This window comes from Oenanthe melanoleuca, chromosome 2 (assembly GCF_029582105.1).
Source record: "Oenanthe melanoleuca isolate GR-GAL-2019-014 chromosome 2, OMel1.0, whole genome shotgun sequence".
Lineage (NCBI taxonomy): Eukaryota > Metazoa > Chordata > Aves > Passeriformes > Muscicapidae > Oenanthe > Oenanthe melanoleuca.
Genome location: NC_079335.1, coordinates 125,540,914 through 125,648,096, shown reverse-complemented (window position 1 = coordinate 125,648,096; position 107,183 = coordinate 125,540,914). Strand labels below are relative to the sequence as shown.

Sequence of the window (107,183 nt, the reverse complement as noted above, 5' to 3'; positions counted from 1 at the left end):
AGTTCCACACTGTGCAATTGTGATTGTTATAAAACATCTGCCTTTATTATTGGACTACTGCTAAAAAACCAGTTTTATAACTGTATACAAACTACTGTATAAAAATATATTTATTATGTATTTAAATATTTATTATGTATTTATTATATACAAATAATAAAATCTCTGTTTCTGTAAACTAAGATAGGAATAGAGTGCAATGTTTAGTATGTAATACACTGTGCCAGATCCCAAGGGCTGTTAGTAAATGTACAAATATTGCAGGCAAAACAGTCTTGACATGGACAGTCTGACTTAGTTTATTGCCAATTGCTTTAACTACTGATTGGGGTATTGAGAAACTAAGAAGACAAACAACTAAACAAACACAGGGAAATGCCTTTCTTCCCACCATTCCTCCTTCCCATCATAGTTGCTACACTTTCTCAAACGTGTTGGATTTCCTTGGGCTCCCCTGAATGGCAGAGGTTAGTGGGGGACAGGGTGCTCACCCCACTGCTGAAGCTGTCTGAAAGATAAAATATTTTTTTTAGGCCTGTTCTAAACTTTTTTTCCTCATTTATTTTGCTTCTCAACAATTTCCACATTTGGCTGCATCTTTCAGACACACTTGGAAAGAGTTTCAAATGGAGTCTAGTTTTTTTCAGTGCCCCAGCCTGCTGTTTAGAATAGCAATCCAGAATACTTGAATGTACTTGGAATTTCCTCTACTTTTAGATACAGCTTATGGGTGGGACTAAGCATGACAGACTTAAAGGACTTGGAAAGTGATTGAAAGCCAGGTTTTGAATTTAATATGATTTGATAAATCAGCATACAAAAACCCAGCAAGCTGAAGTTAAAGAAGAAAGTATTGCTCTAAGGAAAACGTATGAAAGAAGCCCGACATAATTTTTGTTTTCTCACAGATAAGTGTTTGTATTGACTTTGCAAGATATCCTTATTCCACTACTATTAAAATGAAAAAAAGTTGTATAGAAGCTACTTTTTAGCCCTACAGTATAAAAGTTGTAGCTTGATGAAGATACCAGTGTTGACATTGAGCAGTAATTTCCTAAATAAGAATTTATGTTATATTTGGTCAGGGTATGCTATTGTAATGAGGTATTCTAGTTCAGAAGCCCTGCCCTAATAGTTGTACATTTAATTGTATCTGAGTCACAAGATGCTCTGCCACTAAAAGTTTGTACTTTGCCCTGGAACACAGCACATAGCCTGAGGAGATACATACATATTATCTTTTTAGGTGGAGCAGGATTTCCAACATGCTGGTATTTGCATTTCATGTTTAACTGAACTGTGATACAGATTTACACTTGAACTCCTTAAACGTCTAATCCTTTATTTGTCTTCTTCGCTCCTTGTCTGTTGTATATTTACCACAGATTCTAATCAAGAAATGATCCTCCACTTTTTTTCCTTATTATTTAATGACAGACCACAACTGTCACTTTCCATTTCAAGGATACATCAGTTTCATTTCTTACAATGGGATCCCTTTAAATCTGTCCATAAAGTGTTTGGAAACTTTTGCCATGGTTCTGTCTCTTTCTACAAAAGCCTTGTGGCCTCCACAGAAAGGCCGTGACAGAGCTGGGCTCCTTTGGAAGAGCTAGGCTCATTTCATACACTCAGGGGTCTTTATGAAGAACTACTTGTTGAGAAAAGCATTTCTGTACAAACTGACAGGACTTTTATATTGTCAGCCAGTGCTAAGATTGGGTACTGAACGCTGAAGTTTTTAACATATGCTTATGAACAACATTCTGAAGCCTTTTGTGTGTAAGTAGAGAATATACTCAAAAATACATCATGACTGACTGTTTAAAGTTATTAAAAAATACTTGGTTGGATGCAAAAGTATTCTCAATACAGCCATGTATCTACCTAGAAATAGCTTCTATTCCTCAAGAAGCCTCTTGCAGGACACAGCATTGAGGGAACAGTCCCCCTTCAAATGTACAAGTCACATGGGACACAATCAATTTGCACATCTGTCAGAAAGTTAATGTTTACTAGTGTTAGCTCCTTTCCATTTCTCCTTCTCACTGTCTCAGAAACTCCTGCCATGTCCTGTAGGAAGCCATTACCCTCTAGCTCCCAGGAAGTTGTATGATATAAATGCATTGATAGGACCATAGTGGTGACAGATTTCCAAAGGATTCGTGCTAGTACTGAAGTAAGTCTACAGAAAATATCTGATTGTATTTTATCTGAGTAAGGCAAAAAAAGAATGAAGCTACTTTAAAAAGTGTTTTAATCTGAGATCGTAAAACAATAGGCACCTCCTTTTCAAGGCTCAGCTTTCTAAAGGTAAAAGATGGATGTACATTCACAGTATTGTGCTTGTGTTTTGCCATCATATCTTGCTTAGTTGGCCATGCATGTTTAAGGAGGTGTTTAATTGAAACATACATTCCCTTTACAATAACATGAACTCATTGTGCTGTAACTGCTAGTGTTATTTTTGCTGAGATCTACCTACTAATCATCTCCCTCCCTGAGCTCACAGAATCACAGCATGTCTGAGGCTGGAAAACACCTTTAGAGATCATTTGGTCCAACTCCTGATCAAAGCAGGGTCTTATGAAAATCTCATTCCCTATCTATTGTACCAATATTAAATATTAAATGGTGTTAACTTTCTTTAAAACATATGCATAGTTTATATTGGATACTGAACAGTCACTCTTAAGCAAGCAAACTAAAGAACCCCAGCTTTTTGTAAGGAGAAGGACAACCTGGTCCACAAGACAAGGACTTTGCTTCTTGGAATTTTAATCACTGTCCATGAAGAATAAAAGATCCTGGGCAACCAAGATAATGCCAGCATTCTAGCCCCTCTAACATGTGTTTGAAACCCTCCCACTGTCTGTCCCTATAGATAAGTAAGTATAGCAAGACTGACTCTGGGTGCATCTGATCAATAGAGAAGCAGGTGGATGATGACATCATGAAATGTGCTGCTTTGGAAAGTTTTACTTTGATTAGTAAATACTAGTATGTGTTTGTTAAGCAGCAGTGAGTGAAATGTGCACCAGTTCAAGTCTGGCCTCAGCAGTGCTGAGGGGAAGGGTCATCTCCTTCAGCCTGCTGGAAGTGCTTCCCCTAATACTGCCAAGGATACTGTTGTCTTCCTTGATCTTGCTGCAGTCTTAAAAGGACTGTGGAATATACCTGATGGCCTGTAAGAAAGGGTTGATATTTCAAAGCCATAATGAAGTGTGATTTGGAGCATTCCCATATGAGCAGCGGGGAAAGCTGATATATTTCTTCAGTATTCTTATGCATTGCTTTTATGATATGTAATAAGAAAGACTAAGTACTACAAACCACCTTGTGATATGGTACAAGTGCCTGAAGGTGTGTAACAGCTGTGACTGCTGTTACTCTCCCTACACTTCAAACTTCCAGAGTTAAGGTTTATCTTCCCTACCTTTGATCTCAAGTCCACAGCCTCACTTCATCAAAGAAAGCCATTCTCGACCCTCATCAGCAGGCAAATGAAATGACAAAAGCCTCCACCAGAAGGAATGGATGAAAAAAACAAGACAAGACTTTAAAAATTCTTCCCTGTCTCATTTCACACTGCTTTCTCATTGTCCCCATCTCATATTTGAACTGCCCAATGTATACATCTTCTATGGACACACACTCCATTGGTTTTGGTAAAGTTTGGAATAGATTTTACTTCAATTAATAAAAGCTTATCAATCTCTTTTGAATATTGTGGTACCAGTGAGAAAGGGGCAAGAGTACAATATGCAAAGGTTTTTTTTTGTCATCCAATAAGATTTTGTGACATTTTTTCCTTGTAGTTGATTTGTTTTTATACCTTCACCAAATAGATTTCCCCACCAAAAGTAGCTCAATGCACTGTGCAAATTTTGGAAGGACAGTAAAGAATAAACACAGTTTGAATATGAATTTATGCCAGTGTATTTTTGGTTAAGTCAGTAGTACACAAGGCACAATGAAACAAAAACAGATGATAACAATATATTATAAGCAGAAGATGACTTGCCTGTGTTTGTTCTCTGTCTGTTTCAATAACATATTCCTATTTGCAGACTGGTTCTGCTGCCATAGCTAGAAGAATTATTTAAGCCAGTTTTTCTTCTTTCTACAGTAAAATAAATTTCCCTTCCCTTTTTTCTGTAAATTTTTGTTGAAGGTGGGCAGTAGGAAGGTGGCAGCCATGGCTTGCATACAGGACCTCTAGGGGATTTTACTTGCAACAGGCAGGTTTTTGTTTCTTATTTACAAACCTAATGATGGGTGTTCTTTCCAGCGAAAATGCATGGACCCACAGAACTATTAGGCATTATATGATGGATAAACAAAATTGTTTTATTAAATTTACAATTATTTTTACAGACACTTTTCAGAAGTTCAAAATACCATTAAGGTGGACTTTTGTATTGGACTACTGAAGCCATCTCACATTATTGATGAGTGAGTGGCTTAATCCAAAACAGTTTGCTAGTCTATTATTGAGACACGAGCACAGATTCTGAAACAAAATGTTTTGGGACCTTTAAAATGATTGGGCATGGGCTTAAATGAGCTTAAAAGAACATAGAACAGAGCTGATATTGACCTGACTTCTTTTTTTTTCCTCCACAAAAGTTTAAAAAATATAAATGACTGGCAGTTTTAAATACAGAGAGTCCAGAGTTGGAGAAACTACTTTCTTATCTGCATTTCCTACCCTGTGGCCTGCAGGGACATCCAATGCGGTAAGATGGAACAATCTCAAGCACTTCAGAAAACAGCATACTCTCTTCAGAGCAATTAAAATTATCATTCCAGCAAGAGAAGGAGAAAAGAGGGTGAAAATCAGACTTTGCAAATCCCAAAGAGCTGTCCTGATTTGAAACACACATGAAGTCAGCTCTGACTGAACTATGGAGGAATTTATGGGGAACTCTCTAAGCTTCTCAGTCTTTCAGAGTTCAGCCCAAATGTTTCTGCTTAGAGCCTCTGCCTGATGCCATCATGTCAGATGGCTATTTCTTAGGGAACAAATCTGGTGACTATGTTATTTTTGAGATCATGTCACTACTACTTGCATATCTGGGCTTCACGTGCTGCCTCTGTGAAATGCCAAATCCTGTTTTCCTCACATGCAGTGGTGCAGTTGTTTTTTCCCCTTTTTTTTCAGCCTCACAAGATCAGAATGCTCACTGAAAACCATGCTATTTTTCCTTGTTCTTGGAAGATGGAGACAGGAAGAATTAAGGATTAAGGAGGTATTTTAAATTATTTTTCATAATATAGAGTGCTTTAAATAATACCATACAGCCTGCCTTAAAGGGCAGACACACTGAATGCTTTCTCATTACTCACAGTAATGATTTTCTTCACAATTAACTGTTCCTGAAGTAGCTTTTTTTCCCCTATAGAATAATTCAGCTCATATTTCCTCTTTTCCCAGCTAACTGACACCAGCTAATAGCTGGCCCTGTGGAAATAATAGTGAATTTTCCTGCAGGATTCAGAAGCCAGCTAACAGAAGCTTCTGGAAGAGTATTCTATTTGCAAAGGGACTTGTGGCAAACTGTTTAAACAGAGTAAGATTGGTTTCATTTGCACTGGAGAATTATTTTAATGTACAAATAGCCTGAACTTTCTGCAGCTTTCGGAAATAACTTGAATATTGCTTACTCTCCTAGTCTATGAGAAACAGGCTTGACAGTAGCAAATAGAAAACCAGTTCAAATGCAAAGGAAACAGAATTTAATGAGAACACATTATTCAGAATAATATACATATGTACATTTTTGTAACTGCCTGACAGATCACATTAAATGTGTTAAAGGAATGACTTTATTCTAAACCTCAAATGTATTTTGCAATCTGACATACTGCATTTATTACTTGTCATGCCAGTATGGAGGTCTTCCCTTGTGAAAGTCAACCCAAATAAAAGAACCTTCTGTATGCTATTTTTTTTCCTATTTTTTAAATAAAACAAGAATGGATGGAATCTAGGTCCTGATTCCTTCTTGTGCCTCTGCCGATGTTTTTAAAAAAAGGTGTAAGTTTTATAGTGCACTTTAAAAGCTATTCCTTTATCTTTTGTATTCTCTGATTTGAAAAAAAAAAAATACTCTTTTTTTCCAAGGAATTATTACTTTAAAGAAGAAAAAATAATCAGAAATGGGCAATTTGGAGCACCCAAGAAAAGGGATTGTCAGTCTGAAGAAAATTGCTATTTTAAGACAAGGTGGCATAAGCTTTTGCTACTTTTGGAGTTGTCATTGTTTCCTTCAATATATTATAAAAAAGAAGTAGCTTTGGTATTTTCAGATGCTTTGATTTCCTCTTCTTGTGTCTTCATATACATCTAGGAAAGAACATATACACAGATATATAGAACACTTGTCCACAGTGCTGTTGTTCTTTTCTTTAAAGGAACTGTTGCAAACATGTAAGCAAACCAGCAGCTCTAAACACAATTCTTCAGCCTGAAGATCTGTGGAGACATATTTGCAACACACTGATTTTTGACTGAATTTTTAGTATGCATAGTATATCTAGTTTTTAAAAGAGAGCACAGGTTTGAGCCATAAATAACATAATGGCTAACGTGGCCATAATCTTGCATTGCTGCTCTTTCTGTACAGATATTTCAAGCTGCTTATATTGTACAACAGTAATGTACCTGCTACAGGGTGGTGGTAACCATGGACTGAGCCAGGGCAGTCCACAGTGCAACCCTGTGCTGAAATGCCTGGCAAGGCTTTGCATCCTTACTGCTCTTTGACAGCTGGCAGAGCAGAAATTACTGATATGCGAGAAACAGTATAGACCAGAGGAGAGGAAGATGATGTAAAATTATCTACATTTGGAATGAAAATGCAACCTAAGTTACAAATAGATTTTAGTGGAATAGTTATGAGCTGTCAGTGCTAATCTGTAAAAGCTGGCTAAACCTCTTGCTCATTAGCTTTGGCAGACATCTTTGGATTTCTTCCATACATGGAAGAACCTGTTCAGTTTGTCAAAGGATTTACATTTAGTTTTAAAAAAAAATGTCCAAGAGTGGGAAAAGAATCAAATGAAAATGGCTTAAAAGAATCTGTTTAATCTGAAATACTGGAGTATGTGACAATCCTGTAACTCCCGGTGACTGTGGAGCCCAGAGATGGAGCAGAACAGCTCTCTCAAAATTTGATTTTGTGTTTTCCCTTTGATTCTTTGGAGGAGCAGAGGAGGTGAGTCTGCAAAAGACTGCTGTGAAAAGCAACTAATGGAATCATATGGATGTAAAAATGCAAAGCCAGCTATCATGTCACCTCATGTTTTGACTGCAATTAAGTTATAAGTCTGTCAGTCCAAACCCAAGAGATTTAAAGAATTTAATAATTTTCCTGTAGTATTTCTACCTTTTAAGAGCTGGGACACATCTAAAATTTTGTATTTATTTAGACTGTCAAAGGCATACGAGCATGTGTGGATGAAAGGATAAAAAGGCTCATAAAAGCATGATGAAAAGTGGAAAAAGCTATTCCCAGGTGTTAGGCATTGGCTAGTCTGTAATTTGCAGGTACTGTCACTGGGATTTCTAAGAGCAAGAGAGAGAACACCAGTTTATTCTGGTGTTCTAATTAATTCAAAGACAGGATTTGAAGGATTCTCAAACCATAAATCTGAGAATTAAACATTACTTTTCACTGATTTGGCTTTACATATTCATTTTAATAAATGTGTGAAATCACAGCAGTTCCATTTAGAAGCACTGGGAATAAGAATAAAGTGACCACTTAACGAACAAATCTGTCTGGCTCCTATAATATCTGTTCTTTTGCGTTGTCCAAAGAGAGATTCCTGCCACAAGCAGAGCGCAGGCAAGTTTTGTATCATTTTTCACATGAATATTGCTGATTATTGTACAGATGACTGAATAACAAATCCGTGGGATTCATTAATAAGTAATCATTACTTAGCACTACAGGAGTTTGCAATTACTTTCCCAGTTTCATTCTATGTTCTGTGGTGTTTTGTTCCTCCCTTATACTGAAATTGAAGCATCCTGCTGTAAGCACCAGTATTGACTTTGTCATTCTTATTTATGACTCAGAGTGTCCTTCCCAGCAGATCATGAATTGGAAAATTCATGAATGTGGTCCTTCTAATCTGAGTAGTTTGCTCAGCATCATACTTAGCAGATTTTATGCTACTAGTGAAAACATTTTCTTGTTTCCTTTCCAAAATATGAAATATTAAAAGAGCAGCAAAATTGGTTTATGCAAACGAGTCCTTTACAACTACAGAATATGTTTTGCAAAGTTTAAGTTGAAATCTGAACTGTCAAAAAGTTCAAGCTACCTTTTTGTTACATCTATTCATTTTTTCAGAAGGGTAATGTATCAGAAAACGTTGACAAGGAAGACATGTAAGAAGAAGAGCAAGAAAATACATACTTTATGAATTTTTTTTTACATCTTGATTTAAAAATTTTAGGGTTCAAAGTGAAAAATGCTGAGCAGAACAAAAACATCATTAGTAATTCAGTCTTGCTTTCTCACTGACCAGGTTGTTTTCAAAAGCATGGCTGTGTGTTTATATACATAATTTGGACACACAGTTGAAGACATAACCTAAGATATAATGAAATTTCTTGTACTGTAAGTACTGCATGCTAATGCAGTCACATAAACATTGTGATTTCTCAGCCAACTGATTAGCATATTGTTAAGAGTGTGTATTTTTCTTTTCAACTATAAAAGAAACAGAACACATTAAAAACCACAGAAAATGACATATAACATATATATTTGTTACCAAATAAAGTATTAATTTGTAAGAATTATTATATTCACAACAGATTTATGGCAGCTGTACCACAATTACAAAAATTTTAGTGTATTAACCCTTCTTATGCTAGGAAGTTATATACAGGTCTACGAGACATAAGCACAATGATGTGACCTTCCTGGTATTTAACTCAGCAAAAGTGTTTCTGGGAAGTTCCCAGCCAGGCTACCACACAATAAGAACTCTTTTGCTATGGAGACACTGCTTACTCAAGTACTAGTCTGTTAGTATTTCAGTGACTATTTTGACAATCACTGATTATTTTGCAGCTGACCAATTTCAACATTGCAAAAACCCTACTGTAACTCTACTTGGCACATGGCTGAGAAGTCTGGAGGCCATGCTACCAATTAAAGTGCTTTGATTGAATATGTAACCTATTCAGTAAGAAGTACAGATGTTTCAGTGCCCCATTAAATTAGGTGGGAATTTTCATTTGAAACTGTGTTTGAAGATCTTACGTTTTGTTTTGTATGCTTTAATAAAACTGATGCAATGAAACAACAGACTGAAGTTTTGAGGAAAAGTGGGGGATTGGATAGGAAATGGTGGAGGAATTAAGGTGGCTTATATCTTTCCTTCCACAATCCTCTCAGTGGAATCAAAAAGCACCTACCAAAATGTAAATTGTTGTGGATGCAAAAGTATTTGTCTTTGAGCTACTATGTGAGTGAGCACAGTCTGTAACTTACTGTTGGTGGTCTTGTTGTGGCTGCTCAGGAATGTGCTGAATAACTTCATAAACCGTACTCAGCTTATCCTGGCCTGTAACAAAGTCAGGGCCAGGAACAGATTGATTCGAAACCTAAAACCAACAAAGTGTATTCCTACTGTAAGGACAAATATGAAAAGATTCAACAGAAATTAAACTGTTAATGTAACTTGCAATTTCTAAACTTTTCATCAAGGTTTTTCTTGTGGATTGAACAGGTAATCTCTGCTAGTTTACATTTCATTTTGGGTAAGTTCTTGTCACATTAATAGTAAGGTAAGCAATAGTTTTAAATTCATTTAACCCCTTATAAGATTTAGGATGCAGCTTTTGCATTTAATAAAGCAAATAATTTATATTAATATACCACATTTCAAGAAAGGAACATTTAATAAAAAGAAAAGCAGGAGAACAGACAGTAAAAAAGCAGTAAATATTCAGGGCATGTGTTCAGTATAAATTTCCAACTGGCCTGCAAAGAGAGAGAAATGTATGGAATTTCCATAAATCAAGTAATAATATTGATTGTTCAGCATGTTAAATATATTAATTTCCTCTTATGTGATGACAACAGATTTACCTATACTCCACATTCATAAGGAATTACCAGTCTTTCTGCCTATAACCAACCTCCAGTTCTTCATTATCTCCACTTTCTTATTTTCCCCTTTCTCTGCTGACTAAAATGAATCAGTGGATCAAATGCTGACTTTATCTGCAATGCTATACTTTTGAGTAGCTGAACATAAACCAGTGGAGTTTCTCCTGTTCCTGGAAATTTTACTGGAAATTATAGTAGGTTTCACTGCTTGTACATCCATCATGTCATTCCTGTCACAGCTCTCTCCCTCCTGACCTACTAAAGCCCTGATCCTGTGAGAGTGTGATATTGTGATACAATCAGCATAAGGGATATAGAATCATAGAAAGTTTGGGTTGGAAGTCCCAAAAGATCATTCAATTCCACCCCCTCTGCCATAGGCAGGGACATCTTTCACTAGACCAGGTTGCTCAAAGTCCAGTCTGACTCTGAAAATTCCAGGGATGGGACATCTGCAACTCAGGCAACTTCCAGTTGCCTCACCATTCTCACAGTAAAGAATTTATTTAATCTAAGTATACCTCTTCAGTATAATATCACAATGTGCTTAAGGCTGTAATGATCTAGGGCCTGATCTCTAAACTTAGTAAGCCTCTTTCTGGCACAACCTGTAACAGAAGCAGTTCAGTTGCTCTGTTTTCTAAAAGTCTTTTATCTCTGCTGCTGTAAAAATCTGTCCTCTCCACTAACATTTGCAGTAGCACTTTAGCCCTGTAAATGTGTATTTCAAACACCTAACTCCATCAGAGAAGATAATAAATAAATAATAAAGATAAATAAATCTATGACTGTTTTTTGACATCATGTATTATGAGTATTATGCTTTAAAAGCTCTCCCTTACCTGACCCGATTGATGCTCTCCAAAGTTACAAGATTACATTGCTGGCAATTTTCCCTAGCAAAGGGAAAGTCTTTCTTCTGTTTCCTCCCAGTTTTACCATTGTCCCTAAATTTTGTGTCCCTTTTTCTGATTTTTTTCTTTGTCCTTTTACACCATAACAGAATGATCTCCAACTACTATGCAGTAATGTCAGCAAAGACACCAATGCAAAAAAACAGCAAATGTTGCAGGATTTTTTTTTTCTGGTAGCAAAATTTCTTTGCTTAACTTCTCCCCAACAATACATGAAACAAACAAAATAATTTTAGTGAAATACAGCTGAGACTTACACTTTAAATAACCCCTGACACTTTCTGTACTGCCAGGGCTGAATATTGCATGAGTAGAAATATTAGGGTCAAGGGAGAAAATGGCATCACAATAGCACACTTCCCTGTGTAACACAAGTGGTTCAGTGTTACCCAACTACCCAACACTACTAATATTATTTTAATATTCTTTTAATATAGGGCAGTTGAAGGGAGATTGCTGTCTTTAGAGCTTGGTTATTCCTTACTTCACTATATTGCTGATGAAATACTGAACTAGTAAAAGGAAAGAAAGAGCAAGTACTGGGTAAAAAATAGCCATGAATATGGTGTCATACAGACATCTGTAAAAAAGCAACAGAAGCAAACCTATAGAAGGATTCTGGTACAGATATTTAGTACACCTAGAGAAATAGAAGAGAAACTGTCTATTTATGATGTAAAATCACATACCCTAGAACCACTGGTAAGATCTGGAAAAGTGATGAACTCATATATGCCAAAATCATCTGAAGCACTTTCATGTCCTAAAGTTAGAAAAAAAAATTAAAAAAGAGATGCAATACGAACCTGGAAATAATGACTGGCAAGGTATTTTGCCCTAATTTTTAAAACACCTGAATATTGCTTATGTGATCTGGTTTAGACCACTCCCCTGCCCAGCTCCTAAACCGGTATGGAGTGAGGCAGGACAGCTGCAGAGCTGGTGTGCATGGTACTTGGTGATTTCTCACACCATGTACCAAGTGAGCAGCCTCTTGCTAACCTCAGCAACGATTTTGGTAGAGGCATTCACACTCTATTCTGGAAGGCTAAAATGACCAATTTACTTTCATTTCCCACAGAAAAGAGGCTGTATTAATAAACTCAGCACATCTACAGTGTAGTGAGGCAGTACCACCTGAAAGTTTTACAATTCTGAAAATAATAAAAGGGAACATGGTACCAGTAGGTACCACATTATTATTTGGGACTTCAGATACAGTTTGTATTTAGGTGTAGTTAGTCTCTTCCTCTACCTACCCAGTGTCCAGATGTGAGGCACTTGGTTGTCTCTTGGGCATCATTCTACATTAAACTAATAACAATGTTGAAATTCTACACTTCAATGCACCCTCTGTGCTCAAGTGAATGTCCTGCCTTCCTAAGCCTCATATTTTTCCCTATATTTGTGCATGTAGCAGTTTATGGTCTGCTTTGATACTGTGATAGAAAGAAATGGGAATAAAAGTGATAATCTTTCAAAGGATGGCTGGTGTCTAGCATCTCCTGCCTAGGATCATGTGGGAAGAATTGTGGAAGGAAAAAAGGCAGTGAAAAAACCACTCTGGGTCCTGATAGCACAGAGAAAGGCAATACAGAATATAACAGAATGTTATATATCTATACTGAAATGTCATTAACTCATCATTTTGATACCAATTGATGCCATGAACACTTTCACTTATAATCTTCCCATGGTGTATCACTTCTTACTGCTATCCCAGAATAACACTGATTTAAGCCATATTGGTGACAGCAGTGCAATACAGATATTCCAATCCCAGAATTCAAGACAACAGTACATAATGCTCTAGGCATGAGCTAACCCCATGCTGACTTCTCATTTAAGTCTTATCTTAATTAGGCTATCATAGAGATGTGCAACCCAATGTAAAAACGCACTTTTCTTCTTTTCCTTTCTTTTTTTCTTTCTGTCTGTGGGCATGCTATTTTTCTTTCTCAGGAATGGACTTTGACCTTATGCTCACACTTATTTCATTACCATTACCTGAAAATGCCTGTGCTTTTCTGTAATCAGCCTCTGCCCTAGAAAACATAAACATGTTTCTCAGTTTGACGTCATAAGCCAAGGAAAGAAAATTAATATGATAAAATGCAATTCTCTGGATGGAAAATACTTTTAGACCTAAGATGAATTATTTTTATACCTGCTCTGTAGCTTCTGTTGTATCACTGAAAAGAAGAAAAAGAAAAAATTATTTTTTTTGCTCCAATGGTCCAAAAGAAGAACTGGACTGTGCTTAACTTTTACATACCTTTATGTGGCTGATATCTTTTCCATAGGAATAAACAGGCCATAGCTAGGATCAAAAATAATGAAATTCCTGTTATTACTGCAAGAGAAGACAATGATTTTCCTTTCTGTGCCAGCTTTTCCAACCCTGTGACAAAGAAGATGAGTACTGCATTTAGTTCCTTGTCCTTTACAATGTGCTACAATGACACTGAAAAATGCATCTTTTAAATTATTCTGAAGCTAATAAACCTGCATAGAAATACAATGCAGATGAAAAATTTGGGTCTTGTGAATGGGTAATATTTATTTTCCCCCACAGATCTCCTGAACTGAAAAAGCAATGATATGAATACCATAAAAGACTTCAAAGCAGATTAGTGCCTAGAGCTAAATGAAAGTCAGTAAATGTAATCCACAAATTACAGCATCAAAAAAAGAAAATGCCTATTATAACTTCAGGTATAAAGACACTGAACTAGCAAAAAAGAGGGTGAGAGAGCAACTTGTGCTAGATTAGAGAGAAATCCCCCTAGTAGTAGGAGCTATAAAGTAGGAGACGAAAAAAGATCTGTTAGACTTTTTCTAAAGATTTTTAGATCACTGACAGTCTGGTTGTTTATCAAACCACATCAGAAACCAATAAATTATAATGGAATCACAGAACCAGTTAAGCTGCAAAAGACCTCTGATACCATTAAGCCTAACCTATGACCAAAAATCAACACGGGCACTAAATTCCATGTCCAGCTTTCCTTAAACACCTCCAAGAATGGTGACTCCACCATGTTGTTTGTATTCACATTTAAATATATTCAAAATATTTCTTTCCTTTGGTTAGGTCTTTTACTAGCATATTAGTATTAGGATTATTATTATTATTAATTAGCATTATTACTATATCATTAGCAGGATTTTTCCAGCAGGATTTTATGATACAACACAAACACAAATTGCATATAATTACATACCTAAAAGCACATGGAAAACATTTATAATGAATTTGCAAAGACAAGAATGTGAAAGTTAGGAAATGCAGACATATTTGCTTGTGCACTCCTAATTTGCTCCTTTTGCCCTGAATAGTGCATAATTCATGTAATTAAAGGACATGTCACAAATCATACAGGTAAATTATGTTGCATATCTGCCACTGCCAGATTTATTAGTACAATTATAATGTATATTATTTAGCTGGATGTGTTTCCAGTAGTTGATGAACTCCTCTGCAAAGGGCTAGAACTGCTTGCATCTACTTACTATGAAATACTATGTATTCACTGGCATTGTGCTGGCTACATGTGCAGTGGTTTCTATGAAGATTAAATTTGAGGATTTCTAGCCAGATGTGTCTTAAAGATATGGGACAATAAATCACTGCAATTTCACCAATTTTTTAATAGTCCTTCAGTGTACTGCTTTCCTTAGGAAGAAAAAGCTCAAATGCTGGTGAATCAGATGTTCTTTAAAGTGAGTAATTTCAAATGTAGACTCAATAAACAAAGACATGCTCTTTGCATTCATTTAACACACTCAGTCTTGAAAACTGAGTGATGACTGGTGTTCATGAGATACCTCATCTTTAGAATCTTGGCTAAAAATGGGTAACATTTATATAATTGTAACTTATTAAAATAATTGTTTTCTTGATAATTTTTAGGATTAATTAAGCAGCTGTCCCATGGGGAAATTATGTAAGGTCTTCTGAAACATCAGAGTTTCTGTTGCCACTGAAAATGGGGTTTCCAGTATTTTGAATGCCATAGTCCAGGCTCTCGATCTAGGATTATGGGGGTAAGGAAAAGGAATATGGACAATTTTCATAGTCTTTGCTTAGTATGTTTCTTCAGTTACAATTAGAATTTAGCCTGAGCAGCATCGTTGGGAATGAATTGTGTGTGAATTTGTACCCCTTAGAAACAGTTAGTGCTACTCTGCAAAATATAGCCTTGACATCTCCATTTAGTGCTGTTTGAATAAACACTCATCAAAAAGAAAATGGCTGAAGAGGGCGAAAATTATCTTTCTGTATTTTTAAATACTTAGGATAAAATATTTTAATAAGATTTAAGTAGAATTTGTAATTTGTAATTAGGAAATCTTTATTTTAAGTGCACCCAAACATGAAGCTGTGGAGTCTTCCCTCCTTTTTGGCCTTTGAAAAGAAATCTCAGCTGAATATCATATCTTACATGAACTTCCTGGAGAAATGTCATGTTTATTTCTATCAACATGTAGTTCTGGTTGCGTTTTCTTTCACTACTAACCACAGTATTTAGTTTTAAAGTGCAGTATTCTTATTATGAAATTGCAATCCATCTTCCTTCCAGCATACTGAAAGCCCTGGATTCATGACGAAGCAGTAAGTAACCTGAATCATGGACATCTCTTCTTGTTTACCAGACTAACAAATTTGTTAGCTCTTTGCTCAGCACAAGTGAAATTGCTTTGTTAAATTTTCTAACAGGCAATCTAGTCTATCTTGTTTAACATTGATAGCATATGTTCCTTATCTGGAAATACTTGTATCCATCTGTATTGAGAAGAGATATCAGACTTCTTCAATATCTTGTTCACTGTTCTATGCTTCTGGAGATTTTCTGAAAAACTGCTTCGTTGCTATTGAACACAATCATACAGGAGCTGAGGTTTTAGTGTATGATAAACACAGGTATGTGTTCTTCAGAACCCAGCAATCAATCCAGAGATTCATAAATATGACAAGGAAAAATTTTACATGAACGTTGTAATAAAATCCCATAAAACTTCAGTGTCTTAGTGAGTTGTGTTCCAAGCTGTGTCATACTGCAAGTAAAGCCTGTATCCCACAGACTGTTTAAAATCCCCTTTACTATATCCTTTGCAAGACCTAAATTTTGATACATATTCTAAGAATGACTTCCCTTTTCTGGGGCTGAAAACAGCCCACTCAGATGTTACATTTTACAGAAATGAAGTTACATTCTTACCTACAGACATAACAACAACTGTGAAGTGAGTTTGGTCTCGTCTTCCAGTCACGTTGTTGAAAGCACAGCACATGTAATCTACTGTCTTCTGGGCCACTTTATCAGATACAACTTCCAGATGGGGTCCATATTTGATTACTTGAGTGGTATTGTCATCCCTTTTAATCCACAAATAAGTATTTGGTGGATTTGATTCTGCTGAGCAGTCAAACAGCACAACTTCCCCCACGTCAACTGTAAACACTGTCCCGATATTCAGACCTTTGTCTGATTTGACTCTAAGTCCATAAGGTCCATCTGCATTGGGGAAAAAAGGGAAATACAGTGAGAAAATGAAAATCAAAGTATATGGTTAAAATTTAATCAGAAGTGTATCTCTAAAGGTAGAATATTAAAGTCAGACTGGCCTTCAAAATGGCTGGCATTCAGTCGTTTCAATGAAAAGGCTTTCATTTCAATAACTGGACCTGTGCTAGGCTTAGCTCAGGCTACACCCACCTAATACTGGTCAAATTGCTGTTTAAGGAAAAAAGCTTGAGTCTATGTATTTCTCAGTATGATAAAAAGAATGAAAACTGAAATCAGTTGGATTTCTATGAAGTAAAGGAACATGTCTTCTTCAGGAGCATATTTGATTTCTACTTCAATTACTGGCATAAGTAATTTCCCTACAAATTGAAAAGTGAACAAATATGCCTTGTAATGTTACCTTCACTGCAATAATTTACAGTACAATAATTATTTAAGGAACTAACTTACAGGCATAATATTGAGTGGGGTGTGCTTTAGATAAGTTCAGAAACATTTTTCTATAAATGACTGCTAGACTAAAATCTAACTTTCCCCCCTTTTTAGTAGGATTGTACTACTAAATAATACTTTTAATAATTAAATAACACTTTAATTAAATAATTAAAAACACTTAAATAATTACTACTGTAATTATGCTTTTTTCAAGAGCAAGTTCTTGTGCTGAAAGTTGATTTTCTGGATATAATTAGAAGAAGCATATGTTGTTCTATAGTCATGTGTTCATTACTCAAAAAATTGAGCAGATGAGTATTTTTAGAGTAATCTGCATAGGAAAATGAGAAGGGAAAAAATATACTTAAATATTATAAGAATATTTCTCATGCTGTTTTTACTAGAACATTTCAGATCATTGAGGCTTTTATATCTTTACGTGTCATAATGATTGTTACAGCTATTTAAGGATAGAAATTTATGTAGAGAATATAATAACTGAAGTGTGCCTTATTAAATAACTTTTTCTAGTTTAAAAAAACCAAAACCAAACCCTAATTATTTTAATGCTGTTAATACCCTGAGGCCTTACATGAATAATCAAAAATGCAAAGACCTAATACTGACAGAGCAAAAGAAGAAAATATGCAGAATATCCTTTTGGTAGGATGCCTGAAGTTCAGTAAAGCTACCTCTTACAGGATTGTGTAGCACAAAATGGGCACAGTACTGTGCCCATTGCAGACAGTGGAATCCAGTAATATTTCCACCTTCCTGTGTTGTCTGGAAGAATTAAGATAATGTAGCTGGGTTTGAATGGGAAAATCCCTGCTACATGAAGCTGCACACTTGTATATTTCAGATTTATTTCCCACCAGGAAATTCAGGATGGTGTTAGAACATTCTCTAATACACTATCATTTTTTTAAATGGTACTCATTTATTCCTCAAGAACACCTAAGCCACCAGCACACAGCACAAACCAGCCCATTTTTGTGCGCCTCTGTGTTTTTTCTGTTTGTTCAGGCTTAGTCAAGAGACTATAGACCACCATATATGACCTTAGTTTAGTCCACTTTTAATTAATGTCCATATTTCACAACATAAACTTGTCATTTTCTCTACTTATTTCTTAATGGCAAGCTTTTTGCAGTCTCATTTTGAGGAATGGCCAACATCATGCATAATATTTGCTGGGGAAATGAAATACAAATCCACTTCAGCCTGAATGCTCTCACCTACATTGCAGTGGCCACTCTGAAGAATCATGGCTTTTCTTTAAATTCTAGATGCTGGGCTGCTTCCTCACAGGCTCTGCAGTTCCTGAGTCGTTTACTTTATTGTCTCCAAGAGCCAGCTGACTCTGGCTGACCATTTCTGTGAAGTACAGATCTATACCCCACTGTTTTGGCTTGTCTGGTCTCACTTGTGTTGCAGGTTTCTGTGGGAGGGGAGCTTTTCACAGGGGCTTGCCTCTCATAAATATTTACTTCCCTTTTTTTTTCAGATCTGAAAGGAGAAGAGATGTACTGGCCTTTGACATTTTTCATAAATGAAATAAAGCCTCTCAAAAATTATTTAAAGGCAGGAGCATACTTTTTTTAGCTTTTCAGAGCAACTCAAGTGTTCTTCCAATCCAATTCTCTCTTCTTAGGAGAATTAGCTTGTATTTTCACAGACAATATAACTTTGATATGTGTAAACAGAGGTTAATGGTAAGAATAGCTGACTGGTTTCCAGGCTCTCCTCACTGTAGTGGGTGTTTGCCATAGTTTGCAAAAGAATCAGAACTGCTTTTTTATCTGTATCATAACTGTGCAGCATAAAGAGATGCATACTGAGAACTATATTTTAATGAAAGCTGCAAGTTGAAAGAAATCATTATACAAACACTGACACACACTGGCTGGGGAAGTAAGTTTGAAAAAGAGAGGTTACCTTAAGAAATAGCCAAATCTTGGGAAAATCTAAAAAGTGGCATTCCTTGCTGAAGCCAACACAAGGATTAGGTAACCCTTGGAGCAATATTCTGCCTCTCCTGGTCATTGTGTACATCAAGGTTCCTAAACAACAGGTAACTTACACATATACACAGCTTCAAGGATGATTCTGAAAAGCAGGCTATCAACCATCCTCACACTAGTACTAGGTATATTCTATCTTTTGAAAGACTTAAGGAAGAAAATCCCACTTAGTCTGCTGAATTCAAGTCCATCAACACAGTACAACAGTGTCTGCTGCAGCACACAGGACAGCAGCTTCTTCCAGTCTTTAAATAATTTGTTCCGAGTCAAATGACTGCAATAGCCTTGTTCCAGGCTGCACTATCATCATAACTAATGGAGAAACACGATAATATTAATAAGACATGAATTAAAACTCACTTTTCATACTTAGTAAAAGCCCACAATGACAGCCTTCATGGATCCCTCAGCTCTTATTTCCCTTTCCAGTATTGTTCTCTACAGAAAACTGCCTCTTGTCTCAGTAAGACCAGTTAACTAAATGAAGTGTAAAATAATAAATCAACCTTTCTGAGTAACAACTTACTGCTCTGTGGGAATATTTCCAATTGCTCCTATCACTACGAGACTGTTACAGTTTCCAAGCAGATGGCAGGTATTTACCGTGAGTGACCTTTTCTTTATCACCTCCAGTAACTCCCCCACAGCAATGACATATGGCAGACAGAGATCCTGGGGCCTGTTCTGGATTGTTATTGACAACTGGGAGCTGGGAGACAAAGTACTTCTGCAGGCAGAGGTTGAACCAAATCAGGTGACTCCATATAGCTCAGGAAGTTAGACCCCAATTTTCATCACTGACTCAGATATAGAGAATACCACAGGTATTTGCAGTCTTTCAGCATTGCATTCTTTGCTCTTAAAATTTTTTTTCTGATTTTATATTATGCACAAAGCAAACTCTCAGTTCTGATCAAGGACATTCTGAAAATGCATATACAATAATATTTACACACACTGAATCTCAAGGTTTTTGATAGAGCTGTATATCACAACCATTTAAACAGCAAAAAATCAAGAAATGTTGACAATAACTTTGAGATTTTAAAATTTTGGTAAACAATAGGTCAAAATCAGGTTTCTAGTTTAGAACTTGTAAAGATTTTTCAAATTTGCTGAAAAATGTGTTATTGGGTGAGGAAGAAGGGAGGAAGCAGTAGCAGAGCTGGGAGGGAAGGGCACACACATGGTCAGAGCAAGTGTCCCAGACACCTGCCAGTGTTATCAGTGGTCTGGAGACAATCCTATGTGCAACAGGTCAAAAATTCAGGTCTCACATGAGCTGTGCAACAACCAGAGCTGTCTGAAAGGTAACAGAAGTGGGAGATGTTCTGCTAGCCTGACCCGACCTTATTGCATGGGAAGAAGGCTGTCAGGCTGGGTACAGTGTTGCCAAGTTCTATGTAGGTATTCTTTGCCTGTATAAGGCCAATTCACAGCTCAATAAAGTGAGAAAAACAGTAGAGGAACTGCATTCATACACCTTCAGGCCTCATTCTCAGCACTTTAAGTGCATACATGAGCTGAGATTGTGACTCTACAAAAGCAGGCATATAGAAACGTGCTACCTTGAGGAAAGAATGTGATTGATTATTTTTATTTTTAATTACAGTAAAGATAAGTTAAAGCTCTATCAGTGCTGGCTATTTCCTTGTTTATCACGATTCCACTATCTAATGAGATGGAAGCTCAATTAATATTTGCCCTGTCTAGGACTCTTTTCAACTGTTTCTTCATCTTCAAGCTTGCACTAAGCTACATGTAAGCTTGTATCAGCTCATATCTAACAATGTCCTTCTTAATCTTTGCTAATTTAGGCAATCTTTTTCTCTTCTCCTGGTGCAGTGTAGAGACCCCCAATTCTTTTGATGCAAGTCATTCCCTTATTAGCAGAACAGATAATCAGAGATGAAGGGAGATGAAAGTAGGAGGAGAAGGAAAAGATGAGAGCTAGAGATATAAGAGATGTAGGTTCTGAATATGTTGGTAGTGCAATCATAGGTGACATAACAAGTTGAGTATAGGCTGCCTATGCAGCACCTGAAGAAAGCAGGAATGAGCACCAGCCCTTGGCTGGACAGGAATCCAGTTCCAGTCCTTGCAGTGTCCCTTCCAGACTGGGCCACTGGGTAAACTGGCTATATCTGAATAGGACTGGTGGCAAAGTAGCTCCTGGCCTTCCAAATTCCAGCTCTCCTCTGAGAAGGGTAATTGAACCCCTGAAGACATGACGATTAGAGCACAGCAGGTCACATATACGTGGCATGTACTATCTGAAAATTGAGGAGGCACAGGGAATTCCTGACATGAACCAGAATGAGAAGGCCCTAAGATTTATCATATAATCATTGAATGACAATTAAATAAATTTTTTGTTTCCTTCAACTCAATTAGTTTCTCAGGTGCCTTCACTTTCAGGCAAAATACTTTCAGGCTGCCTTGTGGCTTATTCTTCTGTAAAAAATGGCCTTTATGCAAGTCTTCTTGCTCCTTCATGTTTCCTATTTGATTTCCCATCTGGAATGCAATCACTTCTTTCAGCTCTAATTTTGCTAAGCCTGACTGAGGTCTCTGTCTCTCTTCTCCATTCCTGTCTTTCTTTTTCCCCCAGTTCAAGATCAGCATTCTGGCATCTGCATGAAGAATTGTACATGTGGTGCTCTGTGTGCCATTAGCATTCCTTGTATCCTTGTTGGAAATGCATTGCCTACTCCCCTAGAATTAAATATGACTTTCTCATGCCTGAATCACACTGTCAGATCATAGATACCTTGTGATAGCTCAATCACTTAGGCTCACCACCTTGATTATTTTCTTATCAATCTCGATCTTATCAGCAGAAGTTCATGGTTTTTATTCTCTGAAAGGGCATGCCCATTTATTTTTTTACTAGCAAATTTCATCCCAGCTTTATTACTCTGTCAAAGTCACTCAGTCCTCCCACTAATATCATAAATGAACTTCATTGAGATACTCCCTATCTTCTTTCTCATGCCATTAATGGAAGTATTAAAAAGGACTGGACTTGAAATGATCTTGAGGAAACCCACTGATACCAGTCCTTCAGCCTGGTACTTCTGTGCTTATTTTTTTGATAGTTTTTGGTGTCGCCATTTATAGCAACATTTCCATGTATAATGATCTCATTTTTTTTCCTTTGAGTCACATCAGAAGACATCTGAGGAAATTTTGAAGCTTCTATTTGAATTCTGCAGTTGAGACTGATCTTCACAACTATAGAACACTGAATAATTTTATTACCCCATTTTAAGTTAGAGCTATTACAAACAAGCTCATTTTGGATGCAATCTCACATACAATGTTCACCCAACTATGTTTTTTTTTCCTGTTTTCATATTTGGAGGCACTCCTTCCAGCAAAATCATTCATACAAAGATAATAATGAATATTTAATATACTCACAATATATGGTTGGTGCAATTATCTCACTTTCCATTGCACTGACAGGGTTAGATACCAGACAGCTGTAATTCCCAATGTCTTCTTTTACTACAGGAACAATTAGAAGTGTAGCATTGTTTGATGAAAAGGTATAATTAGGGCCGGCATGAAGACGCTTCCCATTTTTCATCCACTGGTAAACTACTCTTGTACCTCTATCTACAGTACATTTTAGGGTAATATTCCCTACATACTCCACTACTCCTGAAGATGGTTCAGTATGTACAGTTGGCTTTGTGACTGGAACTGTAAAATAAAGAGATATGAAGAGTTGTTGAAGTGACAAGCCTCTATATTACAGTCTTCATGGTCAAGATGATTCAAACAGAAATCACCACTTTCTCTGGAAGTTACTAATATTTCAAATTTTATCTCTTAAATGTAGCTAAAATTTAAAAAAAAGAAGGATATATTCTCAGCTGGTAACTGTGAGAATTGTTATGGGACATAAATAAAACCAGACTGTTTATAGTACAGGTAATAGGATAAAGGCTGCAGTCGTGTACCACAGCCTCTTGTCTCATACACAAATCACTGAGTCCACAGAAATGAAAAGAGCACAAAACATGACATTGCCCACAGTGTGTGACCTCTCAGCATGACTGCCCACAGCCTCACCCACACTAGGCACCACTGAAATCTGGGTGATCTGACGTGAGGATTCTGCAGATTGGGATGGGTTTGGGAGTTAAATGGTAGCTACAACTTTGTCATCTCAAAATGTCATTCATCTCATTCCTTCCAAGCCCAATAGTTACAGGTTTCCCTCTATAAAATCCATCAATTACAGAAGTCTCTTGTCATCCTTTTAGATAATTATTTTCCATTTAATTTCCATTTCTATGTTTTTTGTTTTGTTTTTTTGTTTTAAAGTACAAAGAGCAGAATCTAAAGAGGGAAATTCAGTATGTTATTAATTCAGATCTGAGCTTCTTTTACAGGCATAGGGCTACAGTCACCAGCAAAAGTCAATAGCTTCTCTTTATTACAGGAGGTAAGGTTGTTCAGGGAAAGACTATTTGAAATTCAATGCATCCTCATGATAGCACAGCAGAAACTTATTAAATCTTATTTTTTAGAAGTCTGTCTAATTTAACCTTAAATGTTTCTATACCTGTTCAGCTTCTTTTATTTACGATATAGAAACATAAATCAGTGTATTAATTTTGCCTAAAGATGACATATTTTAGTATTCCCTCCAGCAGTAGAAAACAACATAACTTAATTGTTAACATTTATTCATTAAATTCATTAAGTGAGACACCATTGTAACTGGATACTAAGAACCAGGACTTCAAAACTATTGTAATTGTATTTTCAAAATGAAGATACTATATTTTCTAACTTACCATCAACAGCTACTTGAATCTTTTGACTTGCAGCTATGGTCCCATTTCCACGGACATTGACTTTTACAATGTAATTGCCCTCATCACTGAGATGCAATGGATTAATCCTCAAGGATGCATTCGGCGGTATGAGGGTAAACTTGTCCTGGTATTCCAAGTCTGGAATTACTCCTTGATTTACAGAGCCAACCACATATTTTGGATTACTTTGAGACCTCTCAAAAAGCCAAATTATCTGGATTTCAGAAGCTGTAGCATTGAAATTGTAGTCAACAGAAAGATGAAGTGGTTGCCCCTCAATACCGTGGATGGTATGAGATGGTACTGTCAATTTTAAGGCAGAACAAATCCCTGCGTAAAAATGAAAGAACAAACAAATGAACAAACCCAAAACACATATGGAAACCCCAGAAAACTCAAATGAGAAATTCTCACAGTGAAAAAACTCTCAAGGCGAAAGCTTACATTTTTTTGCATGGTTATAACTCAGATTTTAAGTACAAAAGTGGCAAGAGCTCATTGACCTTGGTGAAGCTGGATGTAGCTACAGAGCTCTAGACTCAAATTATACAAAAAGCCAAAGGAAGAATCTTTTATGCTGAAAGTTTGACAAAAATGAGATAATGTACATTTACCTTAATGTACAAAATATATTCCCTTTAAAATATTTCTTATTTCTACGTCTTACACTGTCTAACAGTCTTGTATTTTAAACTCAATTTTAGGATTTTTTCTGGGTTGGTTCAGCTACAGAGGAGCTTCTTAGGTACTCTGCCAATTATACCTAGAAACTGACTGAAAATCTGACAAGCAGAACTTTAATAAAATCTCACTAAAACTATATATAATTATTATTGCTGACTGCTCTGTACCTGCAAGACTAAATTAAAGAAACAATACAAAGCTTGCAATAGTCAAGTATTCCAGTTATAGGACATTGGCAGAATTAACCTTTGCTGTTGATATGCACAAAAGTGGAATTTTCAGCCACATGATTAATTCTGTTTTCCAAAAATTCTGTCTCTGTTGTGGTGCAAAAAGGCCATTCCTCAGTTAATCACTGTCTTTCCCACACATTTTTAAAAATAATTTTTCCTTGTGCTGACCTAAGACATATTTATAGAAGAATAAGAAAAATCTAAATCTTTAGCCTTGGGACTAAGTAATTGATTTTTCACATTAACTTTTCTACAGCACTCATGAGAACAGTAATGATGTAAAAAATTGACATTAATGATCTCATTTAACCATTTTAACTGACAGGACTTCAGAGATGAAGAATTTAAGCCCAGAAAAAATTAACAGCAAAAGTGCAGATTCATTTTGAATGATCAATTTGAAATATTAAGGACACAATTTTTCAAAATACATGTAAAAACATTTTAGTATGTTCAAGATGCAACTCCAATTGACTCTAATTGCAGGTTTGATTGCTCGGGTTTGTGCTTAATACTGCTGAAAAGCATGCTGCAAGTGCTAAAAAACCCTAGAAAAAAAGCAACCTTTTTAAAGTAAGAAATGTAAAAACTGTGATTTAAGTAATCCATCTGCTACTGCATAAGAACACAGTGGAGACTGGGAATGCACTGCCCAGGACAACACACAATGCTTTCACCATGCACTATCTATTATTTTCCTACTAATGATCATATTTGGTTGGACTTGATGATGCCTGAGGTCCCTCAAACCTGAGATTCTGTGATTCTTGACATGCCTCCAAATACCTGTAATGAAAAAGTAGCTTCCCAGCTGATGTACATGGAATGCATTTCTACCTGGAATGAGCTGGGTGGGTAGAGAAGGGCAGAAGGAGCAATGTATGAAAAATATCTGACTGTGCTCATTAATATAATGCAGAGTTAACTTTGTTTCTTACATTTCCTACTTCCATATCATTATTCTTTATGACAGAAATTGTTAAAGGTTCATTTTTCTTCAATTTCCTAGGTTATTTGACAGGAAAAAAAATCAATTCAGTAGCATAATATGTATCTGTACATGTCTTTTGGGTTAGAATCATCAAATTTCAGTGCAGTCGATTGCCATGAGGTAATGGCAAAGCAAACTTGTTGGGGATTGAGGGTGGGGACACAAAAAGGGGGTGATGGTTACAGATGCAGGAGTAATGCCAGTAATTAATGTCAGGGGTCCTTTGGAAGGGCATGCAAAGTAGTAGAGCAGAGCTGGAGCGTGAGTGGACTGGCTCATGGGTAGCCAGCAGTGTTGTACAGAGTCTACCCCAAAAAAAGTAATTTTGTGGCTGGCTTCCGTTTTCATAAAGCTGAGCAATATTACACTCAGCTAAAGACAGCTCACAGAATTTCTGAGGGCATGGCAGAGAAACCAAAGGAAAATGCTGCAGAATACTAACAGGGAAATCTACAAAAAGACAGTGAAATCCTTTGACAGAAAGTCTGGCAAGTCCCCATTAATGGGGGCTAAGGAGGAAGCAGGCAGAGGGCTTCAGGCTGCATGGACTTTAATTTGCAAAGGGCTGGCTAGGGTTCAGCTGAGATAGGAAAACAGGGTAAAAAAAAAGAGGAAGAGTGTAGAAAAAATGTGGAATAGCTGAAGTGAAGGATATATAGTACAGAGATATTTACTTAACTTTCTAAATGAAAACCCTCAAATAGATGATGCAAACCAAATTGAAACCTGCTCTCCTACCCCTTTTTAACAGTGTTTTTAGCCTTAGTATTTTTGCTCTTGCAATTTTTAACACTGCACAACTCTTCAAGGCTTGATAGATTCTCGATAACAGGAAATTAAACATTTTGTTGGTTGTTCTAACACTTCTCAGACATTAATATGCTCCCTGACAACATTACAGTTCAAATCACATTTAAACTGCTGTTATCCACTTGAAAAAGAAAGAGAGTAACTCCTCAGTAGAATCCTTAATGAAATATTTACTGCTGGAGATCTATTTCATATTACCTACTAATTATATAACCACTCAGTTCAAATTTTAGATCAAGTGGAATAAAGTCAAAAACATCTCTCAAACACAGAGAGGTCTGTAAAAGATCTGTCCATATACTCACTCATTCTTTATGTATATGCTGTTCAATTGTTGGGTTTATTTATTTGTCAGGTGATTGTGCTGTTAGACAACATGCCAGTAACAGAAGCAGTGCAACCATAAAATATGGAAAACAAATAATATTTCTCTCAGATCTGTTTCTAAGCAGGTCTTGTGAGCACCAGGATAACTGGGACCACCAGTACAGAAGGCAACAGCACAACAGAGTAATGAAAAGAGAATCAGGGCTGGAAAACTTTCTTTGCAACTAAAAACTGTTGGAAGAGAAACAGCAAATTAACTATGTTCCACTTGATTGAAAATTGGCTCTGTGTAGTGTCTCAGAAAGACATTTTGATCTGCAATTAAGGAAATTCTTTTAGCTAGGATGAGAGGTGCTGAGGGCAGAAACCTCATTTTCCCCTCAGTCCCTCCAAGCATGGCTTTAGATAACTGCAGTTCTTGTTGCTCTCTCTGGCTTTGCTGGGGTGATTTTGTGGGGTGCCTGGGGTAAGTTATTAGATAATGGTGTTCTGTCAAAGGCAAGGGTTTTACAGAAGCAGTGTGGAAGTATTGTGATCTTGGCAGAGAACATGTCTTCTGCAGTCTGGAATACTCTTTATTGAGAGGGTTATCCTCTTCTCCAACAGTGTTGTCAGGCATTGGAATGGGAGACCCAGGGAAGTGGTAGAGTCACCCCCTCAGGGGGTACGTCAAAGATGTGTAGATCTGGTGCTCAGGAACATGCTTTAATGGTGGAACTGGCAATGGAATGGTTGGACTTGATGTTCTTTAGGGTCTTCCCCAACCTGGAGGGTTCTATGATTCATTTGTATTTGACTAATTTTGATTTTTAATTTAAAATGGAGACTGTTATGAACAATCCTTGAATTAATATTAATAGCAAAATCAAGCCAATGTGTCAAACTCATATTTATCAGGCCCAAATTCCATAAAATTGCAGCTATCCCTACAGCTTTACAAATATAATAAACTTTTTTTCCAAGATGATAGAATTCCAAAACCTAATTTTGTAGAATGTAAGGGCTGTACCACAACGACCTCCATTTGGAGCTCAGTGATCTGTGCTTTGCTTCCATCTCACTTAGCTATCACCAGTATTAGCAAGGACAACAGAATTGTTGTTGACATAAAACAAGGGCAGCAGTTTTAGTTTAAATAAAAAACTATGACATAACTTTTGAGTTTATGGCATAAACTGAAACCTGCCTTACAAGGTTTTAGCATTCTCTGAATTTAATATGCACATCTCCTTGTCAAAGTGAGTTTGGATTCTCAACTGCTTTTCAAAAAAGTTCTCCTGAACTTGGTGCAGAATGTCACTAGATCAGTGAAATATATTTTTTCTCTTTTTAGAAGTATGTTCATTTCTGGAAAAAAAACCAAACAAGCCTGATGAATGGTCCAGGAAAGCTGCAATTTCTATACCTCCACTTGTATCATGGGAATATTCTTCCCTGGATTGGGATTTTTGCCCAAGAAAAAGTTTCACTTTGTTACGGGACTTAATTTTATTTGCTGAGGTTGGTGCCTTTGTGTCATGTCTCCAATGCACCCAATTCCCATCATGACATAAAGTATGGGCAGCACATTTCCCTTACTAGAAAATGTGTATATCTGGGTAAGGATGTAAGACTTCCTGGTGAATAAACCTGTACTCTAATGCATTCTGCTTGCATGACAGTAACTCTTGTAGGATTTTAATAAAAAATATCCAATAAAGTAGATAAAGCACAAAGTTACAGTTTTTTATTAATCAAATATTTTTCATTTTTAAAGAAAAGATCCAATAATTGTCATATAAAGCATCAATCCTTATGAAGCCAAAAGTTTTGAAAAGGTATTGACTCAAAATCAAGGAAACTAAGTGACTCCATAATAAGCTAGAACTGTGAGGTCCACAAAGAAGATAAAAGTTGTTACTATGTGAATGATTAGAGGATGCACTACATTTGTAATATATATTTCCTCTGTTGACATTTACAAAAACAATTAAATATAGAAAAAAGGTAATTACAGTAGTTTGTAGAAATAAGCTTATCAAACATTTGCTCACAGGATATTTCTGCCAAAGCATATAGAACAACTATTTTTTATCCATTGCATGGATAGCAAATGCACTTACAAAAACTGCACCCAGACAGCAAACAAATGCACTATTAATGGGGAGATATTCTTCAGCTGACTAAAAGCTTAATTTAATTTCAATACCAATTACATTTAGATCTTAATAAAAAATAATTAATCATAAAGAAGTGAAAAATAATGTATCAGTGTAGTCTCAATAAATTTTTAAAGAAGTGTGTAACACCATCTGCTAATCTTTGGTGCAGAACCTGTCCAGCCTTATTTGTTAAAAACAATGCACAATATATGTTACTCAATAACATGTAGTAATTTGTATTTAATCAATACCCATGTTTTACATGTAGATTATGTATATTTAATCAATGCCAAGTTTTACATAGAGACTATGCATAGCATTAATTTTTGTTCAATTCTGCTAAAACTTTAGCTTCACTCACAAAACACTATCTGATGAAAAGCTTTCAGGCTACCTTCCTGAAATCAAACACCTGACAATACAACAGAAGTATCTTTAAATATATAAAGATATATATCAATTCACATTTTCACACTGACAAATCAAACATAATTCATACTGTATCTTACCTACAAGCAGAAAATATATTTTGCACTGTAAGTCCCAAAAGAAGTTGGCTAAAGGGCTCCATGAAAGCATCCTGTCCCACACAAATGCCGCCTTCTCAGCACTAAGCCAGGGCTTGGACCTGCAGCTGCTGGTTTATTTGCTAGGGAAATCAGTAATGAGTTAACAGGCCCTATCCTGTCCCCTGCCTTAGGTGATTTGAATATGTGTATACAAAGAACAAAGGGAGTGGAGCACCTGCTAGATGAGGACCCATCTTCATTGCCTCTGCCTTTATCATAACCCTTCCCCGGCAGTCACAGCAAATATGACACAGAATGTAATAAATGGGGCACACGATACAAAGTACATTTAATTAATAGAAGTAAGTAAACGCACCAAGTGAACAGGTTATACAGTTATTAACTTACTTTAGTTACAGTTTCATAAAAAATACTGTGATGCTACATGCTTATTTCAGATTAAAACTACTGTTCAGAATATTTTTTCAGAACTTTTCTAATGACAGCCTCTCATTTTCTGTTACAAAAAAACATTAAACAGTTGTGGAAGAGCCTTACTAATTTTTTTCTTAGAACTTTCAAGCCCATAAGTTTTCTGTATTTTTTTTTCCTAAAGACATAGTATAACTCAGCAAAGAATTAATTCCCTTTCTCTAAACAACATGTGATGTCAAGTGCCTCTGAGACATCTTTGAAAAGTAAATCCGATGGCTAGAGTGGACACCTTACTACAGTTCTTAACTGCTGATTATTGCTTGTCCATTAGCTTACATCAGTTTAAATTAATATTAATGTAAGTTTTGCATTTTGTCCAAAGCTGTCACTCACCACACATATCAGCAGCAAGCCAGACAAACCCTCCCAGAGCTGTGCAGTAACAGTTTGCAACAGCAAATATTAGCAGTGACAGAGATGGTTTATCCACACAAAACCACACAATATTTTTCACTAAACAGCACTTAGGCAGACTATTATGGATTAACAAATATTAGGCTAGACTGCATCTTGCTTTGTGCAGGAGCAACTGGCAGGAAGGAATTGCCTCCCTCTCATTGTGTGCTAGGAGCAGGGGTCCAGCAAGGTGCTAAGCCCCCTTCAGAAGGGCTGAACAGTCAATTTTTACCTTAGTTAAAGAGAGGTGAAAACACCCAGATGCTTCCAGGTCCAATATAAGAAACACAAAGGTTATTCCAGCAGAAGGGTTAATAAAGCAGAAGTACAGTGGTCTCACCAGAGATAATATCACCACCCAACATATGTCAGGAGATGAAGAGGGTATTTCACATATTCCCAAAAGCTTTCTGGATCCATAGTCCTGCCCACCTGAATGCTGTTGTTTATAACCTGCTTAATCCACCTAAATGTAGACTTGATATATCAAATAGCAACCTTTCATAAAATCTAGGTTAGAAATTATTGGCTACTTGGTTTCACCATGTAATAAAATATTGGTCATAAGTTTTAACTAAGTTTTAACTAAAATTATGGAACTTTTAGCATTGGAATAAAACCCGTGTTGGCACTTTAAATGACCCATATAGGAACGAAAATAATAATTAAATAGGGAACAGATTAGCACAGTTATGTTTTTCAATTGTGTCCTGTCATTTCCAGGATTTGAATATACTCTCGATGTCATTAATATACTGTAAGTTTTTACACGAATTCACACAAATGTCGTGCATGTGAAAAATGGAATTTTTTTTTCTATGGAATTGCAGCTTGCACTAGTTGTTAAAAGGCATTTAGACAATACAAATCAAGCCTCCCTCCTTTTGAATAGAAATAACTACAGCATAGCAACACTATTTGCAGCGCCAACATTGCGCAAATTGTAGTTATTTTATTAATGAGAAGAAACTTTGTTATGTGCTAAACGTTTTAGAGGTTTCCCATAAAACAATGACACGATATTCCTAGTGGTGGCCAGAAGCAATGAACTCCTGCTAAAGCAAGGGAGAGGCCGTGGGTGCTGACCCTCCCTTTGTCATGTGATAATTGATAAAAGATTCGTGTTAATCACACAAGTATTGGGGTTTGTATAAACCAGAATACTTAGGTCTGAAATGAAGCATGACACTAAAGAAAGGAAAATATATTATTAAACCATTTGTTTTAAATCCCCCTGTTACTAATCATACGTTTCCTAAATAAGTTGTATCTACTGACAGCTTGTAAAACAAGGCTTTCACACAGCCTAACAGATTCTGCAAAGTCAGGTTTCCTGCCTTCGTGTAACCAATTGCAGCCTATCCCTAAAACCAGAATTCTGACTTCTGCCATTCCTTATCTACCAAGACCAGATGGTTATCTACGGGACAAATGGCCTAGACACTCCAGCTAGAGTCGTCCAGCGATCCCACGGACCACCACTGCTTACCTGGCAGAATCATGACAATAAAAAAATAACAATTATTGATGACTACAAGGAAACCAAGCTATAAAAGAGAGCTGCAAACCAAAGTTCGGTGGAGCACGGAGCGAGCAGTGACCCCCATGTATCCCCATGCTTGCTCTGTCTATATAAAACAAAGCAATCTACATTTTGCTGAATATCGAGACTTTTGTTTCTCATTTATAACAGTCAGGGTGTCGTTCCACAGACACCTGCTGTTACCTGCCCTGCCCTAAAACAACAACAGCGCGGCAGCCGGGCCTGAGGAACACGGCACAAGGAAACAGCCCGAGCTGAGCTGCGGGCGCTCCAAAGGAAATCCCTTTTTATTCAGCTACACCCTGCCACAGGGGATGTGCCGGCACCCTCACCACGGAACGCTGCCCGTGCTAAAGCAAAGACTGTAGGATAAATGCTTTATTTTCTTGTGCTGATATAAAGCAGATTGAAAAAGCCATCTGGTGGGGCTTTGGTGTGTTTTTCTTAAAAGCTGATATCAATAAAACTAAACAGAGTGACACGAGCCTGTTTGAGCGACGCAAAGCTACATCCACCACCCGCGAACAGGCCAGACGCGCTCTGTGCGTCTGAAATAACCCGAGACAACCGGGAAACTCTACTCAGGGCTCCAGCTGGTCTCCATACACAGAGCCCCGTATTGTCTCCCGAGCGAGCCGCTCCCACACCCTCACGGGCGAGCCCCACAGCCAGTCCCGCCCCAGGGCCCGCCCCCGGCCGCGCTGCCGGGATCTGTAGTGCGGCTCCCGGCGCGGAACTACCGCTCCCAGCGAGCCGCGCGCGGGCGCGGTCAGGTGGCGCCCAACATGGCTGCGCCGTGCCCCGGCGCCCTGCGCGGCCGCTGAGCGCACTCGGGGCGGCGGCGGGGCCATCATGCAGAAGATCAAGTCGCTGATGACCCGCCAGGTGAGCGGCTCTTCTCGGGGGGCTGCGGGGTACAGCCGCGGCCGGCCGCGCCCGGCACTCCGGAGAGCCGCCGGTGCGCGGACATCGCCCTCTGCCCTGCCCGGCGAGGGAAGCTTGGGGCGTGCGAGCGCTCGCTGCTCACGCATCCACCTTGATTTCTCCTGACCCCGAGAAATGGCAGCGTGCGCGGGTGCCAGCGCGCGGCTCATGTCACAACACAGTAATCGCTGTGGAAGATGACAGGGCGGGCCTGTGACAGTTCGCTTTTTTGACATAAAATTTTGAGCGCTGGGCTGTGGTTCTGTAACGTGGCTTTGTTTGGCAGCAAATGCTTTTGGTCCAAAGGGAGGCGAGGCGGAGGAGGTGCCAGGGACGTTCCGAGTGGGCACATAGTGGATGTGTGTGTCTGTCAGCTCTGTGCCACCTGGACCGGTTGTCTCCAGGATTCTGTAGATCTAAGCCTACGTTTAGACCAATATTTCCAAGGTTGAGAGTCCTTTTAAGGAATGTATCAGCAGAACATTCCAGTTACTCATGTATATAAGATACCCATGAAAAGAAGCCTGTTTATTGGAGAACTATAAAAAAATCACTTGTGTCGCCCACATCAGATATTCTAGATAGTTATAGAAAATCATGGGGAAGTCAGAATTCCTAAAACTGTGCCCTCAGAGTTGTGATCCTTATGCAGGAGGCAGGGCTTAAAAATGAACACTTACACAAAAGTGGAATACACAAAATAATGTTCTGTTCTACTTCAGTAGAGGGGTTCATGATTCATTTTCAGCTTGACTAGGACGAGTGCTGGGAAGCCTGCCCAGTATGGAGATGATGTTTTCTGCAAATGATACAACTTAGGCAATTTTCAGTCATTCGAAAGATTAGGTTCCATTTACCATTTGATAAGTGAAACCTTTTATTTCTTCTGGAGATAAGTCACTAGAACTGTGTATTTTTGAGAGGACTTGGGGAAGGCTTAGTGTGAAGTATGAGAAACTGCAGCAGTTGCTTTGCTTACTTTGAATTTCTGATGCGTAGAGGTGAGTCACTTTTGATGGTAACAACTGCAGAGGAAGGATGTTTTGAAGTGATGTGCAGCAAATCTGAGAATCAAAACCAAAATGGAGAAGTTTTGCATCTGGGAAAGATGAAACAGTTGTAAAATGCAGTAGTTACCATTGAAGTGATTTACAATACTTCATCAGTTTCAGAATAAATACGAACTTTCTTACCATAACCTAACATAGTACTTGCACGAGTCCTTTTAGAAATACAGGTACCCAGGGGCAGAAAGGGGCTTGTAAAAAATACTGTTAACCTCAATCACAAGAGCAGGAAGGAAGTCTGCCTGATACCTGGAGTCTCAAGAGAAACTGGAATCAGAACCATATCTGCAACTTAAATGTATGGATTCATTTCTGCCTAGGGAGCTGGCAGAAAATATGCTAAGCAGCCTGTTGTCTGCTATTGCTGCATGAAATGGTGAGATGCTGTTTCAGGTTGTCAGGGGAAGTTGTGGATGCCCCCTCCCTGGAAGTGTTCATGGCCAGGTTGGATGGGGCCCTGGGCAACCTGATCTAGTGGAAGGTGTCCCTGCCCATGGCAGGGCTTGGAGCTACATGATCCTTAGATTCCTTCTAACCCAAACCTTTCTATGAAAATTGTGAATGTGTTTGATTTTCAACAAACAAACATGCTATTTATGTGGTTATATGTGTTTTAAGGAGTAATAATTATATATAGCAGCTAGTATGCAACCTTTTCAGTTCAGTCACACATAGGGAAAGCCAGTCCTAGTAGTGGAATATGGTAAGTACTAAAATATGCCAACAAGCAGAAATAATCTAGCTATAGAGTGGGTGGCACCTAATTTGAATTCAGGTGTTTGATTCCATTAAATCATTAAGTTAGTGGAACAAAGTAGGCTATGTTTTTTGGACACATGCTTGTTCTAAAATTTAAGAAAACATCTGGACATTGACAGGAGGATGTGAGTGAGTCTTATAAAGAAAATGTTAGTGAACTGTACTGAAAAAGTACATTTTCAGTATAAATAAAACTGGAAATGCTTAGATGTTTGAGGAGCATAATTTCTGTACCAATGGTCTTGCTTAACTGTTTCTAGAATGAGATCTTAGCCTTCCAGCTGCATGTCAGAATATTTATCAAGGGACCTGTAGATGTCTGTTCAACATCAGGTAAGACTTGATTGCAAGACACATAAAGGAATCAAACTTAACTGATTATTAAAATTCTTTTAAAGGGTCTAAGAAGTCCTCAGGAGAGTGTTAATGACCTCAGTCCTATTGAAAGCTTTCGAATTCCTACAAAGGTATGATACAACATCCCTTTCCTCCCATTCCTTTTGTTTTTAGTTTTTAATTTTATAGTTAAGTGGCACTTTGTGTCTTTTTCTTTTCCTTAACACCAGGTTTGCTGTTGTTCTTTTTTCAGTTTTATTTCCTGCTGAAAGTCTTTTAGAGTATTTTAATGAAATAGTTAAGAGCTGTAAAACAAATCAGTTCACCAACTCCAAATGAATTTGCATGAAATTTTTTTTCATGAAACTTTTCTGTTGTCACTGGATGCTGATCTTAATATTATTAAGGCTTCTTGCTGACGTGAACTAAAAAAAAAGAAGGAAAAAGAAAATTGACTTTTTTTTGTTTTACTTTGGAAAGTAGATGCTGAGTGGATGGCCTGTATAGTTCTAGTCTTAACATTTAGTTTCTTCATGGTTTTGGTGCTGTAAGTATATTTTGTACTTTCATAGTTTTAATCTTCAGCATTTATAATTAATTTCATGTTCTACTTTAAAAGTTATATCTTTATAATAGCAATAATTCTTGGTATTTTTTGGGCCTCACTATTTAAATGAAGCCAGCTCACTGTCATCTCACAAGTCATGCTGAGTAATCTGTGTGTGAGGGAACAATTGTCACAATAATTGACTGTTCCCTATACTCTGTTTATCTGAGGGGAGGATTCACAAGGCTTTACTGTTGTTGTCTATTATTTTCTATGAATTTGGTCTTTGCCTTTAACCAATAAGATGCTTAAGTTACTAACTTGAATTTAGATGACCTATTTTACAAGAGTTAAAAATCAAACCAAAAGACCACTTGTGTTTCTTTGTCTCTGTATAAGTATTGTGTAATATGTTACTTGTGCTTGAGACATGTCAGAAAATTAGCATTGCTGTGTATTTAAAAAAATCAAGTAAGAGTCTCTGAATTGGTACAATATAATTTATTAAACAGTGGCCAATATATTGATATCAAAGGGCAGAAGCATTCAGTTTCAGCAATGTTGAAAAAACTGTCACATCTCCATGGCTTAGATTTCACAATTGCAGATTCCTGCCACTCCCTGAGCAACCAGTTTCAAACTGTCTCTTTGCTGAGTTGGCTCTCCAGCTAAAAGTAGATGTAGGGTATCTTGGCTGGATTTCCATTCTGTAATGGTTTGATGTTATACATCTGATAAGTCTAAACTGTGTAGCAATAACTGTTTTTATTTATCTCTTGAATCATGGAAGTCTCCAGCTGTTTTGGTGACAGAATGGTTATGATGCTGTGCTTTCATCATCTCACTTTCATGTTCAAATTGGTATCTGCAGACTGATTTAGGGCAAATATTACTGAAAACTTCAAAAGCTTCATTAAAGCTATACAGAAGTATACAGAATGAAAGTGCTTCAGGATCAGCATGAATTAGGGCCAGTATGAATTACTGGCACAAGCCATTGTTTAGCCAACCCTAGGTACAAACACGTGTTTTTTGAGATGAGGGACTATTACACTAGTTTGGAGGTCAAATTGGAAATATGGAGGACAGGAAGAAGAATATGCTGACATTCCACCCTCTGAGGGCAAAACCAGCAAAATTCTTTTGGGTCTTGATATCTGAAAGTTGTTGTTTTGCTGACTGTTTGCTGACTGGCCAGCATGATGAAGTGATGACTGTACTCCTTAGTTTTTATTTTTATGCAATGAAATTGTTGGTATATTCACTCGTGTTAACCAGTACTCCAGTAAGTTCTGCAGCTATTTTGAAAAATTTATATTTTTTACTATATGAAGGCAAATCACTAGCAAACTTGCTTTACTTGTTGTTAATATAGACTCTTGTAGCCAACTCACTCACATAGGGATGTATCTCAGTAGGAAATAAATGTGTAATAGTTTGAGTCTGTGATAAAGTCTGTAGAGAAGCCAAGTCTGTACTGAAGGCTGGATATAACAGGTTGCCCAGAGACGTTGTGGATGCCCCATCCCTGGCAGTGTTCAAGGCCAGCTTGGATGGAGCTCTGAACAACCTGGTCTAGTGAAATCTGTCCATGACAGGAGAGTTGGAACTAGATGATCTTCAAGATCCTTTCCATCATTCTCTGATGATTCTTTGATGATCCTCTGATATCTAGGAGAGAAAGTTGTAGAAGAACCTGTCAATTTTGACTGAAATACCTTGCTTGGCATACCCTGATTACCCAGGGAAATTAATAATTTTTGAACCATTCTGTTATTGTTTCCCAAACTGATAACAGTTTTGATTAACAGATTCTGTCACAAAAGGCTGAGGTAGGTATTTTGCATGCTTGAATTCAAGTGTGTTACATTAATAGTGAGTTAACTTTGAATTATGTTATATTTATTTTGATGATAATCAGCTCATATGCAATATATGAATATTATTTTACTTTGTAGCTTATCATGGTAAATAACACTGAGATGTTTTAAAATGTTTTTCCTATAGATACAGGAATGTGGATTTCTATTTCCCCAGCTCTAGCTGAGTGCTTTTCAGGAGTGCTTTAAGTAATAGTGTGGCTAAGATGTGTTCTATGGATAAGCTTTGTTGTTCTCTCCATCAGGAGAGCTGTTTTCAAAGTATAATGTTTGTTTTGGTAGAATGAGAGCTTTTTAATAAGTACTGTCTATACATATTGAACAAGGAAAGATCAAAAGGAGATTCTGGGCATTTTGCCTGAAAGATAGGGAATACCACAAACTTCTCTGTGGTACTGCCTTCCTTAGCTGGGGAAGGGAGAGCAGGGAAGAAAAGCAAAGTAAGTTTATAAATAAAGTTATACATTCTATTTTATGATATTATAGACATTAATTGTTATATAAAATACATAGAGATATATTAGATTGTTATATAAAAATATGTATAGTTACATTATGTATGTATATTGTTATATGAAATATATGCTGTTACATTAGAGTATAATATATTCTAATGTATACATTAGATTAGATACTAGATAAAGGTTCTTCACCCAAAGGTGGTTGAGCACTGGAACAGCTCTCCAGAGAAGTGATCACAGCAGCAGCCTGACAGAGTTCAAGAGGCATTTGAACAGTGCTCTCGGGCATGGTGACACTTTTGGGGATGGTCCTGTGCAGGGCCAGGAGTTGGACTTCAGTCCTTGTGGGTCCCTTCAAACTCTGTATTCTGTGATGATAGGACAAATACAATCTCTAAATATATCTTTGTATATAGATTATGTTTTCACATGTGCATACAGATGGATTTATAAATGCTTTAATAATTCTTTTGCTTCACAGTGCTGCAGTGCTGTGGTATACATGTTAATTGAATCTGTTGAGCACAGCCCTCATCCTGAATTAGCTTTTAGCACAGGTGTTATCCATGTTCTGGATGGAGGGATATAGATCTGCAGCATATTCATTGGTATGTTTTTGGCTCATGACAGAAAGGGAGGCTGTGTCCAAATGAGTGTAGCACAGACCTGGCCCCCTGGTAATCTCTGGATAGAAGTGCATAGGCTGAAACTGAACTTCAGCTTTTTACTAGATTTGAAACTGTTCAGAATTATTTTTTTCCCTGAGTAGTATGAGTTAACTTTTTCAATGTCTTCATTTCCCAGGCTTTTAGGTCATAGTGACTGGAATGCAGAAGGTTTTTGTTTCTACTCCTTGCCAGTAGTACTTCATTCCACAGAGCAATATTGGTTTTCCTGCTACAGGCAACATAGCAAACAAGGAGTGGGAGTGTGATGCACTGGGAAATAGCTGGGTAGACATCTAAAACTTGCTGAACTGCATTTTGAATGAGTCTGCAATGAGATGACTCTTCTGAAATACATATCAAGGAATTGCCACAGGCTTCTAGACTGTAAACTCCTATTTCCGTAGAACAGAAAGACAAAATGATGATAGATGTGCGTGGATGCGAGCACTGTGTTTTATTTAGCAATGGCTTCTTCGAGTACACAAAGCTGTCAGACTCCTTTTTACTTCTTTCTTTTCCTTCCCAGATGCTGTCTTTCACTGATCTATTTAGGTGGCATAATGAGAGAGGCCTGCTGCTGAAGGTTGTACTAATAGTAACATGACAGGATAAATTGGTTTTCCATGAAAGTATGATCCAAAAGTACTGAGAGAAAAAAAAAAAGTGCAGTTGGCACCACAAGTGACAAGAGTTTTAGGTAGGAGATGAAGCCTTTTGCTAAATAAAACTTTGGAAAAAATGAGTAGCCTGTGAAAAAGTACCTTGGCAGGCTGTGTTGGCCCATTATTGATTGGAGAGTTCCTACTGCTGAACGTGTGTGTTAACCTGGACAAGTGGACTGAAGTGAATATTGTGGGGTCCACCTTGCCAATATGCTGCTCTGCCTGACCTCCTGTGTATCTAATTGATTCAGTTTAGCAGTGGCAAAGTTCTCTGCAAGGGTATCACCATGAGATTCCTGCTGTCACAATTTTTGACATGTTTTTCTATTCAGAATAGCAGTTGGAATTGCTGAATTATATAAAATGCAAAATCTTAAATGTGTTTTAATGCTGACTTTTCTTTTTAAGGTAGGTAATTATATGGCAATAGCTAGGCAGGTTTTGAGGTGGAAAAATACCTTGAGGGATTTAATAGAGCTTCTCTCTTCTACTAAGTGTGTGAGTACCAAGCCCACAGAGCTAAACCAGCCCTTTGCCAAGACCCCTGAAACTATGGGCTTATTTCTATATAGTGAAATTGTTTTTGTGTATCTCACTGAAAGGATGAGGAAAATGGAATATCAGCAAATAAACTTTCGCTGGGGATGGTTGTCTCCTTTAGTGGTGAGTGAATAAATTGGCCTTCACTATGTTGGTTTCTTCAAACTACTGGAGTGTGATGTGCTGAAAGCTGCACATTATCATGGCAGAAAGTCTGGTATCAGATAATGTAATTTATGCAGGAGCTAAAGTTTATCCTAGAGAGTTGTTCTAATGAGACTGCTTTTCTAGAAAAAATGAACAAGGTAAAGAAAAAGCTTGTCATTTAATAAATATTTTCCAGGGTAGTATTTTGGCAAGAAACACTCAGATGAGTGATCTTTCTGAGACAGGATAAAATGGTTTCTTAGCAATTTTCTTAGGCACTCCAACATTAAATCCAGAATATATCCATAATGGCTTTCTTAATGCATCTTTAGCAGATGTAAATCACCACTGACCTGTGGCATTGAGGTATTTTTTCACTAACATGACAAGATATCAGTAGTCTAGAATTTCAAGTGATCCTAAGCATTTCTTCTTTGGTTAGTTTTTCATCTTTTTTTCTTTTAGGAAACAGCCATGCAGGAACTTGTGGGCAAATATTGGATGATAAATTCAGTTATGCCATTTGCAATAGTTCAGTAAACCCTGTCTTGGATAATTTTTAATTTTAGTTTAATATAGGTAAAACCCAATGTACTGTAAGATGTGAAACTGATTTACTGTGGGGTGTACATTATAAAGCTACCATTACAGACATATAATGATGTAACTATATTATTTCCTCGTTTCCCCAAGTTTTTTGGTGTAGTCCATGTCCTTTCTCTGCTGGGTGTGGGTTGGTACATTCACCTGTCCTGGTGGCAGTGACTGCATCGGGTGTTTCAGATGGAAATTGGAGGCTCCTGGGGCCTCTCAGGGTGGGAGAATGTGGCTGCTCAAGGGCTTTTCTCTGGTTCCCTGCTGCCTCCTTGATGGTTTTACTCCCTGTCTTGGTTTGAAAGATAGATGTCTGTTAAGGAGGGGAGGAGCCTCCTTTCAAATGGCAGATGTAAACCCACTCCCTTTGAATTATTATAATTTTGAAATTAAGGGAGTCTCAGGCAAAGATATGGGAATAGGAATAACAATTCTGTAGCAGCGGTGTGGGGGCTTTGCACCACCTAATTAGTGGTTTGTCTCAGTCTCATCTGTTTTCCCTCAGATCCAGGATTAACAAAAACATAATTGAAATAGTTTTTCTTGTGTTCAGGCTTGGATATTTACAATATCTTATCAGAAAGTACAGTGTACAACAGCACTTCCAGTTACCTGCTAGAAGCGAGGAAAAATGGCCTGAGGTGCAGTTGCTACAAGGTCTTTTAAAGCCAAATAGTCCAATAGAGAATTAACTTATATTATTTATACTTTTGACCCAATAACTAGATTTCCATGACCCTTAGGGTGCCACTGACTGACCAACCAGAAACTACTACCTGAAATCCATGAAAGAAGAGGAAGACACACCACCCAAAATCTTCCATCTTGTCCCATACCTATTGCTGTACTATAAAAATCTCAAATTTAAAACCCATCACCATGTGAAAGCACACACTTCTAATTCACTACACACTCGTGATTTTCACTTCATCACTCATATTTAAAAGCCGTCTCCTCAGGTCAAAAGGCCTCAGGTCAAAATCAATGTTCTCCAGGGGGTCTGTGGCAGAAAGCACAGAAAGCTCAAAACCCCCAGGTTTCTGGGATCCAACACAGTTCTTTACTAGGGAAATTAAAATAAAAATACAATAACAATAAACAACAAAACACTGACAGAGTCAGAATACAACCTGACGCCCCGCCAGTCAGGGTGTTGGTAGCATCCCAATTAAATGGTGGCTGCAGTCCTCCTGGAGTGACAGATATCGTTGTCTTGAAGCTGGTCCTGTAGAAGGATGCAGTTTTTCTCCAAAGGTCCAGTGATGATGTAGAACGGTCTGGTTTTCCTCTGGAATCCAGTGGAAAAGGGCTGCTCTGATGTTCCAAATCTCAGATTTTATTTGGGTAGGAAATGCTTGGCTCTTCCACCTGGGTGGTCTCACAATGGGATGATGTAATTTTATCAGTCATGCTGTGAGACTCAATGGCCCATTAACAGAAGATACCTCCCTGGGAGAAGGGTGGGTTGTGGAAAAGATAAAGAACACTCCCCCACCTGGTTTTAACAGATGGCCCATTAGCAGAAGATATCTCCCACAGAGATAAGGATCACTGCCCCACCTGGTCTCAACAGATGGTGATAGAATGCATGCCCCCAGTCCCATCCTGCGTTGCAACGCAAGACACTCCTGTTCCCCACTGCCCCATCAAGGTTCAGAGCCTCCTCGCCTGGCCTGCTCCTAAGCACCCCTGGCAGAAGTGCCTGGCACCTTCCTTCAGCCTCCCTTGTGGCTGCTCAGGTGTGAGGTTAGACCTCCGGTGCTCTAGGGTACCAACTTCATCGGGTTGTTTTATTAAATGGGCAAAGCAGTTAATAGTTGTTATAAAGCTGTTTATTGCAAAGGCACATCAGTCTCAAAAAGCACAGTCACAGACATTAAAGTCCATGCTAATTTTGGTATCGAGTCCCAGAGAGAAGCAGAAGGTTCTCCTGTCAAGGTCCCGGGAAGCTGATGTTGCTGTGGCAGCTCCTGTCTTCTTCTCGGGTGTTGGTGATGGCGGCACGAGAGCAAAGCAAAGCAGTATAGTAAAAGCAAAAAGCTATTCTATATAAGAGCATGTTCTTATATAGGATCTTCCCAACAAGCTAAGACACAAGCTCGGACCACCACTCCTTACCTATTAGGATTCTAGTTTTTTAACACGCCAGGTTACGTATAAACTACACATACAGTCCATCTTGTTCTATCTGAAAAATGTAAGCAATATTCTTACTGTAGCTCTATTATGTCTGAAACTATGTTCCTGGAGCCTCCAATGAAAACACCAGTATGTTTTTCAACCTTCACTAGAACTCGCACTGCTACTCTGGCTTTTGAACCTTTCACTCACTAAAAGCACTAGAGCTCATACTAAAACTTACTTACTGACTCACTTATTTATCCTAAAACGTAAACTTACACCTCTACCTTATGTGTGAGTGGCTTAATATACTTCAATCCATCCAAAGGCTTTAGTTCAATCCCTGCACTCTGATTTCTCCCTGAGGAATTCAGAGAGACCCCCAACTCACTGACTCCAACACTCAGGGACGTAAGATGCGCTTGAAACCCATTTTTCTCTGTATCAGAGTTGTTGCTTTTTGTTTCCCCACTACCCACCTTTTACTTCTTTTCCTTTTTTCCCCTCTCTTTTTTCCTTGTGAGAAGTATTTCAGAGGAGCAGTGACTCCTCTTGTGCTCTTCAAAACTGCCCACTTGTGACCCCTTGGCTGCCTCTTACTGCATAGAGAAACAGCACCTGGCTGTGTATTGTAAGGGTCACTTTGCCTTGGAACATCTATACATTGACCTTATCTCAGCTGACATGCAAAATAAGCAAATTAGTGGTTGTCCAGTCATTTAATCTAAAATTGGATGCCACTAGGTGGTGAAGTAAACCTTTTGAGCTCTTTGTGATGAAAATAGCAGCACCTTGCCCCACTGCAACAACTCAGCACTGCTGGGATGCTTAGGGTCATTATGGGACTTCTCAGTCTGCTGGATTGCTTCACCAGAGTTTAATTTCATTATCAAGCAATTTGATCCATTTTATCTTTATTTTTGTTGAAAGGATATTCTAACACTTCTTCCTTTTGAGGATCTGATAAAGGATTTTTCATTCTTTTTGAGAGAGCAACATCCAGGAGGGGGTCAGTATTAGTTGCAATGTTCAGTGCAGCAGAGGAAGAGGAGGTTCAGGCTGAGTCCTTGGTTTGCTTCAACCTCTGGAAGCATCATGGGGAGCCCTTCCAGAGGAGATCATGACAGCAAGGAGGGGGATGCTTATGTCCAGAATATTAGCTTCCAGAAAGTTGACAGCATATCTCTGCTTAAACACTGTGCTAAAATCTGAGAGCTGTTAATCTTGTGCAAAGAAGGCAGATATGCTCTGGTTTTACTTGTAGAAATCAAGTGTTTAATAGTATGACTTTTATTTCAGTGAATGTGAGGGCTGAGCTGAAAAGTTATGCATTCATAGTGACACTACCTGTCATTTACAAAGAGGGTTCTTCTGTTGTAGGTTTTATTTCTTTTGTTCTGTGCAGTTCTTTTCTCCTTCTGAGAAATAGTCTGCCAGCTTATTTTTAGTTTATTATGAGAATTTCTAAAGTTAAGGAGTAAAAAACAGGACTCAACATGCACTTGGTGCTGTAAGTGTATCGATGAAGAGGTGTTTAAGTGGGCTGCAACGTTGAAGTCTACACTGGTTTTTGAAACGTTTTAAATGTCTTGCTCTCCCTAGTAGAAAGTACAAGCCACAGTGTACTGGTCTTTCTGTGTTTTGACATTGCTTCTTGTGCTAATGTTGAAAGTGGCTTTTGAAAGGTGTTTGTTTTGCTAAAACGTTGTTCTTCCTAGCATGTGTTATTAGATTATGGAAATTTTTTTGTTTTGTGCAGGAGGAGCTCAGAGAACTACATGAAGAACCAACTGATCCTCAGGCACAACAGGAAATAATTAACAGCATTGAAGAAGTTTATTTTTCCAATGACTCCTTTGATATTGTGAAATATGAGTTGGAGGTAAGCTGTCATCCTAAAAGAAGAAATGGTAACATGAAAAACAAAGACCAAAAGTATGCTTGTTTCAATGAGCTATTTTTCATTTCTTAGATCTTTCATTATACAACGCTGTACTCCCCTATGTCATCTTGCAGTTGTGTGGAGCTTCTAGCATAGAATATTGGTGCATATATATAATATATAGTCTCTTATTTTAATGTGGTAGAATGTGCTAAAGGCATTTCATAATTTAAACTGTAGTGATAAAGTCAAGATAGTTGAGGAAACGAATCTATTCTATATTTTGTGTATTTTTTTAACAAACTGACTGAGACAATAATTTCTGTGATTGGGTGGTTCTGTGTATACATACATGATGTAAAATAAGGTGACTTTTAGGTAATTCTAATATATGATCATATGTAGTATATCAACACTAATTGATTTCAGTATCCATCTTTTGAAAAAAAGGATTAATTCTGCAGATTAGATTAGAGAAACCATAAGAATGTTTCTTTAATGAAACTGATTGCCTAGCTAATACTATGTATGAGTTAACAATCTTTAATTTCTCACTAATTTCAATTTATTATTTAAATGCAGAGGCTTCCTCCAGTGCTTAGTCTTCAAGAACTGGAAGAGTACAGAGACAAACTAAAACAACAGCAAGCTGCTGTAAGTAGTTCTTTCCTCTGTACCCTTACACAATTTGTTGTCTTGTCTATAAGTCTAGCAAGAATTGTAACTGCAAAAGATTTATTTTCTTAACACATTAGATACTAAGTATTTTTTTAATATCATGTTGTGTACTTTTATAGTGGAAAATCATCACTAAATCATAATCATATTAAATCATGGAAGTAAATCTTAGTGTTAAGTGTTGTAACATAAAGCAAATGTGCTAACTGTTTTTTCAGAAACTTGACTTTTTAAGTGTTTATCTTAATGTTCAACAAAGTGCTGAATAGTGGAGTAGTATCTCTTTGACGGATTTCTGGCAATGTAAGACATGAAATGTTTTAAAAACTATTCTTGAAGATGCTATTTTCTCTTACTTTTCATTTGCCAATGTGTTAATTGTTCACAAGAGTTTTTAGTGAACCCTGATATAGAGTTATTATGTAATAAACCAGATGAACTGTAATGAGTAGTAACTTTGAGGAATGAGGAGAAATGGGAGTTGCAGCATTTGAAAGGTGCTTGTATGTTGCAGACTTTAAAATTTTCTATTCATGTGTTAATTGTTCTGTTACTCTTGAGACGAATAGCATGGTGCAGGAAACAAATCTATTAACTGTGACATTTGCATATCTGCGAGTAAAATAGAAGTAATAATCCTAATTAATTTCTTTAAATAATTGAAATATATTGGAGAATCTTGCATATTTAACAATACATAAAGGAAGTACCTTTTACCTTAGACTGCTTTCTCCATAATATACCTATGAAGTTTTGTGAAAGATTAGTGAGAAGTTTAGGAAACGAATATTCCATTTTTCTCTTCATGATTTATAAGGAAAGAAGGTGTGTGAGAGGTAGTAATTTTTTGTGTGTCTGTTTGTGTGGTGATGGTGGTGGTATTTTTTTTTTTTTTTAATTTTAAGAGGACATCTGGTAGTGACCTTGTTTTGCAAGGAAGTGCCCTCAAGACTGAGACAACTTCACTAAGATATACTGCATGATCCTAATATGTGTTATCAATGTCTTGGCCATTTTTTGCTTGCAGGATGGGAACTGGCTGCAGCTGGGGGAGTAGTTTCAGGGCATGGCTGCTGCTGAAACATTTGAACTAGAAAGTGCATGCAGCTAATGAATAATAAGGGAGAGAACTAAGCACAAGGCTTCCAGTAAATATGGCCAGATGTGTCTTTCTTTTAGAATACAAACAGGTAAAAAGTCTCAAATCCAAAACTTTTGGCAAGAAACGTGCCCAGTTTTTCCCTCGTCACCCCCCAGTCAGGATTGGTCCTTGCTTGTTTTTTACTTAGACTTGTCAAAATGTGTTAGTTTTAGGAAGGAATTATTTCCTCCTTGGGCATTTGCCAAAGTGCTAAAATCTCTTATATGCTGTATTTCATGTCCTTATGTCATATTTTCAGGCAGAATTGAGAGAGTGTTGTATGTTTTGTTCTGGTGTCTCAGTTATCCATTTATCTTGTGATGGGTCATTTAGAGAACTGTCTGCCTTGAAGGATGTTAGTGTCTTTCATGGAAGACAAAACTGCAGAATACTGTCAGTTGTTAGTTCAGTCCTAAAAATATTTTAATGGTGAATAGATTAATAGATTGAGGATTCAAGAAGCCTGTTGACATATCACATAGCAGTACCTTTGCTTTTGCAAAGAACTAAATACTTCCTTTTTCACTTCAATGTATGTGCCTACAGCTGGCAGAGGAATTTGCAGTAATAGTTTGGAGATAACAGCAACTTCTAAATTTTTCTAATGTAAAGCACTTATATGAGTGTGAATTACAAGTACTAGAGCTCTGATCTTCCACTTCTCACTGACTGTTGCTATCTGCTTTTGCACAGCTGATCTTGGTCATTCTGTTGTTTTCAGGGTCACTATAGACTTATTTTCTGTAGTTTGCTCATTAATTTTCCATTCCACTGGAAAGATCCCAACTTGCTCAAACATTTTTTAATGTATGTATGATAACAACTTTAACTTGTAATTGTCTTGGTACAGACAATTTGGATTAGAAGGGCTTTTTAGTTGTATGTCTGCTAGACTTCATTTTAATTAGTAATCTAATATACTTAGCTATGTTGTTTTTTCTTCAGGAGATGAAATATTTTTTACTGATGTGATTAGGAAAGAGAAAATTGTTTTTCCCTTCAGCAAAAGTTGTTGGCAGGCATTGATAACCATGGTCACATTCAGTGCTTGCAGCTCCAATTTGAGGATTCCAAGACTTAGCACAGGGGTGTGACAGCTGGGAAATAAATGAAGTAACTGGAGATAATGTTGCTCATCTGAAAAAATATCTAAGAGAATAGCTTGGAACCTCAGAAAGAAAAGTAGTTATCACTAAGTTGTGGGAAAGAAAAAAAGGTGCCTGTGGCAGGTGCTTGTCAATGGTGACGTTGTTATTAGTCAAGGGTAACTGAGGACTTGCAAAACACAGAGTTTGTAAAAACTAAAAAGAAATGTATCTTTTATTCATGTGTACTGCTTGAACATTGCTTAACAGTGAAGAATAAAACTGTTAGGTTTGTAGTAGAGCATTGAATTACTAGCAGGTATATCCCTGTCCTAAAGTTTTTTACTGGTACAGGACTAGAATGATGTATATGTTGAAAAAAGGTGAAAATTTCACAGTGCATAGACTGCAGAGTGAAGAAAATTTCTTAAGAGTCCCAGGATCGTGTAGGCTTGTGTAGCATTTGGCTTGATAATGTGCTATCCTGACCCCATCTCCCTCTGGTTCTTTTGCTGTCCTGCAGAGGAAAGCTTTATTAGTTTTAGGACAGCTAAAAGGTTAAGAATAACTGAAAAGTTTTAAAATTGCTTTGTGGTTCTGGCCTGCTTTTGATGTGAAAGGAGGAAAGCATAGCTGGGTATATGCCCCTTGTCCACATTGCCCCTGATGGCATTGGAATACCTCAAACACCATTTATGTGCAAGTGGTGTTCAGAGGATGGGAACTGAGCTGGTGGAGCCAATATAAGTTTGTTACAGTAATGTATTTGAAGAGCTCAACTTAGTGCTGTATTTGCCTAAGTAGTCAGGTTTACAAAAACCTCTTTGTTTCTCTTTTCCAATAGTGCATTTTGGGCTGGCTGTCATAGCCAGTTTTATTTCCATTTCTGGGAGTATTGTTCCCCCAAAAGAATATAGAGCATTACCAGTATTTTATTTTTCATGTTTGAAATTATTTCTTGCATATTTTTAGTCCCTGATGAGAAACAATACACTATTCTCAAGCTGGCATTTATGAGACTATTACTGTTGGATTTCTTTTTAAGCTTCTCTGATTGTGGACAAGAGATTGATTAAGATAGTAATGCCCAGTTTTTAAATTCAATACAGACAGCAGCTCTCAGGAGCATTCTGCTTAGAATTATACTCAGAGCAGTGGAGAAAATCTTAAAATATACATATTCTGTGTTCTAAAGAAAGGGTATAATGTGTAGAGGGTGCATATTCATTATGACATGGTTTTAATTTAATGCAGTATCAGTCTGAAAGGTAAGTGTCCTTGTGTTAAATGTATTGTGGTTTAACTCTAGATGGCAATCAAGTGTCATGCAACCTCTCAGTCACTTCTCCACCAGAGGGGTAAGGGAGAGAATGTGAGGAGTAAAAGTGAAAAAGCTCATGGGTTGAGATGAAGGTAGATATTGCAAAAGAAATAGCTAAAAAATAGGTAAGGCAAAAGCAATTGAATCAAAACAAGGAATTAATTCACTCCTTTTCATGGGCAGGCAGCTGTTCAGCCTTCTCCAGGAGAGCAGGGCTCTGTAATGTGTAGCAGTTATTTGTGAATACAAATGCCATCACTCTGAGCATCCCTACCTTCCTTCTTCTCCCTGTATATGCTGATCATGACACCATATGTTCAGGATGTCCCATGGGTCAGTTGGGATCAGGTGTCTCAGCTATGTACCCTCTCAAAGGTTTGTGCACCCCCAGCCCACTGGCTGGTGAGGTGGTTCAAGGAGTAAAAGATTCTCTGCAGGCACTGCTCAACTGAAACATCTCTGTGTTACCAAAACTGGTTTCAGCCCAAGTCCAAAACAGCCCTGTACCAGGTACTTTGAATAAAATTGAATACCCCAGTCCAAGCCAGCTCACCATGCTATATGGTTGACTTAAATTTGTCCTCTAGCAATAGCATGAGCAAAATGTAAATATTTGTAGTGTCCCAGATTATTTCTATTTGATTTTCTAGCACGTTTCCTAACAAGCAGAGAGTTAAGTGAGTAGTTTAGAAATGCCCACTAATCACTAGATAGAATTATCAATGTTTCTCTTATCTTGGTTCTAAGGAAAGCTGATCATCATTTTCACAATTTTTTAATATGTTGTTGTGGAGTGTTTATTAATACATTTGAAAAATACAGAACTTACTGGTTGAGAATCACAAACTTGTAGAACTTTAGTATGGGCATGGTCTACTTAATTGAGATTGCTGTGTATCACATGGAGTATTCTTCTTTTTAAGGTATCTAAGAAAGTTGCAGATTTAATCCTTGAAAAACAGCCTGCATATGTTGAGGTAAGATAACTAACACTTACTTTTCAAGAATAAACTACTCAATTTTGTGATGTTAAAATGGTGCAGTTGTGTCATTGTAATTTGTAGCAGGGGTGCTAGTGCCTGGTTGGAACCAGCTATTTTTGTATGCTAAAGCTCTGTCTTTATAGTGAAAACCAACGGTGTATTGAGTTGAAAGTCCTTAAGATGATAAAGGTTTTAGCATATGGTCATTTCACAGGGCTTTCTGAAGAATTCAGAATTCATGAATTCACAGGCTTGAATGCCTGTAATGGACTTGGAACAGGAGCTGCTTTAGTGCCTCAGTTTAGGAGTGGTGTCACATCTTATTCCATTAGACAGAACAGTAGTGATCACTTAAGTGATCACTTAACTGCCACTAATCTCAAACAGTTGTGAGAATCACAGAGTCACAAAATATGTTGTGTTGGAAGGGAACCACTAGGATCATCAAGTCCAACTCCTGTCTCTGCACACAGAGCCGTCCCCAAAAGCCACACCATGTGCCTGGGAGTATTGTCCAAACAATTCTGCAAAGTGAAAATGGTGATTGTTATTAAGTTAGTCTGAGAATGATTCTGTGTTGAATACTTCTGTTTGTGTACAGCACCTTACATCACCATTGTACTGGTGATTATGGCAATTCTTATTTTGGGCAAGAAGCTGAAGGGAGTGTGAAAGAACAATGATGGCTTCCTGGCTATTAACCTATGGTAGATGTCATGGAGCTGCAATTATTTTCCTCTTGTCCAGATTGTTCTTATGGCCAGTTCATCCAGCCTCAGTGAGGTTGCCAGATGTGTTCTGGTATTGTTGCCTGGTGAAAGGAGTGCTGCTGTTTAAAGAACAGTGGAGGGGGGAGAAGTGACCATTGCTTGCATCATCTCCTGCAATAGCAGGAATATAGGAAGAAAAAGGCTGTAACAGTGAAGTTGTTTCAGTTTTAGTTAAAGGGGTGAGATGGGAAGCTCTTACTGAAGGAGGCTGGTAAGTGCTACTGTGGTTGAGTCTTCACAAGATAGTGTAGAAGGGGCAGAAAGGGTAATTGTGTGGTATAAAAATCTTCCGGTATTATTTCACTGTTGAGTGGGTTTGAAATTGATAGTTTTGAGTGAGTGCTGCTTTTTCTGAATCCAGGAGATTCACTTTGAAAACCTCTTACTGCCAAATGGAACTGCAGCAAATATTCTTGCATTTTGCTGTGTAATGGTAATGTTCTTATTGCAAACATCTTAGTGAAGTGCACCTGTTTTATACCTAGAAGTGCTTTCAGATGTTCCAAAGGGACAATTAAAAATCTGTTGTGCCAGTAAAAATCTTACAAAAACTTTTCTTAAGTGCATTTGTGCCTGATTAAGTCAATAACCCTTCAGCATTACTTATGGGCACAGGCCTTGTCAGTAGACTTATTGGAGATTTCTGGTGGGCATTATAGGTCTAACTTTCTCACAGATTCATGAAATGAACCTCCTACTGTGCTGTATGAACTTGTAATGGCAGCTCTAGTTCAGTATTAAACTACAATAACAGATCATTATAAGAACCAAAAATGCAATTGAACACATCTCCTGGAGACATTTTCACTGTGCAGTGTAGTTTAGGGATATCATGGTTTGAAGCCCATGCCTAATATGAAGTATTGGTCTAACAGGCACTCCTGTGGCCACAGGAGGCATGGCACAGAGACATGTAAGGGATTTACAGCTTTCTGTTCTTGGATGAAAGACATTCTTTAGGAACAACCAGTGGGTGAGGAGAGAAAAATTGTATTCATCCCTAAATGCTGGGCAGAAGACTTCCTCTTTGGGAGTATTTAGACTGCACTCTCTCCCCATTCCTCTCCATCCTGTTGTGTTCAAAGAAGAGATTTTAAAGAATCTGCAAGAGGCAAGACTGGAGTGGAACTGCTCCTTATTGTATGTGTTTCCTCATGAAAAAGGGAACAATGGCTTTTTTAATTGCTCTGGTATTTGCAAAATATGTTTTTAGAGAGAAGTAGGTATTGAGGAAAGCAATTTTGAATTTGGTTTCTTAAGATATTTCACATATCAGCAACTAGGCTGTCATTTATACAAGAGCAGCACTGGTAACATAAAGGAACAGGTTTTGGTGGAAGATGCAGCTTAGTGATTTGGAGACTGACCAGGAGCTGATCTAAAACTGAACTGAACTTTCAACTCATTTTTGCTTGTCATATTATTAGAATTAAATTAGTTTTCAAAGTGAAAATCTCTCTTCTCATGAAAAGCACTTGATACATTTTGAAATGAAAATTATAAATAAATAAATAAATAATCTCTTTTTCTGTAGCCTGGGGAAATAATGCATTTTTCTGCAGAGTTGTTGTAACAAAAGAAATCCTAGTAGTTATATTAAAACATTTATTTTTTTCAAGGAGTTGAGATTGTGCTAGGCACTTCACTAAGTCAAAATCAAGCTAAATTCAGGTCACCTCTGCTGAAGAGTTTTCAGCTGAAAGTCAACAGGATACAATTAACATTCATTATTAAATTGATAGAACACAAGTGCTTCTAAACAAGAAAATGCTGTGTGAAAAATAATTTTTTTTTTTTTGTTTTGCAGCTCTCTGGCATATTAATGCAAATTAAGCCCTGTGCCTCTATCCCTGAAGCTTAGATCATTCTATTGTAATGCATTAATGGTATAGAAATTCTTAGGTTAAATGTGCAATATACAAATGTAGAGTGTCCCAATGCAATGGAAATGTATTTCAGCTATCCTATCTTCAAAAGAGAATTGTATTTCAAAATATAGTTTATATTAATGTTACATTACAGTGCTTAGTGCATATAAAATGATGAAACAAATAATATATAAAGTAACTCTACAAAGTTGTTATAATATCTCAAGAGAAAACTACCAGTCAGTAGTCTTCACTTGTGTGTAACTTGTATATATATTTGTTTAACTTGTATATTTGTTTAATCTGTATATATTTTTAACCTATTGTCTCTCTGTAGGAACTGGAACGTGTTACATCTTTGCAGAGTGGCCTTCAGTTAGCAGCAGTTATTTGCACAAATGGAAGAAGGTATCTTGCTTAAGGAACTGCAGAGATTGAAAGTGGCAAAGTATTTAACAGGAAATCTGTAAACCCAGGAAGTTTGCTTGCTGATGATATTTCCTGTTTATGTGTTGAATGCAATTTGCAGTAGTAGCTAGAGATACTGAAACAGTTTCAAACTTGCAGCTCTCACTTCTGCAATTGGGAGTTCTCTTTGAAAAAGAAAGCTTTGGGAGATACACCACTGATCCACAGACAAGTACAGAAGGGAGGATGTACCTTCTTAATAGTCTGTTGGTACAATCTCGTTTTCTGTGTTTCCCTAAAAATGCTGAAAATCTTATTTTCTACCATTTATTTTTTTGGATCAATTCATTGTTAAAATTGATTTGAAGTAAATTTTTTTATGAATTGTTGAAGATTATTTTAATTTTTACCTTGCAGACACCTGAATATAGCAAAGGAAGGCTTCACACAAACTAGTTTGGGGCTACTTGCAAATCAGAGGAAACGACAGTTGCTTATTGGACTGCTAAAGTCTCTGAGAACAATAAAAACACTGGTATGTACAGATTTTTTTTGTTCAGTGACAAATATTTTTCTTCATTTATGCATAGTAATGACTGGAATGTTTTTTTTGCTTTTTTTTAGCAAAGAACTGATGTGCGTTTGAGTGAGATGTTGGAGGTAAGTCCCTACCAGACTGGTATAATTTGAAGCTGTTCTAAGTCTACATTCATCAGTCATCTTAATTTTGTCCCTTCCTTTCCTGTTTGCAAACAGGGTGTGTGCATGGCATGAAATTATATTTTTATTCTTCTTTTAAATTGAGAAAAACTTAATATCAATTTAGATAGCCCCTCTGCTGGGAGGAATATTTTCTATCAAAAACTAATTTCTGCCTTTATATCTCTGCACTGAAGCTTGAGTTAGGTCAGTAAAAATATTGAGGAGTCTTTACTTATCCCTGCTCTCAACTTACACCTCTTTTCTTTAGCTTGATGTTTGGGAAAATAAAAGATGAGATTTAGCTGACTGTTGGTATGCTGGCCTGGATAAAGAATTTCTATGGATACATTGCCATACAAATTTATTGATGGGCTCCCTGCTTAGTATTTTGTTTGAGAAGTAGTAGCTTTCTCTCCTTATTCATTGGGTTGACTTTAATTCAATTGCAGAAAACATTGCAGCATGCTGGCCATGACACTGAAAGTTCTGGTGCTGTTCTGTACACTGCCTAAAAATGCAGTAGATACTGCACAGAGCAAAAGATCTTGTCTTAAGGTGATGAATTGTATGAAAAAAAGCCTCAGGATTTATTGACTGCTGTAATACATGTAGTGTAGCTATTTCAACTTGTGAGTTTGCCAAATATTTACAGCTAATACTGGATGGAATGTCATGATGACAATCCCCAGTTATTAGATTTGGAAATTGAATCTTACTAGTTTTAACTTTCAAGATTCTTTGAATTTAATTCCATCTTGAGCAAGTTACCTTGTCAGCAAACTTTCTTACTCTTTGAAGAGCAAAACTGCACTCATTTTCAGATGTCACAAATGCTTTCTGCTCAGTAGGACCTGTACAATGATTAACTTTTAATTTCTGTGCTGTATTAATTAAAAATTACGTATTAATTAAATTAAACTCTTCATTGTCTACTGGCAGGAGTTGTCCTGAGGAGGTGTGGGTGTTGTATTCACACACAGACCCTAATGTCTGATTATCACAATTGGTCAGTGATTTTTAAGGGCTGGAACTGTTGTTTTTGGCAGAGTGCAGTTTTAGAGCTGTGCTCAATGTCTGCTCACAGTAAGTTATCTGAGCTACTGGCCTGTTTATTTTCTGTACTCCAAGAAGTAGTAGGTTGGAATATGCATGAGAACTAATAGTAGCCACTCACAGAAGAGCATTTTGAAAGGGTTCCCAATTAAGAAAAGACCTGGCATGAAGCTACAGTAGTTTACAGGGTTGAGCTTAATCTGGATTATATTGTAACATATTTTACATATCTTTATGATTTGATCTCTGTTAGATTTAATGGAGCAAGTACCAGGTTTCCAGTGGAGAGAGATGTAAAGAGCTATAAATGCAGCAGTCCTTTTAGACCAGTGTACTGTTCTGTTTTCATCTAAGGGATAATGTATTTGGGTGTTTTTTGTGTTTTTTAGCTAAATTCGATCTGCATTAGAACATTGCTGCTAAAACCAATTTCATTTCAGAAAATCCTGTGTGATAACAACTGAATATAAATTACCCTTGTGTTTTTACTCTTCAGTCAATGACTGAAATTCCAGTAACGGCTTTGAGTTTGAGCTCTCTAAAGCACGTAATATAACAGATGTAATTATGACAAAATCCAGAAGCTCTTAGCTATTAAAGAGGGTTTCTCTTCCTCCAAGATTCTTTTTAGTCTCATGTTTAACAGAATACAAAAATAATAGTTATATCCAAGGCAAAGCCCATGTCTTGTTGGTAGAATGCTTGGGTTTTGCATTTTTATGTGTATGTTTTTATTTTGTCCTGACATCCTCATAGTCTTCCTGATTGAGCTGTCTGCCTATTGGATATTCTACTTATATATTAGGACAAGGCATCCATAGTGTGTTCTTTGTTGCCTGAAGCCTTCTGTGAGTCAGTTGTATTCAAGTTAATTTCTAATGAGCTGGATATGTCTCAAATTTAAATGGTGTTTATTTGGGCATAATGTTGGGAGTGTTCTTCCTTGTCTCCTTTTATGTTTTATAAACCATGGGAACAATGCCTGAACGAACCTCTTTCCATACTCATGAATAGATTACTGGGAAGACATTAGTTGTTCTGTAATAAAAACTTTGTGATGTATTTTTTATGTGTGGATAAGGAAACAATACAGCAAGCTGTTTGCATAAGGTAATGTAATACCTAGTGTTTTCAGATGTTGCTAATTCTAAACTACCTGCACGTTAGGTGTTGCAGCAAACCCTCACTCTTTTCCTTAACTTTACTGTATAGACAGGAGAGGCAAAATATTTTATTCTTAATATTTATACATAAGCATGGAAGAAAAAATGGGTATTGCACTGTTGCTTCAGATGAGCTTTCAATTGTATTTTATCCTAAGGAAGAGGATTATCCAGGAGCTATTCAGCTGTGCTTGGAATGCCAGAAAGCTGCCAGCACTTTCAAACACTACAGTTGTATAAGGTAGGGTGACATTGTGCAGATGTCAGCTTCTGTATGATTTTATTTGTAACTGGTATAAAATAGTGATCATTGATTCTCATTCTCTAAAGAAAATTTAATTGAAAAGTAATTTTCAGCTTAGAAAACTAAAATTGAGGCAGTTATAAAAGGGTTAGTATCCTCTATCATTTCCCACCTCCCTCTACCACAACTAACTAGTCTTTACAGCCATAACAGCACAAAATCAAGGTTTAGACTATTTAATTGTTTTGTAACTGTTGTAATGTGTTGGCAGGTAAAGTTTCAACTTAAAGTGAATTATTACTGTGCTACAACCTCCTGCCTAGAGATACCTGAGCTGAGTTTTTAATGAGAAATTTTTATTGTGGAATTAATTTGCCTATAGTAAGATGACTTCTGCAGGATAACTTACCCTGATTCTTGTCAATGAGATTAGCCAAGTGCAGAGTTTCATGCTGACATGATGAAGTTGCTTTCAGAAGCAAAACTAATCCAAATATCTGCAGTTTCTAACTTGGAAAGACTTAATGATTCCATTGCTTTAAAAAAAAAAAAAAAAAAAGAAATAGCAAGGAATGCTCATAAACTCCATCAGGAGATTTAATAAAGTCACATTATTATGGAGGTCCTTCTGTTTGAAGGTTCATTGCATGTGGAGAAACAATAAGTAAATACTGGCTGCTATCTTTAGGGTTTAATGGCAGTTCTTTTTGATGTCTTTTTTTTCTATTTAAAGTTTTCTTTGCAGGATGTTGTACCTAATTTATCTGATGGAAACAAAAAAGGAGGGTGATGGGTGTATCATTTAAGCATAGCGAGCTAAGCAGAGATGCTAGAATCTGTCTTTTGATAATTAATGTGGTCCCCTAAGGAGAAGATTCACAGCACAGAAGGAAGTTGTCTAAAATGAAATATGGTGATTATTTAATAAAAACTGGGTTTTCTGTGCTAGAAGGTAATATCCTGCCTATTTCTTTGTTGCTTTGACCCTTCCAAACAAAAGCATAGTAGTCTTTTTTGTCTTTTTTTTTTTCTGCTGTTCTGAAATTTTTAAAGCTGCTTGTTACAAAGGTGTAGTGGTGCCTTTCTTTGTCCTAAATAGTTTTTCTTATGGTAGCTATTTTTGTTAATTTTTTTTATACCAACTTTAAAATTTTTTCTGAGAAATCTTAAATTATCTTTTTTCCTATAGCATTTCTGGAAGGGGTTCTTGAGCAGCAAATAAAATTACTGCAAAGACTTGACAGTCCTGACCCTTCTGGCTGTGTTCTGCTGTAGACCACAGTGCCAAACCAAAACATTTACAGCAAGTTTCTTGAGAGTTGGGAATGTCTTTGAATTCTTGGTTAAATCCTAGCAGGATGGAGTCTTGTCTAGACCTTCTTAACACTGTTGCATTATAAACATAGAATAATGAGCCTTTCCTTACAGCATTGATAAGTTGTGATGGTGCTAGTCTGACACAGCCACAGCAGCTTAGTGGTTTATGATGAATTACTATGTTGTGGCTCAGTAGCAGGATTTTTGGAAATAAGAAATGGTCTGAAATGTTCATATAATCAGTAATTTTATTCTAAATGTTTTTTTCGTTTATCAATAGCGAGTTAAATTCAAAACTGCAAGACACCTTGGAACAAATAGAGGTAAGAATTAATATACTTATGTTTATTATATGTAATCTTTAACCTCTAAGTATGTGCTAGTATTTAATCTCTAAATACTAGAGCTTTCTAATAAAATGTTGTTAGCAATTATAGAATGTGTACATTTCTTTCAAATACTCTCTTTGGATGCTGTAGCTATTGCTGTTCATGTAGACTTTAATGCTGTAATCAATTTAAATGCTCTGTAATATGTTATGATATCATATATGATATCATATCATATTATGACCAAGCTCACTAGTTGTGCTCATTGTAAGTGGTAGAGCAGTCAAATTTTAAAAGTCACGTAACATTTGAAGTATTGAATGTCTGAAGTGTTGTGAAAAGTAAATTAATAGCAAGCTAGTAGGTTTGGATAAGCTATATGAGATCACAATTTCACAGGAAATTTGAGAGGTCAGCAAACTGGAGACTGCTGGATAGGACTAGTGCTAAGCTTTAGGAAATATGACTTGAATAGCTGTGAAGACGAGTCTAAGTTTGATTTAAGTTGGTAGATAGTATCACAAAAGCAAAGGAATATAAAATGCTAAGTGTCTTCTGGGAAGCTAGTAGAAAAAAAAAGGACTTCTTTGAAATCCACTACTAGGTAATTTTGAGCTGGAACTTGGCAACCTTTTCATAAGAACTCTAGCAATATAGGTATGTATAATGTGTATGTGATGCATGTAATGCATACACATGTAATGTTTAGCAGGATCAATAAGAATTGAAATGGTTTTAGTGTCTAGCAAGGAAAGAAAATGTTTGTTAATTGTGTATGTTTTTATATGCTACTGATTCATTCTGTTTTTATTTTTTGCACTGTTGGTTGAAAATAACTAAATTAGGTTGTGTATCTGAATATATTATGGCATCTACGTGAGAATTATGTTATTAAGCTACATAGTCAAATTCTTGAAAGCTTTATTAGTCATTAAATACATGATCCTATTGAAGTGTTTTTTTCACTTAGTTTACATAATACATGAGCTTCATTTGCTGCAGAGCTGTTCAGTATGTTCAGACACAGCTTTGCAGCAGCAGAACCCGTATTTGTGTGTCTGCTTTCTTTCTTGACTCCCTCAGGTACTGATTGTTGTGCTGATGTAGTATTCTATAAACAGCTGTTTGCCAATGAACTTTTAATTCAGATAGTGTTAGTTCCATTTAAGAGATGTAGTAAGAGGGTTAAGAAGTCTACAACTGAATTGATTGAGCTGAACCCCCCAGGTCTGGGTTTTTCTTAAGGGTGGAAGTAGACAACTTAGAAATCCCAGCTCTCTCATATTGAGTTTCCTGGCCTTCTCAAAGTAAACATCACTTTGTATTTGACTTCATTGTTCTTGCTTGTTCTTGGAGTGGTGGAACTCTTTGGCTGACTCTGAAGTACTTTCACTGCACGTGGTAACACTTAAGCACCCCAGAAGAGTCCAGTCACACATAGGCTCAGTTACTTTACAACCATAATTATCTCACTATTTAAATAAACATCCTTGTTTGCTATTGTTTGAGTAATGTATAATTTGGCCTGTTTTTATTTAGTGTTTAACACATTTTTTCTTTCATTTTTATAGGAACAACTGGACGTAGCACTTTCCAAAATATGCAAGAATTTTGATATCAATCATTATACAAAGGTTCAGCAGGCTTACAGGCTGCTTGGAAAAACACAGGTTAGTACTTCTCTTCTGAGGAAGTCACAATGAATAGTCATGTCACAGCATGAAGTTTTGAGTACTTTGCTGGAAATTTATTTTCCTAATTGTTGTGCTTTAATCCCAGTTGGCAGCTAAGCCCCACACAGCTGCTTCCTTCCTCCTCCTTGGTGTGATGGCAAAGTCAGAGGGCAGGCAGGTGTTCAGTCATCCCCAGGACAGCAGGACTCCATCATGTGTAACAGTGACTTGTGAAGACAAACTTCACCCTGTTCTGTCTTCTTGCCCCAGCTTTTATTACTAAGCATGATACCACATGTTATGAAATATCCCTTTGGTCAGTTGGGCTCAGCTGTCCTGGCTGTGTCTCCTCCCAGCTCCTTGTGCACACCTAGCCCACTCTGGAGGCTTGGGGTGAGAGGCACAAAAAGCCTTGACCCTGTGTAAGCCCTGCTCAGTAATGGCTAAAATGTCCCTGAATTATGAACCCTGTTTCCAGCACAAATATAAAACACAGATATAAAACACAGCTCCATGCCCCATAATAGCTACTGTAAAGAAACTTAACTCTATGCCAGCCAAAACCAGCATGCTAATGCTGATGGATCTTGCCAAATACACGTATACAAAGGTTATTACAATGCTCACATAATTTAACAATGCTTTACATTTAACTTGCTAAAGATAAGCTGTGTGTTACTGCAACATGTAGTTTTTTGGACAGGTTATAACTGTTGCATTTTTCAGCTCTGTTTATACTGCTGTTTGCACTATTCATTCTATTTGGCCATGTGAATACTATTTTTTATAGTTAGGTCTGTTTTTCTGGGTTGTGCACAACCTCTGCCATGAGTATTTCCATTTGATATTGTTGTGTTAACATGATGGGAATGGAAGGTGAGAAGATAGATTTTTGCAGTAAAATACATCCCATGGCATGTCAAACACATACTGTGGGCATGTCCTGAAAGTTACATCTGTGTGTGCCTAGAGCATTTTCTGTATATATAAGAGTAGACCTAAGTTCTCCCATAGGATGGAGCATTAAGCATTACAGAAAGGCATCTCTTCTGTTTGTTGCACTGCCTTGAGGCTTCATATTGGTTTGTTTCCCTGAGCAGGCAATTAACAAGTTTCCTTCAGAAGGTATGAAGTATGGGAACTAATATCAAAGTCCTGTGAAGTAAAGGGGATAAGGAGACATGAAAGTCTTGGAGGCATGTTTTGTCAGTGATCAGGCTGAATGTGGTGGTGCCAGTGTAACAGGAATTGATTTACTTAGGGAAGAGATTCCCCCAGAAAGCTTTAATTGCGAAAGATCAAGTCAAAGCACCTGTCCCCTGATGAAGACAGGACAAGAACCCAAATAATTTTTTATTATGCTTGGCTTTTTAAATGATCTTTCAAGATTTCAGGAGCATATCTGATGTAAGATTGCCTTTCTTGGGTTTGTTTTAAATTTATATTTGTTCATTTTGCTTCTTTCTAATTAGAACATTTCTAGTAAAGTTGGGTTCTTTTTTTCCTGACTTGACTGTAATAACAGTGTAGCTCTGCAATTGGATTGAAATGGAGTTACTTTCTCATACTTTGTTAGTGTGCAGAACTGTTGCAATGCCTAAAGACTTAACTTAAAATCAGACGAGAAGGTTAATTAGACTTTTACTCTTTTTAGTGTGCTGTATTCAATTTCTTACTTACTGGAAAAAATAGATACAATGCATTCACTGCTTGTCAAGTGCATGACATGTTGAGAAAGGCAGATACTTGTTGGAGAGAAATGAAGTTTCTGACAAAATGGAAGTGTTATTTGTTACTGCATGGTTTTGCTTGCTGTGTTCCATTATAGAGTGACTTGGTTTTGACATTCTTTTTATTACTAGTAAAGTACGTATTTTGAACTTGTCCTGAAAATAATTTAGTTGCATTGTTATTCATATCTCTCTCATATTGACCTCTTTTCAGTAAACAAAATGTCAAGATTCTTCAGCATCTTCAGTACTTTTCATTATTTCATTTGTCATTCTGTTTTCTTTGGCTACTTCAAGTTAGGACTAGCTATAGAAGATGGGCTGTTTTCAATAGGATTTCAGCAGAATTGCTTCTTCATTTCTTATGGAGTGATTGAGCTCTCAGCTCTTACTGATAGCTAAAAATGCCAAATAGGAGGTGGTGAAACTGAATACTTTCAAATCTGCTGATTGCATGTATGTGAAAATAGAGAGAAAATTCAGTTTCTGAAATGGAATACTGTTACATGCAATTTATTAAAACAGGGACACTTGGGAAACATCCTGACCTGAAACTCAGACATGATTGTGGCAAAACTAATATGTTACATAGTCATTAGTCCTTAGTATGTTACTTTTTCCTGGAGAAGGTAGGTTTTTGGTTTTTCTTTTAAACAAATGACGTTTTTTCTTCTATCCAAAAGAGGATTTTTATAGGAAATTTATTTATATTATGTGTAGGCCTTTCTGTAATGCTTAATTATACTTTTGGTTCTTCACTCTGGCAAGTGGATAAAGATTTTGTAAAGATTGCAAAGGAAATATTTCTGATTTAGTTGGCAGTGTTTTCACTGGGAGAAAGAGTGTGAATCGTAACTAATTTCTTTTTGACACATTATCAATGATTGGGAGGGTAAATAATTGTGTAAATTCTAAATTAGCTTTATTATATTAATATTTACCAGTGACAGTGTACAAAAAAAAAGGTAAATTACAGAAGGAATATGGCAGAGGAAACTGCTTTTACTTGCAATACCTGAACTCTTTTATGTGACCATGTTGTAATATTGCCAAGATCTGTGTAAGTTATTTTTAAGACAGGTTGGAGGACATGCTTACAAGTGTTCAGTACCGAAAAAGACGTATGTCAAAAGATGTGGCTTATGACAAATTGAATTTTACAATTTGATTTTATGTTACTCCATTTCTTTCAGACAGCAATGGACCAGTTACATATGCACTTCACCCAAGCCATTCACAACACTGTGTTTCAAGTAGTCCTTGGATATGTGGAGCTGTGTGCAGGAAACACAGACACCAAGTTTCAGAAGTTACAGTACAAAGACCTCTGTACAGTATGTAATTCTTCCATATATATATATGGTTTTAAATCTGAATTTTTTCACTGTTATAGGTGTACCTTTTGTCAATAGGGACTCAGTTGTTAATCCTGCTAGTCTAGTTTCTTAATACAATTTACAATTATTTGAGATGTTTTTTACTCATAATTTAATTGATTTGACTAAATTTTAGCACCTTGGAGTTGTTGTGCACGCCATCTAACAAAAAACAGCATTTCAAAATGTGTGTGTCTTCCAGTGCATTTAGGTAGTATTCACAATTTCTCTGATACTGCATTTCAGTAAGAATTCTTGTAAAGATTCTAATTTAATTGGAGTCTTCCCATTATTCCTGACTTTGTATCATTCGCTTTCATTCTCACATTTAATTTTGCACTTTTGATACCAGGATAAGGGACAGCTATAATATTGAGATGCAAAAGCCTGGGGATAGACAGATCATGGGCTGGGAATATACATATATTGTCCTCTACTACAAATTTTTGTTCACTCTTTTAATTTTTTCAGTTGGGATTGTACTGTTACAAACTTAAAACTTCAGTGATGGGGAAGAAGAATATGAGATATTTTAGGTGGTTCTAATATTTAATTACAATTTGAAATTATGTTTCTATCTTAAATGTTCTTTGGGATGTATGTTTCAGTTACAGACTAAGCCTTCATCATACTTCATCGATTTAAGGACCCACACCATCAGTTGCAATTTATTAAATTAAAATACAGTCACAAGGAGATTGGAGTTTATATTCTGATCCATTTTCTTTCCCTTCTAGTATCTCCTGGCATCATGTAGCTGCCACTAGTAAGCAACACATCTTCATTTTAAATAGGTTCTTCTTCGGTTTAAAAAGATTACATAATCTAAGAGCCTTCATATAAATAAAAGTGTGATAAGCAAAATAAATTTATTGGGAATAATTGACTTAAGTAATCATGAACATAATGAGTAAGTTTCTGGATAGTTGATATTTCCACTTCACTGAGTTAAATTCTAGCTGCAGAAAGCGAGCAAACCCTGATCTTTGTTCCCCAGACTGCAGTCCTTTAATTATCTGCTATAAGCCTTCAGAGTGTGGTTTTATTTCTGTTTCTTAGTTTCTGATGAACTTTTCTATCAAGTTTTTTATTTTATTTTTTACTTTATGCGTCTGTATGTCCAGTTTATTTCTCATTCCTTGCTAATACTAATGATACTAATCCCATTTATTTACACTTACAAATGAACTACTGAGCTGCTTCTGACCAATTCTAAAATACAGGTTGTGTGTTGCTGTTTATCCTTCTACTTGAAAGTATGGAGGGATCTTTCAGGTACTTGGAAACACCACATTTTGTAGTACAGAGAAAGAGGGTGGCTTTAACAGCATGGTTACAAAATTATTACCTCATTATTTCTGTTAGTTTTTACTTATGCCCTAATGAGGTGATGCTTAAGTTAATGTGAATAATGTTTTAAAATATTAAAAAAGAATAAGGTTTCAAATTATTTTAAAAAAGAATAATGTTTTCAGAAATTCTTAAGCATTTATGAAAGTTAGTGCCTGTGCACTCAGAGTCACTGTTTTGTTATTGTTTCTTTTCTTAGCAATATGCCATGCTTTTACATATTTTCTCTTTGAATATTGCTGGAGCAGGGCAAAGCTTGGCTGCTTCAGTCTCAAGTTTTGATTTTCTTTACTCTAGTATAAGCTCAAAGAAATTCAGTTGTTTCCTTAGTTTAAATTGAATCATTTTGATATTTAGTAAGTAATCCTTTCTTTCTGTCCTCCTGAAAGTCAGTATGTCTTCAATTATAGTGATTTGCACAAACAAAGTTTAGATTTTAGATACTAAAAGCCCTGAGATACAATAGCATTTCCTGAAAAGTTAGTAGAGAAAAATGCTGAATCAGCAAGTTTGTTTGATTTTTTTTTTTTTTTTTTTTTTTTTTTAACTACTTCTTTAAAGGTCAAGAACCATTCAGTGGGATATTTGCCAGTAAGGCATCTCTGTAGCACTGAAGTACAAGCCTTTGTCATTGAACTGGCATACAGGGTGGCTTCATCCCTCTGATTGTGAGAGATATTCTGATATTCTCTATCTGTGTCACTGTAAACTAAATGTAAGAGGTAGTTAACATACAGACCAATTGAGAAAATGAGAAAAAAAATGCTAACAAAAACACTTTATACTTTTAGACAGCATTTGATTACTTGACCAAAATCAAGAATCTGTCACTTCTTGAAAACGAAACTGATGTATGTCAGCTCAGCTTTATCAATTTGGAGAGTTTGTTATGGTTTGTGTTGCTGCAGGGAACACAGTTTTGAAGTTTCACAATGCTATTTTGTTGTTCTGTAGCATATTACATCAGACAGCTACATTCCATGCCTTGCTGATCTCTGCAAAGCCCTTTGGGAAGTCATGCTCAGTTACTACCGAACGATGCAGTGGCATGAGAACCATGACCAAGATGAGGCAGCAGTTGTGTCTTCTGGTAAGAAACTGCTGGCAACAAAACTTCTGATATTTGGAAATAACTTTTCTTGTGCTCAAGGTACTAATTTATGTGTTGGTATCTTTGTGGTCTTGACTCAGTGCCTTCAGCATTTTTGCTGATAGTGTGAAGTAAGGACTAAAGCACTCACTGGATTTTTTTACTCTTCAATATTAGGCTAATTTTTAAATGAATATTTGTATGTGCCAGTCTTGCAGATATAAATGGTTTTATTTTAAGCAGTGCTTAGGGGAAATATCCTTCCCTCATTGTGTGGAATTTAAAAAAAAAGATAATAAAAATATTTTTTTTTGTAAAAAAAATATTTTTGATTTCTGGAGCTGTTTTTTGAGTTAAAGCCATTGCTTGAGATGCAAGTTTTTATAGCTATAACAGATGTAAAACTCAGAGTTGAAATATTTGCTTTTGTGATGTTCTGTGTGAAGAAAGATTCCAAAATTTTTGATTGAATTGCCCATTCTCAATAATATTTACATTTACAGTTTAAATAAGATAGTTACACTTTTTAATTATGTCTGTTTTGCTGTGGTTTTTTCAGGTGTAAAATCAGCAGGTATCATAAAGATATTTTTGTTGTTCCTGTTAAACTTATATAAGCATTCTTATAATAGGCAATAGTTCTTGTTCTGTGAAACATACTCTGGAAAGGTTCAAATCAAAAACCAGATGGTTGATGAGGAGAAGGATGATGTATATGACACTCTACTTACAAAGAGTCTGGCCTAGGACTGGGAGAATGCAGCCCTGCTAAATGCTATTTGTAATTAATGATTGTTACAGAAGGAAACTCTGCTCACTTGACAGTGAGCACTGGATGGTCTGAAGAAGATACAATCAAAACATGGTCAGACTGCTGTGCTCTACTGTTTTGGTTTAATTGAATTATCAGTGTCTGATGCAAGTCATAACAATCCCTGTTAGTGGATGTTTTTCTTTCGTATTCTTAAATATGTAGTAGTCCAGATAATGCTGCAGAGTTTGTTCTGCACACATCTGAAATGGCTGATAAAAATCGTGATCTGGTGTCCCATTCCTTACTGGTGTCTTTAGTAAAGTGCTCACAATATTTACATGATATTCATCTAGGCTGCAAAGTCTGGATTCAGGGCAAGGCATGACAAGGAAGGAGCACTTACTTTGTTGATAAAAATTTCTTGATGCTGGCAAATGAGGACATATGTACATTGTTTATGTTTCTAGTCTCTTCTTCAGTAGACAACAGAATTAGACATGAAAAATTGCTCTTTTCTCTGGAAAAAGCTGTGAAGCCTAGTAATGGAGAACTGCAAGGGTCAGTCAGGATTAGCTCTCACTGTGATGCTTGCAGTATGTGACTACCTAAGGAACACTACTGGGACAGGTATTTGGTATGCAGGTGATGAAACTCTGCTGGTCTACATTTGCATATAATGATTATATGCTTATATGTGCATTGCTAATTTCTGTTCAGAAGTTTAGAGCAGAGTAGGGGTTTGCATAATCAATAATATGGGAATAGCTAAGGAAATGTAATTCTGTACAGGATAACTTTTGGAAAGCTTTTGGAAATATTTACAATGCCTTTAACCTGAAGTTTCAGATGGCAACAATGTGATTGGAAGTGAAGAGAACAGTTTTGACCGCAACTATGTAAAAAAGAAATTGGAGCACGGGCTTTCCCGAATATGGCAGGTATGGGTTTTGAATTTTGCTTCCCCTAAGTATTTATTCCCCCCCTCTTCCACCTCTCCAATATTAATTATGGTTATATTTGTACTAATATTCTCAAAGAAATGTCTGCAGTTTTTGTTTTTTTTTTAATTTATTTATTTTGATGTGAATATTTCAAGACCACGGAAATATAATTTCTATGACTCAGTGGTTGCAATGCTTCCAAACTCAGTCAAGATACCAAAACATAGTAACAGGACTTTTAGTCTGGTCCCATTTCTTTCAACCTGGGTTCTGCCACACAATCTATTTTCTTCTCATGGGCTTTTTCTCTGTATACTGCTTTACATTTCTGCTATAACCATAGCTATGGTTATATAGATATATGGTTATATACATATATATTTATATGGTTATATGGTTCTCAGCCTGGAGCCTTGAGAACCTGACTGGTTTTATGGTGTTCCTGATGTGATTGCTGAATCAGTTTGGTGTCAATCAAAATATATGATGAAAAAGCTGAGTTCTGTTTTTGCATTGGCAATAAGGCATCTAGGATTGACTCTATGTTTGCCGTGTATAGGGTGCTAAAGAAACTGATTATAAAATTATTTGAGAGAAATTACCCATGTTACGGAAAATGGAATTCTATTCTAAATCTCAAAAAAAGAATTTATAGGTGCAAGCGACCAACAAGTATTAATGAACCAGGCATCCAAGCCTTCACTTTCGTCTTCAGTGTATTAAGTACAAAAAACTTGTTTGTGTTTTGTAGGATGTTCAATTGAAAGTGAAAACGTATCTTCTGGGAACAGATCTGTCTAACTTCAAATACGATGACTTCATATTTGTACTTGATGTTATCAGCAGGTATGCTGGTGTGGTTGTAAGACCTTCTAGTACCTGTCCACAAACAAGCTCTGATAAGATAGCACTGTTGATTAAGGCTGATATTTGCATTTTGTTGCCAGCATCATTCAAATGTGCTGGTAGCTTGAAGAGAAATTCTTCTATATGTGAGAGTTTATGAGGATGTATTTAGGAGAGGTAGCATGAACTGTTTTGCTGCTTAAGTGTGATATGATTTCAGTATTGTCTCCTTTTAAGATATGGGATGTGCAGGTCTAGCAATTTTTTTTCTAAGAGCTTTTAAAGGGAGTTTGGGTCAAGTAGAAAAGTACTGTGCCAACCTGTACAATATTATATCCTTCTGTTGTGGTAATAAAGTGACAGATTGAAACTGTGAACTTTATAGTGGGCTCTCAAAAATACATTAATTTTGCTTATAGCTCTTTGTGTCTATGTGTATGGCACACAAAAGTAGGATTTGAAGAAAAATGAGACATGGACTTCTGTGGAATGCAACTTTAACATTGTAGTGTAACATTGGTGCTCTGTGTTTATGAAGATACACCTACATTCACAGTTGGAACAGCAGTATTAAGAAATAAATATACCTAAACTTTGTGTTATTACTCTAGGCTGATGCAGGTTGGAGAAGAGTTTTGTGGCAGTAAGTCTGAAGTTTTGCAAGAATCTATCAGAAAACAAAGCGTTAACTATTTCAAAACATACCACAGGTGAGTGTGCAGTGGATGATTCTAATGACATTTTATTGTTGGGTAAATGCTTTCCAAAGGAATTCCACTGCATCATGTTTCTGCATTGAGGTTGACAGTACAGTGTGTTTTCTGATGAGAATAAGGCTCTGCACCCTGGAGAAGGGGAGAGGATAGAGAAGCCTTTGTTTCCACTGGGTTTGTGGAAAACCATAGTTCTGCAGCAGGCAAGCCAGATCAAGAATTTCAGTAGTTTTTTAGGTTGCCTCTTGTCTCCTAGCATGTTTAGGAGGAATGCTTCTGAAATCTATAGTTTGTAGCAAAATTGTGTCTTCTTTTCTTTGCTATTGATTAAGAAGACTCATCATGTATGGCTATGAAATGTTTTTTTCAATATGCAGTTTTGTCTTGCATCAAGTAAAATATTTAGAACTGAGTCCATCCTTTTGAATCATGTTTTCATGACTTATTTGTTGGCAGGATCTAATTACATTTCAGTCAGCACTCTTGTCATATCTGAGGCCATTCATGTGTTGTTATGGATGGGCATTCTCTGGACTCAGATATAATATATGGCTATAACAGCATCAAGACTTATCTTTCTATTTGTTTGTTTTTGTTGCCTTGATTTTATGAATGTTTTGGTTTGGGTGATTGACTTCTTTTTAATTTTAGTTGTCTAGCATTACATTCTTTCTGGGTGTAAAAACTAGAAAAATTGAGAAGAAATACAGCATTCCATGCTCCAGGAAATGCTTACTTTCCTAGTCTTGATCTGTTGTCCTCTTTTTGGGAGCTGTCATATGAGTAATATATCCAGAGCCATTTGAAAAGTCTGTGACTTGCTGCCTAAAATGAAGTATGAAAATGATGGCAGGAGAACAGGAAACATTGTCCAAATTCAGAAGATGAGAATGTGGTTTGGAATTTCTTTCAGCTTTGGTAGTTTGCAGCTGGGAATTCTTTCTGGACATTTGATGAAGACCTCAGTTCCAGTTGTCTGAAAAACTTGAGCCTTCATCAGATCCACATTATGTCTTGTCAGGAGATGTCACTATTTTTATTTCTTGAAATTTTTCTCAATCCTGAACCAAATTTAGTGAACTGATTTTGATTCTACCTAACCATCTTTTACTACACTAACTTACCACATAGTGCCTTGTTGGGTTAAGTAAACATAATTTTGACTGTTATGGTTTTGCTTATGTTTAACAGCTTAAGGAATCATAGACTAATTTTCTGAATTATCTTTGATTAAAATAAAGATTAAGGAACATTGATGGAATGTATGTAGAAATAATTTTTTGAAATAACTTGTGTTTTTTAAGATAAGGTAATTCTTGTGAAAATACAATGAAATACTTATTGACATGAATTAAATTATATGAAACCTTTTAATTCTTTCTACATGTTTTATGCTGCATGGGTATTGTAAAGATTAATTGGCTGATGTTTTCTTCCTCAGAAGGAAAAACATAAAAAACCCGTGTCTCAGAGCTGTATCCCCTAGGGTGTTTTATATAAAAGCTTTAAGTGTCTTGCCTTTTCAGATCAAGCTAATGTGGCTTTCACTTCTCTTGAGTATTTAATTGGAGGGAAGAAAAAAAAAAAGCAGGAGTGCTTTTAAGGATTCATTAGTACATGAAAGCTACACAGAGCTGAAATCTTTAGAGTCCAGGAGTAATCAGTTCTTTGTGAAATTTGACATACGTGGCCTCCTGGGCAGTGTGATGTTATAGAAACTGCCAACATAGAGAAAATATTGAAAGGAATTGGCTGTGTGATTCAAAAAACATAGAGGAGACCCTAGTACTAGAGCATACAGGAAGCCCTTTTTTGGGTGCAAGTTGATTGTTCTGATAAATCAGAATGGGCTTTTGGCAAAGAGCATTGGTAAGATGATTTTTGAAATGTAATTTATTTTTTTTACTGATACACTTGTAAAAAGATGTATCTGATCACTTAAACTTTTCAGAGAATGAATGCATCAGGTCTTCATGCATTCCCCTTTCTAGATGTATATTCTGGTGAAAATTTAGAGCATTTCTTCAAGTACTCTGTCAGAGCCTTGGTTTCAGATTTGCAATGCTACAAAACCTGTTGTGTGGCTTTTAAATGTTTGCTTTCCTATGACTCTTTCACCTTAGTTTTCCTCACAAAGACTTTTAATCTCTAATGCTGGTTTTCACAGCATCTCTAGCTGTTGTTTCTGTGCCTTTACTGTGAGAAGATATGCAAGCTATGGGTACTCAATGCCCTGAAAATAGCACTATAAGTCTATTTGTATTTAACTGGTGAATTTAATTAGATACAGCAAATTGTAATCACCATTCAACACATTGCTTATCTCATCGTGGCAAGCAAATTTTAATTGTAGTGGTGGTTGTAGTTCATTATTGAAGTTGTGGTATGCCCAGAATATTTTATTGCCTAATTAGAAACCCAGTGCATGATTTACCAACTGTTACTTGTTAAACAAAACAATATGCCCTATATTAAGGGAAAAGATAGAGCAATGTGATCCCAAAAAGCATTCTGTGGTGTCTTTTCCTATATGTTCCATTTATGTGGCAGATTTTTTTCTGTTTTAAAGATGTTTCTGCTTATGACAGAGTGGAGGCTTTTCTAGTGAATAAAAAAAACAGAAGAAATGCAGAGATCTAATGGCTTGATTACTTTTCCTTATTACTCTATTGATACCAAACTAAAATTAAATTAGGAAGAAAATGAGAGATTAATAGCCATTTAAGTTTTTTCTTTGAAAACTTGAGATTTTTGTACAATATTATTTCTTTCCACTTTCCTTTGCTCTCTATTGGCTTCAGTGTGTTTGAAGGAAGCATCTATCTTATGTGAGCTCACAGAAGCTGTTGTGCTAGTGGAGTATTTGTATATACTATATTGCTTTCTACAGTTTACAGAGGAAAAAGATCCAGTATTTCTGTGTAATTGTAATTTGACTAAAAAAATTAGTTTACAAATTTTGGAGATAGTCTCAAAGGATATCTTTCTCCAGAGGTGTCATTAAAAATACACTGCTTTGGTAGCCACAGCTTTTGAGTGGTTTATTGGTTAGAAGAAATGCTTAAATACTTGTTTTAAGTGTAACTTCTGTACAGTTTTAGAAGGAGTTTTTCACTGCAGAAGTGAAGTAACTGCCAACTTTGTGATTTACTCTTTCTGCCAATTAAGAGTATTCATTTGTGTTTCAGAACCCGTCTTGAAGAACTAAGAATGTTTTTGGAGAATGAGACCTGGGAACTTTGTCCTGTTAAATCAAGCTTTAGTATTTTGCAGCTTCATGTACGTTCTATGAATAAAATATACAAATGTATTAATACTTTAATAATTAAGAGTCATGATGTTCTAAGAAGGAGTAAGATCCATGAAGTACTGTACAAATGTTTTTAATGGCTTCTAAAAGATTCTTAATTTTATTTCATGCTATTAGAAACTTAGGAGTCAATGGTTTTGAAACAGTAGTGTTTCTGTTCCAGGCAGGCAGAGGTTTTTATGGAAGATTCTAGCATAATTCTTGTAAGCATAATGATAGCCTTTATTTTTCCTGTTTCAATGTGTCTGTTTTTCATTCCTGAATTATTTATTTGACAGTAAGATGCTAAAACATGAGTGCCTAGAAGTAGTTGTGTGAGCACTTGCTAGCTTGTACCAATTTGGCATCTGTTTCTGGAAACATAGGTCATATGGCCTCACTTGGACAGGGAAAAAAATATTCTTCTGTGGTGAAGTCCAACTGAAAGCAAGTAATTATTGTACTCACCTTCTAATCATCTGAAGTGATTTTTTTGATTTTTAGCATGTGGTGGATGAAATTAACTTGTTTTGCCAAATAAAACATGGTGCCTGTGATTAAAGCTATAACTAAAGTTCAGAAATGTTTTAGCACAGCAACAAGCAAGATCATTGTGCAACTCCTGTAGAATTAACTGTAGAAGTAAACAATAGGCTACTGAATCACTAAAAATATAGAGAGAGAGGAAGAGAGGACCCTCAGTAGCATCCAGTAGCAAAAGAAATAATATTTTTAATAAAGAAAGGGGATTAAAAATCCATACATAGTGCTCAAGGGACTGTAGCAGCAGAAAATGGCAGAAAATTACTGACTTGTTAAGCAAACAGAAATCTAACATTGTAGTCCTTTTTAGCTGCATGTGTTTTGATCTTTAAACCTTTAGTTCAATGAAAATGTACATTTTGCCATTATTAATATCAATAGCTAGGGTTTAATAGATAAAAGTTACATGTCATTTGAGATAAGTTGTGGTTTTTAGGGAAAAAATAGTAAAAAAACATGCCTTTTGGGTTCTACTTGGTCCATACACTTGCAAGAGTTTGTGCACTCACCTAGTGATCAGAAATTGTGCAGTGAATTTGAGAAGTAAAAAATTTTGACAACTTTTTAAAAATAAAGTATTGACAATAAAATTTCAGCTTTAGTGAATTCCTAGATAACTTGTGTAAAAAAATGGCATTTTTTGATAGAATTTAAGCCTTTATTATCTCCTTATTTCTGTGAAATAAAAAACACAATGAGTTTTCACCTAGTTTTAGACAGTAAATACTTTTAGGGTGCAGATATATTGCATGTTGTAGCAGAAAACTGCTAAAAGTGCAAAGACAAGCCAGCATAAGGTTACCACTTTCAAGGTTAACTCAAGCCAGCATGAAAAGCATGTTTAAATAAGCAGCAAACTTTGGCTCAAAGTTAATGTCCACAAGGTTTGTTGTTATCCTTTGTCTTTATGGAACTGGAGTTATATTGAAGAAGGCTGATTAGAATGTGTTTTATTTCTGTTGGTAGGAGTTTAAGTTCCTGGAGCAGTCGCGTTCCCCGTCCGTGTCGCCGAGCAAGCAGCCTGCCTCTGCAGTTTCCTCCTCAGTGACCCTGTTTGAGCAGTACTGCCACGGAGGAAACCCCTTTGAAATCCAGGCTGACAGCAAAGAGGATGAGACAGAAGATGTGTTAGCTTCTAATGGGGTATGGAGTGTTTCAGATGATGATTTATTCTGTGTGGCAATGATGTGTCTTAGTACAATAATCTGTTGCCTGCAGTACTGTGCTGCTTTGCTTTTAGAAGTGCCAGAAAGCCAGGCATCCTGTTGAAAGTTCAGTTTGTTTTGCACTGAATCAGTACTTTTTTTTCCACTGAAGGTTAACAAGACATGTTCCACCTAAATTAGTATTTTTCCAGGGATTTAAATTAGCTTTCTTTGTGAAGGTAATTTTGTCATTTTAGGACTTGCTTTCTGGCTTCATAGGAAAGAACCATTGTGAGTTGCTCCTTTTGTTGTGTTTGTTCACACCTATGTGATTTGTCATGGATTTTTTTGATGTCTGTTACATTATTTTTAATTTTAATTTAAATGCTCAGGACACTCTCTTTATTGTGGGTTCTATAAAACTGAACAATAACTGTGTGGGTTTTTTTCAGAAGTCTGTCAGTCAAAATCTAGTGGTGATCAAGTGTGTTTCAATGTGAAACTTTGTACCATTCTCTTAAATGCTACAATACCATGTTTTTGTTGCTTTTGTTATTTATCCCTTTGATGTGTGATGTTTTCTTGGCCTTAACTTGTGCTACTGAGACTGGATAACATATCAAGAACAAAAAAGAATAATTGCTGGTTAGTGATTTCAAACTCCTCTGATACCTTGCAGGTTGCTGCTAGTGAACAAGAACCTACATTATTCCCATATTTTTTGTTCAGGGACTTGTAAGCAGCATACTTACACTTTTAGAAGGCTAGAATTGTCTTCATTCCTTGGCTATGGATATGCTGGGATATTTTGATTTCTCTCTGCACATTTGTATGAGATATGAAAACTCTGCAAACAAGTTAGGATAGACCTTCTTTGATCTTTCAATTTCTAATGTTTTACCCTTCAGAATCTGTTTTCTTAGCTTGAAGAAAAATTTAAAATACATTGTCTTACTCTGTGCTAAGCTTTTGCTTTTGCAATCATGAAATCATTTGATGAAAAACTGGGTAGCAAATACTGATGAACATGTTGGAGCCACTCTTTTGTTGGCTTTTGCCAGCATGAAGTGTCACACTAATGCCTGTTCAAAGGGACCTCTGGCACAGACACTGCAGGCTCATGAAAAGTAGTAGTCCTGCAGGTTGTATTGGCACTCTGAAACCTGCATAAGTTACAAAACATAAGTGTAAAACAGACAGAAATATGTTTCTCTGAATGGAGGCACAGTACAGATTAATTAACTTGTCAGGAGGTGTACAGGACATCTCCCAGGGCTGGTTTTGGAATGAAGGTATTTTATGACTGAAGTGACTATACTCTGCACATGACCATCCTACTTTCCATTTTGACATTTTTAGTCTCTTTTCTGCATTGCTGTCTCAGAGGCAGGGTCACTGAGGTTCTTGTTAATAGATCCTTTGGGATGGATTAGAGTGAAAAAACACTGAATGATTGGTGTTTATATATACATATAAATGGCAGGTTTATTTTAGAACAGTTTGGTTAAAGTGGAAATGAGATGTATAGCAGCTGTTTTATATAGCATGTAATTACTATATCTGTAGTAATATAGCAATATAGAAGTATCAAGATATAACTTAAGAAAATATACAAAGAAAAAAAGAAGGAAGGGGTAAGAGTAGATAGTAGATAGAAAGATAACACTACTTGTGGATCCAACCAGGACTTGGTTTTTGCAATTTCATTGTCCATTGGTCAAAGTGATGGCCACAGTCTTGATCTGTTGGGGCTGAGAGAAAACCACCAAATATCAAAGTTCCCTGGATTAATAGATATTCATATTCAGGGGGGAACAGTCAGGTACCTCCCCTGGAGAGGTGTTTCTGTTTGTTTGCTGCAGCTCTGTGGATCACGTGCAATCCTCTGATGGAAGGCTGCAGAAATGAGTCTTGGGGCATTTTGGGGGTCTTTGATGGTTTGTGCCCCTTCTAAATAACTTGACTGTTTGACCTGGCTTAGCTGAGCCACTTATGCATTATCAGAATGGGTGAATACCTTAAGGCTTATGTGATAACTCCTCATAGGAAGGACATTGGCATGATAAAAAGCATTATCCTGTCTCACAGAGTCTGTTTATTGTCGACCTTTTTTCCTTATCTGGGTCAGAACATGGCTTGTTGCTAAACAAAGGCTGGTTTTTCATGGTCATCCCCTGTCATAAGGAGAACAGAGGTTCTGCCAGCACACAGTTGGTTTGTGCAAACCTGGCCTCAGCAGAGCACCTGCTGCTCTTGCAAATTGCTGATTGCTTGAGCCATAAACCTTTAATGTTTCAGCCTTCAGTCTGTTTCATAGTGCTGAAAGATCTCCTGTTTAAAAAGTAGAAGGTACACCTATTTTGTTATTCTTTACATAGAAATATAACCTGCTTAGACAATGCAGGTTAAAGTTTTTACTGAGGTTTTGTGTTTCATTGTCTTGACTGACCAGTTAAAGTGGAGGCACATTTTGGCACTGAAAATTGGAATTATTCCAGATGGAGTTTGCAAAGTTTTGTTTCCAGGAATGTTGCCAAATGTAGAAGGAAGAAGCATAATAAGAACATAAATAGTTGATTTATTTGCCAGCTTGTCTGTAGGATGGGAAGAACTGTCAGTATTTCTTTTGAGAATTTTAAAGTCTTTTAAAGTGCTTAGTTGTTGCAGAATGGAGTCCCTGGACCAAATCACCTCAGCTCAGTATCTGGAGCTTCAGTGAGATGCTTTAGGTCCTTTTTCTGTAACTTCTTAAAATGTCTCTGTTGTGATACAGTTAACTTGCAGTATTGTAACATTCTCCAACTTTGATGAATTTTACAGCTGCCTGTGGGTTGTTTTGGATGGATTGCCTAAACACTTGTAACTGATTATTGCTACAAGATGTGTGAATTCATGTTGCCACTTTAAAATTTTACTGCAGACTGTGCATATTCAAAATGGATTTATAAGGTCTCTTCAGATTGAGGTCACTATTTAATAGTTGTGAGTTAATGCATACTTTAAAATACAAATGCATTTGTCTCATAAATAGCAGTTCCAGATCATTAATAGCATTAGATTGAGGAGACTTAATAAAGTAATTTTCCATGTTAAAAAGAAAAATCAAAATCCCTCTTATTCAATGATGTTAAGACAATTAATGTCAACTGACAGATTCTTACATCAATATGAATTGTGGTTAACAGTTTGTAGTCAATTTACTGTTTTTCTTTCACTGGATTTTAATTGAATTATTATATATTAATGCATGATAAGTGTAATAAATGGTGGTAATTCTCTGTGCTAATGTTCCAGCCAATTAGTTAAACTGTGGTTCCTTTTGTCCTTAGTCAAGGCTGACCTCAGCTTGTTTTTGAAATAAACTGAGCTGCTTTCTTTAAAACTTTCCTTTGTCTAAAATGTTCATGAGGCAGATATTTTGCCTGGGAATACTAATGGTCTGAACATTTCTTTTGAATATTTCTTACTACATTCTTTTTTTTCCACCTGAGCTGTTTCTGTTTTGAATTTTTTGTTCTGTGGGGTTCTTGCTTTTATAACACAGTGCTTTCATAGTGCTAGCCTTTAAAACTCTCAGCAACTTGGGGCCAGGGCATGCATGACTGAAAAAACACATCCTAGTGTGTTTTGGCTGCCATTTCTTAAGGATCCTGGAACCAGAGTTTGTTATCTGTGTCACTATTGACTGTGTGTATAAAGTGGTTTCAAAGCAATGTATGGATTAAGGAAAAGTTTCTCTTCAAGTCTCTCTTCAAATGCAGGTGCATTCTGCCTAACTGCAAGTTATTTTGTTGTTATTGGGTTCTTTTCTTAATTAAATCTGTACAATATAAACAAGTATTTTTGTGAAGCAATAGTTTAGTTCTTCATGCAATAATAATTAAGTATTATGCAGTGCCAGGATTATTGTTTTTTTTACTGCCACTGTATGGTTGAATTTTGAGGATTTATTACTATTTTTTTTTTTTTCCAAACTATAAAGCAAATAATAAAACTCAAATATGTGGGTACTTTATACATCAGCTAGAAAGCAACAAAAATTATTGATAGCTGAAATAGAATTATGCAAATATTTACTCAATCAACATAATATAATTTTCCTGCTGCATATTTAGAGAACATTGTCAGCAGCCTTTCAACCAGCAAAGTTATTTGTATCTCAGTCAGGGTAAAAGTCAAAAAATGACCAAAGTGCAACATTAAATGAATGACAATATTATAAAAAACTAATGGTAATCAATTTGTTATTTTCTTTTTTTTTTTTAACAGTATGAGTCAGATGAACAAGAAAAAAGTGCTTATCAAGAGTATGATAGTGACAGTGATGTTCCTGAAGAGTTGAAAAGAGATTATGTGGATGAGCAGACAGGAGATGCCCCAATAAAAAGGTAAGTAGGTGTGTGTGTCCTTGGTGTAATTCACATGCTTTTCATCTCAGTATTCTAATTAGTTCAGTTTCTATAATCTACAACAGTAGAATAATAGTCAAATAAACATTATGCTGCCTACACAATTAGAAGGCTTAGATCTCCAGAATGGGGAGGAACATTAAACTGCTCATCATTATTGCAGACAAAACATGAAGAAAGGAAAATTCTGAAAGCAGATAAAGGCTCTCTGAAGCAGGCAGTGGAAAAGTGCTTACTAAGGACAAGATATGAATTGAAGGTCCTTCTGTAGAAGCTGTTGTGTATATGTGTAATTTCTGTTGTGTCAAAAGCAGTTGTTTGCAGACAAATGCTTTGAGTTTTGGGTTTCTGCTTCTGCATTACAGTAAACTACTACAGGTTAAGAAAAAAATTAGATTCTTCCATAGCTTGAAGACAGTACTTTTGAATTTTAAGTTCTCTTTTTCTGTAATACACACATTGATATATAAAAATGAATATACATATTTTATTTTGATGTATATAAAAAGTATTTTATTGATATATATGCGTATAAGAAAGCCAACTTTGTATCCTTTAAAAGGATCTGTAAACAAGCTTCTGTCTAGGACACTGTACAACTTAGATGTACATTCAGACTTTGTGAAACAGACAGCATTTTTTATGTAGAGTTTACAGAGCAACTAGAATGCCATCACTTGAATCAAAGCAGAGTAGAGGAGTAGTTACATGGTAACTCTTTAGGATAAAATATTGTTAGCATGATTCTTTCTATAAGGCACATCATGTAAACTGCCTCTTTTCAAAGAAGTGGCTGAGATATAGTTAAAAATTCCTTAATTGGAACAAACAAGAGTTTCTAGATTTGTGCTGTAAAATTGAAATTTTGAAAGGATATAGTTTTGAGGTGTAGCAGCTGGCAGAGGGTTTCTCTTAGCGAAAATTAAAATGTGTCTAGTTGGATAAATATCATTGAGTCCAACTTCCTTCATCTTTCAGGACTAAAATTTATGAAAAATTTAATGACTTTTTTAGTTTCATCTTCCTCAAAATTGGTTCTATTTCTAGGCAGTAACTTTCAGCTATGGCTGACTACTCTGCCTCTGTATTGTTGTAACTTGTTTTTATTCTCTTAATGAATTATGAATTATGAATTGATGAATTAATGAATTTGAGTCAGAGTGATTAAAATGACAAGACAGAGGCCTGCAGAATTCCAGCATTAGAATAAAAGTAAAAAATTCCTTTCTCTAGCACAATTCTATGTAAATTAGATCTGTCTTCTTTCTTAAATATCACAACTAACCCAGCTGTACTTTGGTATAAATAAAATTCTGCACTGGAAGACATACTGTCCTGTGAAAGAAGGAAGGAGGAATAGTATATTTTCCACTAAATTTCATTTATATGTCTCTGAATGTTTTCATATTTGCTGTATTTTGTTTTGTTTTATTTCAAGTGTTTCTCGAGAAACTCTGAGGAGCAGAAAGAGATCAGATTATAACCTCAATAAAGTGAATGCACCTATTCTAACCAACACTACACTGAATGTAATAAGGCTTGTTGGTAAGTACAATAATTGTAGTTTTTTATAATTGTTTTTGATTTTTGTGCAGCCTTATGGATTATAACAAATACGTTAAGTGATATTTAAGGCCCTGAAAAATATACCCACTTGGGCTCTATTTCTACTCTTTGAAAATATTAATAAAATAGAAATAAAGTACTAAACAAATTCTTTAATTAAACAGACAAATTTGCTTATATCTTGTGAGTTATTTTTACCTGGAAAATTAATCTGCATGCACTATAATGGTAGTTTATTTGTCTGAGATATTGAATGTGTTAGAAGAGTGGAGGTAGCAAGCAAAAAGATTGATGCTCTGTGTTGCTGATGCATTCTATGAAATGATTTATTTTAAAGTAGAATAGTTGCAAAAGTAAGAACTTTAAGACTAGGGGTTTTATTTCCATTCCATTATTTAAATTCTCGTGCTCAGAATAACTGGTTTTACTGCATAAAAGTAGTAATCTAGTAATCAACTGGAAGAAAAGAGCTCTCTCATACATCCTAGTAATCCCTAGGGAGTTAAGGGAACCTCTGTCCCTGGAGATCAAGACCTGCTGAGCAGCCTCATGTCTTTAAAGCTGCTCTGAGCTGGAGGTTGCATGAGGCCACTTCTTGAGGTCTTTTCTTGCCCAACTTTTCTATGCAAACACTGCCTCCAATTCTAGATGTGATTTTTTTGTGATCACACCTTCTGTTGTAATGATCCAGATAATTGTATGATAGCAATTTTCTGCTACTGACTTCTGTTTTATTTATAGAGAAGGGTTAATAACTGCCTAAATTTATCTTGAGTAGGCAGAAGAGAGAGGAATTCTGTATGTGTTGCATTAATGAGGTTTGCCTTCAAAGTTTGAAAATGATTGTTGCACTTCAGAGTAAGCCCTTTTAAAAAAGCTAACACCTGGTTAGCACCTTTTGCTGTCATTTAGGGCAACATGAAAATCAGGATTTAATTTTTTAAAATTTTTTTTGCGTGTTTGCTAAAACCTTTTTTTTTTCCTTGAGCATTTACCATATAAACCTGAAATAAGAGTTCATTTTCTTGTGACTTTTCTGTAATTGATCTGCGGCTTAGGTTGGAGAGATATTGAGGAAAATTGAGGATTGAATCTAAAAGCCACCCATGGCACTTTCATGGAAACTCCATCCTCTGTCCCTGCCATAAAACAATATACCAGTAGGTGAAGCAGTAGGTCTGGTTTTGCAGTTTTACATAAGGAGTCCTATTTGTGGCTTGTGTTCATAACCCCAAAATTAAATATTATTTTAAAAGCTTATATATATGCTTTGTTCTCTTTCTGGAATTACAATTTTTCAAATTTTCTACTGTTTGGGGTGTTTTATGTTGTTTTGGTAATGAATACAGCCTGTAAATATTCCTGTAAATATGCTTGTTTTGAGCTCCAGCTTAGAAATACTTCTGTTCCCACCGCTCATTCTAATAGTAATTCTATTTCAGAAGCCTTGTCAGCCTATAGAATAAAAAAGAAATTATCCTCCTATTTTCTGCTGACTTGATCTTATGGCAGAAAGAAGTTCTGAGGTTTAACAGATAATTTTGTTTTTTAATGTGCACTGCTCTGCTGTTTTTACAGGAAACAGTCCTATTTCTTCTCAACCTTTGATCTGCTAAACAATGTGCCAATATTTCTAGTGTTCTCTGTATTTATCCACCAGAAACTTAAATTTTCTGCTTTTGTTGTAATCGTACTGAAGTCATGTATAATTTGGACGAGCTCTTCCTGCATTGTCTAATCCTTATATCATTGCCTCATGGTCCTAAGTTCCTTCCATTTTGCACCTCTTATGATTTCTTACAGCTTCCTTGTACTGGCAGTGTGTAATGACCTTGTACAGCCAGCAGATCCTTCACTTTCCCAGTTTTTTCCAAGAGATAAGCTGCTAGCTTATAGTAGAAAGAGACATGTTTTTTAATTAATTGTCCCCTAAATGTATGGATTTACAATTTGTGCTGTGAATTGCATCCAATTCTTATTACAACAATCATCAAGTACTCCTGTGCATTATATTAGTGCTTTTCTATTTTGGTGGTGCCACTTTAATATTTTTTTCTGTTATCACTTTTATTTTTGTGCCAGAGTAATTCATGAAAATGTTAAAGAGATTAAGAGATTAAAGAGATTAAGGCTGGTTGCTGGCGACTCCACCAGTAGCTTTTTTAGTTACTTCCCTTTTGAATACAATCTAGCCTCATTTATTTACTGTGCAATGCTGTTAATTTAATACTTCCACCAAATCCCAGACAGATGAAATATACTGTATCTTTTGTATAGAAAACCATGTACCTTAGTCTGGTACAGTTTACTTCTTTTAGATCCATGATTTACCTCAATTTTGCCTCCATATTTCTGTTTCTGTCATTTCCGTACTAGCTTCAAAGCAGTCTGTGCTGATTTGTGAGGCACATCAGTTTTGTATAGATTAGTCTGAAAAAGAATGCTCTCTAATTGCTGTCCTTAAGGACAGCAGAGTTCTGCAAGCAGTACTTCTAAAGAAAACTGGCAAATTTTCAGCAATTTAAACTATCTACAACCTCTAGAAATTCAAGCTACTTTCAGCTGCTGAAACTTTAAGTGTTGTTTTCAAGTAGTTCTGGAAGTTTCTGTTTTGATATGGCTTTGGACTGTGTTTGTGCTATTTGGAAATGTTCTAATATATCCCATTTTAACCCAAAACAGTAACTTCAGTGTGAGTAGGTAATAATGTGTAGACATTAAAAATCAGTGTCCTGTTAGAGAGAGCAATGAGAAGGCAATGTTCTTGGAACACTTGTTGTGTCAAGATGCTGAGTGATGCAGTAATAGAGAAATGTTCTTGGCACTGGGAGAGTTTTATAGGGACAGTACTTGGGCAGTGTACAGTGCACAGCCCTTTGGAAAAGCCCAAGAGATTACCTTCAATATTCATGCCAGCTGCCAGATACTTGGAAGTTTTAACTGTCCAGGATGTGACTCATCACTCATATTGTGTTTGAGTTGCAGGTGAATTTAAAAATTTGTTTATCATAGAGTAAGTGGAAAAAGTCAGCCTGTCCAATACAGAATATTCAGATAGTGTGGATGAAGGTGACACTTGCATTCATTAGAGTACCAGTACCATCCTTTCACAAATATCCAAAAACTTCCATGTTGGACTGTGCATTTGATTTTTCCCTTTTAGAAGACAAATAGAATTTTTTAAGTCCACTTTTCAGTTAGTTCAATGCTCTGGGTCAAAACATTAATAATTAAATAATAAAGAGTTAACAAATGGGCTAAACTGACAAATATTAATTAATACAACCTGTGTAAATCTCTAAAAATAACAAAACATATGCTTGTGTATATTAGCAAACAGGGGTATAGTCACATAGTTTTCAATAAGGAGTCTAAGTTAGATAGAAACCTGGAAGGTAGCAATGTCAGGCTATTGCTTGGTTCTTACTCTAGTGCTCTAGCACTTTGTATGTAGCTGTATCATGGATTTTTCAATGTTGTTGTCTTTGCTGACCTACACAATTACTTGCTTGAAAAACTCAAATAACTCCTCCATTATTAAAAGCTAGCTTTGTTTCTTTGTTATCCAGTTTCTCTGATTAAACCAATACTTTCTCTGTCTATTAGTTAAATTACTTTTCTGGGCACAGTATTAACTTGAAGATGAATGTTGTTGACTGCAGGGAAAGTAAATTGTTTTAGCACCTTCCTGTAATTTTTCTAACCTATCACATCTAAACCTGTCTGGAATATGACAGTTTGTGAAATGCTGTATCCTGCATGCTGCATTTGTGTTTTGGTTTAAAAATTGCTGTCTGTCTCTTAATGTAATAACCAAAAGTTTGTTATATGTTATGTTTTTAAAACAACAAAAGGGCAAGAAGGATGTCATTTTTGAGGTAGCCAGTAGGAAATGTGGGATCTCTGCAATATCAGGGTTTTCATTAAGTGTGCTTCTTTTATGATCCAATGAAGAGCCATGTCCTTCTGGAAAACAAAAATAACTGAAAACTGTAAGCCCTGTGAACTAGGACTGTAGGGAAAAATTCCTTTTGGACTCCCTATCCTATGATCAGTTTGATTCAGAAAACATATAGATGAAATTCCAGAGGCTGGGGTTTTTTATTATTAAAAAAAATAAAAATTCCCAAGTCCAATATGTTACAGTAGAGAATAGGAAGGAAGAGAAGGAATTATTCTTCTCTCTGGATGTGCCAGGGTACTGACATCCTCCTTTACTCATAGTCTGTCCCCCTAGAAACATTTCAAACTTAAAACTACTTGAGATTCTTATCACAGGATAGAGAGGAAGGAGAGCAGAAAATGCTGTATCACTGATGTGAAGCATAGAATTCCTAGACTTGTTGAGTAAAATCCAATCTTGGGCATATCATTTTTATACTGTGTTTTTCTATTGCTTGAAAAATATCCATATATATATATAAACACACTAATGCATAAAATCTTCAGTGGATCTATATAGCATTTTCCAGAGACTACTTTAGCAGATTATTATTTTTTAGCTAAATGAAGCTGAAACTTGTAGAGGATCCAGAGAGTTGAGTGTTTTGAATTTGGTACCAGAAGGCCAAGAACGGTTGAAGACATTTTGATATGGATTAACATCTACATTTTGAGAAGTCTTGAAACAATTGTGGTGTCTTAGGCCATCATTTTAGCTTTGTTTTTAAACCTTTCCAACCTGTAAACTATTATTAAGTTGTTGTTAATAAACGTTGGAGGCTACATAATACCCTTGGTAAAGCTGGCTTTGACTTTGTCTAAACTGTCTTTGTAGCACTTTGTTCTGAGGAAACTGATCTTCTGTATTTAATTTTTAAGGGAAATACATGCAGATGATGAATATTCTGAAACCTATTGCATTTGATGTGATCCACTTCATGTCCCAGCTCTTTGATTACTATCTGTATGCAGTCTATACGTTTTTTGGCCGAAATGACATGGTAGGTAGAAGCATTTTTCATTATCAAGTATTACTGTACACAGAGAATGAAAATACAGATGAGATCTCTTTGCTTAAAATGCTACTTAAAATGTAATTCCCAGAAAAATTATCAGCAACAGAATGGATTTGAGGCTGATTAGATCAGCAATAAAGGAAATACTGGGAGCATTATTGTCAGTGAGACATTAATCATATTATGTTTTGAATAGAGAGATTTTCTATTCTTTTTTGCTGCACCATTGAAAAGGAGGAAAGGCAATGTGAAATACCTAGAAGTAGGTAGAAAGTGGGTAGCAAAGGAGCCTGCAAAAGGAGGGTAGTTTGAGCCTAGACAGTAAAAGGTGATTGAATTTTTCTATATGTGTTTCTCTGGTTTGCATAAGAATAGCAAGTAGAGGAAAAGGGGGCCATGGAAGTTAAGTAGTAACTCAAATTTAAGAAGTTTGAAAGACACTTTTTCATATCTACAATTCTTCTGTCAAACTACTTGCATTAATGAAAACAATGTTTTTTTGAGTGATCTTGTAGTTGAAAAAATGCTTGTTGGCAATGTCTTTACATAATAGATCAGCTTTCAATAGAATTGTCTTAATAGCTGCATGTGAAACAACCTTCTCCTATCTTGGCCCCTAAGTTGCTCCACAAGTAACAATATCGAGGGGTTCCAAATCCATCATCATGGGTTGGCAAATTGTAATGAATTTTCAAACTCAACATATGTTCTAAAAGGTTTTGAACTGTTCTGTTTGGCAGGACAAATGTATTTGCAATTTGTATTTACAAGATGGGTGGAGGATTTCTTTTTGTTGGGTTTTTTGTTTTTTTGTTTGTTTGTGGTTTTGTTTGGGGCTTTTTGGTTTGTTTTGTTAAAATAATTGATTTCTGTTGGCTTAGTTACTCTGGTATTCACATTGTGTTGGATTTATTGTTATTTTTTTGCACCTCCTGTTTTGTGTTTCTAAAGCCAACACCAGCTTCCTCACTCTGTGCTTCTAACAGAGAACAGCACAGTGCTAGGCAGGTAAATGTGATAGCAGATGGGTGGTAAAATTGTGATGTTTTTGTAGTGTGCCTAGTATTTGTTTTGACAGATTGTTTTCTGTGGGAAACAGTGCTTACAAGGGTTTATGATTGTAATAAATCCTCTTGTAATGCTGCTTAAATGTCCTTACTCCCTATAGTGTTTCTAAACCTTTGGAAATTAGAGATGGGTGATGGTATGTGATTTAGACCACTCAGAGAGTTCCTGTTTTAATTTTATTCAAAAAATAATGTCAAATGGGATTCTTAGAGTATGCTGGTATAACTTCCCTAAGTGTTTAAAATTATTTTTGAATAATTGTTGAGGTTAATTTGTATATGTGAGTTAGTACACTCATGAAGAGAGTGATTGGTTGTACAGAGTTCATTGCCAGCTCAGTGAAAACCAGGAATTTAAACTATATATGTTGACTTCTATGTCGGTTCATGATGCTGTCATTGCTCTTTCTAGACCTTGTTTGAACCATTACCTCTGTAATTGGCATTTGTCTTTTTCCACTGCCAAAAATGAAATGCTGTTGTAGCCAGAATTGCTTTCAAAACTTCTTTTATTTGTGGGATGCAAATTAAGCCTGGCTTATCTCAAATTATAGAGCAAGGAAAAATTAAAATGATTGGCTGTATTTAACATCTACTCACTAAAATTTAAGGCGTTAATGAACATGCCACAAAATAATTTTCCTTAGCAGAAACAAATTGAGGTGAGCTTTTTAATTTACAGGACATTGCACTAATTTGTAAACGTTTTTAAAAATAACTATAGGAAGTTATTATAAGAGGTAATTACTATAAGAGGTTAGTGATAAGATGAAAAGAATTATTCTGCAAATTGTTTAATGCTCTGCTTACTAACCTTACTGTGTCATCAGTTTATGGAATTTAAAAATCTGTAGTTCCTCAAATAGAAATATTGAAAATTTGTATGGAGTGATTCAGATGTACTGATGAGTGAAGTGTTCATGATGAAGCCATGAGATTCTGTTCTTATGGACATGTTTCCTAGATCAGATTTTAGATTTCATCAGAGTGTACTTCCAGTGGGAATTCTACTCAGATGTAAATTTTCATTAATATATAGAGGGATTTGGGCAGATGGTCATTTTGAATCAGAAACTTTAGATGCAGTAAATGGGGACCTAAATTATACCTGTCAGTATTCAAAAAGAGGGGGGAGGAGGTCACATAAACAAAAGTACTTCCTTCCCTGATTCAGCCCACTGAAAGGAAGTCTAATAGTGCAGTGTACAAAAGTGCCCTAAATATTGTTCAGCAAATTGCCCTTTGGTGTGAATCACATACCAGAACTGTATTCCAATCCTTCCACGTTGTTGACTTAAATGTGTGTTTCTTACATGTCCCATTTCCACTTTCTTTGTTGTGTTAGTTTGCCTGGGGTTTTTTATTAACAGTAGAAGATAAGAAGTTGCAATAATTTTGCATGTCAAATCAGACACTCAGCTGGTATAATCCATTGCACTTAGCAGGAAATTAGTGTAGCTATATATATGTGTGTGTATATATATATTTATTAAATAAATGCATATATATGGCATAGGTATGTATGTGTATATATATATATATATAACTATATATCCCAGCTGAGCATCTGCCCCATACACTCCTGAGCCATGAACATGAAGATGGCACATTTCTGAGGTAGATCTTTGTAGGCATTAAGTAAAAATTACTGTTTATAAAGATCAGTGGTTATGATTTTTGCATATGCAAGATACATATTTGATAATGACAAGATATTTTATTGCTAGAAAGAGGAGTGAAAACCATTTGACTTGGGTGTGGTATGGATGCAGGGCAAGGAGGTGGTGTTGTGGGACACCATTCTGGGCTCATCACCCAAATCAGAAAATCTAGAGTGCTGCAGTCAAATATAGAATTATAGCAGTAAAAGATGCTGGATGTTTTATTGGTATGAATGGTACACTGTCAACTTCATGAAAGATTCTTAGGTCATTCTTCACACCAGTGCAGTGTTGAGTGCTGTGACCTCTATTGATTTTCTTTTTATTCTGTATGGTTGTGATTCTGTGCTAAAGTTTTAAGTAAGTTGTAGATAGTCTTTGCCAGCTCAAGTTTTGCTGTATAACTTTCAAGTTTAAACCAATGAGATTTCCTTTCCCAACTTAAGTAGAATGTGTTTCTTGCAGTTTGAATCAACAGGACTGGGCCTCAGTAGCAGCAGATTGCGCACCACACTGAACAGAATCCAGGAGAGTCTGATTGACCTGGTGAGTACCTGGAGTTTGTTCATGCTCAATGGGATACAGGTCTGTGTGGGGCATTCAGAAATTATATTTCATCATGGCTTTTTGATTTTTTTTCTCTTTTCACATTCAGTGTCTCATAACAAAGGCTTAGTTTCATGATGTAGAGGTGATTATTGTATGAAATCACTTGTTTCTAATGTACAGCAAAATGAATTAAACAGATTTTGTGAGATGTAACAGTGAAATTCTGTATTTGAATCTTCTATTATGGTTCATGTAATAAAGAGAGACATTTAGTAATATCCTTAAAACAGACATTTTATAAAAAGAAATAGATGACTCATTTTTCTTTAGTAAAAGAATAGTGAAATAGTAAGCTATCCTGAAGATTATTCACCTTTCCAGATAATAGAGGTTGTATACTAAGGCCTTCCTTAATTTTGGGGAACTCTCCCTGAAGTATTTTTTTTTTATTATATCCCATTGGTAATTTTGTGATTTATTTTCAAAGTGTGAGAAGTAAATATGGTGCTCATGTCACACTGGCAGTAGATTACTGTCCTGCACAGGAGAATGGTAAAGAAAACTGTAGGTAATTTTTGTGGATTCAACTGAACAGCAGAGTTTATAAAGAAATATTGCTAAAAACTACACCAGAAATGGAAGTTTGAAGTTCTCATATTCCACCTAAATATAAAACCCTTGGAACATTGTGAAGAAATTTCGTCAGGGTATCATAAATGGCTTGTGTAATAGTTAATACCATGGATGCTACAGGAAGGTTTTATTTTCTGAAGCTTCTATCTGAGAAAGATGTTCCACTCTGACTTGCACAAGGATTTGACACTCAACAGAAATATACTTTTTTAATTCCTTGAAGCATTATATCTAATCCTAAACTGTTCTCTCAGAGAAGCATCTTAAAGTCTTGGGGGCCATTTCTGATACAGTCAGTAGAGGGAGCATAAGATAACTAATAACCCTGGGCCTCTGTAAAAGAGAAAAGGGCTTCTTGATATTCTTTTCAAAGGCAGTGTATGCACAAAGAAAAATTCATTCTAGGAATTACTTGCAAATGAATCAGTTAATGATTATGGAAAAATGGCAAGTTATGGAATTAATTTTTAAAATTTTGCTGTAGTGATGATTCCTGACAGTACTTTACAGACTTCATTTTTTAGCTGTTAAAATAATTAAAAAAAATAAATTTCCAGGAGTGAAATGGAAAAATAACAGCTGTTTGTTTTCTTCCTCAGTCATTAATAGTGCTGTAACAGATAATGTTATTGCCAATTGAAATTAATAGCTATGTTCAGAGTAAGATTTGAAAGAGGAAAGAAATCTTAGCTAACTGCTATTAACTTATAGACATTCCATGAGGTTTATTAATATCTTATGAACTTACACCAATCTTATACTGTAAATTTTTCACTTTTTGATTTATGAGGAAGTAAAAGTATTCTGGGTATTTTTGTTTGTTGTTTGCTTATTTTTAAGAGTTTGTGAAAGTCAAGGTTAATTTTCATTGTGTCATAAAAAGGGTGTTTCTTGAGATTGTATAGATGGTTCTGAATTACTCAAGGGATTCTTCTATCTTATTTTAAATTTTTGTAAATTGCTTTCTGAAAGAATTCATTTTTGTGTTGTGGCATTCAGTCCCATGGCCTGTTGGGATTTTAAGATTGTTACCTTGTCTTCTATCCATGGTGACTTTATTAAGGGCTTCATTTCTGTCACATTTTAGTTCCTGATGGCAGCATCAATATTTTATTTCCATAAAGATAGTCTGAATCTGACAATTCTGAGTCAGTTACCAAAACTCAGCCAGACTTGCATGTAGATCAGAATAATTTCACAATCTGTGGAAGGTTGAACTACATGATCTGTATCAAGACTCTCCAGTAATTTAGACTGGCTCATTTCTAGCTTTCCTCTTGGAATTTTTCAATTCCTTTTTTTGTAATATCAGTAGGTGAAGGCCTCTTTACTCAAATTTATTGTTGGGAGTTAGAGTAATAATTGGAGGATTGAGTGGCCACTCCCTCCAGCTTTGTGCAGAATTCTGGTATTTTCTGTTTTTCTATGCAGCAGCTTCAGAATTAATAATTCAATAATAACTTCTGGATCCTCCAAAAGTACTCTACTCATTCATATAAGCAGATTGTATTAAAAAGAAAGCACAGAAAGAGAAGACTGAAAAGGGGATGAAGAAGTGCTGTTCTTTCAGCCTCACTTATATGTGGTTTATATTAGGCTAAATACATCAAAACAAGCCCCTTTTTTGAATTGCTTGTATCTTCTCACTGACAGTTTCCAAGTCAGTATGTAGAAGTACCTACACACATTATGTCCTTGTGTTTGTAATTTCCAACAGGAATGTGTTTTTACCCAGTAATGATGTCCATATGAGTTCACTGACAGCTTTAAGCTCCTAGGTACAAGGCATCAATCAGTTTGTTGTGTGCTTTGGTAGGAATAATTAGTGCTTTGGAAGGAAAATACTTCTGATTCCTGGCTTTTTCTGTTTTTAAGCAGCTTCCTTATTTTCACAAAATGTAATCGTGATACTGCCTTGCCTAGATCTTGTTTATGAATATCCCGTGTATATAAATAGCTGCTTTGAGTGATATTGCTGCAAAAAGAGATTTGGGGGGCAAATAACCATTGAATACTCATAAATAATTCATTACAAAGACATTTGCTCAAGCAAAACTGAAATTTAGAAAGAGGTTTCTTAAAGTTACTTATAGCAGTAGAAAATAAATCACTGTAGTAAAGTATCTGAGCATTGCAATGCAATGCATAGAAGAGTAGATGGAAGGAATTACTGATATAAATGAGTATAGGTCAATGTATTTTAGAATCTGTCTTTACTTAGGCTTTTGGACTCCTTCCCTAGAAAGTATGTGTCTTTTGGCAGAGTCAGGTTAGAGACTGATGGTGCAGAGATGGAAAACATAGATTATTCAGATGTTCAAATAAGATAAAGATTGGTAGGAATAATTTTTGTCTTCATGTCTGACTTCCCATCCCATTTTAGCTTTGACTCTTTTATCCTGTGGAATGGTACAATTCAGTTACATTAATCCCAGTGCTGGAAACAAATAGTTTGGTTTTACTTAAAATTTCCCATCACAGCCTGCATTTCATAGTCTGGACTGTTACCTGTGGTTGGCAAAATACTGGTGGAAAGCTCTGGAGAGTCTTGGCTGTGGAGTTGTTTGCCTGACATGGTGGTGCCTAGCACAGGATGTAGCTCCTAAAGGGCATAGCTAAGGTCCTCAGTGAAATGATAGCTGTGATTCTTGGTGAGGTTTTATTTGGCTGAAGATACCTTGTGCAAAGTTTCTAATCCATGCTTGGTCTCCTGGTACTTAAAAGGAAAAAAAAGCAAACCTGAAGAAAAAAGAAGAAAACACAGTTTCTGGATTTTCTCTTTCCTCTCTTTAAAAGATATTTCTAAGTGTACATAATGACAATTTTTAAGGTGTTGTATGAATTGCTTGTCAAGGGAAGAGAACTCTGTGTATACAAAGTTCTGACATGACGAGCACTTTGACATTATGCTAGGACTTCTGCAGGTGTTTTCTTTCCTCACATTATTCATTTAGAGTTCTTCATGCAGCTTTTCTTTGTTTACTTGACTGTATTACAAAGTAGACTGGAATAATTTACTGAAGTTTTTTAGCTTATTTAATTGAATATATTTTCTGGGTTCTGGCATTTGCTTGGTCTCTCTTTATGCAGTCTCTGGGGGATCTCATTTTTGTCACTTCAGACTCTTCTGGCTGGGCACTGAAAATGGGCTGTTTCCAGATGAGTGCAGGTGTCCACAGAGTCACAGCTGAGCACCTGGGAACAGAGCAGCTCTCCCTGAGAAAATTACTTTGTTTAAGAAAGTGCTGCAGTAAAAATGTGTATAAGGAGACCAGACCAACTTACATGGTTTTTTGCAAGGTAGTGGTTCAGGTTCTAATGCTGCCTGTGCATGTGCTTTTCTGTGGAGTTTCATTTGACATCTGTTTTTTTAGGGCATGGTTAATGACTTGTTTTCTCAGTTATCTGTCAGCACACAGTGATTCCACATAGAGGCATTGTTGCATTGGTTGAGACAAGATAGTAAATAAACCTTCCAATTTCTTGTAATTTTTTAATGCAAAAAGTCTGCCAATTTAACTTTGGACATCAAGAAATAAAAGAAGTGCAGAGATCCCAGAAGTTTCAGTGCAAACTTTATTGAGCTCTTTTACTGAAGTCAATGGGAGTGACCCAATGGAGGTTTGGGACATGCTTGTTTTGTGACAAAGAGCGTGGAGGATCCACACTCTTGGAATCAAGGCCTCATGCCTGTTGTGAGGCAATGCTGATAAATTCAACCCTGGGGACAATGTGAAATATGTGCACTGTAAGTGTTGGGAACTTTGGGGATCCCTTTTGTGGCTCTTCAATAATGCTGTAAAGTTGCCACTTACATGAAAAAGATTGTAAATGATAGAAAATTAATAGCATGGTTTCTTAAAATGGTTTGTAGTTTGGTTTTTAAAGATCTGCTTTCTTAAAGCCTGTAGAGTGGAGATCATTGTAGTAGCTTACATTGTTTATGTTTGATTTACCTGCTTGGTAGGTTTTGTGCCTCTCAGCAAGAAAATACTAATCTTGCAACTTAACACCTAGTAGGAGTATTGCAAAATACTGTTTTAAAACCTTAACATGTTTACAACATATTAAAAAAATACTTTTACCTTGAAAGCAATGTGCTTTTGCAATTGGCCCTATCTATAATTTTCAGCATTCAGTTTCAAGAACAGTTAGGGATGTGTAAGCTCAAAGAGGAGACAAAAAGCCTAATTGGTTGCTTTCAGTAGATTTCTTGTAATAAAAAATTCTTGTATATTAAGCATCTACTTGGAGTTAGTTGAACTATTTTCAGACAGCTTTTGAATACATGACAAAGTTATGCATTCTTTGATTAGTTTTTCTTGTAATCCATGCTCGTGATATTACAGAAACTAATAATTACAGTTTTATAAACAGAAATGATAGAGCTATTGTGTTTTATCTAAACATTTGGGGTTAGTCTGCTTTTCCTCATCCATCAGCACACATCAAGTTCTTGGTAAAAGACTGTTCTACTTCCAGAACCTTTTCAGATAGTAAAGTTTTGTCCATGCTTTTTGCATCCAACTTGCTCCTTTAACATCGGGATTTCTTCAGTAACATTTAGAGTTATTGCAAAATCAAACCTAAATTTTTTGGTATTGTGTATGTATATTAAATCAAAACAATTCTAAAACTGAAATATTGTGCAAAAAGTATTAGGCCAGAAGAAGAGCAGTTTTAAAAGGGTATTGGTTATGAGTGTGATCTGCAGAACTTTGTGTGCTGGGGACAGGTTGTGGAGTTTACTGTTTTTTGTTTAAAGTTAGTGGAGGTGGATGATTGTAATTAGCTGTCAACTATTTCACCATAACTGGCAGATAATCAGTTGCTTCAGTCATAAGTTCTTTTGGATAATTGAAATAAAAGTGTTTCTGTTCTCACAATGAATTCAGCCCTGTAAAAATGTCTCTCTTGCAAACTGAATGTCAAATTTTTAACTTAGATAATTGGCTTATATAGTTTTTACTTCCAATTTAGGTAATTTGTTTATAGTCTCCTCTTTCCATTGAGATTGAAGGCTTAACAGAGCCTTGCCACTGGGTTCAGCCAGACTTGAAATGCAGATATCTTCTTGTTTCAGATGACATTTTTAGTGGAAGAGATTGAAGGAGAGGCTTGTTCCTTACACAGATAGGTTTTATTTTTCTACCTGTTAATTAAAAATTTTCTTCTTGGGAGTAAACAATGAAATGATAAAGTAAAATACTCAATGATTAAATAATATCATGCTCCCATTTATCTGATATCTGTTATTTGCTAATAGATACTTTTTTTGTTTGTAAAAACATGTTCCAGATGAATTTTAATTCAGTTGTAGGTATCTTGCAAAGTTACTTCCCAAAGCATAACTGTATCTCCTACTACTGTCATTAGCAACCCTTAATTAGGCAAAGCAGTTATAAGCCTGCTTTAACACTACATCCTGATATTTTCAGGTCTTTATAGCAAAGCAGCTTTTAAAAATAGTTGCTATTTGGGTATGTCTATCATGTATTGCATTAGAAAACACAGTTCTTTTCATGTGACAGTATGAGGAAATTAAACTAAGACTAGAGAAAGTTTAATAGGTAAGACCTGCTGTAAGGTGTCTGCAGGCAATACTGGTTGACCTGTCCTACTGTGCCTGCTACAGCTCATTTGGGTATTGTTCAGATAAGTCTGGTTCTTTTAATATTTCTTTTTAAAATTTTTTAGCACTTTGGATGTTTTCTTTTTTGGCAAGGAAGGAGAAGAGCATCTTGTAGTTTGCATCAGCTCCATGTATACCTTGAAATTATTTTATCAAATCTATTTTGTGCAGTTTTCTTACAAGGTTGTTGTGTGGGCTGTGACATGTCTGACATATCCCAGTTCTGCTGGATCAGCAAGACCTACTCTGATGCAGGGAGGAGCTAAGCAAGTTTATTCTGCTTTAGTATTGCTCTCTGCATGCTTAATGCTGGGTGCTGCAATATGTTCCCAGTGTAACTTGACATTTCTTGAAATTAAAGTTCAGCTGGCTGCTAATTAATTTTCTGGCTTCTACTCCTCTCCTCTTCCTCTTGAGGCTGGCAGTTTTACAGGACTCTGTTTGCTGTAGTACACAAAGGGAATCTCTGGCAACACACATTTTCTTGCAGATTTTCTTCATTACTGGAAGGGTTAACTTTAACAAGTCCAGTGCACTGAAAAACATCTGAGTTCTTTAAATAGCCTGTGGCCTTTTTTCTGTTCCAGCCTGTGTGTTTTGCCCCTTTATTTGCTGCTTTCAGTCATTTGATCATTTCTGTTAATGAAGGCAGGAGGATAAAACACATGCATCACTGATGCCCTTTCAGAGTGATCCTGTGCTTCTTTGGGGCTTGGCACACTGGCTGTTTGCTTTTTGCTATCAACATGCTTTTGCAGTGCCTGCTTTTTAGAACAAATTAGGAGAATGAAATGCTCATGCTGCTTGGCCACGATACTTGAACCAGAGTTTGACTCCCTAGTTGAAGTAGCATGGCTTTGTCTTAGCCAGTTCTCATGTACCTTTTGTGTTCTTCAGATGCAACACAATTTTGGCATTTAAAAGATGTTGCTTGCATTCATGGGAAGCAAAAAGGACGAAAAAAAATGTTTAAAATGTGTCTAAAGTGGCAGGCAACTTTGAAGTGAGATAAATACAAAATGTATTTATTCATAATATTTGGTTTTAACATAATTTGTCTTTGAAAGAAAGAAAGCTTCTTAAATGTTTACTGCTGGTACTCTTCCCCAGCTCGGTCACTCACTGTCTCTCCTAAGGATGCAGCATTGCTTGGTGAGCTGTGGGTTTGGCTACTTTTGTCTTGACTTTTTAAAAAAATTTGTTTGTTTGTTTTGGTTTTTTTTCCCTTTGATCTGGGTTTTTGAGAATGGAATTAAGTGAAAAAAGCATGAGAGCGGGCAGATAAAGAGGGAATTTTAATAATGAATCAATATTGTCTTTGCCTTAGTTAATGTTTTTAGAGAATTGATTGATGGTTAGATGTCTTTGCCTATCTGGAGTAAACATGTGGATGTGCTCAGGAAGTACCTTAGAGCTCTCTGATAGGAGTACATGAACTTTAGCAAATATCCAGGACTTTTGGCTTACTTGTCCATTATGATAAATTCAGCAGAATGCAAACTTCATAGTGTTGTGAAGCATCTAGTCAGTTTAATTCCAGATTTATCTGGCTGAATGTGAACACAGAGCAGAGCAAAGAAAATTAATTTTACAAATAACATTTTAGCTAGCCTTTATAATTGTTCCTATGCTCAGTACAACTGAATCTGATCACATTTGCCATAAGCTTCTTTTAGAAGTTTTATCTTCTGCTCACTGATGTATTTCTGTGAGATCTTTTTGTGTTACAAATGATGTGTTAATGGAATTTCTCAGTCAGCAAACCTTGTTTTTAATGTCAGAATTTCTGTGGGGAGCTATCAAGATTCCCTGCTTTATTGGCTTTTTGTGTCTGTAACTTTATGATAATATATTTTTTTGTAAGTCAGAAGGTACTTCCTCACCTTAGTTAGTGAGGACTCTGCTTTCCCAGACTGTGCATTGTTCCATCTGCTGTAGCCCATTTTTGTTTGTGTTTGACATCTCTGGAGATGCAGAACTGAAAGAGCCTTTCTGATTTAGCAAATCTACCTCCTTTGCCTTGGGCTGTCACACCGCAGGAGGAAACTGCCAAAGAAAATCTGAGAGTTAAAGTGGAACTTGTGAATTTTTGTTCCTCCACACCTCAGACCCCCTTTAACAGCTTGAATGCTATTCTCTTCTCAGTTGTCTTATATTCTTAATGTCACTTTTGGTTTGGCATCCATCCAAACAGTAAGCACATTCTGGTGCTGCTTTGTCTATAGCAGCAAAGTTTTGATCTTTCTGCTCATCCTGTATCACTTAAATTCTCACCAGGTCCTTACACATTTGACATAATCAATTTTCACCTGCCCTTCCTTTAATTGCTGCAACACTACCACAATGGGGCTGTCAGATATTTTGCTCTCAGAGTAACTGCCTTGTTGGTTTTCCAGTTTTCACCTGATCATATGTGCAATACTTTTTCTCTTGGTGTTTGAGGGTCTGCAGTGAAATATTCCTCTTTATCTCAATTCTGATGTATAGAATGAGTGACACCACTACTAATTTCCATCAGTATTTCAGGTGCTCACTGCTCTCCTCTTAAGCAAGAGTGTCTGAACAAAACATGTTTGAATAGCAAGTACTCTGTTTCAGGTCTGACAGTTGTTCTGTGCTGTAAAGCCCAGAAAAAATTAATGGCTACTGTTGTGGTTAACTTGAGTCTGTTTTTCTCCCTCCTTCCTTAGTTACTTCACTGCAATTTCTTCTCTTTTGATTTCTATCTCTAGTTGAAACAAATAAACAAACAAACAAACAATTCAAAAACTTGAGAGCTGCTTTTTTCCATTATGTTGTTTTTGGTTTTATCTTTTTTCCTTTTTAAACTGCAATTTCAGAATTCTATTAATTTGTTTTTTTGAGTCCAAACATAAATGTTATGTTTAAGCATTATTGTTGTCATATTGGTTGGCTATTCCTACACTGTTTACAGCAGCCATGTTGGGCCACTTATTTTACTTTTGTAAAAGTTACTTTCCCCACTGCTTTGTCACTGCATTATTATTATTTATTTTCATTCCATATGCACAGGCTGATATGCTGTAGTATCTGTAGACTGTAGACTCTGGCCAGGGTTTCTGTCCCCAGGGTCTTGGAAGGTTCTTACTAAAACCAGTGCTGTGTCCTACCTGTCTTCTTACCTGTTCTGGGTATTGTATTACCTTTACTTTGTAGCAATTGTCATCTTCCTGTGGCCTGTGTATAAGCATGATATGAATAATTAATCCAAGCCAACCTTTGTGTTTTCATGTTGTCATGCCACGAAACCCTCTGAAGTCTGTGAAATAGCCAGGCTTCACAGGGTGTCCCTTTGTACACCTGCTCTGGAAATTTCTTCCTTCATGATTCCTCTTCTAGCTGTAACCTGTACTTAGATTCCTTATATGTGGGGGTAGAATTTTTCCTCAATTTTTTTTCCTTGTATTTTGGAACAAGGCACTGCTATAACCTGCTTCTCATTACAGATTCTATTCTTTTGCTCTGAATATTTCCTTGCTTTCTAGCATCAAGATGTCTGCAGGATAGGTATTTTCATGGAATGGTTTAGTTGAGGTATTAGGGCATGGATTGGACTCAATGATCTTAAAGGTCTTTTCCAATCTAGTGATTCTGTGATTGAGAACACCAGTTGTTTTTTGCTTAAGTTAGGCACACCTCATATAAGCAGTAAAGCCCATGCAGAAGTAACATTCCTTTGATATGTATCTTTATTTGGTTGCTGTCAGATTGAATATACTGTCTCCAAGGATGAGAAATCAGTCTCCCAAAAGGCTATTGGGCTGAAGCCTACTTGGGTGTTAAGGTGTAGTGAGAATACTGTTCACTGCCTTTTTCTTTTATTTTTTTCTTGGCTACTGATTTATATGATAGATTTTTTTCACTCATTTCACTATGCTGTTCAAATAAAAATTGGCTTGATTTAAATGACACTTTAGAATCTGAAACATTCCTTCATTTTATCTGGCATCTGAAACTTCAGCTGGAGCCATCCTCGCTGGTTTTGTGGGATTTAATTTGTGTAATTATTTATTTCAGGAGGTATCTGCTGATCCTTCAGGAACTCTCACAGCTGCTGAAGAGAGAAAAGAGAAGGTGCCAAGCCCACATCTCAGTCATCTCGTCGTTTTGACATCTGGCAATTCGCTGTATGGTTTGGCAGAGAGAGTGGTGGCCACAGAATCCTTGTAGGTTATTTACTGTACACACTGTATTTGTGATCACTGAAAGCTATTGATTGTTTAAGAAACTGTGGTTACAATCCAAAGCCTTCTTGGTCAAAGATTCCCACATCTCAATGTAATTTTAAATATGACTGATAAAGATAATTTCTTTATTAAAGGTACTGGAGTCTAATTCTTTGGTCTAGCAACATGCAAACACAAGAAATGAAATTTTACTGCAGATGGTCCAGTAATTTGTGACAATACATGGCCAAATCTAACAGAAAATAATTTTAATTTCACAGAGGTTAATGGGAATATTTAATCTGTATGTTTCATTTTCACCTTATATTAAATATTTGACTCAGAACTGCTTAGTTCTTATCAGTTTGGCTTGAATTACCATGTTCTTTGCAATGGGTAAAAGTGTACCTATGTCACACCACAGGAGAAGAAGAGATTATAACCAATTAATGCAAATGTTACAAAGTGATTTTTATTTGATAAGAACAATAGTAAGAGTCAGATAGGAATTATTTTTTCCTCACATGAGATGACACTTAAATATTAGGAGTTAATTTTGAAAATATTTTTTTCATTTATGGTTAGTTAGAGATATATTTTCATGTTATGGTGTTATTAACAAATTATACCCCTGAGAAGGAATATAAGATCAAATTATATTTTATAGGTTCACCAGTGTAAAATTAATTAGGAATGTTATTTTGAAGTTCTGAGATGGATTTATTAATATTGATGTTGACTGTCATGCAATGGAAATCGTGTGACTCTTGGTCACTGACTTTACTAGACCTTGGCTCAGACTTTTGCAGTGTATCCTCAGTAAAATGGAAAAATGAATTTTTGATATTCAAGCCTTGGTCTCTTTATTCAAGTATTTTCTTGTTTGCAAATATATTTTAAAATTGTCAGAATTGAGAATGCTAGTTGATATGCTGGCACACAACTGATATGGTTCTTCACAGAACTGAATTTTCCAAGGTTGCTTATTGTTATTGCCAGATATGTCAACTGCAGAGTAAAATTGTAAAGAGACATGCTGAACATTGCACTTAGTCACAGTAATTTTTTTTTGCTTTCACAGGGTATTTCTGGCTGAGCAATTTGAATTTCTTCAGCCTCATCTTGATGCAGTGATGCCAGCTGCCAAGAAGCCTTTTCTTCAGCAGTTCTATTCTCAGGTCAGAACTGTGTAATTCACAGCTGATTTTCATACAGAAGATTTGAAATTTGTACATTATGGTGCAAATACTTGTACATCACAGTTATATATTGCTCCTACTGGCCAAGTATTTACTGGAGTGAATTCTATTTATTTTCTATTTCAGACAGTGTCAACTGCCAGTGAACTACGTAAACCAGTTTATTGGATTGTTGCTGCTAAAGCCATTGACTATGAACAAATGCTTCTTCTCATGGCTAATGTGAAATGGGATGTGAAAGAAATCATGTCACAGCACAATGTATACGTAGATGCTCTTTTGAAGGTGAATAGTTTATGGGAAATGGTGTTCTAGAGTTTATATGAGCACTGAATTGCTGTAATACTTCACTAAAACTGTTCAAGTGGCATGGCTAGGACAATATATATCCTGAAAAATGGGAAATTACTGTGAAATCTGTCTAAAAGTGTCATTATTCTTGCTTCTAAAGCATTGCTTTCAGTGATGATTTTTTGAATACATGGTGTGTGAAAGTGACCAAAAAAGTTTAATGAGTCTCATGTCTAAGTCTTGAATGGTAGAGAAATGTGTAGGAAATAGAGTAATACTGAGGGAAATTCATTGGCCAGAAACAGCATTTTTAAAAAACCCAAACCACACTATTTGCTGTTCTGAATAATTTTGCTGATTGTCTTTGAGATGTGTTATAGGAGCTGTAAGTCAAATCAGCACCAATAACTATCATGCAGTATCTAATTGAAGTTGCTATATTTAGAAGTTAACATTTGAAAAGGAAGCTACAGGAAAGTTATTCACTCAACTTGTCAGTTGCATTCAGTAGATGTCATTTAACAATTGCCATGTCTTACAGCATACAGAGCTAGTTCTTGGGACAAGCCCTTTCTCATCCTTTTATATATGATTAAATAATGTTTCTAAAGGTCTTCAGAGGGAAGTTCTGGCAGTGGTAGAATTATGCTAATTAATTATACTATATTAATTACTAATTCTTTTCAGAGAAACCGAAAATTTTATTTTAAAGATGTGTAAAGTGTGAATCTCAGAAAAAGCTACACAACTGTGTGGAATAGCAGTTTGGATAACACCTTCATACTTTGTAGCTCTTCTCTGCTAAAAAAAATCAAGGCAAAGAGGAAAGAATTTGACAGAGGATATATCATTGCACTGAATTTGATGGAATCTTTGTGATTATCCTTGTTTAGGCTGCAGTGACTTTTTGATATCAGTTTGTGCTTAAGATAGTTGAGCTCTGGGGCAAAACTTTTCCTTCTGTGAGTATGCAGCTGCTGATGAGTTTTGCTTCAGGACAATCAAGCTAATACCATTTAAAACCAGTTTTGGTCTCTCTATTCTATAGCTAGTAGTAGTTGGTACAAAAGCTTTCAAATAACTGCTAAGCAATAAGTGATTTGCTGTGTACACTGAGACTTGAGGAACACTGGATATGTGCAAAATATTTAAAGTAATAATCCACTACTTTCAGCTGTGTGTACACATACACAAAGTTCTGTATTCAGTCATAGTATGTTGGAAGCAGATTAAGTGGGGAAAAAGGATTGTTGAAGAAATAGATTATGAAGCATTAAGCATCTGCATCTTCAGAAGAATGAGTTGTATGCCAGTTAAAGCATGACACTGTGGTACCCGGAATCTTGCAAATTTATCTTTCAGAAAATTTGTGTTAAATGCCATTGGTTACTGAGGTTCTCTTCTGATTTTCTTCACTTACTGAGTTTTTGAGAGGGGATGTAAGAAAAAAGAAAAAGGAAAAAATCCTAGATTTACAGCCTTAGAAATAAAATCTCTGTTGGACAAATATAGTCTTAAAAGACTGCACTTCAAACAATTTTTACTGGTTATACAGAGGAGTTCATTACCAGTCTGCTTGACATTGAAGTCATTTGATACTTTTTTATATGATAAAGGCTTAAATTTTTGGGAAGAGGACTTCTGTTCACTTTAAGTCACAAAATCATTGTAGCAATAATTGCATTCATTTATGACTAGTTTCTCACTCAAAGTGTCAGCTGCAATCCATTCAGGCCACTGATGATTCATGTGGAAATAGGTGCCTTCCTTTAACCTGAATTGTTATCTACTGCTGCACTGTGGTCCTAAACTGTTAGATTTGGCCTCTTTCAATGGGTTCTCTCAGCTCCTTCTAAAGCACTGAGGAATTATCTAATGTGAAAGGTTGAAGAATGAAAAGTGGTTACAATATTTTTGAAAGCTAGTGGGTGGGTATTTAGAGGAATAAAGAGATCATCGCTGGATTTTCTTCAGTGGCTTCAGTCAAAAACAATATTTCAGTCAGTTTTTTGACTTAAGTAAAATATGAGTTTAGGGAATGAGGCAATGAAAATGGCATTTGAAGGGTAAGCTACTTGGTTCATTTTCAGAGATGTCAGTTTCACAGAGGACTACAGCTCTGGGGAACAGAGCAGCAGCTCCTTTAAAAAAATCACTGGGGTTATGTTGTGAGTGATATACTAGAAAGTGATGTGTTTTCTGATTTACACATTGAGTTGTCTACAGTTTGTGCCTATTAATCCTCTCTTCTTTGCTCTTACTTTCATTATTCTCTTTCATGTGCATTTCTAATTAGTTGTTGCTGTTGTTGGATGTATAGAGTATGATCCATTTTTATCCTAAAGGAATAAACATCTTTTATGTTTTATTAGGAATTTGAAGAATTTAACAGGAGGTTGAATGATGTGTCTAAGAGAGTCCGTATCCCATTGCCAGTTTCCAACATCCTTTGGGAGCACTGCATACGCCTGGCCAATAGAACTCTTGTGGAAGGGTAAGTATTTATGGAAGTCTTATGGAAGAGCAAAGAAGGAAGTTATAATAGTCAGTACTTCCATGGTGATGCCATTTATCTTTGCCCAGAAGAAAGATGGAGTTATCAACACTATCAGTTTTCTTAAAGTAGCCATGGAACATGTTTTTTCCAAATTCATCAAGAGCAGAGAAATGTCTTAGTTGGCTTACTTGATCTCCTTAGTCAGGAACCTACACCTTGCTCATCCCTTTCTTTTGTAATCAGTGTCCCAGTCTTTCTGGATTCAATTTTGTAGCCTGAATATTGTAGACTTTTCATCCCCTCATTTATTTTTATAGTTTTGTCCTCCTGCTACATATGATTGGGCTCTTACCAGAACTTCTGCATCTTAGAATATGTGCTGTCTTCCACTCTTTCTACATATGTTTCCATACTTCTTTCCTGGTTATCTTTACCTTATTCACTCCCTACTACCTATTTTATTTCTTTCCATCCCACTCTCCTGCTATCTGCTCTAAATTAGGACCTCAACAAAACATCCTTCTCCAAGTGTTAGCTGCCTATTGAGGATCATCAGTTTCCACTGCTTCCATAAAGCCATCATTTTTTTATCTCATACCCATTTTTTTCCATGCCATCATCCTTTTTCACTCTCTAGAGACATCAGTTTCATGTTCAGTAAAAACTAAATCCATCCATGACTTGTCTCTGGCTTCTCAATTCCTTCATATGACATATGGCCTATAAAACCAGCTTTCATTTTTGAAATTTTATCTTCTACTTATCATACCTAAAATAAAAGGAAGTGAAACAAAGGCCTATATCTTCTCCTTCCCATTCTCCTTACCTTTTAAGTTGATAACACTGTCAGTCACTGTCAACCTCCTCTACCTCAGCCTTTGTGTTTCTTTTCAACTTGTTTCCTTTTCTTGCATCACATCTCATTCATCTTTTGTGGTTTCAGTGTTCATGAACTATTTAATCCTTAGCTCTGAAGATCATCACTCATATGTCTTCCTCCCTGCTGCAGTTAAGGTTCATGCTTGGGACTTACCATGCAACTTAAACCTTTCAGCTAAGCAGATTGGACTTACTTTCCTGATAAAATTTGTCCTGTACCAGTTCTGAGAGTGTGAAAAGTATTCATTATCATCTTCTCCCAAATATTTGATTGTAATTTCTTATTTTTGACCAGTTCTGTTATTTTTACATATCTTGTAGGTACTTTTCCCACTGTGGAAAGGGAAGGAAGGTATTTTGAATAGCTGACTCTAAATACCTTCATAACTTCTTTTATCTCTTGATTCAATGAATGTATGGAGTTAAAAGCCATGAAGATGTTTCTCATCCAGTCAACTGTAATTGCTTTCATCAGGCTTTTCACTGAATGAAGAATTATCTCCACTGCAGTCAGCTATATCTTTCTTTAAATTCTGTCCTTCCCTATCTCCTAGTTCCATGTTCTCTCATTTCCCAACTGGCTTCTTGAGCCTATTGAAAACCATCTACTAGTCTTCTATGAAGCTCCAGAGGACTTTTGCCTTGGTCCTCTTTTTGCATCTCTTACTTTTGCATTTTGCAAATTCCTTCTGTGTACCAACTCTACCTATGAAATTTTTTCATATTCTTAACCTGACCTTGTTGTGTACACAGCTTCCAGCTGCATGTTTCTGCTGCCTCTTTTACATCAAACCTAATAATCTAGGGAGTGTATAATAATTAGGATCAACTTCATGAACCAGTGAAAAACTGAGCTTGTTTTAGATTTGGTAGAGGGGAAGAGGGAGGCAGGGTTGTCACTTGTGGGAGCAACTGGTGGATGAGCTGAATTAAGTCTCTCAAGTCATTGTGCCTCAGACCCTGTACACAGCTGAAATTGGCATTCTTAAGGGCACTGCAGTGTCATTTCCTTTGATCATGACAAATGCAGTTCTTTATCCATTTGAGGAACTGCAAAGATAATTTTCCATGTTTGTTGCCAATCACCCCACTGTGATCCTTGCTAGTATTTCCCTGCCCTTAAGCTCATCTGCTGTCTCTTCTAACCTGGCACTGGTTTGCTGTCAATCTGTTCTCATTAAATCATCAGCTTCTCACAGATGTGAACCAGTGCTGCCACCTTTCATCCTCTGGTGGTTGTGGCTGTTTTTGAAGAAGTAGCTTTGTGTCTTTGATGCTTTCTCTTGGTTCAGCAGTATCTTGGTGACCATTCCTAAAGGTGCTGTGGTACCTTTCAGACTGCAGTGGTTGTGATCACTTGAAACTGCTGTCCAGTGTGCTAATTAGCATTGGTTTAATTTCATCTGACTTATGTATAGTAAGTTGTCCAATATAGGATTTTTTTTGTGGCTTTTGTGAGAGGAGAGTGTGATTTTTCTAAGTATCACTGGGTACAGTGGGGTTCTGTTTGATGACTGGGCTAAAATGTGTTATACTAATGCAAGTAGACATCCTAAGGAAAGTTCTTGTCTGCTTTTGGCTTAAAACTATAATTTTGCTCCTCCTCAAGGTTCAAAAGACTAAGTTAACTTTGAGAAGCAATATTAATTTTTATTTCCTTCTAAGTTTTGCTTTCCACTGTTTCTCTTTTTAGCTATGCCAATGTAAAGAAGTGCAGCAATGAAGGACGTGCCTTGATGCAACTGGATTTTCAACAGTTCTTAATGAAACTAGAAAAGTTAACAGACATTAGGCCTATTCCAGATAAAGAATTTGTGGAGACCTACATTAAAGCATACTACCTGACAGAAAATGACATGGAATCCTGGATAAAAGAACATAGGGTAAGAGTTAAATTTACATTCATTTCCTCTCTATTGAGAAAATTCACCTTGATGATAAAAACATACTAACAACTATAAATAATCAATCCTTCTATGTGTTCAAAATAAATATATATGTATATTTTCATTTATTATAATAAAACTTATATTGGAAGTAGTATAAATATAAATGTATGTATGCATGTACGTGTTCATTTTTATCAAATGAAGTTAGTATGTGTTTGAATGGTTCAACATCTAATCACTGGGGAGGATGACTGAGCCAGTCTTGTCTGCCTATTGTATCAAAAAGTGTAGAGAACTACAGCAAAGGGAAATTGAAAGCATTTCTGAGCTGTTCAGATTATGCCAAAGTGCAAAACTTGATCATCAAGAATTACGGTTTGGGATCACAACGTTATGTTTTGTGTTACCTTTAGGAGTAGATTGCTTAAACTAACTTGTAAGGCACAATGGAGAAGAGTCATTGTCTTTTCTTTCTTCATTTGGTAATGCTTAATCAGCCTTTCTTGTGAGATAAGTATATATTTGTATTTTGAGAACATTCAGATGCTTTCACTCTAGCATGAACTAACAATTGTAACAGATCTGTGTAAGCAATAGTCACATGTTATTGGAGATAGCCATCTTTGAAGTAAAAATTCTTTTAAATTGAAGAACTTGAAATCTGTATTTTGGGATTACTTTAAATCCCACTAGAAATGGAGGAAAGAAATATGTCTTTGATTGAATTTTTCTTGTATTTTCTGGAGCCCTGAGAGAGATTGTGAGCTACAGGGTTTGAAGACCTACAGGGAAAAGCTCTTTTTAAAACACATTGATGGAAGCTATGTTTTGGATAGTGTTAAGACATAAAGGCAATACTGGAAACCATAGTGTTTTCACAGGTGTTAAGAATTCTTTCCTTTGCATTTTTGACATTTTTCCCTCTTTTATCATGTACTGAAATCAAAATTGTTTGGAGACTCTGCAGACAGAAGCATTTAGAAGGTTATTGGAAATTGGAAGTCAAAATAAAAAAGATCACCAACATTTATCGCAGTTTGTTAAAAAATAAGTTTTTGTATTGAAAGCTTAAACATTTGCATATGTATTTCCCACCAAGCCTCCCAAAAAAATGGAAAATACATTAAAAATTGATTTATATACATGTTCACAGAGTTACTTTCTGTGAACTCTGTCCAGTGCTTTTAAAGTCATAAGCATTTTACAGTATAAACCATCATGTAGTTTTGTCCTCTGCCTCAACTATGAAAACTATCCAGACATGACTGAACTACAGCTTTAAATCTCCCTTTTGTACTGATGCTTCCATCAGTTGTAAAATCCACACTGAGTATGTCTGTGTATTTTAAAATCTTCTGTCTTTGTCTGATGTTTTATTCTGCCCTAACATGATCTGCTTTTGTTTGCCAGGAATATTCCACTAAGCAGTTGACCAATCTGGTGAATATTTGTCTGGGCACCTACATCAACAAAAAGGCAAGACAGAAGCTGTTAGCTACCATTGATGACATAGACAGGCCTAAGAGATAACTGGAGACAGCTGCTTTCTTTCTGACTTGCACCTTTTTCTGTTCATGTGAAGCACGCTGACATTTCTCTCATGGACTAATGACAACATTAGAAATGTTGTGCATGACCTTTCTTAGCAGCATTGGAGGCACTCTGAAGAGACAATGTTCTAAAATATGACTTTTCTAATCTGTAGAATTCTTTTCTGTTGTATTTCTTTTTTTGGTTACTTGCCCTTAGTAAAGGGCCACTGTGTATCATTGATGAGCTGTATGTTTTGCAAAAGTGTATACTGTAAGTAAAATCAAAATCAGAGAGAAACACATTGGCTTAATATATCACTGATGCTCTTTTTAAATAAAAGGGCTATTTGAAAATATGATTTCTTTCTTCCCTGCTTTCACCTTCAGAAATTGTGCTGTATTATATACCAGTGTAAAATGAAAGGATATCTAGAATAATTTGATTGATGTATCCTGCATGTGGATTAAGAGTGCAGATCAACTAAGTACTCTCATGTTAAAGCCCATCATCCTCATATGTATTTAAAGATGTCTGTTTATTTCAGAATTAATTTAGTCATATCAAAATTATTGACTTCAGATTAATAGAAGGTAATAAACATTGTATACTAATATGATTTGTTTGTGAGACTTTGTTTTTCCAATTCAACAATGCAAAATGCCAGCAGTAATGCCAGAGAATTGGAGTAATGTTTTTCTGACTGAAGTTTTGGATTGATAGTATGATAATCTTCCTGTTTCTTGCTCTGCTGTAGACATCCTGAGTGATGAGCAAAGTAAAATGGCTTGACTGCATATGTGCCCTAGAAATTAATTTGTCAGAGCATCACTGACTTCACTGAAATTTTCAGATTTGCCTTTGGTTTTCAGTATGTAAAGTTCCAGGAATTTTATTTTTTATTACACAATCAACTTCTGGAGTGCTCTCAGACCATTTTAAAGGAAACTTTGAGCTAATAGGTAATATAAATTACATAGGCTGCAATCCACTGGTGTGTACAGCATGCTAAATTCTCAGTTTGGGATTCATACTTGCCATTGTACTTTAATTCAGACATGAGGGAACCTGGATTAGTGAATGTCAGCAGTAATGCAGTGACAGAAAGTTGCCCCATGGAGTCATCATAGTTGTT

The 107,183-nt window shown here is 36.2% G+C and overlaps 2 protein-coding genes across 3 annotated transcripts; one reads left to right on the top strand and one right to left on the bottom strand.

Annotated features, from left to right (window-relative positions):
* Window positions 1-3,810: 3,810 nt before the first annotated feature.
* HEPACAM2 (HEPACAM family member 2) lies at window positions 3,811-29,718 on the bottom strand. Of its 2 annotated transcripts, XM_056485527.1 has the most exons (10): window positions 29,568-29,718; window positions 23,852-24,202; window positions 22,464-22,748; window positions 16,273-16,569; window positions 13,326-13,451; window positions 13,218-13,242; window positions 13,058-13,095; window positions 11,740-11,813; window positions 9,516-9,628; window positions 3,811-6,349 (listed from the first exon to the last, which is right to left on the bottom strand). In XM_056485527.1, the coding sequence occupies exons 1-10, from the start codon at window positions 29,635-29,637 to the stop codon at window positions 6,340-6,342; spliced, it is 1,389 nt and encodes a 462-aa protein (XP_056341502.1). In that variant the 5' UTR covers window positions 29,638-29,718; the 3' UTR covers window positions 3,811-6,339. The 2 variants fall into 2 exon arrangements, with proteins under 2 accessions (XP_056341502.1, XP_056341503.1); XM_056485528.1 differs by lacking the exon at window positions 3,811-6,349 and having other exon boundaries at window positions 9,512-9,628; window positions 29,568-29,688.
* A 3,030-nt stretch (window positions 29,719-32,748) lies between these two features.
* On the top strand, window positions 32,749-106,667 carry VPS50 (VPS50 subunit of EARP/GARPII complex). The gene is made up of 28 exons (XM_056484087.1): window positions 32,749-32,886; window positions 35,150-35,218; window positions 44,467-44,589; window positions 45,172-45,243; window positions 49,738-49,791; window positions 52,773-52,843; window positions 53,261-53,378; window positions 53,468-53,503; window positions 55,920-56,002; window positions 57,603-57,645; window positions 59,223-59,321; window positions 62,248-62,388; window positions 64,735-64,870; window positions 66,465-66,562; window positions 67,317-67,411; window positions 68,023-68,121; window positions 71,313-71,403; window positions 72,923-73,099; window positions 77,371-77,489; window positions 78,949-79,055; window positions 83,898-84,019; window positions 87,228-87,308; window positions 97,615-97,763; window positions 98,845-98,941; window positions 99,089-99,247; window positions 101,626-101,747; window positions 104,323-104,512; window positions 105,929-106,667. The coding sequence occupies exons 1-28, from the start codon at window positions 32,854-32,856 to the stop codon at window positions 106,046-106,048; spliced, it is 2,904 nt and encodes a 967-aa protein (XP_056340062.1). The 5' UTR covers window positions 32,749-32,853; the 3' UTR covers window positions 106,049-106,667.
* The last annotated feature ends 516 nt before the right edge of the window (window positions 106,668-107,183 follow it).

Bases quoted from the DNA above. Each gene is read 5' to 3' on its own strand.
- HEPACAM2 (XM_056485527.1), bottom strand. From the start codon at position 29,637: ATGCTTTCATGGAGCCCTTTAGCCAACTTCTTTTGGGACTTACAGTGC. The intron at 11,814-13,057 runs GTAATGGTAATG...TTCTAACTTTAG, and splicing joins AAAAGCACAGGCATTTTCAG to GACATGAAAGTGCTTCAGAT. The intron at 9,629-11,739 runs GTATGTGATTTT...TGTTGGTTTTAG, and splicing joins ATCTTACCAGTGGTTCTAGG to GTTTCGAATCAATCTGTTCC.
- VPS50 (XM_056484087.1), top strand. From the start codon at position 32,854: ATGCAGAAGATCAAGTCGCTGATGACCCGCCAG. The intron at 79,056-83,897 runs GTAAGTACAATA...TTAATTTTTAAG, and splicing joins GAATGTAATAAGGCTTGTTG to GGAAATACATGCAGATGATG. The intron at 84,020-87,227 runs GTAGGTAGAAGC...TGTTTCTTGCAG, and splicing joins TTTTTGGCCGAAATGACATG to TTTGAATCAACAGGACTGGG.